General features: G+C 34.2%; 1 pseudogene; it reads left to right on the forward strand.

Moving 5' to 3' along the window:
- The first annotated feature begins 132,369 nt into the window (after positions 1–132,369).
- On the forward strand, positions 132,370–132,488 carry LOC118610288 (annotated as a pseudogene).
- The last annotated feature ends 11,691 nt before the right edge of the window (positions 132,489–144,179 follow it).

Raw genomic sequence — 144,179 nt, forward strand, 5'->3', positions numbered from 1 at the left:
GATATACCTATACAGTAGCAGAGAATGAGATGTAATAATTATTTTGGGAAGACTGTTTGCTGAAGCATAATTTCCTTCTTTCTCTCCTATAGCAGGAGAAAAGGAAGAAAAGAATTCAAGAAATTAAAGATTAAGGATTAAAGAAAGGAAAGATTGCGGGAAAGATTGACATGAGCGCAATCTCAAAAACACTCCTCTTGCTACAGGATCTCCTATCCTATATTGCTTTTAGAGGAATTTGGATGAAAGCTTCAAAAACTATTTTATAGAGTTAAGAATAGGGAGTTCATTGTTTAATATGTCATTTCCAACGTGTATAAAAACAGAGTACATTTTGCATATTTTACCAAGATCTCAAAAGATGTTAGATTCTGTCAAATTTAGCATATTTCATCACGATCTCCAAAATCTTTAGACTTATCAATTTAGTGAGAGATGTGTGATCTGGACCACATGCTCAAGTCATAGTTGGCTACCAAAAAAAAAAAAAATCAACAAGAAGCAGTATTGCTAAATGTTGCTGAATAGCTTCCTCACCCATCACGATGACTCAAATGAAACATATTACTCTTTTGGAATTTGGAGACAACTCCAAAAAGAAGATAGAAAAGTGTGTTTAGGAGAAAGAGAAAAAAATCAGAATTTACTCATTTAGAAAAAAATACCTAAAGATGAGAAAAATAGTGTAATAGAATCACCTCCCACACAGCCTAAATACATAATCAGTGATTTCGATGACATAATAATAAATTTTGTCAAATGTATAATACATTAAGTTATATATAGTAAACGAATATCAGATATAAGATGGCATTTGATATGGGGCAAAGAGACATATGTTTAGAAATTTAAAAAGAAAATAAATGAAAAGAAGATAAAAGCAAGTTTTAATTGATCACAAATTGGGATAGACTTGACTTTGTGTAGAAAATTAGGCACTGACTTTTAGTTGTGCAACAGTGTAAAGGGTTAGAAATGATGAGAAAATCAGCAGTTTTCAACACTCTTGGTGTAGTACTTTTAGTTTTCATGACATTAGAAATGTCTGTAATACCAAAAACTTAAAAACATCCACTGAAGAAGAATGTATAATTTGTACATTTTGGTGAATGAATGAAAAAGTGCTATCTGCATAGATATAGATTTACTTTGAAAATTTTAATGTTGGATGAAAAAAAGAAAGTTGCAGAATAGTAAGAAAAGAATAAGCATATTTATGTAAGTTTAAAGCAAAAACAAAAAATAACAGCTTATGAATACCTTAGGATGGAAGGCCCCTCCAGCCAAGACTGGAGCATATGTTGACAAAGGAGTAGAAAGGTGATTTAAGCAAAAATTGACAGAAAGTACATGTGATTTAAAAATGCAAATTATTTTTTTCTTTAATAACTTCTGGAAGCCCATTAGATCATTTTATTTTTAAAATATTAAAATGTTTAAAAGTTGAAGGAACAAATAAAGTGACGCCATACAGTTTCTGTGTCAGAGTGGAGAAGAAAATATTGTACTAATTTCATCTTTCACTTGGGAAAGTATTTGTTGACCTCTTTGAGTAGAGTATTAGGTTGGACGGACCTATGGTTAAACTGATACCTTTTTTTTTTTTATCTTCAAAGAGTTTGCAATTTCAAAGCACCACCTGATCAAGAAAAAATGAAGGAGGTTGAAATTCTAGGTAAAGTTTCCTGTTTCTCATGGCATTTTAAAAGTTATTCCAGTCTCTATTAGCCATGCTCTCTTTGCTATAACTTTAATATCATTGCAAAAAGAAATTAAACTCAAGGAAAATCAAAGTATATTCATTTTCACTTAATAGTTAAACATTGAAAAATATTTCTATGTGTTCTGATAATTACAAGCTTCTTCATGAGAACTAACCACTAATGCTTTGTTACAGAACTTCAGCTTTCCAAAGATACCATAGCAGGGTAACCAATTAAAAGAGACCATTAAGGAAATATATTGCAATTAAGTTTATATTCAGCATATAGAACTTGGTAGATAAGAGGAATCTTTTAAATGTGGGCTGTTTATTTATTTTTACATTTTATCATGTTGATTATCACAGCATGGGGCATTGTTTTAGATTAAAAACATTGTGAAACGTTAAATTTAAAAATGAAAAAGCCAATATGCACAATTAAACAATTATCACTTTCAACCTAGACTTACAAATGAAAATAAATAGGTAAGACAAGAACACATAAACACTTGGGGGGTCTCAGTTATACTCACTGCCTCTGTGGCAGCTCCATTAACTTGAAACCTTGGGTTGTTATTAAGAAATTACAGTCTTGCCTCAGGAAGGGAGTAGAGTTATGCTTGTTCATAAGCCTGAGATATATCTTCCTCATCATGAGTAGATATATGTTTTCACATGTGGCATTTAACAAATACACAAGCTACCTTCTTTGTCTCAAAATGAGTTTTCAAATTCTATTAAAGTAGTAAGTTTGCAACTGGAGGCAAAGCCCACACTTCAAACACACAGCAATGACAGAGAAAATATAAAGGCATAAACAACAGCAGTGGATACAACAAAAGCACTTTAGGCAGACTCCAAAAGCAGATTATATACTTTTGTAGACCAGGCATGGAACAGATGCTGAGAACAGTGAGCACAGTTATGGTGTCAGCCCTGCTGGTCTCCAAAACCAGGAACAGATAATGGCAGTAGTACCCAGCAATGGATTATCTGCTTGAAGCCATCCAACAACAAAGGTCAGAATAGTATACCCTGAAATTGGTTTGAAAAAGCAGAAACTTAAGAATGTAGGGAAGCATGAGGACAAGGTTAAAGCTATGTGATCAGAAAATGCAACAAACTACAGCTGGCTGGGTGACAGGAAGTGCAAACTCCTTAATAGCTTAGCATAAGAGAGATCTGAACTACAACTCTGAGGACTGACATCCACTGAGGAGGAGAGGGCAAAGCCAAAATCATGGGACAAAGACAGGTAATAAAAGGGAAGATGAAGTAGTGAGAAAAATAGAGAGAAACAACATATGCACACACATAAAACTTCCCACTCAAAAGTAGCATTTCCTCCGAAATTGCAAAAAGCAAATGAAATTCAAAATTATATAGATATAATACAAATTCCTCTCCAAAATTATTCCAGATAATGTTAATTTTGTGTAAAAGTCTTAGAGTAGTTTAAACATACTAAATTACAATATAATAAAATGTAAACTTCTCTGCGAAGAAAAAGGCATAATAAAGTTAAAGGGCAACAAATGACAGGGAACTATTTATAATGCACTTAAGTGACAAGTGACTATTCTCTGGTATATATCAAAAAATTTAGCAAATTAGTAAGGTAAAGACAAACAAATCAAAAGTTATGGGCATAATACATAAAAGAAAATAATATTCATCAAAGTTATGAAAAGATATTCAACTTAAATATTATCATGAAAATAAAAAATGTTTTACCTGTATTTGGCAAAATTTAAAATGTCAGCCAAAACTATGTGTTGAACATAATGTCCCCTTTATTAGCCTGATATAAAACTCATAGATAATATTATCTATCTATACATATATTTCAAAAACTCAATAATATAAAGTCATACTATTATAATATATCATGATTAAAATATAAAAGCAGGAATGAAAGAAATTTATAATATGATTATATAGTTTAACACAAAAATGCTTGGGCATATGACAGCATAATGTCAGGTATTTGGATCTATATAACCATGAAAGGCACAATGATGAGAAGTGACAAATCCTGGCATTTTTAGTAAAAAATTTAATGATCATGGGTATTGTCAATAGTAATGTGTTTTGTTTTTTTTTAGTGGCCAATTTTTGTACATATCTGTATCTCCCCACGACCCCTCCCCTTGAAAAACATATGTATCTTTCTACAATTTACAGTAGTCTGAATCATTGAAAATTCACCTTAGGTTAAAACTAAGCAAAATTTCTTAGAATTTATATGGAAACTAACATGTTATCGCTTTGATAATTGCACACAAGTTTGGGTTTGGTTTTGTTTATCTTCATGCATGTCCAGTTACGTTTTCAAAATTTCTTTGAGGAACAGAATATTTCTTTTCATGGGGGACTGTAACATGCATTGTTACTCATCTCACATTTCTGACCCCCACCCAGTTAATTCCATTAGTAATTTCCAATCATTATGACAACCCACAAATTTCCAGTGCCTCTCAGAATGTGGGGCCACCTACTGTGAGAAGCGCTGATTACAGTAAGGGGGACTCTTTCAGTGCATTGATTGTGATATAAATTGGTGCAATTTACAGTAGTTTATTAATTTATAATAAATTTAAAGGTGTCATTCTCTAAGACCAAGCAATTTCACTCACAAGCATATGCTCCAGACAAACCCTAGCTCATGACTTGAGGAAGATGTATGTGAATGATTATAGCAGCACAGAGAAAAATTGAAACCACCTAAATGTCTATAAACAGGAGAAGGGATAAATAAATTATGACATATCCTTACAATAGAATGCTCCATAGATATACATATAAATGCTAGAGCTACATCGATAAATTGATAAATTTTAGAAACAGAATATTAAAAAAAGTTGTAGAGATGCTATACAGTATGATGCCAATTACATGCATTTTAAAAATATGAAACAATACTTCACATTGTTTAAAATATGTACATATGTCATAAACAAACAATAACTCCCATCAGTATTGAGACAGGTTCTTTCTCCAAAAAGAGGCGGGTGGAGAGGAGGTGGAAGGATGAATCTAGCGGGTTAGTTTCCTAAGAAAAAGGTTTAAAGTAGATAGTGAAAATGTTTATGTTGTTTGCTTGGTATCTATGAAAGTATTTCTTACATTGTTCTCTATAATTATGTACAGTTATTTTTTTAACTACATTGTTTTAGCTGATCAGAACCAGTATCTCTTTAAAGCTATGGCGTTTTCTTGGAAACAAAAGAGAAAAAATTCTTTTTTTCCTCCATAAGTTTCTATTCTGTATTTGAAATATTCCCTTACAAATGAATTTTCCCACAGGTCTTTTTTGATAGCCTTACTTCTTTTCTGTATCATATCAAATCCACACTATTTGACTGGATAAAACAATGTATCATTTATCTTTTTTTCCTTAGCTTCTAGCATGATGTCTACCTTGCGTATCACGTAGGAAAAATAAATAGCTGGAAAGTGCAGGTAGATTTTGTTTGGAAACAAACACATGAAATGTGTGTTACAGATAAAATGACTTTGCCCTGTGACAGGGACTGACTTTCTTTTAGAGAGTGTCCCAGAAAAAAAAAAAAAAAAACTAGTTTTATGCTAAAATAAATGTGTTTCCTATAATCTCTCAAACTTTAAAAAGCAAAAATTTTTTCTTCGTATTTCTAAGTATTGCAGACATTCTGCAACATACCTGAAAACAGAGAACTTAAGTTTCTTTTCTTTTTTTTTAATTGCAAAAATTTATAAAGTAAAACATTACAAATGAGGTAGTATTTAAACCTATGCCACAGTTGTTGAAAATTTTATTTTACTTTTGAACTTTGGACAATTACAGACTAGCAGAGACTCCGCAGCATAAAAACAGCATAAAAAACACCAGGCAGTGACCTTTCAAACACAAGTAACTGTGTAATGTAGGAATTTGAGGTAAAAGAAGGTATATAAGAATAATGCAATATCAAGGTGTTGAAAATAGATAAAGATCCATTCATGTTATCTTACCTGTGACTATGGATTAAGTTAAATCAATTATAATGTAGATTATTATTTTATTGTTTTTGTTTTCATGAACATGTAAGGTATCAATAGCCTTAATATCTACTCTGAGAACATAGCTAAGAACTAAAGTCAAATTCTGAACTAATAATATGCATGTTGCTTCAGAAGCACCTCTTGCAAAAGGCCAAACTAATTCTTATTGCTACCTAGGTATGCTATTTATTAAAATTACACAATAAATTTAGTTGAGTAAATAGATTAATTGGATTTGTCACAGTAGGGCATTATGCTTCATTTATCCCAAGAGTTGGCTTCCATCAGTACCATTAGATGTTGTTTTAAAGTTGTAGGAATATCTATCATAGTGACAATTCAAAGATTAGCTTTATTTATGAAAGATACCCATTTCTATTAAAGCCCATTATGTATTGTCGTCATTGATTTATCTGAAATTTTATTAAGGTAATTTCATGTAGACCCTGTTCCAGTGTATAATAAAAACTCTTTATTAACCCCGAATTTATTACTTTAAAAATGTTAAAGGAGGGTTCTCTGTGTAAAGTAGTCATTTGTATTTTCTTCCTACCCATGGAATTTTTAAATTGCAAGCTCTGTCCCTAATTTTCAGTCTTCAGTCAGTCACTAATTCATTTGGTTAGTCGTTTGGTCAATAAATGTTGAAGTATTATTATGTGTCATGCATAATTATAGGTGCTGGGAATAGAACCGTGACAAAACATAGAAAAGTCTGTGGTCTCATGAGGTTACTCTGAAGGGGAGACAGAAAATAAACTGAAGACAAAAACATATAAACAATTTATCCATCTATCTATTTATCTCATTATGCCAGACCATGTTAAGTATAGATATAGATGATAGGAAGTATGTTGTAGTATGGTGTGGTGTGGTGTGGTGTGGTGTGGTGTGGTGTGGTGTAGTGTGGTGTGGTGTATGTGTGTGTATGGTGTAGAGGGTGATAAAAAACAGTGGTGGTGGTAGGCAGCTTGCAGTTTTAGATAAGGTGACTAGGAAAGGCCTTTCTGAGTATGTGGATACTTGTATGAAGGCCTTTTCCCAAAAAGTGAAAAAGCAAATCAATGAGAAGCGCTTTCCAGGGTAGCAGGACCATTGAGTGCATAAATTCTGAGAATGGAGTGGGCCTGCTGTGTTCAAAGACCAGAGACAATGCAAGAATGAAGACCTCAGATGTTTGCCTGAATCTCTGAAGTCAAGCGTATGTTTTATTGCCTGTCACCTTCACCATCCTATCAGTTCTCTTCACCATGACTATTTCTTGATTTACAGAAACCAGGAATGCAAAGACGTATTCTGCTTTTTACAAGAAATAGTAACTCTTGGAATCTAGTTTAGTTCCTTTCCCTTTAAAGCCTAGTATGTTTTAGTCTTTCAGTTCTCCCCAACCTTTTCATCTCCAGCAATTTTATAGTATAAATTTTCCTTAAAATTCACATAGTTTAAAACGTTTTTGACCTCTTCAAATTATATATACTGCTGTCAATGTTAAATGGGGTTATAAAGCTACATCGAAAAAGGCAACTGTATCTTCCTAAAGGAAAACTGGGGTTTATGAAATAATTATTGCTACACTATATGCAGATTAAATACATTATTTAAATACAGGACAAAAAATGAGAACTGTATTAATTGTTTTGGCATATTATAAGCTAGAATTTAAAAAAAAAATGTTTCTTGACTACCATACAAACAATCCTTGATCTATATTGATCTGTTTTACATTGAGCACAAGTGTACCCTGAAAATATCTTTTGTTTATGAAAACTTTTTGAGGTACTAGACATGTTTTCAATTTTTTTTTAAACCTGAACAAACTAAAGAAACTTAAAATCTAATTCTGAACTCCTGTCTATAGAGTATTAGTTATAAAATTTACATGCTCATTCAATTAATTACAAAAAACACTGGTGAAAGCCTTGTCTATTCTGATCCATTCATACATTGTTATCATTACTGTGGCTGTAGAATGTTATCTTAGCTGCCTCTTTTTTATTTTTTTCACTTTTCGATTACTTTCCTAACTACATTAACTTCATATTTATACAGCATAAAATCCTTCTGGTTATTTTCTAAAAACATCTTGTTCATTTAAAAAATTTACTTTACTGGATTATAATTCATATAAAATATAGTAATTTTAATTGTACATTTCAATGGGTTCTACCCATGTAACCACCGACACATTTAAGCTAGAAAACATTTTTATCACCCAAATATTCTTTAATGCCCATTTCCAGTCAATCGCCATCCTCCTCTGGCCCCAGGCAACTGCTGCTCTGCTTTCTATCTGTACAGATTAAATTTGTCTTTTCTAGAGATTCACATAAATGCAATGTACAGCATGTGCTCATTCATGTCTGGATTCTTTAACAAGATTTTAGATTGATCACCTGGTTATCAACCAGTAGTTTGTTTCTTTTATTTCCTGAGTACTATTTCGTTGCATGGTATATCTCAATTTGTTTATTCATTCATCTATTGATGGATATTATTGGGGTTTCTGAAATTTTTGGCTATTATACACAAAGTTTCTCTAAATAACCACATGCAAGTCTGTGTGGACATACTTTCGTTTCTATTCTGCTTAGTAATATAATTACTTTATAGCATGAAGGTGCATGGTTAATATTTTAAGAAACTGTAAAACTCTTTTCAAAATTGTTTAAACCATTTTAAATTTCCACCAACAATACATGAGTTTCAGTTACTCTAGATCCTCACCAACACTTTATATTGTGTGTGTGTGTGTTAATTTTAGCCATTCCAGTGAGTATATTGGAGTGTCTCTATAGATTTTATTTATATTTACCTGAAAGTTAAGGTTGAGTATCTTTTCATGAGCTTAATGGTCATTTATATATTTTTATTTCTGATGTTTTTAACTCTTTTCCTTATTTTAAAAACTGGGTTTGTGTCATTATTATGGAATTATAGAATAATTTTTTATATATTTTCTGGAAATTTTATTTTCTTAGTGTCTTTCAAAGAGCAGTTTTCAATTTTAATAAAAGTCAATTAATCATGTTCTTCTTTTGTGATTAGCTCTTTCTGGGCTCTATGTAAGAAAAGCTTGCTTTCCACAAGGACAAAAAATATTTCTGCTATGTTTCCTTCTGACACAAAATTTTCTGTTTTCTTCTAAACATTTTGTATTAGTGTTTATGCTTAAATCTATGATTTATTTTGAGTTAAATTTCATTTACACTGGGATGTAAAGTTCGAGGTTCCTTATTTTGTATATGTATATCCGGATATTCCAGCACTATTTTTTGTAAAGATGCTTTTTCCTGTTGAATTGCCTTGGCATTCTTATTGAAAAATGAATTGACTATATATGTATGGATCTGAACTCATAAATATATAATAAATTGATTTCTGAAATCTTTATTTCTATTACACTGATCTATGTATCTATACCTACTCCAATAATACATTGTCTTGTTTACTCTTTATACTAAATCTTCAAATAAATTAAAATCACTTTGCTCTTTTTCAATATTGCTTTGGTTATTATAAACCATTTTAATTACCATCTAAAATTCTAAAATCAGCTTATCAATTCATAAAGAAGTCTTGCTGGCTTTTATTTGGGGTTATATTGAATCTATCAATGGCTTTGGAACAAATTTTAAAAGATGCTTAATAATCTATGAAAATGTATATGTCTCAATTTAATTATAGCTTTGAATTCTTTTGCCAGTGTTTTACAAGTATTTTACTAAATTTATCCTTAAGATTATTATTATTTTTTTTGGTAATTTAAGGTACAATAATTCATTGATATTGATAATTCATTAACTTCTGATACCAGTCTTGTATCCTGGGCCCGTAAAAAATTCCCTGTGCTAGTATGGATATTATCTCTCAGCACAGCAGGCCTATCCTGAGCTTGTTTTATTTATTTTGGGGGGATGACAATCTTGCTTTGCCTATTGTCCAATGTCTAGAAACAGTTATTACATTTATTTCATCCAGTTTCCTAGTTGTTTCAGTGGGAAAGTAATTCTGGACTCTATTGTTCCCACTTGGCCATAGTGGAAGCCCATGGTGATCTCTGCTTTTTTCTTTTAATTTTTAATATTAAAGGTATATGATGTAATTGAAGGAGATTATATTTTTTAAAATAGTAAGCTTCTAATCCAAGGACAAGATCTGCCTTTTTTCAAAAATTTAAGCATTTTTATTTTTATTTTTGCAGAATTTAAAAATGTACTGAATATTTTTACACTTTGTATTTATGAATTCATATTCATTAATTGTTTGGACGGCAGATATTAATGTTTTTGTACCAATAATATCTTTTTATTTTTTTCCAAAATTTAAATTTGTTGACATTTATGTTAGTAGTCAGGAGAGAATGTATTATCTAGATCTCTCTTTTATTTTTTTTATTTTAAAGAAGTAGTTAGTTCTTTCCTTCTTTCCTTTTTTCCTTTCCTTCCTTTTTTTCCTGCTTTCCTTTCTTCCTTCTGTCTTCCTGCCTTGCTTCCTTCCATCCTTCTTTTCTTTCCTCCTTCCTTTTTTATTTAAACAATTTTTAAATTTTATACAGCAAGTTTGTTGAGATTCTTTTATCAATTTCAATCATTTATATTTATTACACAATTACTCATTTTTATTGAATTTTAAAGTTCTAATAGAATTGATTAAAATGTTAAATATTCTTTTTCATATCTGCACTATTCTCTATCCACATGTCTAATATTGTATATGCACTTTCCCCTTTATTCTTTATTAAATTAACCATTGCTTTATATTTATAATTTAATTCACAAAATTTTAAAATTTATTTGCTACTTAAATACATTTTTTCTATAAAAAATAATTTCTATTTTTTATCCTTTTTTCTTATTTCTTATTTTTTTCCCTATTTTTCTGAGTTTACAGATTAATCAATTTGTCTTTTTCTTTTATTTGGCAATAAAGTAGTTTGTGGCCATCCATTTTCCTGCGAGAAAAGATTTATCAGTCACTTTGATTATATCCAGTCTTCAGTATCAATTCTTTTTGACTACACTCAATTTCTTACCCATCCTCTCTGGTAGGGGTACACCATCTTTGAAAAAATATCAGAATCACTCTGTTTAAACAGACTGCAATGAAATATGATATGCACAATTTGAGTTTAATTAACTGTGTAAGTCTTTTCTCAAATGGATAAGATGCTGGAGAAACTGGGGAGAATAAAGAAACCACTATCTCCAGTGTATTTATAAGTTGAAAATAAAATGATTGAAAATAATTTTAATTTTTCATGTTATATTCAGAATGAACAAGGTGAGAGAAGTTGTGTATGTTTTGATGTGCACTAACCTTTAGACCTAACATCAGAATTACCACTCATATTTTCTCCAAATGACGTTTTATTGCCTGTCTTGAAGATATACATCCCAGTATTACTCATTAGATTCTTATGTTGACAGATGCCCAGGTATGAACCATTTAGTCCCCTGACCCATGACTAGTTAGCATATTTTGACTTGAAAAATGACAACAATAGAATTATAATATATTGAAAACTACTATAAAAATAATGACAAAGTAACAGTATTTCAGAAAGAGAAAGAATGGATTGGGGTAAGGAAACATAATGTTAAGAGGTCTCAAAGAGAGTTGCTAGTGCAAGCAGAAAAAAACACATACACATATGCTCACAAAAAAAAAAAAAAAGAAAGAAAAAAAGGAATGAGAAGACACCATTGCTCACGTTAAGTATGCCACTATTAACAATTCATGTTAACTCAAAGCATGAATTTATGTCTACCTCCTTTTTAAACTCTCCTGGAGATAACTAACAAATACATGCCTCTCTCCACAGCAAAATTCTTCTTTTTGGCCCCTCACCAACAGGTAACACCATTCCCAAAGATACTGGTCCAATTTCTTCTCCCTGGCAAAAAAGCTCATGGGAAAAAGTACAGCTCTGTTTCTTTTTCAATTACATCTATCTACTCCCAACAGGCTTCACCCAAACAAGTCCAAGGATTCTAAACAAGATGTTTTTCTTTTGAACATATCCAACTTAGCTCTGCTTCCCTGCAGTTCAGGTCCAATGTATTTCAATACGATTCAAGAATAAAATCAAATGTTTTGTTCTTCTTTTCATTTACTATAAAGAAGTTTCTAATCTCACAAGGTAAATTTCTGATTTATCAGGGGTTTAAATTCAAAAAGCATGTCTACGCTTCAAAAGTGTAACAGTTGAGAGATTCCTGCACACATTAAATTTATCCACTTAATTGAAATAACAGAAAACTGAGACAATGTATGATGGGATATTTTCTAACTTGTATATATTAATAAAGTGATATAGTATTTAGTTATCTCAGGCTAAGTAGGCTAAGTATACTGATAATCTACATATGAATATAATTATTTAAAGATAACATAAAAATAAGGGCCTATAAATAACTATATGTTAAACAATCTATAACACTAATTAAAATTTTCAGTCTCTTCATGCCTTTAGTAGCTCATGTGATTACTAAAAGATCACAGCAAAAAGGTCTCACTTAGTTCTCATGGTCTCACTATGCAATCCAAATCCCAAACTATGCCAGGCCACTGAGCCACACTTTACTCTTCAGTAAATCAGATGCGAAAAAGTTATATTATTTTTACCAATAAGGCAACAGATTTAGCAAGTTACTGAATTACCAGTAAAGTGGAATCATTTGAGGCTAGCAAAACAAACAAACAAACAAAAAACAGAGTATCTCCGGAATTAAGCAGAACATATTTAGTGTTTCTCATTTTCCTCTTGACTAGAATATATATTCAACAAAATAAGACACTATAGAATATTGTTACTGAATTGTTGTCAAGATATAAAAGATGTATTTTTTGCAATGCATATTTACTACTGGAATTAATTTTATTTATTTAGACAATAATTGATTTTTGTGTAAACTAATATTCTCTCTTTTCTTATATATTCATAAGTGCTATAATGGACAAGATATTAAAATAAGATAACTGTGGGATGAGATCCATATCACATTGTGTGCGATATGCAGAAACAGTTTTATTCGTAATGGGTAAGCATGCCGCGTTTTTTGAGCCTCCCTAGTAGAATCCTCAAGAGAAAGTAACTAAATTTGCTAAATTAAAACTCAGACTTATAAAGTAAGGAATGTTCTGCATGGATAGCTAAGCTGCTGCTCAATTCCTTTTTTCAGCTTTATTGAGATATAATTGACATATAACATTGTGTAAGTTTAAGGTATAAAACAATGATATACATTTAAGGTATAAAACAATGTATATAAATACACTTATATACTATAAAATGATTACCAAAATAAGATCCATTAATATATTCATCATGGTCCATAATTATGTGTGTTTAAATTTTTTGTGATAAGAACATTGAAGATCAGTATTTGCCTTCGTCTGACTTGATTCACTTAGCATAATGTCCTTAGGTTCATCCATGTTGCTATAAATGGCAGGATTTCTTTCATTTTTATGGCTAAAAAATATTCCTCTGTGTGTGTATATATTTACATACACACAATTTTGCATATACATATTAGGATGTGTGTGTGTGTGTGTGTGTGTGTGTGTGTGTGTGTACCTATCACATTTTTTTCCCCATCCTTTTATTCTTTGATGGGCACTTAAGTTATTTTCATGTCTTTGCTATTGTGACTAATGTTGCAAAAAATATGAGGGTGAAGAAATCTCTTCAATATAGTGATTTTATTTCCTTTGGATATATATCCAGAAGTGGAATTGCTGGATCATATGGCAGTTCGGTTTTTAATTTTGTGAGAAACTTCCATACTGTTTTCATAGTGGATGCACCAATTCAAATTTCTACCAAAAATGTACAAGGGTTCAGTTTTCTCTCCATAATTATTATCCCTTGTATTTTTAATAATTGGCATGGTGACAATTGTGAGGGAATACTTCATCGTGGTTTGATGTGCAATTTCCTTATGATTTGTGATGTTAAGTATATTTTTATGTACCTGTTGGCCGTTCATATGTCTCTTTTGGAAAAATGTCTAGTCAGGTCCTCTGCCTATTTTTTAATCAAATTCTTTCTTCCTCTCCTCTCTTCCTTCTCCTCCAACACTATTGAAGAAACTATGTGTTTATAATTTACTATTCTTGGCTTCCTTCTCAAATTCGGCTAACTATACACTCATGGGTTAATTTCTGGGCTTTCATATCTGTTCTATTAGCCAGGTGTCTATTTTACTGCCAGTACCATGATGTTTTGACTATAGCTTTGTAGTATATTTTGAAATCAGAAAGTGCAATGCTTCAAACTTTGTTCTTTCTCAGGATTGCTACAGCTATTCAGGCTCTTTTGTGGTTCCATATAAATGTTAAATTTGTTTTTCTATTTCTGTGAATCATACCATTGCAACTTTGACAGGGATCTTATTGAATTTGTAGATCACTTTGAGCAGCATAGACATTTTAGCGATATTAATTTTTTGATCCGAGAACACAGAATATCTTTCCACTTATTTATGACTTATTCAATTTTTTCATTGGTGTCTTATAGTTTTCAGTGTACAGAACTTTCACTTCATTTAAATGTATTCCTAAGTGTTTTATTGTTTTTGATGGTATGGATTGCTGTCCATGTTTCTTTTTCAGAGAGTTTATCATTAGTTAGAAAGCCAACTGATTTTTGTATTTTGGTTTTGTATCCTGTAGCTATACTGTATTTGTTTATAGTTCTAACAGATTTTTTGCTGGAGTCTTAGGAGTTTTATACATATGAGATCATATAAATAGTAAACACAGACAATTTTACTTATTCATATTTGATTTCTAGCACTATGTTAAATAGGAGTGGTGAAAGTGGGCACCCTTGTCTTTTTTCCTGATCTTAGCTGAAAGCTTTTCAAGGTTGAGTACATTAGCTCTTGGTTTGTCATATATGGCCCCTACTATGATGAGGTATGGTCCTTCTATACCCACTTTATTGAGAGTTTTATCATGAAAGGATGTTGAATTTTGTCAAATGTTTTTCTACATAAATTAAGATGATCGTATGATTTTTCATTCTGTTAATGTGGCGTGTCACATTTATCAGTTTGCATATGTGAAACCATCGTTGCACCCCACAGAAAAATTCCACTTGATTGTGGTGTGTAATTTTTTTTTAGTGTGCTGTTGAATTTTGTTTTGCTCATAAGTTGTTTAGAATTTTTTCATCTATATTTTTCAAAAATATTGGCCTGTAGTTTTTTTTCTTTTCTTGTAGTATCCTCCTCTGGCATTGATGTCAGAGTAATGCTGGCCTTGTGAAATGAGCTTGGCAGTATTTTCTCAAAATTTTTGGAAGAATTTGAAAAAAATCATTGAAATTAGTTCTTTAATTGTTTGGTTGAATTCACCAGTGAAACCACCTGGTCTGAACTTTTCTTTGTTGGGAGGTTTGATTACTGATCTAATCTTATTATTGGTCAGATCACATTTTCTGTTTCTTCATGATTGAATCTTGGTAGGTTTTGTATTTCTAGGAATCCATCCATTTCTTCTAAGTTATCTAATTTATTGGCATATGATTGTCCGTAGTAATTTCTTGTCCTTTGTACTTCTATAGTATTCTTTGTAATGTCTCCTCTTCTATTTCTGATTTTATTTATTTGAGTCATCACTTTTTTTTTTCTTAGTATAGCTAAAGTTTGTCATTTCTGTTTATCTTTTCAAAAAAACAACTAAAGTCTGTTGATCTGTTTTATTGTTTTTCTGTCTCTATTTATTCTCTGATCTTCATTATTTCCTTTGTTTTGCTTACTTTGTTCTTAGTTTGTTCTCCTTTTTCTAACTCCTTGATGTGTAAAGTTAGGTTTTTAATTTGAGGCTTTCTTAATGTAAGTGTTTATTGCTAAACTTCTTTCTTAGAACTGCTTTCACTGCTTTCTATAAGTTTTGTTATGTTTCTAATTTTGTTTGTCTCAAGATAGTCTTTGATTTTGCTTTTGATTTATTCTTTGATTCATTGGTTGCTCACAAAGGCATTGCTTAATTTCTACATATTATTGAATTTCCACTTTTCCTCCTACTATTGATCTCTAGTTAGTAGGATCCACACCTCTTTGATATGTTCTGTTCTGAGCTCTGGCTGTTGTTCACCCAGTTGTGTAGTTTATGACTAAATATTCTAGATGAGATAAGAAAAAGTGGTTCCCTTTTCCTGTGTCCCACACTGCTGGAGAAGCTTACTCATAACCTCATTTTTTCTCTGTAAGAGAAATCACAGCCCAATAGGTTTCTCTTGGAACTGAGCTGTGCCATCTTAGGCAGAGGTGATGCAGGTAAAGTAAAACTAGTCTTACCCTATCTAATGTATCCAATCTTGGATTTTTTTTCTCCATCTGTGTACTGGAACCTCTGTTCTGGAATCCTGGAATTCCATAAAGACACTCTTGTCTATGGGTCATTATCAAAGTCTGATATTTGGGGGGAAGATGGTAGAAAGGTATTATTGTGCTCTGATGATGATCTCACTCTTTACCATACAATGCTTCTTCATGTATAGTATGGATGTAAAGGCAAGAGAATATATGGCTTATCATTGCGGCACCTTAATGTTGGTAGGGCCACAAGTAGTAATTTGCTTGCAACAGTTATCTCTCCTTCTCTTTCTTATATAATCTCTATAATGAGATGATTTATCTTATAACTTTTTTTCAGAAACTTGTGATGAGCTTGCTATCAAAGCAAGAAATAGATATGATGAATGGATCTTCTTTAACTTATTCCACCATCACTAAAATGTTTATGGCTGATAAAATGTGAGTTATATTTCTTTGAAAATGTGAAATTTAATTAGGATTTCTTACCATAAATTAAGAACTCAAAAGAATTACTCTCTAAAGGCAATTTTTAGTAACTATAATGAGAAGATTAGAGAGAGATGGCTTTCCAACCTTATCAATATTCCTCTGATTATATATTATTAGAGGTATTCTATATTTGCAGATAAAGGTGGCCATAACTTCAGTACTTATGTGATTAAGAAAAAAATCTGTTTTTTTTTTACATTTAAAAACTGCAAAATATTTTAGAAGCTTTTTACTTTTTTAGTTTCTTCCTACCTGTATTGTTAGAAAAGTTAAATAATCCTAAAGATATGAGTAACCCGATTGCTGTAGAAACAATGAACAAATAATTTTACCACATATATTAAAAAAATGCACAATTACCAGGACATCTGTTGTCTCCTTTCAATTATGCTAGAATACATTGTTTTTTTTTTTTAGCTGCTTTACATAACTCCATCTTAATTAGTCAAAGTACTGTTGAGAAGACTTGAATTTTCCTGTCATTCCACTAAAACTTTTTAGAATAGTCTATTAAATTACATATCAGTTACTTTTAAGTTATTCAACAGGTTTCTTTCAATGATCTCTGTCTTCAACAGGATCAACCTAAGCTGTAAGATGCCGTAATACTGTGGGAAAAAGAAAATTCAACAACATACATTCTTATTGCCATTAGTCATCCAATTGTGGGGATGTATAATCAAGAAGTTAAGTCAATTTCATATACTTGGATCAAGTACATGAAGTCATTTAAAATACTCATTTTCTATTAACCACTGGGATTTTATATGGCCTTTTCTTTAGAGCAGCAACTAAATTATGTCATTAGAGAGTTCTAAAACATATGCACAGGTAGCCTTGTGTTAAGTTGAAGAGAAGTGTTTATATATCCAGGATATTTTATTAATAATTTTAATTATAAAGGATGAAAAAGAAAATCTTATTGTTGAAAAAAAACTCTCAGATTATTTTGTATAAATATCCCAACTTTTTTGTTTTTATTTTAATTTAAAAAATTAAATAAAAAGATGAGTCAAAGATAATTAAAAAAATAGTAGCACATCTGCAGACAGAATTTGTATTTACTTTATTTAATCTTTGTACTTTTTCCTGTCATTATATTCAATTTAAAATGACATAATATATTTTCTTCAATTGTTCTCTACTTCCCATAACTGAGTCATAAATACTATATCTAGGCTTATATTTCTAACTGAAAATTGCATTTGCATGCCTCATGGTACCTAGCATAGAGTTCAGTAAAATGTATGCTATCAGGTATTTGCCATATAAAAATTTTCTGGAAAAACCTGATTAGTGAAGAGAGAGTTAAGTAGAATCTTATAAGAATTCATGCTTCTTGGTCTTACTACTTGCTTTCCAGGCACAACGACTAAGATTCAACCCATCGTTCACCTCCAAGAAGCCAGCCACTGCCTCATGACCATTTATCTTCACCTTGTCCACCTAATGATAATTCCTGGTTTTATGAATTCTATCCAACTGGCAGGCTACATAAATATCTGAGAAACTTTAATACAGTTTTATCGTAATATCTACCAACTCTATCTTGACATTTGAATTTTTTTTTTTCTAGAACAGCAGGGTTACTTGCATTACAAATCTTATGAGTTTTATAGGTTTCATTATAATGTGAATCCACAAAAATTTGAGGATTAGGAAGTAAAATCATTAGTTATATCTTAAGGGGATAACTACGATCACCTAGGAAAACCTTGTAAAGTTGTCATAAAATGATACCTAAGACATTTTAAATGACTTATGTAAAAGAAATGCTGCCAGAAAGCAGCCCCTTTGGTAGCTGAGGGTGTAAAACACACAGTGTTTAGGGAAGAAGCACTTAAATGACCACACATACATAAAGTGTAGTGCTCTCTGCTAAACTGGAGTGGTGTCATTAAAAGCTACAATAAAAAGGGCAGGGCATTGGCAGACCAAGTATAATGGCAGAGGGTACTTAGCCTCTTAGAATGGGTTTCTTTCCCTTCCTATGCTTTTTAGTAATAGTATGACCTTAGAACACACACACACACACACACAGACACACACACACAGTTCCTTTCCAATTGTTTAGTTTCTAAAACAAAATCTGTAATTAAAGTACCAATAATTTTTCTATGAAAATTATTTTCTTCCCAAGTCCTCAACTGTCCTCTTGACAAAATTTTCCTTCTTCTAACACATATATACAAAGCCACCTCAAAATCAAAACACAGTAGCCTTATTGTTGATTTCAGAGCTCTGCCACTATCCATCAAAAAAAAAAAAAAACAAGAAAGAAAGAAAAAAAACATCTTTGGCTATAGCCACGCCCCTCCCCTTGCCCCATCAGAGGCAGCCTGAGCCTCCATTCACTGTGCAACTTGCCAACAATGAACAATTTAGCCTTCTCCTCTGTTCATTTATCTGCTTCCCTTTTCTTTTTACTTCAAAGACCTTCCTTTTGCTTTGCTATTGTTCCTACCACATACATCTTCCCAAGATTATTCGGATTATCTATTTGTCCTGCTTTAAAAACTACTGGAAACAATGGGTGGTATTTATTCAACCATCAAAATCCATATGTAGTGTAACAATTTGGATGTTTCAGCACAGAGCTAAAAAGCTGATGAACTTAATAGTGGATAAGATATAAAGTTTTAGAAAATTGATGACTTCTTTGAGCCTTAATTTTCTCTCCTGTGAAAAGAGAAATTTTCAGAGAGCTAGTGTTTACACTGGTGAAAGAAAATTAATTGGAATGAATGGCTATGTGTCAGGGGACATGGAAGATCCCAGGCTGCAACAGGCACAGGAGGGTATTGAGAGTAATATAAAGAACATACGACCCAATTCAAAGACTTTTGTTAGATGGAAGTGTCTTTATCAACCTGTACATTGTATTTCCCCTTCAAAAAAGTGAGGAAATTTTATAATTTATTCCAAAATTAAGTAATGTTCCTTAGAGCATGTTTGGAGAATGGTGGGAAGAAATAGAAATAGAAAGACAGAAAAACAGGAAAAGTTGCCTATCTATTATCTATCAACCTATCTAGAGATTATTAGAGAGAGAAGCAAGGCATCCAAGAGGGGGAAGAGAGCAAATTCCAGACTTGCTTCTCAGAGTATATGCCAAGCAGAGACCTGTTCTAAAATCATCAACAACAACAACGACAAAATAAGAAAGTTGCTACTTTTTGTAATTGAAATAATAACAAAAGACCAACTCTAAACTCCAGCATTTCATAGATAAATGTGGTTAGTAGGCTGGAGAAATAAAAGGTGATAATGCACTAGAGAATAAACTCAGAAATTGCAAACAGAATAGACTGAAAATTCTGCATAATTGTTATATTAACTGATCTTTCCAGCCCAGATCAACATAGATATCTTGGGGAACATCAAATAATGATTCCAAGACAGAATAACAAAAGAAGAAAATCTATTGGAATTGATCTAATTGGATAATTATTTTCTAAATTTTTGGTGAGGAATGATACGTATTAATACTTGAAAATCACTGGGTCTTGTGGCCCATCGTATTTTCACTTAAGCTAAGTGTATCAAAATTTGCATAGACATTTCACAGTGTAGTTAAAAGACCAATATGATTGTCACTGTTAGGGGAAAAAATACTCAAAAAAAATAATGACCATAGATTCAGTTTTATAAACATATATCAACTTAGTGTACGTTATTTGGCAATAGCAAGTCAAACCTACTACAGGCTATCCTTTGAGACAATTCCAGAATTGCAGTTTGATGTGGGTAACAACAATGTTAGTATGCCATACATTAGCAATGTGTAATTTTGACAACTGACACATTTACAAACTCAGCATTTTGGTTACATGTATAATTTAAGAAATATTTAGAGAACTACTTTACCTATTGCCTTTGTAAACACAGGATAGAAATTTGATTATATCTCTGTAAGTTTCATAGTTCAAGAGGCTAATTGTAATTAATTTGAGTTTTTTGCAAGATCCAGAGTACCAAGATATAAATTGGGAAGATAGGCTGGTCTTCAAAGACAAAACTAAGGTGGTATTGGGGTGAACCCTGATTAAAGCCACTAATCTAGATGACCTCTAGAACTTTTCTAACTCTACATTTACCTCCTCTACTCCGGGCTCCCGGTGTTTCACAGTGGCTGAACATCACTTACACCAAAAAGTTAGGATCATGAGAATCATGGAGTTTAGAGTTGGATGAGATGTTGGAGATCTATTCTAATGGTTTGCAACTTGTGTATATCAGAGATTGTCTTCTACCCCAACCTGTTTCTTAGGAAACAGCTTCTCCCACTCCTGCCCAGGAACAGCCAAGAAAAGGTAGAGGTAACAGACTGTTTTCCCTTTGTTTTCAAAATTAAGTAAGAATAAGTTTATTTTTATGTGTTTTACATAATAAATTACTAAGGTATTTTAAATAAAATCTTTCTTAAAATTCTTTTGAAATCTACTAATTTAGGGCAACATTCCAACCCATGTAGAAATGCCCTTTTGAGTAGCTGGCTATTTATTAGTGAGAGAGCAGATTAAAATTTTAATTGAAATTACAAAGGGAACTTATTATTTTAATTGAATATTATATTGACACTAGCTAACTTGAAGAGGAGCTTTATCATATCTCCTGTGACCTTTCCATTTTTTCATGCAATCTAAATTATAGCTATGCAAACTTATGAATAAGAAATATGCATAAGTAAAAAATGTGTATATAGTTTCAATGTATGCTGTTTTAATTTTATTTGTCCTTTATATATTTCTTATATTTAAGAGTTTCACTGTGCAAAGTCACAGCTAAGTAGATTTAAATGACCCATCACAATTTTTCACTAAAATAAAGGTATTATTTAAAAGCCCAAGGAAACCTTGATGAATAAGATAAAGATGTGGGTTTTGATATGAAAACTGTAGCACAGTGGAGATTGGAAATGGGAACTATATTAAACATGCCTTTTATTTTCTGTAATCTGATGCTTTGATCTCTGGGTTCTACTGACCATGAAGAGACTTGTCCTTCCCAGAGTTATTCAATTCCGAGAGATAAAATCTGCCAGGAGAATGATTTTCAAAGGCAAATTAACCAATCCAGAGCCCATACCTCTATCAGGCTCTCAAATTTCAGGGCACTCTCCACATGCCCTAATCACCCAGGGCCTGGACCAGAAACTAAGGACAGACTCTATGTGTAGGGTCTGATGAAATGATTCAAACAAATTCAATCTTAACTCAGCTTGTTCTGCATTATCTATTACTTCCCGCTGAAGCCACATTTTCCCCTTGATTTCTCCATCCCCTGACTTACCCTGGTTTTTCCCCATATGGCCTCCCTACATGAAGTCCCATGCCTCTTATTTCTACGTAAATGTAAGGTAAACTTTTTCATTTATGACAGTCATATCTATATCTGTGTGTCTTACCGTGCTCTATTAAAACAAATCCTGGGTATCTGTAAAACAGGAAGTAGAGTTAAATTGTTTCAAATTCTACCTTCTTGGTTTCCTAAATGTGTGAGACTGAACAAATTACTAAATCTAGGAGCCTATGTTTCCTAAGCTATATATAGTGAAAATAATAGTATTTAGCTCAAGGGACTGAGAACTACATTTACATACATGTTAATTTTAACAGTACCTGCTACAAATTAAATTTTCAATAGATGAGCTATTATTATAAAATAGAAAAAAAAACTGGTATATTAACTATGATTTGTAGGTCTCCCAATTCTAAAATCATTTAACATACCATGATTTGTATTCATGAACTATAACTAAATTGTCGCTCTACATGTCTACTTTTATACAACTACAGAAATATTATTCCTCAATTGGTTAAGACTCTTATGTTAAATGAATAACATATTACTTCATTGTCAGTGATCTAAGAATCACTGCTTTCTGACTTATTGATAAATAACTAGAGAAGTAAAGAGGTTCACTAACTTGGCCAAATCACTACACAGTTCTTTTCTCCCTCATTTCTTGGAGATTGGCATTCAGGGCTGAAAGCCTCCATTCTCTGATCACAATTTGAGAATTTCTTACACAAACCCAACCCAGTGTTCACCCAAGAGCTCACCAGACTTATGTCCTTTAACTAATTTACTGAAAATGAAGGCCTGAGGTAGCCTAAGCTTCTTTTCATAAGTATTCATTACTGCTTCCTAGGTTGAAAGAAGGAAAAAAAATTGTAGAAACATGAGAAGCAAAGAAGATCAAAGAAGAGCAGAAAGAAGCACAGAAAAAAAGGTTTTTCTAAAGTACACTGCAGAATTTCTTTCGTTAAAGGATTCTTGTCACTGCTCTCAAATAAAATAGCTGCAGGATAATATGTGTGACTTGTAGATGAATTTGCTCTGAAACCCCTGCCTGACATGTTCCTCACTGAGGAACTGTTTGCCAAAGTTGCCAATTTTGTAGCAACTTTAGACTGGAACAAGGCATGACCCATGCTGAAGTGGATCAGGTGACAATCTTATAATTGTTATTTGAGTGTTTCTCAAAGTCTCCAAACTGACATCCTCAAAAATTTATCAGATTTGTTTTGGGAATTTTTTTTTTTGGGGGGGGGGTAGTAGTTCACTCTCCAAAATCATCATCATCATCATCATCATCATCATCATCATCATCATAAAAGTTACAATGATATAAATAATAATTAATATTTAAAAAATGGTTCAAAATAGTGTATATTAAATTCTTTGTATGATATTATTTACTTTAACATTGAGATAGGAAGGTGTCACCTCAAAAAGTGAGAGTCTATATAAGAAGACAAAATGCTAAAGGAAAAGAAAGGTAACCAGCACAAAAGAAAATCAAAACAAAGAAGAGCTTTTCTTGTTTTAGAAATTTCCAAAGATTTTTTTTTATTAATAAAATGTAAAGAAATTCAGAAGGATTAGATTTAATAAATGAGGAAAATCTCATTCTTATGATATTTCCTTAAGTCTGTTTAATTAACCATCAGCTACTCTATGCTCCAATCCACACTAGGAAGAGCAGAAGTTACAAGTATAACTAGAAGGTTAAACCTAAATGAAAAATTAGACAAAGGCATTTTGTTATGAATATAATGTAAGGCAATGGGTATTAGTAGGTATATAACTCAGTAATGAAAACCCCTTTTCATTTCTGATAGACCTAAAGAGATATATTCCAAAAGAAGAAAAATAAAGTTTTTAAAAATGTATATGCTTTGCATAATTACAGAGCTCCTTGGAGAAAACTGGCTGATGATGATTCTGTTGAAAAAAAAATGTTCTGTCTCTTCTGGAATTTTAATTTTGATGACTCTGATTACTGATACATATTTTTTTGGACTAAATATCCAAAACTCAGACATGAAATATCCAACAAAATAATTCATCTGTCCTGATGTATCAGCCAATTGGTATCAGACTGAGAGAACTCATGGGGTTCTGGGCTATTTCATAAGATTAGAGAGTATCCTCAACCCCAAAATATGGCTTATCAAAACACTTCTATTTATTCTCCTTAAATCTCCCTATCACATCCTTAGACCACTCAGAACTTAGGGAATTTACTGCTATACGGAAGGCAAGAATCGCAGAGTGAGAATGTCACTGTGTGTAGGAGATACAGTTTTCTGAATAGTTGATAGAGTTTCCTATGAAGACACGAGAAACAGGGGGCCCTTTTTGGAAAAGGTGCAAACCTCAGACAAGGAGGCCAATGTGGAGACTACGAAGGGTCAGACAGACAAGGGGATCCCTTTCATCAGAATGTCTCCAATTAAAAAATGGACAACTACAAATGGATATGAAGAAATTGGAACCTTTGAACATTGCTGTTATGAATGGAAAATAGCAGAGCCAGTTTAGAAAACAATATGGTCATCCCTCAAAGTGTTAAATATAGAGTTAACAATATAACCCAGAAATTATACTCCTTGGTATATATCCAAAAGAAATTGAAATGTATTTCCACACAAAAGCTGTACACAAATGTTCATATCATTATTTATAATAGTCCAAAAGCAGAGACAACACAAATGTAATCAACTAGTGAATGGATACACAAAATGTGTTATCTCCATATGATAAAATATTATTTGGCCATTTAAGGAATGGAGTACTAATACATGCTACATCATTGATAAAATCTAAACACACTATGCTAAGTAAAAGAAGACAGACGTGAAAGGTCACATATAGCTTGATACCAGTTATATGAAAAGAACAGAATAAACAAATCCATAAAGATATCAAATAGAATATTGATTTCCAAGGGCTGAGGGAGAAAGAAGAGTAGCTGCTTAGTGGTACATGATTTATTTTGGGGGTGTGGAAATTGTGCTAAAATTATTAAATTACATAGTGATGGTGGTTGTAGATCTCTGTGAATATGCTAAAAACCACTGAAATATATACTTTGAAAGAGTGAATAGATGATATGTCAATTATATATTAGTAAAACTGTTACAAATAAATACACTTACTAACTACAATGAAGATAATGTATTGTTGGCTCTACAAAAATAAGATTTCAGTTCCATTTGAATTTGATAAATACTTTTAAGATGCTGCCTATATGCCGGGCAACTGATGACAACCAATGAGTACAAGGATGAATTTGACATTCTGGCCTTTGGTGAGCCCCCAATCAGGCAGAGAATAGAGACAAAATCAATTGTTACTATTTGTTAATTATTGTTATAGAATATAGACTGAGTTGAGAAGTGCTTTATTAGTTGAAATGAGGAACCCATCAGAGACAAGCACAGGGAGAAGACAACCTTTTAAATTGGCAATTAAAGGTTAATTGAAGTTTTTCAAGATAACAAACATGAGAGTGACATGGGGAGAGCATTTTCAATAAAGGACATATAGAATATGTACAGAAAAATGTAGACTTGGCTATAATTAAAATCTATATGCTAAGGTGCTGTTGACTCTCAAAGAGTTCAGAGAAGGTGTTAAAAAGAAGGCTACATAGCTCTTTGGAGAAAGAAACATTTTATGTGAATTTAAGAAATTTATCATCTTATGTGTGCTTTCTGTTTGCTCAAATGAGAAAGTTTTTCATTTTTACATGGAGTTCAGGAAATTCTCTGACTCTTCAGATGCATAAAAGTCATTCATACTGACAAACAGAAGGTTTTTTTTTTTTAAATTGTTTTTAAAACATTATGTTGGATATCATCTGGACATTGATGTGGAGTAAGTACCATTTGCCTAAGTAATCAGCTCTCACCCCAGGGTTTTTGTCCTGTCCATGTATGCATTTTGGTCTGTGACTGCTGCTTTCCTTTTGGATGGCTTGCTCCTGATCCACACCTTTAAATAAATACAGATATTATTAAATGTTCAAACCAAATTCATAAAACTGTATCTCTGATGCACTGAGCAGACTTGTGTGTATTATGTGCCATTGAGTTGGCTTTGACTCCTGGTGACCCTAAAAAATGGCTAATGTGCACAATGTCCTGTCCTTGACAGCCCCACTCAGTTCCTGTAAACTCATGCCTGGAGTCCATCCATCTCATATTTGGTCTTTCTCTTTGCTTGCTGCCTTCTATTTTTTCCAGCATTATTGTCTTTTCCAAAGAATCTTACCTTCTCATGATGTGCCCAATGTAGGACAGCCTCAGATTTGTCATTTTGCCTCTAACGATGTTTTAAGCTTAATTGCTCTGGAACTCACATTTTCAGAAAATCTTTCTGAGGTCCAGGGTATCTATAGTGCTCTTTTCCATCACCATATTTCAAATGAATCAAGTTTTGTTTTGTTTTGTTTTGTTTTGTTTCCTATCAGCCTCCTAACTGTCCAATATTCACATTAGTTCACAGTAGTTGGGAAAACAAGGGTGTGGTGATCTTAGCCTTGGTCTTTAATGACGCATCTTTGCTTCTTTTAATCTTTTCTAATTCTTACATTGCTGTCTTTCCTAGTCTCAGCCTTCTCATTTTTTCTTGATTGTAGTCTACATTTAAATTGATAACTGAACCAAAGTAAGCAAAATATTTAACAATTTTGATGACTTCATCACCTATGTTAAAGTTGTGTATTTCTTCTGTAGTCATGATTTTTGCCTTCTCAATGTTCAAATACAGTCCTGCTTTGGCACTTTCTTCTTTCACTTTCATCAGAAGTTTTGCATCATTACTACATTCTGCCAGTAAGATCTGCGTATATTAAGTTATTGATATTTCTTCCATCAATATTCATTCCTCTTTCTTCTGAGTCTATCCCAGTCTTTTTGTATGGTATATTCTGTGGACAAGTTAAACAAATAAAGAGATAAAATACACCCTTGTCTGATACCTTGGGCTGTTAGAAACCATTCTGTCTCTCTATATTCTGTTTGACAGTGGCTTTCTGTCCACAATACAAGTTATGCAACAGGACAGTTGAGCACTGAAGTACACCAATTTCTTTCAGAGCAAAACCCATAGTTTTTCATTGTCCACACAGTCAAAGGCTTTACTGTAGTCTTAAAATATAGATTGACTTCTTTTCAAATGCTTTGAAACTCAGTATCCAATGAATGTTTGAAATTAGATCTAGACTTGCTCTTCCTTTTCTGTATCCAGCTTGAATATCTAGTGTTTCTTGCTCCACATAACTAAGAGAAGCCTTTGCTGCAACACCTTGAGCATCACTTTACTTTTGTGAGAAATTAGAGCAATGGTCCTATGGTTAACTCTACTCCTTGACATCTCTATTCTTGAAAACTAGGATATATCTTGAACATTTTCTGACAGTTGGCCATTGTTTCATTTTCTGTATTTGTTGATATATTGTTGTTAGGATTGTAATAGATTTAGTCTCTGGCTTGAAATAATTGTATTGGTATCCCTAATACCCCTGGTGATGTATTTATTTATTGCCAATACTTTCAAGGCAGGGTTTACTTCACTTTCTAGAATTATAGTTTCTTCCTCATAGGAATGTTCTTCAAAAATAATCTGTCATCCTTTTATGTCTTCTGTATAGATTTTAAGCACACTGGTTCCACCTTCCCTTTATTTTCTCCTGGTCAGGTAATGTGCTTTGTTGGTCAGTTGACATTTCTAGTGTAGGTCTGAATTTCCCTTCCCTCTTATTTCTTGAATCTTCTGGTACAAATAATTTGTTTTTCTTTTCCTTTTTTTTTTTTTTTTTTTAGGTTCTCTTCTACCTCTTCACATTGACTATTGCAAAAGCTCTTTTTATCTCAACACGATAGCTGTTGAAAAACTGCATTCAGGGTTCTAACCTTCCTCTTGTCACCTTTTACCACAATCTGCTCTTGGTTTGGTTTTGGCAGAGAGAATATAGCTTCTCTATCTCCTGTTTCTAATTCCATAGTCTATTTGATTTCTATATTGGCCATCTGGTGATGTCCATGTGTACAGTCATCCGTTCAGTTATTTGAAGCATGAGTTTGTAATGGACAAGTTGTGATTGGCTTTGCAGAAATCTACAAGCCAATATTCTTCTTCATTTCGACCCCTAGTTGAAATTTTCTCATGATATTTGATTTTGCTTTATTTCTTACTTTTGCTTTACAATCATCTATAATTATAAGCATGTCTTGCTTCGGTATGTGATCAATTTCTCTTAGATACTTGCATAAAAGCTTTTAATTTCATCTACTTTAGCTTCTGCAGTTGGAACATAGACTCGAATGATTTTTATATTCATAGATTTTTCTAGAAGTCTGATTGATATTCAGTCAGACCTTGTGTTGTAGCCATGAACTGCCTGTGCTACTTTTTGCCTCAGTTTTAAAGCTACTATGTTTCTTCTGAGTTTGCCATTTCCAGAGTATAAAACTTGGTATTTTCCTGACTGGAAGTGTCTAATCACAGTCCATTTTAGTTGGCTAACACAAAGCACTACAATGTTTAGACATTCCATTTCTTACTTTACAGTTTCGAGTTTACCTTGGTTTGTATTTCTTACTTTCCTTGTTCCAACTATGCAGCATTATACTTTCTTTTCATCATTGTACCTGACGGCCATTAGACATCCTTTGGGTTTTGGTCTAGTTGTACCATTAGCTCTATCAATATGCATTTATATTTAAATGGAAAAACACATATGTATTTAAAAGGCATGACATTATACCAATGTCTTTAAATAAAATCCAAGACTCATTCTAATTGTTTCTTTTTTTTTTCCAACTCTCCAATTCAACACTGATGAACTTGGTTTTTATTATTCAAAATCTTACTGGTATGGGTCTCTTCAGCTTGATAGGTCCTATCTTCCTTATGTGGGCCCTACTGCTACCAGTTTGACAGGAAAAAGAAAAGGAAGAAAAGAACAGATGAAAGGAAGAAAAAAAGGACTATGACTTCATATTTTTAATGAAATCTATGTCTGTCCCTCATTCTTATCTCTATTGAGAATTACTTGAGAGCAACAATTAAATCTTACATTTTAATGTGTCACCACAGTGTCTAGCACAATGTGTTAACTCAAATTTGTAACTAGAAAATTAAAGGCCAAATTCTACAAACATATGTGTTACATTTTGCCTGCAATATTGTAAAAACAAAAATGAGGGTATTTCTAAAATTTCCTCTAATGGTAGTTTTAGGCATGAGTTTCAATTACTGACTTTTCTCAAAAATCAGAAGTTATTTCATCACTGGACCTGTACACCTGCATGAGAGAGAGAAAAATAGTGGAATGGCTGCTGCTATCTGTAGATGAAACCCTTACTAATAGTTCAGTACAGATCCCCTGCCACACTTTGGCTCATTGAGTACCTGGCACTTGAAGGAATTTGAGTTTATACTCTTATATAGGAGGCACTGGTTAAATGTTTTAATATATTCCAGTTGACTGATTACTCAAGGTCAAGTTTAGAGTTTCAAGTCAATTGAATCAACCTTTTCTAATAAAGCTCTGACAGTTCTTCTTTGCTATTTACTCTTCTACATCTTAAACCTTAGCCTAAATTCAGAAACCTGGTCACTGCCATCTATGAATTATAGTAATTTCAACAGAGAATATTACTTGCAATCCTCTAGAAGTGGAGGAGAGTGTGCCAGAACCATTAGTTTCAGGGGAATAAAAATCGCTCATTCATAATTTCGTGTGTGTGGTCTATGAGCTGTAAAGACCACTTAAGGTCACTGCTTCATACAGTATTAGGTAAACATTTAAGAGGTAAATACTTTTATCCATCTTTGCTTCTAGCAAAGAAATAGACCATGAAAACTCTGGAGGGCTGGTGTGATATATGTTTTCACTTTATTATTTTCCATAAGCTCAGTTCTCAGTAATGCTCTGTGTAGATGCAGGTAACTGGATCATGCTAAGTGAGCGTGAGGGAAGAAAGGTAGTTGTATCTCTGAAGCTCTCTCTGTGAATTTATAGGTAAGTTTGAAAGAATTGAGGAAGAAAAATTACTAAAAACAGAATTTTTATGTTAATGTATAACTGATGTTGTTTAGTGACTATATACCATATCCAATACCTATGGTTATTTCTCGGCTAATTGAAGATAAATGTCACTTTTTTCCCCTCTCATATTTGCTGATAGTTTAATTGTTGGTATGTCACTTGGTATGTCAACTTGATATATCTCAGTTGATGGTAACTCTATACTGATAAATAAAAAGAACATTAGTGAATGTGAGGCTCAACATTTTTGTTTATCTCTTCTGTGAATTATTTATTCATATCACTGAGGTGTTAATGAATTTGTACCCATTATATATTAAGATGATTAAATTGTTTTTTAAATTTTATTTTACTAGTTACAGTACATTGATTAGACATTTATATAGTTTATAAAATGATTCCCCTAATTGTTCTTTCGCTCCCCTGGCTCTCCACCTTGCCATTACATTACTGCTCACTGCATTCCCTCTGCCATGCTCCCCATCCCTATGATCTTCTACCAACTACTAATGTACTTTTTTTAACCCTTCACCTCATTCTCCCAGCCCTCCAAATCCCCTCCCCTCTGGCCATCACCAGATTGTCCACTATAGTTGTGAGTCTGTTTTCAATTAGTTTGTTCTTTTTGTTCCTTAGATTTCACATATAAGTGAACTCATATGGTATTTATCTTTCTCTGTCTGACTTATTTCACTCAGCATAAAAACCTCTAGGTCCATCCATGCTGTTGCAAATGGTAAGACTTCATTGTTTTTAATGGCTGAATAATATTCCATTGTATATATGAACCATAACTTCCTTATCCAAAATGATCAAACTTTTGTCTTATTTGATGTAATTATTTGTCCTAGGTTATTCTTTCTCTTTCATTTTATTTATAATTCTCATATATTAAAATGGTTTAATTTTATGTAGTCTAAGTTAATTACTTTCCTTTTGATTTATTCCTTTACTGGTATAGTGTGAGCACTTTTCTTCTTCCTGGATTGAGAACAGTAAAAATGTATTTGTACCAAGGATCTACTAGACATTGGGCACTATAAAAGTTTTTGGTTATACATGGGCAATCAAGGCAAGGAAGTTCTACCAAGATGCTTCCAGTTGATATAACAAGATAAATATGTCACCAATAAATTTCACTTATCCTCTTTTTCTGTCCTCTTTTTCATCTAGGCTACAGAGAACTCAAATATTAGCAGAGCTTGAGATTTTAGTCATAGATTATTATGGGAAAAATATTGTTATCTCTATTGCTCAAATTCAAATACTGATTTCAAATAGAAATTAATGTGAGAATTTTCTTACTAATTTAATAATTTTAATGTAGTCTTCAGAGGAACAAACCCTTCAACTTGCTTCTTACATAGACAGACACCCAAACACACAAGCACACATCCCCACATTCTGTCTTAAATTGCCAGAGAAGTGCTGAAGGTGAAAAAGTGGAAACCAGAGACATGTTTCTTTCCACTAATGAAATTAAAGGCTTTCTTTTTCCTAGGAGAGTGTGATTCAGGGGCTAATCAGCACCGTGGTCCTTGCACATCATCTAAAAAAAAACAAAACAAAACAAAACAAAACAGAAATTACTGGCTACTGAAACTGTGCTTGGAAGCTCCAGGGGAAAACTCTGCAGACCCTCTGATAACTTCTTATGCCATGCTTAAATATTCCTCTCCATATAATTGGGTTTGTTTGCTATATATAAAAAACAGCTACTGGCTAATCGTCTGATTTTTTTCTATATGCATTCAAGTAGGATAGTTTACTCGTGCAGATTAAGCTTCTTGTGTTCGATTTTTCTCTACTCTGCTGGCAAGGACTCGAACTGCTCTATTTGCTTTGCACATTCCCATTAAATTATTCTATGACATTCACATTCATGTCTTTAGAACATTGGCTCCAAATGAGTCATATTCAAAAGAAAGCCTTTATTTTTAGGCAATTGAAATCAGAAACAGTATCATAGGGAAAATGATTCTAAAAGTAGATTTTAGTTCATTCATGTAGGGCACAACAAACTCTTCTCCAAGTTCTGTACGTTGATTGCTCTTCAATATCAAGGCAGCCCTTTCTGTGAAATAAAAAAGCCATTTCTCACTTTCATTGAGGCCAAAGATAAGGGCAGAAAAAAGAACACAAGGTACAAAGATATCTGAATGCCCTTGATGTTTGTTTCTTTTGGGAATATCTACGTGAAATTGCCAGTGTAACCTCTGCCTCTCCTGAGGCCAGTACAAAGAGGCTGAATGAAAATCTTATAAATATCCATTTTGTTCATATATATTGTACTGCGGAATATTATTATATTAATTGATATAGAGAAGTATTGCACAAATCTTATGGACACTATGGATAAAGAATTAGTTAGATAATATAATCACACACACACCCCTGACATGAATAAAATGGCTACCACAGAAACTTGGTAAATATCTATTTGATGCTGCTACAGTGGCATGTTCCTGGTTTTATATGTGTTGTTCCCTAGTGCAAAAGGAATTGATTTTAAGAACTCCCAGTATGGTATGGTAGCGACCTTTTTGAGCTGAAAGTTACTCTGTACACTTGTGGAAATTCTTGGTTCACATGGTCAAATGACTTTCCTCAGCTCCATACATCCTCTGTTGTCAAAACAAAACAAATTTTAAAAATACATCAGTGACAATATACATAGCTTCCACAATTTCAGGACGTAAACGGGGCGGAAAATCTTAAGATTTTTCCCCCCATCATCATGCTTTTCTTTTTTCTCTGTTTGCTATTTCTTTGTCTTCAAACGCTTTAAGACCCATTCATCTGCATTGCCTTTCTTTTTTCTAGTCAATTTTCTGATTTATATTTCTTTTTTTTTACAATTATATTACATAATATCAAGGAATAATATGTTAGTGTATCTTTGCTTTCTTGGATTAGTGACAGGAAATCTATTGTTTTGTCCTTTGACCTCCTGAAGTTATCTTAACCTGCCAGCCTTAAGTACATTTAGATTACACGGAGTGATAATCTGATTGCAGGGATGCTATAAAATAATAAAAAATAAATAAGGATTTGGATTCAGAAGTACTAAATTCTTAGTTCCAGACCCAGTCATATTTACAAGTTATATAATTGTGGTTAATCATTTGATTTACCTGAATCTCTTTTTCTTTTATCAAAGAGTCTAGAACTACTTAAAAATGAATGAAATAAATAAATAAAATCAACTTTTAAATTATAAAAGTTTTGTTTCAAATTTGATACCATATTCTTATGTACATATAACTACTGCTACCTGGTGAGAAGTGGAGAAATAAAAGGTGGCCTGTGGTGAAGGACCTGAGAGTAACCGAAATGGATAGAATTTTAGTCTAGGAGAGTGTTGGACAAGTATGAAGAAAGTTGAGCAAAATCACAGATTGAGGAGGAGTTAAGAGCTAATCTGGAATAAAGAAAAAAACATAAACACAGAAGATAGAGGCAGAATAAATAAAAATAATTCCATTATTAGTTGAATAAGGAGTTGTGTCCTATACGATTTAAAGTAGCACCTTCTTTTATGCAAGCACACATCCATGTGGCACAAGGGATAAAATATGAATTCTTGTGATGTTAAGTTTATAATTTTAATTAAAGGCACTTCCAAGACTCAAAACCTCAAAACGAAAGAATACCAATGCCAATAGAACCCCCAATTTCAAAGAAAAATATAGAGAAATCTATTCAGCCCAGTTTAAAGCCATGAAATTTGTGACTAGGTTACCAAAATAATTGTCCTGATTCTAAATTTGAGAGCAAAAGGAATGATAAAGAAATCTCATCCTTTTTCCACAGGTGAATTTTATTTCAAATAATTTTATTTCTAACATTTTAGATCTATCAACTTTTATTTAAATCGATGAGTTTCCCAACAGGTAGATGAGTACTTATTGAGTTAATGTCATAAAAAGTGGTCAAATTTTAAAGTCATTAAGAAAACTGAATAAATATATCCAATTTTCAGGAAAAATCAAGTGATAAAATATTTATGTGGTTGCTGTAATTATTGTTGACAATGAGCTAATCTCTTTTTGCTCATATGGATAGAACATTCAACATGGAATGGACTTGAGAATTAAACAGAAAGATTACACATTACGTAGCTGAAGCAATTCACTGTGTATCCAGAGGGTAGTTTTTCTTAGTGACTAAGATATATAGAGAGATAGAGACTGAGAGAAGGAGAGAGAATCTACTATGCAATACTCTTCCATTCTAACACCAAAAATCATTAATGCACGGAAACACTGTGTTAACTCACTGACATTCTTTGTTTGCAGAATAGGTTTCCCAGGAGACAGTGCTTAGAAGAATATATTCATCATATTGTGCACCAATCATTCAGTAGGAAAATATAGGTGGTACAGTTGATGAACAGAATACATTCTCTGTATCCTTTCTTTTTCTTTTCTGTTGTTCTCACTTTGCTCTTTTATCATCATCATTGATATCAAAAAACTTAGAAGAGCATTAACACTCTGCTAACATTTGAAGATGTCAAGCTTTTGGACATAGTTTTAAAGCTGGTGAGTGATGAGTACTGCGATTTCAAATATCAATTGACACTTTCTTCCTCACCTTTTATGTATTCAAAGATCTCTGGGCTCCAATCTGCTCAGCTATTGTTGAAGGCTATCATTAAATACAACAGCTGATACTCACATGACCCTCAGCAGGATTTGGCCTTCAATGGGTAGCAAGTGTAAACAGACCTATAGTCTCTAAGCATGAAGAAGCATAATTTAGATTTTAGAAAACCATTTGGAGGTGACTCAGGTGAAGTCAAAGAGGATTCATTTTCTAAAAACAGAACTGAACATTGAAACATGGTAATTCAAATCCTGGTGTAATTAGGGTACTCTTTTGAATCTTGGATAATTGTATTTACAAAAGGGACATGGACCCTTTACTCATGCAGAAAACACAAGTGATCAAATGTGCTATGAAATTAATCCCAATGATTCATTTTGCAGTGTGGTGGTATTTGCTATAGAGAAGCACAGAATGTTAGGCTTTGACCTGATCGAAGACAATAGAAGTTGGAGATACTCCCTTAAGAAGTAAAGTAGACCGACTGTGATAGAAAATGAACCCTGATGGTTCAGAACTCTCCCAGTTATTTGTTGAATTGTGTCTCCAAAAAGAAATATTGAAATTCTGACTCCCACTACCTCAGAATATTACTTTATTTGATAACGGAGTTGTTGGAGATATAATTAGTAAAGATGAGATAATGCTGGAGTAGGATTGGTTCCTAATCCAATATGACTGGTGTCTTTCTGAAAAGAGAGAATTCTAGACACAGACAGGCACAGAAACAAAATGACATGAAGATGTACAGGAAGAAGATGATCATGTGAAGATGAAAGCAAAGGTTGGAATTTTGCTGTTATAAGCAACAGAAAACTTAGGATTTCCAGAAGCTGAAAGAGGCAAGGAAGAAGCTTCACTTAAAGATCTTAAAAGGAGCATGGCCCTGTCAACACCATGATTTTGAAATTCTAGACTCCAAAACTGTAGAGCATAAATTTCTACTGTTTTAAGTATTATGGCAGCCTTAGGAAACTAAGGACACTTAATAATATTATATTAGCTTTGTGATATTCACATTCTTGAGATGGGTTCTGAGAATAAATTAATGACAGAACAACTCATGAGTTAATGTAAGAGAGAACAAATCATCCTATTGAAGGAAATGAATATTGTCATAGAAATATATTTTTCCAAGGTATAGCTATTCAACTGTAAGTACTAATGGAGAAAATTATTTACCTCTGAGAAATCATATAATTGGAGACATAACTTAGTCCGTTCAAAATGAATGATTTTCACTAAAGAAGTGACTTCTAAACTAAAGCCCAAGGAGCATCACTAGAGGTCTCATTTTTTTCATTATTGAGTCTTGTCTTAATAGAACTGAATAGAACTATCGAATTCAGATATCAGTAGTTTCTCAATAAATATTTGTGGGGAAATTTAGGGAAGAAAGAAGAAAGGAAGAAAGAAAGGAAAGAAAAATTATTTTTTGAATTAAATCCAATTAAAGCAAAGATAGTCTAGATGAATCTTAACTATACAGTAAATCGAAGACAAGACCAAGCAAAATAGATCAGATTGACCAGTAGCCTCTTTTCCATCACAACAGGTTGAACAAAAAGAGACTTGTGCTTACACAGACATACTATTATTTACTTCATTCTTTCCAGTTCTTTTCTATATATTACCTATATTTGATCAAATTATAGGACAATAAAAAGATATGAACCATCATCAAGAGATAAAATAATCAGTAGAAACAGATAGCCAAAAGGTTGAAATTATCAAAGAAAAACTTTACAATGATAAGTGTAATAAGGATCAAACAAAAAACACATGTATAGCATGAATAATAAATGAATAATTTCAGCTAAAAATGCTAAAATGACAAAAATGGTAACAGAGATGAAAAATAATTCTGATGGGTTTATCAGCAGAATTGATATATAACATAAGGGAAACAAAAAAATATGCTACCCTAAATATGCCGCTTTGGCGTATTGATTATTTTCATTTAAAGTTACTTAAGAAACAGCTAGAGTAACAAGAACACTCTGACCATTCCTTGTACCCCTGAAAACAGGAAATAAATCTTCAACATGAAAGGTACCTTCCCTGTATCAGGAAGGTAGAAGTCATCCTCATCATTAGAGATAGGATATTCATGTCTGAGAAGGCTGTACAAACAAATCTTATTATTCTTTACTAATTTATTACCCAGCCCAAAATCCTTTATCTTGTCAATTATTCATCAATTTGTTGTTTCTTTGTCTAAAAGATATAAAAGCTGCCTATTTTGGTCACTTCTTTGAGCCTCATAACTTTGTAGCTCTTGTACGTACTAAATTAAATTTGTTTTTCCCATGTTAATATGTTAAATAAAACAGATACATCTGTGAAAAACAAATAAGCTTACTTAAGATTTGTGTAATTAGAGACCCAGAAGGAGAAGTAGTAAAGAAAATGGGGCAAAAAAATACTGAAAGAATATTGGATGAAAAAACTCCAAGTTTGATGAAAGACACCAAATCACAGATATTAGAAATTCTGCTTCAGTATCTCCCATGCAAGATTTAAAAACAAATAAACAAACAAAAAGATAAATATAAAATCTTGAAATTTTCCAGAGAAAAAAGACATATATTTAGAAAAGAAAAAAAGGCTGAGTTTTCATGAGAGAACAATAATCAAGCGGAAGATAAATGTAAAGAACAAGAAAAAAAAGAAGATCAAGAGGAAGAGGTAGAGGAGGAGGGGTTTAAAACTTAAAATTGTTGAAATAAAATAAAATGGAGACTAAGCTTGAAACTCCCCTAAGCAGACAAAACCAATTAAGCTCTGTAAACAAAACTAAATCAACCTTATTTCATGAGCACAGGTAAAACTTAACAGGCTATTTTTTTGTAAATACCTCTAATAACCATAAAGGAAACTTAAGTCATCTTCCTTAAATGGTATAAGATAATCATTTCTAAGCAATTTCCTGCCATCTGGAAACCTCCATTGCAATAACCAATCATAGTAAAATTTAAACAACTTTCTCATTTTCACTTTTATCCTGCCTCTGACCTTCACATTAAGTTTAAACTTGAAGACTCTCAGTTCACAAACTGTCCTTTCATGTACAATAAACTCTTACTAAATAGTATTATACCTATCTGGTTTTAATTTTTATTACTTCTGGATTTTTAACACTATAAAAGCTGTGGTATTGAAATAAAAGTAGATATATAAATCCATGGAATAGGATTGTGATAACAAAAATAAAACAGTACATTTAGGGTCAATCGATTTTTGACTAACATGTCAAGATATTTCAGTGGGAAACATGTTTTTTCAATAACAACCAAAAATGTTTAGCAAATTGTGTACTCATATACAGAAAGACAAATTCAAACCCTTGCCTCACAGTATAAATATAATCATTAATTCAAAATGGATCATTGAACTAAGTGAAAAGCTAAAGTTATAAAGTGTCTAAAAGAATAGAAAGAAGAAAATCTTCAGGAACTTGGATTTGACAGAATTTTTAGGTACAATGCCAAAAGAAAAATCCACAAAAGAATAAATTGATAAAAGATTTTATCAAAAGTTATCATCGGAAAAGAATAGCAAGTACAAATTAGGAAAAATTATTTGCAAATCATATATTGATAAAGGACTTGCGTTTAGAATAAAGTTTTTTTTTAATTTAAAGTAAGTAATAACACAAAAAATTCAAATAAAAAGGTAAAAATTTCATAGTCATTTTCGCAAAGAAGTTACAGAAATGACTATTAAGCACATTAAATATATATATCCAAGTATATATATATTTAGTAATTATGGAAATAAAAATTAAACAACTAATAAATACCACTTCACACTCAAGTAGAATAGCTATATTCAAAAATGTAGACAACAAACAAGTTAGGGAGGATGTAGATAAACTACAACCCTCATATATTAATAGTTAAGTGGTTAAATGTGAATGTTAAATGGGATAGTCACTTTGAAATTTGGCAGTTTTATAAAAAATCTTAAACATAGATATACCATATGACACCACAGTTCTATACCTGGAAATCAACCCAAGAGAAATTAAATATATGTATATACACGGATATTTATAGATGCATTATTCATAAAAACCCCAAATTAGAACCAACCTCAATGTCTATCAAGTGATGAATATATAAACAAAAATGTTTCATATTATTATAATTGGACATAATTCTTCAGTAAAGAACAAACAGCTGCCATGTACTACAACAGTGATAAACCTCTAAATCATATGCTAAGTGAAAGAAGCCAGAGATAGATCACATATTATATCATTGTAGTTTATGAAATAAACAGAGAAATCAAATTTCTCTATAAAGAAAGGAGATAGGTGGTTGACCACAGCTGGATATGAAAACAGTGAGTAACTTTAAATGAGCACTAAGAAATTTTTGATGGTATATTCGTCATGTCTGCAGGAGTGGGTAGTGGCAGAGTGTATGCTGGCTTTTGTCATTTTTTTCCTATATGCAATATGAAACACTTGAAGTGAATGTTTTTTACTTCTGGAAATGGCACTCTATTTCTGAAGCATGATTCCCACATTTTTCAGGCCAAGGATTATCAGAATTGTATTTGTGTGATTTCTTGGCTTTCTACTACCTTCCAGATCTCTCTTGCCATGCCGAAATTCTTTTAAAAAGCAGCTGAATATATACTCACTGCAACATATATCAGTGTGAGAGCATTTGCATTTTTTCAAAAACATCTCATCTTATTTGTAAAGCAGATTTCTTTCAACATATCAAAGTATATACTCTAACTGAATCCATTTGAGCCCTTTTAAAATCATCCTTCTAAGCAAAATACTTTCATTTAAAAAAATGAACATTTCCTGTACCCAAGTTAACTTTTTGTGTTGAGCTGAAGCAATATAAAATATCAGCTCAAATGGGAAATGTGGGGAGACATTATAAAGGAAAGGCAGGAAGATTAAATGGGAGATGACTCTCTAAGGTCTGATGTATGGCATTAATGATGTAGCTTGCTGCAGCTGAGAGGAGCAGCTAGTTCTTTGCCTTTTGTATCAGGAAAACTAGTGATGTCTTCTATTTTTAAGCTGTGAAGAATTTAAATAAATTCTGGATTTTTCTATAAAAATTATCTTTCAATTACTGAAGAAGAAACATATATGATTATACTGCTTTGAAGTTAAATTGCAATTTATCTTAATGGTACACATTACCACAAACCAGCCTCTCTAATTACTATGTTCATGATTTTGACCATGTTTATTTAAAAGGTTAAGCCCTTCTTTGTTATTACCTTATGACTTGATGGCAGATAATGGTAGCAGTTTTTTGTTTAAGACTTGCAGGTCCAATGGACAGAGAAAACCAGTATGATTTCCAAGAGTCAGCAATGTATATACAGTATTTTATATAAGATTGGCCATAGTCAAATGCTAAGTGATATGTATAGATTGCACAGATCTTAAATGCAGTATGAGGTTTTAAAGAAGTAGAACTTCCTTTGGGTTGTAATAGTAAGAAAAAATGTGGTAGAATATCTAGGCAAGAAGTGGAGACTGGAGAGGGACCTAGGCGGGGCTGTATAATGAATATAAAAATATTTCATGCAGTGAACAAACAACACTTTAATGATGGTATTCTACACCATTACTTCTAATCTCTCTTAAGGTAGTGATAAGAGAAGGATGGTGTAGAAATAAGTAGAATCCCAAAGATGGAAGGGAGAGGATATGGGGAGATGTCAATCAAAAGGTAGAAACCTTCAGTTATAAGATTAGTAAGTTCTAAAAATCTAATATACTGCATAGTGACTATAATGAATAAAATATATAGTTGAAATTTGCTTAAATAGTATACCCCCCCCCCACACACACACACATGGAAAGTGACTATGTGAAATGATAGATATGTTAAATAGCTTGATTTTAGCAATCATTTCACAATGTATACATATAACTAAATATCACATTATATATTTGTATATAATTTTTGCCCATCATACTTTAGTAAATCTGAAAAAGTCATAAGAAAATATATTTAAGAGTAATCATTTTAAGTATGTTTATATACAGCTAATTTAACCACAAATCATAGGTAGTCATAATCAGTGGGTTACTGGTAGCTCATTAAAAATTCTAAAATTAATTCTATTTTGAAAAGGGTTGGCAAACAAGAAGCAACCTAAGTCTTTAAGGACACCAAACTTACTTAAATTCTATTGTGTAAGAAATAGTTATCACAGGAAATATATTAAATGGAAAACTTATATTAACAAGTTATGTTAAGTCCAGAAATTTAATCTCTCAGTTTCCTCATCATTCAAATGAAAATCATAATTTAAATTGCATCTTGCATATTGTAGGGTTGGAAAAATAAATCTTTTTCCTTTACCCATCTTAGGTTTTCTCCCTGACACCGTATAAATTAAACTGGAAAAGGGAAGGTTAACAAGAGAAAAACAGAAGTTAAGATGTACATAGTACCTTATGTATGGGAACACCTAGTGATGAGTAACCCAAAGAGCTGGTTAGGTCTTGGGCTTATATATCATTTTAGGATAAACAAAAGAAAAGACGTCTGGGGCTTTGAGGCTAGGGAGGCAAGTTTTATGGAAACATGACCAAGAAAAGTATGGTGAGCTAGGGTTATTTAGTAAGGTTTATTATACAGATTTAAATCATTGCCTTTTCTATTAGTAAGAATTATGAAAAGTCTTCTTCTACAACTAAAGTGTCCTAGGATAGATGACTGGCTAAATAAGCTGTGTTTCATATATACAATGAAATATTACTCAGCCATAAGAAGAGATCAAACACTGCCATTTGCAACAACATGGATGGACCTTGAAATAATCATACTAAGCGAAATAAGCCAAATGGAAAAGGTTGAAACTCACATGATATCACTTATATGTAGCATATAAACTTAAAAGCAACAAATGAACAGAACAAATGGAGACTCATGGACATGGACAATGGACTAGTGGTTACCAGAGAGGAGGGAGAGGAGAGTGGGGAAAAAATAAATAAAATGTTAAATAAATAAATAAATAAATAAATAAATAAATAAATAAATAAATAAATAAATAAATGATTTGAATGTTTTAAAAGATGTCTTCTTCCAGATAAGCGAGAAGACATCTTTACAAATAAAATTTCAATCACAAATGTAAATTTTCTTTACAAAGGAAAACCTGTGCCCTGTTTTTAGAGCTTTTTCAGCCTCTGTTGGTTCTAGATGGCCTTTAGCTCTAAATAAGCCAAATACCAAAGAGACATATTTTGAGGTGGCATATGCTGGTACCCTTCATTATATTAGAACTCTATATAAAAGCATAGTGAATACCTGGGGATAGTAATTCATCTTGCATTGTATCATCCTCCTTGGGGAGTAGAGATTTGTGGCTTGAAATGATATCTTTCATCTTGTCTGGATATTTTTAAATTTTGAATGAAAAAGAAAATAATGAAACAGCTAACATACACGTGCATGTAACTTGCATAGTGGTTTCTAAAGAACCCAATCTACCTCCCCTACATCTTTCCTTCCTTCTTCTCTCCTTCCTTTTTTACTCTCACCTCTCCTTCACTTCTTTCCTTCAATTTTTTTTTCTTATCTTTCTTCCTATCCTTCTATTTTTTTTTTATCAAAAATTAGAAAAGTTCAGTCTTCGCTAATTTAGACAGTGTGCTAATTTAGGCTTAAACTGAACTGGACTTTACATTGAATATAGGCATTTGCAAAATGTTCATAATTTAGAAGTTTGCTTAAAAGAAGAAACACTTTTTGAAAAACTCTAAAAATAGCTATTTCCATACCTAAAGTATATAGTAAAAATAATAAAAGATTGGTACTATCTGTGCTTACTAACATTCATTTTTTTACTTTCTTTTTTTTTTTAAGTAAAAGCTAGGCTAACATTATCTATCTATTATAAAACCAAGTGAGACCAGAGAACTCACTTCATAATTTACTGATTGCAAGATTGAAGAGAAGTCACAACCAGTAATTTTAATCCCCCAAATTATTTGACTAGACTTGTCTATATTTTACCTTTTCTTGATATTCTACAATAAGAAACATCCATAACAATGGATTAGCTTAACCAACTTCATGATTGTATCAAACTTAAATATTCTATTATTAGAATTTGCTTTTGTTTTACCAATAAATATCAAATGGTTAATTCTTTTTAATAATATTTTTATTTGCCTACTTTCTGCCTCAATGACTATCTTTTATTCAAGGTAATTTTCCTATGCTAATAAATGTATACGTAATTTCTAAGAATACAAATTCTCATTTGATTGCTGTACGATTAATAAGAGTTTGTCTTTCCGGTGACTGTCTTAGAGAGGCACACCTGTGACCCAAAAAGAGTTTGCCTTTTCAGTGCCCATTACTTCAGATGCAAATCCATTTTCTCTTTCATGCCTGCCAACCGGGGAGCCTACACGAGTTGAGAGAAAAATGGCCTAGGACTCCTTGACATAAAGATGAGAAGAAGGGAACACAGCTATCCAGAGTATAAGGAATAAATCTGCCATTTTTCTTTGGACCCTCCTTTAGGTCAGCTTAATCTTAACTGAACTCCTCATATTCTTTATTACTCTGGTTTGGTGATATTTTGGTCAACCAGGAAATAGCTATCATTTTCACTGTTTCCCTGACAATTTTTAAATGGTGTCCTTTTTTGATACTGATCTAATAATCTATCTGTGAATATTTAAAAATCTCATCCAATATAAAGTCAACAGTATATGATGAGACTTTCAGATACTGCATATAGCAGCTACTCTCTCTGTAGATATGGAATCAGAAGTAATAGATGTTGTCTGGCTGTCTGCAGTTTTGAAATTAGTGATAGCAGTGAGTTTTTAGCTCATTCACAGTATGTGATATGAAATAAAAGATGATGTTTTTGTTTGTTTTTTACTTTAATTTTGAAATTTTAGACTCACAGAAGAATTACAGTAGTACAGAGCTTCACCTTTCACCCAAACTTTGTAATGTTAACATAAACATAGTACAATAATAAACCTAAGAAATTAATATTGTTATAATACTATTAACTTACTATAGACTTTATTTAGATTTCACCAGTTTTTCTACTAATGTTCCTTTTCTGTTCCAAAATTAAAACCAGAAACTCAAATTACCTTCAGTTGATATTACTCCATAGGCGGGCAGGCGGAAACAATGTCCAGCGTGGGGCGGGGGAGGAGGAGGAGGGCGGGCGGAGGAGGCGGAGAGCGGGGGGATTGGGGGCGGAGGGAGGTGGGGAGGAGGCGGGGGGAGGGGGAGGTGGGAGAGGAGGGGAGGGGAGGAGGAGGATGAGGCGGAGGATTAGGAGTGATCTGGAGGATGAGTATTAGGCTTAGGATCTGTCGCCTCCTGCACTATTCTTCTTCTTCTTCTTCTTCTTCTCTTTTCTTTTCTTTTTCTTCTTCTTCTTCTTCTTCTTTCTTCTTCTTCTTTCTTCTTCTTCTTTCTTCTTCTTCTTTCTTCTTCTTCTTTCTTCTTCTTCTTCTTCTTCTTCTTTTTTTTTGGTGACTTTGACATTTTTGAAGATATTGGTCTAGTATTTTGTAGAATATTTCTCAATTTAGGTTTGTCTGATGCTTTATTTTAATTAAACTGGGGCTATGGATTTTAGGGAAGAATACCACACTGTTGAAGTGCCCTTCTCATCACATTGTATCAGTGGATGCATATCGACATAATTTATAATATATAACCGGTGACACTAATTTTCTAACTTAGTTGATATGATGTCTCTTCACTGTAATTTTTTTTCTCTTTCTGTGCTCTCTTTGTTGTAAATGAGTGACTAAGTCTACACCACATTCAAGAGAAAGGGAATTAAGTTGAATTAAGCTTTACTTTCTAGAAGAAAGAGTATGAAAAGTTTGGGGACATATATTAAAAACTATAGTAATTAAGATCTGTTTGAAGAGTTAATTTGAAATTATGCTAAATATTCTGTTACTCTTTAAAGCTTTCTGGTTCTACTAAAGCCAAGCTGAAGTATGAACAACCTCTTCAAACCAGAACATAAATTTGTAGATCTTTTCCCTTCTATTTTGAGTGTTTTGAGAATTAATTCTTATTTTGCTTTTCTCTGCTTTGAATGCTTTCCAGTACCTTTAAATAGTCTTTATAATATATTCTATCCAATTTTTATAATTGTTATGTGTAGGAGTATTCGTGTGTCCACTTTGCTTTGCTGCCATTATCGGAAGTTTCAAGGCTCAATTAATTTAATTGGCTTGTTTGATCTGATTCATAATGATGATGTTCAATCCTAAAGAAATAAGTTAAATATATATTCAACATAATATGTTCACTAAGGGAATAACTTTAATCATTTAACAACCTTAAATGATTAAAAAAATGTTTCAGTGATGACAAATTCAGTCATTTCTAATATGCCATTTCTTGCCAATTCATACCAATTAGATGTTATTTTATTTCCTAGCTTTATCACTGTAATACTACAACTGACAATTCAGTTACAACTGAATCAGTATTATAAATATAAATAACATACTAGTGTTCTTAACTTTGGTTTTGACTTTTCAGCTAGCACTTTTAGTAGCAAATGCATTCAGTCTCACTAACATGAATGCTCAGTGTTCTTTCATTTTCTACTGTGCTGTGATTATGATCATTTTCAGCCTTTGTTATTGGAGTGGATTTCAAAATTAACCATTGTAGGCAGATGACCTAGCAATGAGTTTCCAGAGGTCAATGTGATTCTGTGGTCAAAACATCTGAAATTACCGGATTGCAAAGCAATGTAGTTAAATACTTTTGGTTTCCTTTACAAACAACTAAGTTTCATCATAAGCACAGTGATCCAGCTGCTTGCTTGGTGAGTAGCTATGATGAATTTTGTGCATTTGTGCATGCATGATTCTGTGTGTGTTAGCATGAGCGCACGTGTACATGCATATGTGTATTTGTGTACCTGTGTGTATGTGTATTGGGTGGGCCTTAAAGAAGGACACTTCAAAGAATAGAAGTGAGGAAAGGTTGAGTAGGAAGGAGGTAGTAAATCGAGCCAGTCAAAAAAGCATTGAGTGGCTACCTTGCTTAAGAAAATAACCCAGCAACTGTGATGAATATAAAAGCCTAGACCCTTGTTTTAATGGGTAATTTTTAGATACTAATTTGAGCAGTCCTTTCATGACACAGAGCAGCAATTTTTACATTGTGATAATATTACATTCACGGGTCTTAAAGGAGGCTGAGGAGCCCAATGGGGCTCTTGGGCTCAACTCCTTCAAGTAGAAGAGCTTTATTTTCATCTATTTTATACAGTTGACATCTGAGTTAAATGCTTTGGATAAAGAGTTCCTCTAACAAAAAACTGAAAATGATTTCATAATTTTGATCTACTAGAAGACAGAGATTGCAGGTAGCAACACCTTAAGAAGGTTGATGGAAAAATAAATAACTTAATTACGCCAATAATTTTAAATTATAAGAGACATATTACATTTTAATTATAAATATAAGAAATAATTGTGGTGATAATAATAAAGTATCGTATTTCAATCCCAGGTCTTATATATCATAGCTCTGTCAATACAATATGGTAACAATATAATATTTACAAATATGATATTATAACAGTTATTTTATGAAAACTTAATCAGCTCATTGTTTTATTCATCTTTTTTTTCAATTTTAAGCTGAAAGAAAGTAGTTTTTAAAAATACCTATCGACTGCTCTCACAGTACTGTGAAGCATACAAAGGAAATTCTTACAATAGTCACTGGCTGTGGCAATCTTAGCATGCAACTAAGGAAAAAAATATTATCTTATATGGAGATAAATCAGAACATTGTTATCATATTTCATTTCTAAGATAATTTAGTAGTAAAGTCAGAGGTTGGTTATGTAAATTTAAATATTCCAATGGTTTTGAAAGATTATGAAGCCTCATGGAGACGATTTGGATTATTCCTGGATTATAGGTTGAAAAAGAAATGAGAAGATAAATGTTGACTTATTCACACATTAACTTATCTTGCTTTATAATTATAAACTTCTAGTTTATAGATAGTGTGATGTTTCCTATATAAAGGCCATATGTTCAGAATGATTTATTATTGTACCTGTATTAGATTCCATTAATATAATCTGATTTTGAAGAAGTATTTAAAATAATGACAACCATAGCCGTCCCTAAAATCATGCATGATACTATATGCTCCTGGAGAACAAGATAGAATTGTATGAACATCACAAGAATAACACCTTTTGTTTCAGGCACCAACCTCAGGAAAGGAAGCCTGAAAATCAAGTAGCCCAGTTGCATGAGTTTATATGTCAAAGCTTCATTTATTCCTAATGGGGCCATTAACGCCTTTTTGTGATCTCAGTAATTAAGAAGCCAGTTTGATTCTTCTGATTATGGACTTCCTCAAAGCTGGCTGGTAGGTCATAAAGGAAATAGAAAGATACTTTGGAGAACTAATGGCTGCTCCTGTGTGCTGAGTCAGTCTTGAATTTTATGAGAGGCTATGCTGACTTGTGCAGGACCGCTTTGTGTCCCTGAGATGATCTATTTTAACATGTTGATTGCTTCTTCTTGGGCATCATTTTCCCTATAGAGACATGGGCCATTTATATAGCTTTACAAAATTAATTCTATATGGGAGACAAGAGAAAACTTAGACGGAGCAACAGTGGAAATTCTAAAGTGAAACAATGTGTGTAGAGACCTATATTAAATAAAAAATGCAGAAGTGGGAGAATTTCTGTGATATTTCAGTTGGAGGATGGAGGCTGGCGACTCCATTATGGACATCATTAGTACAGTCATGTTCATTGGAAGATAGTAGAATGGTTTAAGGACTCTCCATGGAAATACTATTTTATCTACTCATTACCTCCCCACCCATCTCCAATTTTGTTTATGTCTTCCTTAATGAATGCCATAGAGCAGTGAAAACAAGAAAAGAGGATTAGAAGGCCCCAAACAGTAAAGCAACATGAATCACTATGATGGATTTCATTAATTAGAAATTGAAATTAAAGACACCAACCTGTGAAAAATTGAACCTCTGGAGGTCGTTCCAGGACATTGTCTGTTCTAATTTCAGAAGTTAATTTGACAGAAATGTTTAAAGTATGGTGGGTAAGAGAAATATGGTGACTCAGAATAAAAATCACAGTGGGAGAAAAAGAAGCTTTATACCATTTTCCTTTCCAGTGCACGCTTTGATTAGACAAGCACCAGAAAGCCATATTTGGGACACTGCTGAAGTTCCTTGTATATAAAAAACTAAAAAGGCTTTTTGTTCACTGTTCTACCTAGGAGGCATGTATGGATATTCAACTGATTTTTTAATTGTGAGAATTTTCTTCTGAATAAGCTCTTCTGAATCGCAAGACCCTCTGGTGAGCAAATAATAAGAGGCGAGAAGGTGGGAATAGAGAGGCAGAGGAATGAGAAACAGGATGGAGAATGATCTCAGTTGCTCTCTAAGTGCATATTAAGTTATATGTGCTCAGTTTAAAGAAGCACAATCTCAATTAACCTGTGTTCAACTATCTAGGAATTCAAATAAACTGAAATGATTGTTTTATAAGTTCAGTTCTTGGATAAAGAGAGAAGTAGAAATAATAAGAACAACAACAATATGAACAAAACAGCAGCAGCAGCAGCAGCAGCAGCAGCAGCAGCAGCAGCAGCAGCAGAAACAACATGTTGGTTATCCTTTACTGCCATCTTCCTCTCTACCTCCACTTTTTGCCCTGCTCTTTGCCCTGGGAGGTTGACTTAGTTGAGTATATTTCCTAGCCTTCCTTGTTCTCTTGGCATGGGGCAGGAGTTCAACTAATGGAAATAGGTAGCAAAAAATTAGCTGCAGGACAGGAAGGTTAGGATATTTCCCCCTAGTTTCTTTCCTATGTTACAGTGGTTGTTGCATTTGTTGCCTCTTCTATGGCACAACTTTGTCAGGCAGACTCTCTAATTTGGCTCCAGCTCTACAAACACTATTTACCTTATCTCTTTCTTCTGCACTGTTTTAACACTCTTATCAGAAATGTAAGTCGCATTTTTACCAGGTAACTTGTAAAGGAGACATTTTTCATATCTACTAAATATCTTTGTAGAAACAATCAGGTTAGGAGAAAGGAAATCTTAATTCTATCTTCAGCACTTCAAGAATTCTAAGTAATTCAGTTACAATCACATTTTCTCAGTCTTCCTGCTATAAAGGGAGAAGAATCAATGAGTTCCAGCCCTGTAATGGGATAATGAATCTCAAAAGATGGCCAAACTTTCCACCCTGCTTTGTATGTATATCTAGCTCCTCTTGGAAGCTAGACTGTGTCTGTAACTGCTTTAAGTGATAGAATGAGTTGAGCATGACCTTCTGTGACTTTGGACAATGTGTTAAGAAAAAAGTTCTTCGACTCGGTAGGGATAAATTAAAAATTATGCTGAGGGAGATAGGATCCAAGGAAAAAGACCCAGGAAAGTGAAAGATGCTATGAAAAAAGAAGCCATCTAACAACAACACTGAGTACCAGATGCTCAGACATCTGACAACATCTGTTATTTTGCAGCTGCATGAGGGGCCTTAAGAAAGACTAGCTGAGGAACCTCCTAGTTAAGCCCCAGCCAACACATACCTTTATAAGATATAATAAAATGTCAGTGGTTTAAGCTACTAAATTTTGGGGTGTGACTGTGAAAGTTACTTAAGCTTCCTGAGGCTCAATTTTCTCATTTTCAATATGTCAATGATAATAGTTAACTATACTAGAGGTTAGTTTGAGGTGTAAGCTAAAAATGAGATTAAATGTTCAAAGTAGTCATTCGACATAGAGCCTGGGACCCAGGAATTATTCAATAAATTTTGCTCTTATTGTTAATATTATTATTATAGATTTTTATCTTTACCTCCACAGATAATTTTTTCATATATATATATATATATGAATAGGATCATTTGAACATATTTATTAAGCATTTATAATATTTTTACATACTCGACTACATATTTGAGGGTGTAGAATTAGTAAGCTATACAAGAAAGATTAAAATAGTCTCAGCAAGAGGCTGTGGGGAGAGGGTGACCATGTCTAAGGAAGAAAGAAAAAATTTCTATGAAATGATAGAAGCTACTTAAACTGAGACTTGAATGATGAGATTGCTTGGGACAGGTGAACATTTCTGACAAATGTAATGATCAGGAATTTTGGATACTAATGCCTGAGGAAAGATTTCAGACGTTAAAGGAATTAACCTACCCAGAAAACCAGGAGAAGTTGTAGATGGCTGTAGGAAAGTCACAAGGAACAGGAGTGTTGCTGTGAGACCAGGCCATAAAGAAGACTGGGGGTGATTTTGATGTGACTTGCACGTTTTGCTCAAGATATTGGAACATGTATGGAAAGCACAGAGACTTTGCAATGTCGATCAAAACACTTGGTTGAAATTTATATAAAAACTTTTGGTTGTGTGAACAATGGATTGAATAGAAAAAGACTGGAGACTTGGAGGTAAGGGTGACAAGTAGAGAAAAGCTCACATTAAATCAGTAAAAAGGCAAATGCACCGTGGTTCTTGAATTCCAGATATATTTCTGAGGTAACATTAGTACAAGTTGGTAAGCACTGGATGAGAGAGATAAGCAAAAAGAAGGCAAAGATGGGTGTCAGGTTTCTATCCTATGGTGAAAAATGATAATGACCTTCCCTGACAGAAAATACAGAGAAAAAAAAGAACATTTCCCCACTATAGAAGAAGGATATGGATAGGAATGATAAAATAGTCACGATTTTTTTTTTTACTGGGCACTTAATGTGAGCTAGATACTTTTACAAAGAGCTTTGCATATGTATTTTCTAATTTTCTAAAATATTAGTGCATCTATACTAATTATATAATTACATTGAGGTTCCATTAGATTGTTACTTGAACAAGACATGGATTGAACGTCAAAGTTTTATAACTTTGACGTCCATATACATTTCTTATTTAGAAAGTTGTATATGAAGCTCAGAATTAGAATAGAGAGGAAGATAGTAACAAATATAAATATAAATATATAGTTATTGATCTTGGTAGAATGAGAAATGAGAAGCTCAAAGCCAGAATCCTTAAAAACACCAACCGTTAAAAATTCAGAAGATGAGTTACTTTGTAAATAAAGGTGTTACTGATGCAGAGGAAAAGGTCAGCAGAGAGAAACGCCTAGAGTAGGGGGAGAGGAACGGAAGAGAGTAAACCAAAAAAGGGATCTGACACCCAAATAATATGCTACAGAATGCTACAAAGGGTTTAGGAATGAAAAGTGACCATTATATTGACAGCTAGGAGATATAAATAGTTGGAACAGTTTGGAAAATGTTAGTGCCCCAGCTAGAATTGTGACTGCCCCACTTAATTAGTCTTTACACAGCAGGGAGGAAGGAGGAAGGCATTCTAGTCTTTGGGTATTTCATTAATAAGTTTACAGTAATGGGAAGCAGGAAAAGTATAGGAGCTGTACTCTTATAAAAATGATCTCTCAGGCAAACTGTTCTTCACAACTCTGATTCTTGTTTCTATCTAGGTACTTTTTTGTAACCAGGTTTTGCATTTAACCAGGTGACTTTGTCCTCCATCAGTAGAGGACATATGTATCCACAGCAGCTATTTGTCTATGGTTACCCAGGATTAAGCCACGTCAAGAACTGTGAAGGGTGTGAGACTTTACCCAATCTGTAAACGAATTATTTGTCTGCTACCAGCTTGAGGATTTGGCAGGAGACATGAGACTCTTGGGTCAAAGACAAAGGATTTTCTTACACATGGCAATAGCAGTAGTGAGAATATAAGCATTTTCTTAGGCTAGTTCCCTAAGCACCATTTCTCACAAGACCATTGCAGAGGGTCAGGTGACACCTGTAAATGCAGTGGGTTGCATTTTAGTACATAAAGTCTGAGTTTAGGGAATCCAAACATTTTATAAAGGCAGTATGTGCTTATCTTTTGTCCCAAAAGGAGACCTATTTGATATACTGAGAATTTTGACTCTGGAGGAAGACACTGTATCTCCCAAGGTAGTAAACAAAACTTTCCTTTCCTCTGGAGGGACACACTCTATTTTCTAAGGCTGTTACTGTACAAACATCCTTCAACATGTGTGATAAAAAGGCAATCAATCCCTTTGCTTGTAAAATGTGCAGAAACATGAGAGACCAATGAGAACCAACTCCCAACAAGCCAATGCAAAACTTTAATCATGTGTTTGTGGTTGCCTTAGGAAATGAAAATGACAATAACTACAATTTTATATGTAAAATTGATACAGGCCAACAGACAATATCATTCATATGCTGATATATATATAACCTTAGCATATAAATTAACAATTTGTATGATTTGTTTACATATCCCCAAACTTCTGTGTTTAAAATTCTTTTGTTTGCATATGCATTCACTATTTTATTTGACAGTCAAAACAAACATTGAGGTATGTATGAGAAAGTGTCATTATGATCACTCTAAAAAGAGAGAAAAACTGATGATAAAGGACATGATATCCTTTTCCAAGTCACAGATATAAAAAGCAACTGAGTTTTAAACTTCAACGACTGTTCCTTCCAGTTTGCTGTTTTCTATATACATACATTTTCATGGGTGTGCTTTGCTGTAGTTAAGTTAAATGGAGTACCTCTTTCTTTCCTACTCATTGGACCTGTCTAATGTGCTGTGTGAGCATGGGCCTGGCACTCTTTTCTGCTTTGGTGTATTAAGCTAGTAAATGATGGCAATCATATATATTTTGCCTCATCACAGCATTGTGGTGAGAATTACATAAGGTAATAGACATGTGTATTCATTCCAGTAACAAATCGGTCAGTCAGTCCATTAGCAAAATCCTCCTTCCTTTTTCACTCCATTGCCTCCAGGACACAGCCTCAAATCTCATGGGGCCCTGCAGACATCCAATCTGGTCTTTTTCTCCCTCCCAATGTCTATTCCTTTTGTAGCACACGCTTCAGTTAAACTGCAAATCTACTTTCTTTTGTTTCAAATATCCCTCCCTTGAAATTTCATGTCTTTCAGTAAGAACTCCAGTGGCACTTTTCTATAAGCATCCTCCTCTTCCTCAGTTAAGGGAGAACATGTATCTTCTCTCTTATGGTTATGTCTTCATACCCGATACCATATTTTGCCCAAGCCTGAAACACTTTTTTTTTTTTTTTATATAGTGGCTAAGACCACAGGCTTTGGAGTTAAGTGCTCCTGGAATATAATCCCTGTTGTGTTATTTATTAGTCGTGAAATCTTGAGCAACTTCTTTAAATGCTGTAGGTCTCAGGTACCTCATGGGAAAGCTGGAGATGGTTATATCTTTGTAATAAGTTTTGTGAAGGAGTATTTATAATATTGTTTAGAAAAACATAACCGCTCAATAAAATGTTAATTTAGGAATTTAAATTTTATTCTTATTCTAAATTATGTCACTTTTGACTTTAGTCTCATCATAGGAAAATTATGAATTCCAGAAAATTCTGTTTGTTTTTACTGCTCATCAATTCCCAACCACCTTCTTTGTCATCCTATTTTTAGAGCAGTGACTTGATGAAATATTTGTTAAATCCTTGACAATAAAGTATTTCCACTTTTAATATTTCATCTAAGACTAATTTGGCTTTTATTACCCAAAAGTTAAGGTGCTTTTAAGGTCTTTTCATAATTCAAATACTTAAATATCTAACTGAAATGTCTTTGTCCTTCTAATGATATCATCTACAAACTGTAGTCGTGGTAGCTGTCCTCCACACCATTAGCTATAACCCAAGCCCAGAGGCACGTCTGGTTTCCATATTTGAAGACCAGGAATGATAAAATGGATATTTATTAGGCTGCATATGTATAAGGGGGTTCTAGGGAGACAGCTACATCACTGCAAGCCTCCTTCCTGCTTCGTTTCTCATGACATACAGCTTCCTGTCTGATAGTCCTAAATGCCAATTGCCTCATATCATCATTCTACTTTAAACTCGTCATTAGGTCACCATTGCTTACATAATAAAGCTCAAACTCCTTGGCTTCAGTTATTCCCATCACAATCAGCATACAGTATAATCTCATCCTCCTTGACTTCCTAACACTAAGCCCTATCCTCCGTGATGTGGCTCCATTTATAACACATAAACCCGATTTCATATTCATATCTTTCTTCTTATGCATAGAAATGTCATCACCCCTCTTCTTTACCTACAGGTATTTTGACATTGTGATAAATTCTTTTCTCTTCCAGAGAGGCTTTCCCAACATACACTGATATATTTTTTCTCTGACTGCATTTACTATCTACAATACTCTTTAAAATAATAGTTTGCTTTTAAAATTATTTCGAAATAGCTTGCTAGTTTAATTAGGCAGATGTCTAGCACAATCTTCAAATAACTTTTTATTTTACTTTTGTCTTTTAATGTTAAAGTAAACTAAACATATATAAAAGTATATATATTACAAACATATATATCAAAGTTATTATGTCACAAGAGAACACACTCAGATAACCAATTCTTAAGATACAGAACATTATTAGCACTTCAGGAGCTCTCTTCATGTTCTATTTCAGGATATTTTATTTCCAGCATGTCAAATAGATGCATCTAAAAATTATAGAGAAGTGATTTAAAAATGAAGCATTACATTGCTTTATGAGGGAAAGCCTAAGGCCTCTTCCCCACCTTTGCAGACCAAGTAAGTTGCTCCCAGAAGGAGCCACCTTTAAAATCTTCAATGATTTCTTCTGAGAACTTTCTTCCTCTAAGGCATATGCTCCAACCACTGTTTCTTGATTTGTGACATTTAGACATTACATATTAATTCAGTTGTGAATGATGAGGATTAGATAATTCATATCCCAATCTCCCTTCCCCAATATTTTGTTCTTAATTGTTAATCATTGTAGAGTCATAAAATATTATTTTTGATCTAATAACAATCTATACTGTCTTTTGACTTCTAAATATTTAAGCTGAGACTATGATCATCTCAAGCTTCCCTTTACCTTTACTCACGCCTTCTACATTCCTACACCTGTCACTATACTGATAACACTTGCTTTGCTTTCTGTAACCATAATTAAGTTCTTATGTTTGATTTATATCAACATTTCTTATATCTAACTGCTCATCAGTATCACCTGGGAATGTTGAAAAATACAACGTCCAAGTGTTATCCTCAGACTTCTGATTTAATAGATATGGGGAATTTTAGGTATTATTACTCTTCCAAGCTCCACAGAGATTCTACTGTGCATCCAGCAGTATCAAAAGGATGATTCAGTAAATTAAAAATCAATAATTTCATTTTATATAGTCATGACTACATAAATATTGTTCATGCCAGCAGCAATTGTTGTAATATGATTGTATATTTTCTTTTGGCATGCATTTTTTCTTGAAATTTTTAATTATTTTTTTTTGCAGGGGGGGCATTATTTGTTTTAATGAAGAGTTCCCAAAACTCTTCATTATTTATTTAATTGAATTTACTCTTTTCTCAGAGAACTTCCTCCTAGAGCCTACTATTCTCTGATATTAGTCTGGTTGATTATGAAGAATGCTATAGAGAAGTCCCCCTAGGATTTTTTTTTTTTTTCTTTTCAGTTCTTTCCACAGTCAAATCCTTTGTTTATGATATCTCATGTCAATCTCTTTGTAGGTAAGCTTTCTAGGTTTGGCTGAGTATATAAACTAATAAATTTTACAGAAATGATGCAAGGAAAGTAAATTTTTTTTTAGTTCTTGTTTGATGATCTTCATTTTACAACCCTTGCTGTTCCAGTTTTTATTTTGACATTCTTACATTTATTGTATTGGGCCAAATACTGGGAAATCCAGTTCTGGGAAATCCTCTTCTGCTTGTTTCTTCATAATTCTCTTCACTCTGTTTTCTGTGTTGTTGTTTTTGTTTTTTTCTTCTGTATTTTGTATAGAATTATACTGTGCCTCTTGCCTTAACTTTTCTATCATATTTTATAAGTCTTTTTCTTTAAACTTTGGAGTACATTTTCTCAACATTATTTCTTATATTTTATTACACTTTTTAAAAAACTAGCAATCATATTTTTACTTCAATGTTATTTTTATTGTTTTCCCATTGTTCTTTTTATATCACATCCCGTTCTTTTTTTATGGGATGTCATATATTCTGAAGTCTATCTGAGAATACCAAAAATATCTTTTTTTCATTATTTAAGCTCCCTTTTTTTCTCTCACACCTTTATTTTTAGTTAAGGGAATATTTTCTATTGTTTTATTCATTCATTTTCTCACAAGCATCTTCTAAGTTTTGTTTAGTCAAATTTAAGAAAGAAAAAAAACAATAGAAAAACTAATTATGATTTAGAACAATTTTTTTTTTTTTTTTTTTTTGAGAAACTGGTTTTCCTTTAGGATGCATAAACCAAGAACTGGTATTTACTATCTGGGACTCTTAATTGCTAGAATTCTACAAATGTCTTTGTATCTGAATGTCAATCATCAGAGAAACTATAGTTTGATGTAGAAAATTCACTTTACTAATGAATAAGATGAACATACTTAGGTTTTGTTACTATGACGAGTTATTTGATTGTTTTGTTTTATTTTAACTGAGCAGCAACCCCTGACTGCATTTTCTAATCCTCTCAATTCATGAAATTGTATTGTTGTGATTCAAAGGTACTGGTGCTAATAGGTACATGGCAGAAGTAAACAAAATTTCCTCTAGAAAAAATCACAAAACTCTAGGCCTAAAATCATTATTCTATATAATTTTGCAAGTAGAATATCTTACACCCAATCAAGAATAATCAGAGACACAAGATAAAATGATGAATAATTGCAAATTTGTATGTAACTGATAATATAGTCTCAAAAAATAAGAAACAGATATTATAGAACTAGAATTAGAAGAAACTTTACACAATTATACAGAGTAACTAAAAATAAAGTGTTAAAAGATAGAAGTTTTGAGGAAATTAGTGTATTTGACTTTTATAACACTGCACTGGACAACTACAGAACAAACACTCTTGATTATTCCACTAAATATCTAGAAGTATTATAAGGCTACAGTAACTAAGACTCAGTGGTACTGGCACAAAAATAGACAGAGAAATAAAATAAAATAGAGAGTTCACAAATAGACACGGGTGTCTAACACCTGACTTAGGTAAAATGTGGCATTTCAGAACAACGGGAAAATAAATAGCTGGCCTGAAATTATAAGCCCTGAATTATATGATAGTTTCAAAATAAAATAGTGCTGAGACAATTAGACATCCAGAGGGAAAAAAAAATGTCATGACATTTTCTTTTCAACATATACAAAACTCAGTTTCAGGTTGATTTTTAGATTTAGATGAGAAATGAAAGCAGTACATCTCTTGGAAGATAATTTAGGAAAAAATGTCTGAATCGCTAAGACTTTAATATAAGAAAATACTTTTTGACAGGATACAAGAAATACTAATTCCCCCTCACAAAGATTGATATATAGAACTACATAAAAAGAGAATTTGTTCACCAAGAGACACCATTAAGAGAATAAAAAGGCAAATCATGAAGTGGAAAACAATTGTTTAGAACATACCAATCTCAAGGGCTCATACTTGAGTATATGATATATTCCTACACATTAATAAAAGAAATGTACCAAAAGAAAAATAAACAAGATAATTAAATATACATTTCATAAAATCTATAAAAAAGTTCAAAAAAGGCCTAGGTTGCTCAATTATATGAGCAATCAGACCTATTCAAACTATAATCACTATGAGAAAATTCTTGATGAATATATCATTTAGCTGACTTATCTACAAATGTTATATTCTGGAATATGAAAACTTTTCTTTTGAAAAAAAGGATAATACAGAACTATGTATAATTGCCTAGAGCTAGAACTCTTCCAACATGAAGGTGGGAATGATACAGAAAGTCAGTAGGAATTATAAAGACACATAGTAATGGGTAGTTCAAAAAATAGCTGGCCTAGAATTATGAGCCCTGGGTTCTGATGGCTATGAAACCTTCCTGTGCTATTCAGAAGCTATATAACAGTGGGCACATCACATGTCCTTTGTAACTCTCTATTTCTTTATTTTAAATTTGAGCTCATTACAGATACCTCTGTGGCTGTGATGGTTAAACAAGATTATCTGCAATAAGTGTTGTATAAATGTGTGGACGGAAACTTAGAAAAATAGAACAATGCTTCAAATATTTATGTCTTTTTTCAATTTTATTGTGTTAGTTTTAGAGATTTTATACTATTGAGGAAGAGAGGAAAGGAACAACTCAGTATGAAGAAAAAAGAATAGATGCAATTTTTCATGGCTCAAAATGCTGTTAGTTCAGGTTATTTTCTTTAGAGCTTTTTTGTTTTTTTTTTAATCCTCTAAATAGGTGGTAAAATAACATTGTGAAGTGAGCCTGTAAGTTCATGGACACCATTTGATGTTAAAAGAGAATATAGTAATAGGATATTTCCCATTTAAAAAAAATTACATCAATTGAAGTTAAATTATTACATAATGAGAACGTTCTTCTGTTTATAAGAACTGGACCAAAATTCATTCAATAAATTGACAAATACAGGAGTAGCAAGGTCTTTACATTCCCTCTCACTCTCTCTCTCACATCTTTGTTCTTTCTCATTACATTTTTCCCTTCATAAAAATGCTAAAAACTATTTCCTCAACACTTTTGTATCCTAACCATATGTTTCTCCCCTTTAGGATTTATTATATTGAGATTTCTAGAAACTAATGATAATGATGATGGTGATGATAATGTTGATGATGGTGATGGTGATAACAATATCATATTATTGTTAATGATATAATTAAGAGTACCAATAATAATAAGACATGTAAAAGAAAAGACTTTTGGATGATGATGGCTGACTGGTCATTCTGGAATGCCCAGAATAGAATTATTTATAACCTTTTTAGGTACAGCTGAGATGGAACAAAGCATCTGAGAAGGAGTTTAAGGGGTCTTTATTTGGGTTCCGGAGTGTGGGCTTCCCACAGTGCTATTCTGAGTCATTTCATTTCTACACCCTCTGTGTACACTCTTTATGAGCACCTGATCCCCCAATTAAGGCCTACACCTGACACAGCCAAACCTGCATTGCATCAGGCGCTGCCTTTAACACTTTCCACAGCCCAGAGGACTTCTGTGATCAAAGAATCAAAACAACATGGCAGTGGCCCCCAGGAATCTGACTTTCTAAAACAAAAGTAGCATTTTGCAGAAATGCATTTACCTTCCTTTTCTTGGGGTTACTGGGGCATCCATTGCATGCTAAACAGGTTCACCATGTACTAGTTGCAATAGTTTCCTTCTGTTCTCAAATGATCAGTGACCGAAAAGGGACGAAATAAGACTAGTAGGCTGTCATTGTTTTTGTTGTTTTTTAGAAATAGTCCTGAGTAAAGGAGGACAGGGATGGAAAGTAAATTTTTTTCTAGATAACTTTCAGGCCCAGGACTGAGTGGTAGAGAGCTCCTGCTGAAAAAATGTTTTAAATCCAGATCATACCTTTTTAAAAGTCTAGAATTGAAGGTCATTACACCAGATGATCTCAACCATTATTTCAGACCACAGCTCATACAGTTCCCTCTTCATTATCAGAACAGCTCAATAGTACTTCTTGTCAAGATGACAGACCTCCCAGTGAAACCACTATAATCATGTCTAAAGTCATGTGAAAAATAGGACAATTTCATTTAATCTTTTTAAAAGTGAATTCACAATAGAGGTTAGGTATGGTCGACAGACCGTGAATATCTGTGTAAGTTATCACCTCTAATCTAGGAATACAGTCTAAGAAGTTATATTTCAATTGTCAGAATTTCCAAAATTTGATACGCCACAGCAAATCTGTACTGATGTGTATACCGAGTTCATTATCTTATTATGATAACTTCAGTTCCTATCCTAACTTTATTTCTTATAATTTTTTCTATTTCACTGAATTGAGACAAAGTTGCAATAATCATAAATAATTATAAATAATGCAAAAATACCTGAACCACATTATCATAAACAGTATTTGTTTCTGGAAGGAAATCATTTGTGTATACAGCCAGACTCCCTGGGTTCTTCAATCACTATCTGTGACTTTGGGCAAATTTCCTTAATCCCTCTGCTTCATTTTTTTTTTTTTCAACTATAATATGGGTTTGGAAATAGTATCAAACAGTGACAGTCAATGTAAATCACTCAGAGGAAAGCTTGACACATATAAATACAAATTATTGTTGTTTTTGTTGTTGTTACACAGTTCTTAGTTCTACTTTTTTATCCTTTGTTAACGCAGATCTCCATTCTACTGTCCTACCTTTCTCAATTCACTCTCTTCCCTTGATGCTCTAAAGTGGAATCACATAATCAGATCATTGGAGCATAACTGTGTTAAACATGCTTAGTGGTGGCAAATATGATGAATAATTTAAATCACTACTGTAGTATCAACTTAGGATAGTTAAGTGATAGATTAAGTAACAAAATGTAGTAAAATGTTGGCTGTTATTATCTTGATTAGTAGGATTTTGGTGGCTTTTAATTACTTCACTATGTTTTCCTGCACTTTAGTTTTTTTTTTTCTAGTAGCTACATTTTATTTTTCAGAAAAGTAGAACAAATATTTTAATTTAAAATATATGTAATAAATGACATGGAATTTATATAACTCAACTGATCTTTTGGAAAGAGTAACAAGTTTTCCAAAAAGGCAAATTCCAGAAGTTCACAGATATGCTTAATCAGGGTATGGTAATGAAATCACACAGCCTTCTAGGAAGAATTGATATCCATTTGTAAAATGGGGTCAATTTAACTGCTCTTTATATTTAGAGGGTAAATATTTATTAATTCAAGTTTGGGAATAAACTAAAAGGAATTTTCACTCCTCAATATTTCAGTTTGTCATAAGATGGAAAGTTGTCATGTCCCATGGTTTCTCTCTGGAAATTATATTACAAAAAGTATTCATACTCATTAATAGTTGATTTTGTGTTGGTTACAGGTCAGAAACGTTTCATTTTCTTGCAAATAATGCTTAGATTAGATCCGTCTCTATCGCTTTCTCATTTTTGCATCCTATCTTTGTTTCTGATTTTTATTTTTTTGATGTCTATTTCCAAAAGGATTTTTAAGAAAGCAACACTGACTTATTGATCCATTTATGTATTATTTACCAAATCATGTATTAAGTACTTCTTATATTCCAGCTACAATACTCAGATATTGAAGAAAACAATGATGCACAAAATACATTTCTTTCACTCAAAAATTTAATATCAAACGAATTGATAAAAACAAATATGTAGGTCACTGTCATGCAACATAATAAGGCGCTAGTACAGAGTAAAAACACAATGGTCTCCAGAATGTCACTTGCTATATTTACTATGACATTTAGAAGCAAGAGCAAGCTCTTGAGATTTAAACAAAATCTTTTAATTTGGATTCATTTAGCTTAATTTTGCACTTTAGACAATTTGCCCAGGGGGCTTAGAAACATAATTAATGAATTACTCAATCATTTTTCAAATAATTTGTTTTGTATGAAATATTTATATGAAGTGATTTTTTTTTCTGAAAAGAAATAGAATATGAACAGATACCTGTACAAGTGAAGTTGGATTGTTTGCAGGTATTTCTTGGTTTCCACAAGAAAACTCAATTTGTCTTAATTTAAATTTTTTAATGTATGTCCACCACCTACATGCCCAAACTTCTGTTTAGTGCTATACAGGAAAAATAGTAGAAAAGCACTTAAAATTTAAATGAGGTCAAAACATTATCTAGTAGAGGTTTTGAAACAATTGAAGACATTATACAATGCTGCTTAAAAGAATGTCTCTAAGTGGCACCATGTTAGAGAAATTAGTTACTGGAGTTAAGCAGAAGTTACTGGGGAATATTGAGATGAGCTTTGATAACTGAATAGTTTATCTACATGTGAGAGAAAAAAAAAAGCGTCCCTTTCTCCATGTGCCTCTCTCTACCAAGATATTTTGCTTTCCTACATAGCTGGATTTCTGAAACACTGCTGGTAGCCAAAAATGGTTGGTCATCTGCCCTGTAATTACACACCGCCATCATTTGTTGAAAATCTTTCATAGAACTCTATATATCACAGGACTGAATTAGGAGGTAGGCTAGACTTAGAGGAATGTCTAAATTTCCATTATTATGTTTCTCTTTATATGAATTTTCAGACAGGCCCTCATTACCAGGATGGAGAGATATTTGCTGCCATGGCATGATTCTGTCTTAATACAATTTTGTAACCTGCAGTCTTCCTATTTTGCTTCTTCCCTTTCTCTCCCTTTACTTGTTTGGGAGCATTTCATCTAAATCATCACTTGTTGGACAGTCCTTTGTGAATCATAATCTGCTCTGATACCACTATCAGTGAAAATGGTGCTGTCAACATTTATGTCAACGCTGAGGTTGTAATTTCTGACAGTAATGTGCTTGGGCTTGATCTAAAACTCTCTGTTCATGTTGACAGAGCTGCCTGTCAGAGTCCCTTTTGCCTGACACTTCTAAGTGACTAAGAACTTGGTAGAACTCAATCTAGGAAAAAAATCTCATTCCAAGTTCTCCCATTAGGTCCATGGCTCATCTGGAAACACTATCCATGTTACCAAGAGATAAATGAATGTATAAGAGCAGAGACTTGGGTCATGAGTAGGTTGCTATATAATGTTCATAAACTATCTGTGGAAATAAAATACACCAGTGATGAATTTTTCCTGAGGGCTGGGTCTTTTTAAGACCCAATGCATACATCCGAAACTCCATTAAAGAACATTGGTCTTACTTCCTATTTCAAATATTATGTTTCAACATAGCTTACTTCTTGTTTCAAACTACAAAATTATGCTCTAAAACTTTATGGTTTGTATGATGAAAATGCTTCATTTTGAATGTTACTGCTATATCATACTCATCACTATTCCCCAAATGCATTGTGTTCCTTCTCTCAAACTTTTTTTGGTCAAATATTTCATCTTTCCAGAAATTACTTCCACTTCTCTATAACTATTAGATTAGCAAAATTTAAAGAAGTATGATATTACTCAAAGCTAGAGAGTATTGGCAAAACTGGCTGCACTCATATATTGCTCATGACACTGTAAATTGTAGAAGCCTTTTCAAAAGTAATTTGGGCTTATATAAGAAAACTTAGTAATTTTACACTTGGGAATACATTCTAAGGGGATAATTCAAAATAAAAGCTATATGTACAGAAGAATTTACAGCAATATTATTTATAACAGTTAAAATTGGTTATACGTAAATGTCCAATGAAAAGGGGCTAAGCACATTACGGTAGATCAAATTGATTTAATTGTATAAAACATTAAAAGATATAGAGTTCACTCTATTATTTTCTACCTCTGTGACCACATCTCCTCAGTCTTCCTTTTGAACTGCTTTGTCTTGTGCAGCCCAAATAGAAACATCCTCTAAATGTATTTATGCACTATTCCAGGTTATGCAACACTGCTCAGAAAGCTTCCATCATAGCACACTTCCTACTATGAATACAACTTCGTTGTTACTCCTACTAGACCATAAACTCTTTGTGGATAAGAATCGTGCCTTTTATCACTGTATCTGTGAAGCCTATTGTAGATTATCAGTAAGTATGAATTGAATTAATCCATACTGACATAAAATAGCTATAATTCCTTGATAAGAAGCAAAAGCAACATAAAAATATGTAATATATTATAAAAGATTCCAATGTATTGATCTTGAGAAGGAACAAAGGTACACAAAGAATAAAAATGATAGCAAAATTAAATTGCTGTGACAATAAATAATTTAAATGTTACCATTTCCTTTTCTAATGTTATAAATAAAAATTAGAAGTGATGTTTAATAGTTAATTGTGTATAACAGTTCTAAGAATTAGATTATTTTAAATGAAGACATTATTTCTTTAGTTTTTTAACATTTGTTTTCTTTAGGTCTATGACATCTAGTAGCTGGATCCCTCTGATGAGTCCATAAATTCATCTGAGATCCAGCTTCCTCATCTATAAAATGGAGACAGTACCATTATTCTGACAATATTATTCCAGCAGCTAAATAAACAGTCTTGTAAATATGTAGGCAAATAGGACAGAGGAGCTCTTCTGGATATAGGAAAGCCATGAAATTCAGCTCAAAGTTTCTAAGAGGGTACCCAAAATAAGAAATACTGCATATTCCATGCCTCGCACTAGGAGAATACAATATCTGATTTCTAATTCTCAAGTAGTTATCTGTCTTGACTCACTAAGTGGAGAGACTTTTAATGTATGCAAACTCTTCCTCCTTAAAGACTGATAAAATAATAGATTTTTTTAAACTAATCTTCAGAGGCTATACATGGGCTTGTGCTACCCATCTCCAAATCCAAAGACCACATCATTTTCATTATGTTCCACTGATGTACTCTCACAATCTTATTTAATAGAACTCGAAGTAGTCACTTTATATTAAAAAAAAAAAAAGTGAAATCCAGCTTTTTTAGTGCATAGCTCTCTGAGTTTTCATAATTATAGACAGTCATGGAACAATCACTACAATTAAGTTATCGAACAGTTACACCATCTGAAAGATTTCATCATGTTGCCGCTTTGTAGTCAATTCCTCTCTCTATTCTGCTCCCTGATAACTACTCTCCTGTTTTATGTTTCGGTAATTCTGACTTTTTCAGAATGTTGTTATATACATGGTATCATATAGTATTTAGACCTTAGAGTCTCGCTTTAACTTAGCATAGTGCTTTTGAGAGTCATCTATGATGCTGGGTGTACCAGCAGTTTGTTGGTTTTTCTTCTTGTTGATGAGTAATATTCCATCATATGGGTGTACCATATAATTCATTTTTCTATTTATCAGTTGAAATAATTTATGTTATTTCCAGTTTTTGACAATTATGAGTAAAGCTACTATAAAGATTCATGAATAAGTTTCTGTGTGAACATATGTTTTCATTTCTCTTGAGTAAATATTTAGAGATTGCATTGTCTGGTCACATGTAAGGGAATATTGACTTTGTAAGAAACCATCTTCCAAATTAACTGAACCATTTTTCACTAGCAATGTTCCTGGTGCTCCACATCTTTGCCAGTATTTGGTGTGGTCAATTTGTACTTTCTCCACTTTAATGTGTGTGTAGTGGTATCTCATTGTGAATTTTTGAATTTCTCTTATGAATGAGGTTGAGCATCTTTTGTTTATTTGCTATCGGTATATCTTCTTTAAGGGCTGTTGTTTAGTTTTTCACATCTTGCTTTTTGATGTCCATATTCTGTATGACGTATAAGTACTATATCCTTGACACTCACTCTACCACATGGTGGTACAAAGTCCTTCTGAGTTTGGATTCATTAAAACCTCTTATTGAGGAGCCACTCAAGAAATGTCCCATCGGAGGGGAATGAAAAAAAAAAGAGTGGGTAAGTCTCACAAAAGCTCATGTCCTACTCCCAAATTTCTATAATGTTCTCAAGTTCAATGGAGTGACAACTTTGGCAAAGAGTCTTGAAGTTTTGTGTTATTTTAATGCAATCTAGTCTAAAATAAAAATGTATAGGCCTGTGATTAACTAACCAGAAAATACTTGAAGAGTTTATTACCTCCTCTTCTGTTAAGGCTCCATTTACTGTGCAGATATGTCACTAATACTGGGGATATTATTCTATTTTTAAATATTTATTAAAGGTTTACAATGTCTAAGACACTATGCTAGTTGTTCGCAAATGTTTGTGTAATTGAACTGAAGATAAATATAGAACACATATAAATAAAATCTTTAACTTACATTAAATTATTCAAATATTTTATATCTAAAAGTTATACTGAGACTTTTACCAAGCCCTGATAGCATGCTAGATATAGTGGATGATTGAAAGATGAAAAACATAACCCCAGCCCACAAGTTTGTGATTTTGATCAGAATACTTACATACATGAAGCAGAGGATAAAATATTACTAAAAACTGCTAAGTTACATATTGATACTTGCACGAATATAATGATTGAGATGGTAATAACCAACAAAGATGAACCATAATAGGGACATGATAGATGGTGATACTGATAATTATAATTTCTTTCTTGGGCCCAAAGCACAATGGGACATAAAAATCAACATAGAACAAATAGTGAAGAAAAGCAGTGCTAATTAGGTCCTGGAACAAAATTTATCACCCAGGAGAGGAATGGAATGGAGGTTGAATTTGGCAGCTACGTCACGCTGCAGGTGAGATATAGATGTGAGTGACAGGGATGGTTTCCCACGTTCATAGAGCACACAGGGAGGGGACTAGTGACAGCAATATTTAGAATAGCAAGCTGAAGGCAGATAATGTTGAAAAGAGCTGGCAATAGAATTAAATGCTAGACATCAGTTTTGGGAGGAAGAAAAAAGTTTCAGGGCACAGGAATAAGGACTAGTGCAAAAGTCTTTTTTTTTTTTTTTTTTTTTTTTGGCTTTGGTCAAGATGAAGGCATAGATACATAGCATCATCTAAGGGATGAGTATTTGAAGAAAGGTCTGTGGTAACCACTGGGACATAAGATCACAGCTCTGCGAAGGGAACTCTTTTTATTTTATCTGGTCATGGAACAAGAATGAGATCTTGAATTAAAGCTATGCGTGGGCTTAGCTAAGGGAAGTTTTGAAAAGACTGAATCAGGAGCACTAGGCAAAATTGACACTAATGAGCATGGCTAAAAGTTAAAAAAGATTATGGATAGTTTTGATATCTGATATTCATTATTTTAACAAAAAGAGATTCGTGGTATCTCCTTTTAGCATTATATGTTACCTGTACTTAGAATCCAAAATCATATTTTGCTTCTCTGGTACAGATTCAGTCATTTCCAATTGGTAATTACATAACTTCCTCCTCTTCCCCAAGGAGAGAGTCCATTTTACAAATGCAATATACAAATAAATAAAGGCACCAGTGGAGGTAGACCGGCAAGCTTTTAGAGAGTCGATAAAATTTGATTAAATTCTTCTTTTGTTGTTATTATGTTTTCATCACCTTTGTCATTGTGTCTACACTTCTGAACTCCACCTGGGAGCGGCAGTAACAAGGTATCACAAAACTGGCTTTTCTCACTCTAATTCCAACCTGCCAGAAGCAGCAACCACAAGAAATCTCAGGAGAATATCCCTTGTCATACAATTTACTGCCCAATTTTGCAAACCCGAGAGGTTTAGCTACTAGTAGTTTCCAGAGTTTCAAATATGCTTACTAGTTTGGGGCTATTTATTCATAATAAACTTCCAAACATTCAAGATCAAAACCATGGGTTTTCAGCTGAGAGTACTCTGATGAATATTTCCTTGAGGATTTCGGGGAAAGAGAGAAGTTCAATACACAGAGGATGCCATATAATTCTACTTATCTGTTACTACCTAATATTTATAGTGAAAACTGTACCACTGCAGAGCTAAAAGAGACCTTGGAGATAATCTGATGTAATAAGTTCATTTTGTAGAAAAGTCTGAAAATGAGTTATCCAAGATCACACAGTAATTTAGTAGAAGAATAGATATAAGAATCTGGGTTTATAACTCTGTAAAAGCAGATCCTGCATTCAGAAATTGAATTGAATTCACTTCAACAGAAGCCCAGAGCTGTTCTACAAAAGAAGTAAAAGGCATAATATTTTTCCTCAATAGCCTTATACTGTCTACAAAACACACGGGTAAAGCAGATGATTCTTTTTGACTCCATATGATTCTAACCTAAACTGAATCCATTGAAATAATAAATTTGAGATGCTCTAATCCAGAAGCCTTATTGAAAGTGGACATTAAGTGATCTTTGAAGGATGGTAAGGAAATATATGAATAGATAGATGGGTTCTTTCTGTACTATAATATAGAAATAAAAAGGCTATGAGATTAAAAAAAAATGAGAATGGGGATCACATATGAGTGAAATAAAGACAGGAGAAACTGTATAGTTACATTTTTAAATTAATAACACTCAAATATTTTAGTTATAAGAAAATAATTTAATTTACTTTTAGAATCTTCTTTTGAGCCTATTTAACTAGTTGTAGTAAAAGCAAAATTGTGTCTAAAGTATCAAGTAGTAACTATGGATTTACTTCTTATTTTGCTTTTAAGTATGTAAATTTTACTATAATCACATGTAGATAGTATATAGATATTTATTTCTTTTTTAGTTTTATGTTAATACATTTCTGTTTTGAAATACTTAGTACTCATAAAACATTTCAAAAACAATAGAGTTCTTATGTAACTTTTCCTCATTTTCCCTAGTGATAACATCTTATAAAGGTATAGTTTTTAAATCAGAATTTTATATCACTACAGTACTATTATCTATTTTAAAGGTCCCATTATTTTACGAATTCATTCTGAAATGTTTTGCTGGTTGACCCAAGACCTGGAAAACAGAGGGATCAAAATGAGGAAATTATTTAATACCTATTTTATTCAGAGTTCCTTTAAAAATAGATGGCATATGCAGAGGAGTAATTAAAGAGATTTCAAAGATAATTTTTAAAGGTAGGGGCAGAATTAAGAAAAAATGAGAAGAGATAGTGAAACTCCATATAGTAGCAACACCTAAGCTCTTAAAGTGCAAGTGAGCAAACCAATTAAGAAAACCGAGAGAGCTATACTATTTTTATAGCAGTGGTACAACAGAGGGGATTTGTAATTTGGGGAAAAGAAATGCACTATATGTACCTGTGGTCCTGCACAAAGCATGCTGGGAATAAATACCCCAACTCATCCTTCCTCCCTCACTGTGATCTTTTTGCTGATTCCTTCCATTGCCCCAAACCAACCAGAAACCAGAAGATAAGAGAGAGCAGTCTGACCCACTCAGTAAAGGGTAACTTCCTTAAAAACCTAGCAGAGTGAGAAGAGCAGATAATAAGTCCAGAGAAGAAAATAGGTATGTAGTTCAATGACATGAAGAACTGATTTTGATAAAAGTGCGGAGGTAATTCAATGGAGAAAGAATAGATTTTTTATCAAAAGATGTCGGAACAATTTTATTTTCACAATGCACACACAGATAGACACATAGAAAAAAAAGCAAAAAAAAAAAAACCCAAACCCAAAACTTTGATATGCTTATTAAAATAAATTCAAAATGAATTATAGACATCATTAAGAAACATAATGAAAACAGGAGAAAATCTTTTAATGGGCTGGGCAAAGGATTCTTAGATAGTCAAATGCATAAGCCATTAAAAAAAAAACTTTATCAACATTAAAACTTGCTTTTTATCAGAAGATATTGTTATGAAAATAAAAGGACAAACTACCACTGGGAACAACAAAATATTTGCGAAACATATAACCAATAATGACCTTGTATCCTAAACATATAAAGAACTATCAAAGCTCATGAGTAAGGTAACAAACAATTAAAAATCCTGGGCAAATTATTTGAAGAGATAATTTATGAAAGAAATACAAATGACAAATGAATATATGAAAATATGCTAAATATCATTAGCCATTAGGGATATCTAAATTAAAATTATGATGGGAGACCACTGCACACTTATTAAAATCTAAAATTAAAAAGGCCAAAAATGCCAAATGTTGGTAAGGATATAGCAGAACTGGAAAAGTCACTTTGAAAAAAAGTTGGCAGTTTATTACAAAGCTAAATGTACACTTATCATACTATCTATTCTACTCTTTCCTAAATATTTATACCCTGCTCAGGTGAAAGAAAGCATATGAACAGAAAATCTTGTACAGGAATATTCATAGCAGCTCTATTTGTAATAGACAAAATCTGAGAACAATTCAAATAAGTAAATGGATAAACAAATTGTATTATATAGACATAATGGAATATTTATTCAGGAATAATATATAAGGAACTATTGATCCTATATACTATATGATATATAAATATAGTATACATATTTATACTATATGATGCATATAAAAAATCTCATCAATGCAAACTAATCTATACTGGCAGAAAGCAGACCAGTGGTTGTTTGCCTAAAGATTATGAGGGAGGCTTTATAAAAGGGTGAAAAAAACCTTTTAGGAATGATGGATATGTTCGCAATTTTGATTGTAGTGATGGTTTTGCATGTATGTGTCACATCAAAACTGAACAAACTGCACTTTAAATATATATATTTTGTGGCATGTCAATTATACCTCATTTATATACTAATAAATATTCCATATTCCAGTCTCTTACTTCTTTTAGTCTTACTCATTTTACCACAAGATCCACTCTATTTCATATTCTAATGTTTCAGCTTTTTTCCATATAAGACAACTTGCATTTTATAAAATAAAGAAGCAATGAACTGATAAATTTTAATTAAGAACTTATACATAGAGCCTGGCATAATTAAAAACAACAATATGACCTCTCAATTATTGTACCTATTGCATTTAAATCATTAATTTTTGTTTTCCTCTCTTCTAGTAGATTGTGTAATCTCTGAGTGTCTTATTGAATTTTTAGTACAATTCTGATACAGTCATCTTTCCATATGCAATTTAAAATAAATGAATGAGTGATGTCTAGTCTTAAGGATATAGCAATTTAGTATTGGAGTGAAGACAAAAATTTGTCACAATTTATGTAACAGCTACAAAATTTATGAAAGAGCTACAAATAGACAAAAAAAAAAATGCCTAGATAAACAGTGTGAAAGAGAAAGGGTAAAAAACAGTTATAATTAGGGCAACAACAAAATCCAAGAGGTATGAAGAAGCAAGCGATGTGAAAAGTTGATGGAAATCATTTGACTTTTCACCACATGGCCGCCCATCTCTGTCCCTTTTTACTTGCCTGACGCTTCTCAGAGTGTTTTTATTATTTAAAGGGTTATCTGTTGTTTCTTTGTGCTCTGCCTGGCTTCTGCCATCTATTTCTCTTCATGGCTACTTCAGAAAGGTGGCTTTCATGCCTAAACAACAGGGTAAACACCAGTGTGAGAGACCACTCATTCCTATTCAGAAAAATGCTATGAAATTCTAGCTGGGTTCCTGAAGATCTCACTGAAGTGTAGTTTCTTCTTCATTCTTTTTGTTACAGAGAGAATTTTTTTTAAAGACTCTCACTGGTCTGTTAAAACCTTTTTCTCTTAAGCTGTACCACTGCATGCTTTCCATTATGAGCATGGTTAAATGATTCTTAATGAATTCCCTTTATCAGTAAGACTCAGCTCAGAGGAGGATTTGCTTCTTTTAATTCTATATGGAACACAAATGAATCACAGAATTGTTCTGTGCTATTACTGAGAAGATATGTGGCCTTCATTTAATTACATTAAAATTTCAATTTTTGAGAATCTTCTCTAAGGTATGTGACTATACATATTGGTCATAGGGATGTGAAAAAAAAAATGTGTATCCAGGTTCTGGAATTGAAGTTGGTGATTACTTAAAGAGTTGAGCTCTAGGATAGCTTGTGCCATGTAACAGGTGACCAGAGTGAAAGTGCTTCTCAGAATTGGTGGACATTAACATGCATTAAAGTGGTCAAGAGATCATGATTATCCAGGAATTTGGGGATATTGCTATTTGAAGATCAAGCATTTAGAATGTCAGTTGAGGAAAGTTTCAGGAGAGTTACAGTATGCTTCAGTGATCTTCCTCCGAGAGTTACTCCAATGTTGCCTGTATAGATCATTTACTAATTAATCGCACAGTGTATTTCATAGTAGTCTTGAATTGTAAATAAAATAATTCTTGCTGTATGCTTCTCCTGTATTTCCCCAGATTACAGGATTCTCTGGATCAAAGTCCATGAGTACTTACTTAACTTAGATAAGTAGAAGTTAAATGGTTTGTGTCAGATAAATATGTTATTTTTGATGTCACCGAAACTTAGAATGAAAAGGGCTTATGCGACAAATAAGTATAGCAGAATTAAAGAGGATATTATAAAATTGTGAAAAATTTGAGGCTCATAAAAAGAAGTTCCACTTACATGTCAAGTCTAGAAGAGGCATGAAAATTACTACTTTATAGACATTGAATGGATTTAAAAGCCAAAATATAGGAAGAAGTAAATATTAATGGATGAAAAGGAAAATGTATATTTAGGAGGCATTGCTAACTTTCCAAGTTAAAAGAATGGAACAGTAAGTACAACAATAGAAAAATCCATGGATTTTACTGACTTTCCTAGATCTCGTGAAAAACTTCATCTTGGGTTTAAAGTCATGTATTCTTAAGATCTTGTTAGAATGACACAAAGCGGGGACATAACAGATGACAGATGTATCTGTTTCCTATGGCTGCTGTAACAGATAACAAAAAAGTTTGTGGCTTAAAAAAAGAGCAACATTTTTTCTCATTGTTCTAGAGGCCAGGAACCCGAAATCAATATCGCTAGTGCACTATTAAAATGTCAGCAGGACAGCCCTTCCTCTAGAGTTTCTAGGAGAAAATCATTTCCTTGCCTTTTCCAGCTGTTGCTGGCTACTGGCATTCCACAGTTTGTGCCTGAATAACTCTAAACTCTGCCTTTGTAGTCACATTGCCTTCTCTTCTGTCTGTTCCTCTCTCTTATAAGGACACTTGTGATTGCATTTAGGGAACACTCAGATAATCTAATCCAAATCTCTTGATCTCAAAATCTTTCACTAAACCACATATGCAAAGATCTTTTTTTTCCAAATAAAATAACATTTAGAGGTTACAGAGATTATGTTCTGGCATCTTGGGAAGCAATTACCAGCTGTTACTACCATAACAACTATCATTGCTGTTGATGTTCGTAAATGTAGCATCATATTTATAACTTTGTCTCTGCGATTAGACAGAGCTGAATTCACATTCTGTATTTAAGTCATATTGAAGAAATTATGTACTTCTCTGTATTTCAATTTCCTCATCTGTTAAATGGGACATGCATGAGTAGTATCTCACAATATTGTCATCATGATCAAATAGTAATGTATAAAAAACTTTAGCACAGTTTAGACTTAGAAAGTTCTCAATAAATTAAAGCTATAATTATTTTTATAAAAGTAATAGACCCTTAGTTATTCAAAACAAATTGTCAGTTAATTTAAGAGTTACAAAAAGTCTTAAAGCTTGGTTGCTGTTTTCAGAAGATTACAATCTAATTGGTGAGATAAAATTTACATGTGTATGAGAATAACAGAGAAGTAAGAAATGCATATTGTAAATCACAAATGATAGAGCTGTTTAAAATGAGTATTAATCAAGGACAAGACAGTTTTTTAACAAAGGCTTAGTATTAGTGAAGCTTATAGATAGTAGATGCAAAGTAACATGGGAATAGAGTGTGTACTGTTATAGGGAAGTATAAGATAGGGTAGTAAGCAACTGATAGAATAGTACACAGAGGGTGCATAAAAGACTGGAGTAAAGTATTAGAATGGTGGGCTAAAGATGGGTTGTGGTCAATACACAAGCTTAGAAGTTCCATGAAGGCAATGACCATCTCTCTCTCTCTCTCTCTCTCTCTCTCTCTCTCTCTCTCTCTCTCTCTCTCTCACACACACACACACACACACACACACACACACACACACACACACACACACAAATATATTCTTATCCCCTGGTTTCAAAAAATATTATTCAAACAATATCAAACAATATTAGCATCATGATCAAATGAGAAGATGAATGAACAGTGAACAGAGTTAAAAAAATAAAAAAGATAAATTAAAAAAAAAAATCTCCCTGAAGCTATGATTACCTAGGCAAATATATTAGACTAGGGTGTCTAAACCATGGCACTACTGACGTTTTGGCTGGAGAAGTCCTGCACATCATATAATGTAAGGTTTTAACCATCCCTGGCCTCCACTCACTTTCACCCCAGTTTCACCTCTCCCCAAGCTGTGATAACAAAAAATGTCTCCAGGCATTTCCAAATGTCTTTAAGAAGGTGGGGGCAAAAATCACCCTCACTAAATAAAGTATTTGGTTAAATCAAATGAAGCATTATGAAAATTAATTTCAGTTGAAAAATGTTTCAAAACAAGAGAAGTTGGAGTAAAACCAACCAAATATACTAATACGGCTCCAGAAGACATGTACCCTATTGACTTTACCTAGTGAAATCTAGAACTCGATTCCCCTGGTAACATAACAGTATAAGGATTTTATAAAATTCCAAATATGCATTTTTTTAAAAAAATCCGAAACCGTAGACTGAAATGTTTCTTCGGGTATTGTCATCGCTAATACTTTTGGAGGGGAGGATCTTAATGAAACAGGAGGCACCAGCCTCCCAGGGTTGTTTAGAAGCCTGTGTCCTGCTGTTCTACACCTCATGTTTGCTCTACAGAGGACACTCGCGTACCCAGGGGCACCACTGCACATCCTGTTATCAGAACTAGACTTGATTTAAAGAGAACAAAGAAAACACATATTGATTTCTGCTGCATTAAATACATTTACACATCAAAGGAAAAGAATACAGAAATGTTTCAATTTGAGTTACCTACTTAAAATTCCATTATTAAAAAAAAAATCATCTTCTCTAGCAAATTTGGTTATATTAATTTTTTTACACTTTTATAGTCAAATAGTTTCCTTTTCGGGCTGTGTTTTTTGGAATACAATGAAACTGGCTATGGCCCTAGGAAAACAAAATATGCAAATGCATGTTTAGCATAACAATACAAAGACATGAATTTGGAAATACTCCATACTATAAAATTTAATACTAGAGACTCCAGATAGAGTTTTCATTAACTCATGGTAATAGAACAAAGTGTGAACCTGAAGAAAATTAAGTTCACAGATAATTCAAGAATTCCTCTGTCTTAAGGATTATTTAAATAAGTTCTAGCTCCAGGCAAAATTATAAAGTTGCTAAAATTAGAAGGAAAAGCCTTAATTTCTTCTTTAATAGCTTATTTTCCTTATTGATTACACCAATATCTGGGCATCTAATACATTAATGCTTTTATGTGGGTAATTTATTTATTTATGTGTTCAACGAAAATTTGATACGGTGTATAAAAGTATTCAACAATGATATTATCAAGATGAATATCTTACAGATATCCTATTCTCCTGACCTCATTTTTGTCCTTAATTAAGGTATCTTTGCCCAACTTGATTTCTTCCAAAATCTAATTTTCCCTTTGTATATAAGAGTTTTGTTCTATTTTAAAGATACGATGAATAAATGATTACTGGTATATTTCTTAATGATATATGACCCCTCTCTAATAAGAAATATCATAATAATAGAATATTTTAAAATTACAAATAACAGAAAGTAGAAATTTTTTAGCAGCGTTATTTGGGGCCAAGGCTTATTATAACTTCCAATTACATGATCTAAGAAGCCTATATTTCTGATTACTTGGAGTATACGCTTCTCAACTTCACTTTGTTTAGGAGCCCAGAAATTCATCTTGTTATTTGAGAAGAAAGATACTGGAGAATTTGGTTATTTGGCTAAAAGGAATTAATGAATAAAGGAAAAAAAAATATTTAAAAACCCATAAATTAACTGGTATTCACTTCTGTCGCTAATGTAATTTTTTTTTTTTCAGGTCAAAACTCCAACTTTCCAGTGGCTCAAAATCACTGAGTTTTTGGTAATCCCAAGAAAGGACTATTTGTAGCTGAAAGTACCAGGGGGCTGAAATATAAGTGAAAAAAATCACTGAATAGTAACTCTGTTTCTGGATCTGTTCTAGACCCTGTGGAAATGCAGAAACTAATCCATAACTCATTTCTCCATGGGACAGCTAAGTAATGCAAGCATGGAATACTCCAGAGCATCAAAGTGGATGGAGATCAACATGACTTGTCATGTTTAGATATGTCTCCATGGTGAGTTTTGATATATCCTTTATCTGTCTATGTGCCACAAAGAAAAGAATATGTGAAAATAAGCTTTAGGATGATTAAATTACTCCATTTTGTTTTTATTTATGATTGTACAGTCCCTGAGGATAGCATTTGAACTGAATGCATTTTGACAGTTCAACAATACAATTTCCGTGTTCAGCATGAGATTACGCATCATTGTACAGATCTGTTATCTGCTTTGTTGCCTTTTCCTACACTTGGTTGTCTACCACTCACCATTCAGTAGATAATTACTATCTTATATTTCTACCTTCAGATGATGCAAGCAAAAGAAAACCAAGGGAATATAAAGAGAATCCAGACAATTTCATTTCCTTGAACCACAATGAAATGTAATTTGTTTCTTTAAAAATTGTGAACTGTGGTGTATATTTAAGAACACTTGGATTTCAGTACTAGCAGAAGGCAAATGAAAAGATAAGGGAAGTATTCTTTTACTGTACTCAAAAAATTGGTTCATATTTTCAAAACATTTTTTTTCCCTCTAAGTATTCTTAAAGTCCTTGGGAATTTTTATAATAAAAAATGTTCTAAGCACTCAGACTGTCCATAATAGGCCTATCATAATATGAATCACAGGTAGGTAGTTTTGTAAAACTTGATCTGAGTCTTTTGTGATATTAGGAAAGCCATACTTTTTTATCATGAGTGATGACTAATACTAGAGGTTGATATTTTTACCTGCTCTACATGTGGCCAGACTGGGTAGAATAAAACCTTCTCCTTATTAAGCATATACTTCATAGAGCCAGAAGTCTCTAAGAGATACTGACTTGATTTTTGTTTCTTTATGTAACACATGCTTAATCATAATTTGAGTGTAGTCAGATGCTTCTCTATTTAACCATCTCTCTTCTACTAGTATGAAAAAATTTAAACTGTCCAGTGTTAGATATCTCCTTTGGTTAAGACAGTAGCATTTCTTATTAAAATGCAAATATATTATAAGACATTAATATCTTGTTACTAATTAGTTAATCAGTTTTATCTTGACAAAAAGAAGGACCATGAGACAATGGGAGATAGAGCCTGAGCAAGAATATTTAGAAGGTGAAAGATTGGCAAAGGCCTGAACCGTAGGGGCATTGCTGGGAGGAAGGTTTAGATGAGGCAGCACAGAAAGATTCTAGGAAGGCAGGTAATATTCTGGGAGTACTGACACTTTCGGATCTGTCTTAAATCTTAATACCTGGGTAATTACAGATGCTAACTGAGCGAGTAACCTAACCTGAAATGTGTGTGTGTATTGGAGAGTAGAGAAGAATCATATTGTTATGGGTATGGATTTGTATTCTGATCATTTAGATTTACTTTGGAGAAAACTTATGAGACAGAATTCATGACTTTTCCTGGACATATAAAATGCCTAAATTTGAGCAAACAATATGGCCACAATTTTAGGAGAAATAGCTGAATTTTTGAGAGATAGTAAGAAAACAAAGTCAAATAAAACAACAATAATAATAATAGTAATAGTAATAATAATGTTTTTGCAGCAGCCAGTTCATAGAATGAAACCATACGAAATAAAGGACAGCAAAATGTGAAAGAACATAGAAGAGCAGCTGAGTTGGGCATAAAAGTCCCTAAATTCTTCACTCTTGTCCTTTCCATGTAACATACTCAGAAAGTAGCCCTCTCTACACAGTAAATCTTAGTTCCAGTGGTACTTTTTACAAGTAGAATATTAGCTGGCATGTCAGAAGTCTTGGTCAATATTAGTAATAGCTAAATATTTTGAACCCTTACGATGAATCAGGCATTCTCCTAAGCATTTTATGAGGAAGAGTCTTTTCATACTGATTACAAAGGCCAACTCAGAGAATTACAGTCAACTAAGGACACCATCTCCAAAAGTGGAAGAGTGTTGAAATGCCGAATCTAATGCTTCACCCTGACTTTCCAGATATCATGACAGACATTATTTTTTTATCTTACCTTTTAAATAATAATAGCTAATACTTTACTGTCATATTATATTTCCAATTCACTATCAACATTTTGATTCTTAGAACATTAACATGCTTATAACTTATGCTTTTTTATATTGTGCTCAAAACGACCTTGGCATTAATGATAACAAAACCAAGACATAAATGAATAAAGTAGTTTTTCCATGTCGCACAGGAATAATTATCAGAGCCAGGTTTTAAATTTGGGCAAAAAGAAGAGCTTTTAGTCCCAAGTCATAGTGAGTGACTTTATGGGCCATGTCTTGCTGTGACCTCAGTAAGCCTCTTACTTCTCATTGGTCAAGTCTGTAAAATAAAAGGAGTGCCACTGGAATTCTACAGTTCTTAGCTTTCAAATTCTATGACCCAATTTAGTGAAAATCTGAGAAAACAGTCACTTTATATGCCGCCGTGGGGTCTAAACAGAGATTGCCTTATAGCAGAAATTTGTATTATTTTACTTCGAAGAATTTAACCCAAGATATACAAGATATAAGGCAAGCTGTGATAGATGAGAATACTTATTTGAGATTTATGTATACCAGTATACAATTTGGGAACAACTTTAACATCTAATAGAAAGGGATTGACTGTTTACATTTTGATTCATGATCATGTTCATATCAATATCATATTTTTAGACAATATTAACAATATTGAAAAAACTCACAACATAATAGTGGGCAAAAAATAAAACAAGTTGTAAAATGATAAATAAAGGACTATCCAGTCTTGATTTATGTGTATATGTATGTATGTGTTTACATTTTTTGAAGATGAATGCATACAAGTATTAGCTTTTTGCGGTAACATAATTATACATGATTTCCATTTTCAAATTTTGCCAACCCACATTACTTTAAAGATTATAAAAAAATATTTTGAAACAAAATATATTCAACATCATATAACAAATTTTATGAACAATATCCCTCTTCTCTCTCTTTTTTTTTTCTTTTGGGCATCTTAGAGGATCGATGAGATTTTGACTTTTCGGAAATTGCCCCCTCCCCACCCTGTCCCACCCCTTGCCCCACTGCCTAGAACTTAGTAACATTCTTACTGCAACCATTTGGGTAAATCTTTGGAATGACCATATATATATTTAAGATAACCATACAAATGTCCTGCCTAGAGAGTATGTTGACCGTACCAACTTTTCCATGGCCTGAGACTAATCATGATGGCCTGTGCAGCACTGTTAGATTCATGACTATATGAGTTGCCTTGAATAGTATGTAGCATATTGTCTGTATGCAATGAATTTTAAGTCATGATAATTGGTTATAATACAAATAAGGCAACAAAAAAATAACTAAACTAAGTAGTGTAAGGCCAGTGCTCCCAGAAAAGGCCCCAAGGACATCAGGTGCCTGCCCCTAGCTCCCACCTGCTAGCCACCTGAGGCCCATGGACCAATCCGCGGGTGCCAGGACTACACTCGTGGTGCCAAACCGCTGCACCAATGAAAGAGCCCCACACTATGTTTTTGCCTTTTTTGGTCACCCTTTTGAATCACCTGCTTCCCCTTCCTGGATCCAGCCTTAAAACCTTGCACCCATCCCGCCAGGGTACGACTTCTCTGGCCCCTTTCCTTGGGACCAGAGAATCTCGCCCTGGACTGCTTTCCTTTCAATAAATGACGCCTGTTATTCCTGAGTCAGACTCTGTCTGTTGAGCAGCCAAACCTTACAAGTAGCACTGGCGCACTAGCTCTTTATGAGTTCCAGATAGGGAAAGTAATTTGAAAACAAAACCAGGAAGACCAGAGTGTTTAGCATGATAGACCTTTCAGAACAACCTATGAAGCAGAACCAAAACCAATCTTTAGTGTGCACATTCGTAGGCCTGCAGTAGTATCAATAATTCTAGGAATTCTAGAAATTGGATCTGATTAAATAGTATAAGGAGAACTAGAAAAATTTGCTGGGCTTCAATTTTCTGTGAATTGAATCTATGCTATTACGACACCAGGGTTTAAAAAATCTGAAAGTGTCATTGGCTATAGTCTTTCTACAAACCCAATATGAACTTATTGCATTGTAATTCATATCTTCCCCAAAGAATCTGTTTAAATCATCCCAATCTTAATGTTCTTGTCCTCTTTTTGCTTTTGTTAGCAATTATCACCTTATTGGTACATTCAGATATTTGAATATTTTATTTTGTACATTGGATGTATTTATGTGTTTTTGCACCCTATATTCTCTTCATGAATTTTCTAAGTTATAGGATCATTTGCTTGATTTTTACAATCTCACCAGGAAGTGATATTAAAAGTTAGGGCTCCCATGAGCCAAGGCCAGGTCCACTCCTTGGAAGCAACAGTGGAATAGAAAAGAGGCCTAAGGACTGGATACATAATTATTTGTCTCTTCTATTATTTTTTCTCTTCACTAGAATGTAAGTTATAGAGGGCACCATTTTGTTTTATTCATAATATAACCCTGGTATCCGAAAAAGTGTCTGGAAATTAGGGAGCATTCAATTACTATTTGAGTGAACAAAAGAATATTTACAAAAAGTTGCCCTCCCAGAAAACATATATCACTATGAGAGACCACCATAGCAATTCTTAGGGGGGGTGGGGAGCTTAAGTCCACGGGGTTTGGCCAGGCCGGAGTGGAGTAGGCTGATTTGAGAGCATTCAGGCAAAAAGATGACATAATTCTCCTTATATCTATAAGAGAACTATGCTAAATTCATTCATCCAAGCCCCTGACATTGACCTGATTACTTCCTAACACTTAATTGTGACAGGTATTTCCCCTTGTCCATCTTTCATTATGCTTTGTGATTCAAGACATCAACTTTAAGCTTGCTTAATCCAAAACAATCACATTTGAGCAGGCAAAAACAAAACAAAACAAAACACAGGATTGGTCACCAAGGGGATATTCAGTAAATAACTATTGTGTTAAACGACATTTTACTTGCACACCAGCCATGACAGGAAAGAAATTCCTATGTGTATAACACCCAAAGTAAAAGGCTCATAATGATGATTGTTATTATTCAATAATCTCTCTTTGTTTTCAGTTAATACACAGAGGAAGTGGATTATGCATTTTCAGTGAGCTTTCAATTATATAGTTTTAGATAGTAAATACAAGATATGCATATGTTCAAAAATTAAGACTATTCTTACTTACCCCTGACACCTATTTTTAGGTTTTGCTGAAAGTCTCTGTGTGACCAGGGAATTGAATAATAAAATATATGATCAAACAAAATTTAAAGACAGTGTTTTCTACTTTTGAAATCATATTACACAGATAGCATGCTCATACGCTCTCAGATGAAGATCTGCTCATATATTCTAACACATGCCGTGTGTGTGTGTGTGTGTGTGTGTGTGTGTGTGTGTGTGTGTGTATTTTTCAATGAGGATGTCTTGTCTCTTGCTGAATGTGAGCTGTTTGGGTTGAAATACCTCATAGCAATACCCAGAGCTAGGCGTTAGAGCAGGCACAAGAAGCATCACTGGATTCTATTGTTTCAAGGCCCGTATTTGGGATCCTGACTTTGAGCAGGGAATTTTATCGTTTATCTATTTTAAAAGATTTACCTTTGTCATCTTCAAAATTACTGATAGACTTTTCTCATCTGAAATGGCCTTAGGGATCATTTTGCCAGTCTCCATTTTGAAACACGCAATTCATTTATCCCACAGAGGTGGTTATCTAACAAATTACAGGATGAAAAAATTTGAAAAGTAAAATTCAAGGCCTGAATGTTAAATATGAAATAATAGCAAAAGCAAAGAGATACCACACCTAGGAAAAATAGAAGACAATTGACTTTTAGAAAATTTAAAAAAGAGAAATAATACCAAGGCTGATCTCAAATTGATCAGTGTCAGAAAACATCACCTTTTGCTTGGAAGTAAATCGACTAGACCCCCTCTTCTCCACCTGTGCCTCTTTCACAGACCAATTAAAATCACGTTTTTTTTTTTTTAAAACATGCAGAAAAAGAAGAAGCGTCTGGGCACGGAAGGGACATCAGTCGTCTGGTTCTGCAGACAGGTGCATTTGTCATGCCCTGGGGAGCAATGACGGCAGTTTCTCTTTATTAATTGAGAAGATTATACATCCATGATATCCACATTTCCTCATTCTCCTTGGAAGGGAAGTGGCATTCCATGGGTAAGCAGAAAAAGGAAAAAGCTTTTTTTTTTTTTTTTTTTTTGATTTTATTGCATTCTAATTAAGCATGAAGGGAATGAGAGATCCTATAGCGATCCAACAGGCTTGAAACACTGACAAGGTCAATTATCTCCTGATAAGTCCCTCACCAGCAACGATTAATAATATGACTAATACTAATTGAATGTGAGTTTATCGAGTTTTATTTCTTATTTCGAAGTTCTCTTGGTGGATGTGCATGCCATGGTGTACAAGGAATGATGGATGGAAGTGATGGGATCGCTAATAAGCCCTTAGATCCCAATGGCCGGCTGGACACACAGAGGATGCAGGCTTGATTTTCTTTCTTGGTTTCTGGCCACTACCACCTTGGCAGGAACCAAAAGGGGGCTAATTTTATAATATAATTTTTTCCATGAATCAAGAAAGTACAAGACACTTTAGACCCACAGATTCAGACTTTCCCAAATGAAATCGAAATGCAACTAACTGAAGATGCTACTTAAGGTGAATTAGGTCTAGTTGATTTGTATAGAAAAACAAAGACAGACTTTCTTAAATGTGTTCCATCCTCACAGATAAGTGGGTTATTATTTTTAAAATCCTGTATAATGTTTAATTTAATTGGTTGCACCTTTGTTATGAAATTAGCAAAGTATGTCCATGGGTAAGACTTATTTTAAATAAATTGAAAGTGGAGGCTAAGCTTGTAATGGGTATTGTGATGCTGTAAGTAGTTTTACTGCCTCGGAAATTGAGATACTATTATTTTTATCCAATTTCTTCCCCACACATTGGCATTGCTTTTCTATCTAGAGATTTCTGACATCAGCATCTCCAATGCACATCTCTATCTTCGCAGAGTTAAGGGTGGAATATAAGAGGCTATGGTATTCTAAAACACACAGAATATAATAATTCCTTGTTTTTGAAACAATGAGTTGATAAAATCCTTTATGTTTTCAAATCTGTTCACTACCCATGGAAATAAAGTGAGACAACCAATGAAAGTAATTAAGTGCAAAAAAGGTCACAAAGGACCCCAAAGTGATTAGAGGTCAGCTTGTTGAAACTTGGAGGCATTAATTGCATACAAGATTTTAAACATAATGTCAACCTCCAATTTAATTGATCTTTAAATTTGTCCTACCTACCTCAGCTAAATGTGAAACCTCCCTCCTCTGAATTCATAGTTCAAAATCTGGTAACTCCAATTTGACAACTAGAAACTAGCTTTACTATTTGTATAACTGTCATATTGCAATTCAACTCAAGTGTAAGTATACATTTGATCTTTTATGTGTGCTGGTCTTATCTCCTCAAGAGATAAATTCCTTGAAAACATAGGACAATTCTTTAAGAGTTTCATATCTATCAGAGTACCAGATGAGGCAGCATATGCACTAATGCCAAATATTTAATTGAGTAAATAATGTTCTAACTCGTTCAGCATTTGGACTATGATGGGAAATCAGTGACAGACCTATGCAAGGTGCATGTGGAGGTGTTTTTCCCCAGGTGATCCTGATACTTCTAGAGAATCATCTGGATTTAGCAAAAGATGAACATGCTGAGGAGAGGGGTAGGGATTACAAGACATGGTATCTACTATTCAAAACTAACATACCATAACATAACATAACATCCCCCCTGTGGAGAGGAAGGGCTAAGAGAATGAGGAAAGAGACAACTTTTAGTGCAAGAAGAAAGAATAGGAGACTCATTAGTGGCAAAACAAAGCCATAAGCCAGACTCCTCTAGAGGCACCAGAAGTTCAGAGCAATGAAAAAGGCGCTGGAGAGGTTAGGACCATCTGTAAGTTGACGTGTAGATAGCTTAGGGGGAAAACAATTACAATTATTCAGAAATACTGATGAGAAAATTCATAATTAAGGAAAGCAAGATTTAAATAGACTATAAACAATATAAATATTGTTCTCTGCTTTGCTTATTTCCTTATTTTTCTTGTGATCAACCAATTAGTATCATCTAGAAAGAGAGAGCCAGGGCCTGATGATACCGTTTCTGAAACACAACCTGCCCAGTAATTTTGTCCAGTTATTTTTTTTTCCTCTGTGAATGGGGTTGGCAACTATGCCCGTCATCAAGTGACAGCAGTCGATGGCTAGAATATTAAAGTCTGATGCGTGTGACTGGAGTTCAGTGAAAACACATCAGGAAGGATGAAACCCTTCCAATTCAGTCGCATATTTTGCTCTGCAATTTTCAAAACCGAAGTACCTGGAGTCTCTATTGAAACACATTGCAATGTCCCATCACCCGTGTCTGTCAGAATGTGATCTGACATTGCCTTCTCCATTTCCCATTTTCTGAGTTAAATGCAAAACCTATTTGTAAATGATATTTATATTATTTTAAATAGAGCTTGGATTCCTTTCTACTTCATGGCCACATGCTTTACTCTGCCCTCTCTTAATGCATTTCTATGAAGCGTATAAAAGTCAGGGCTCAGAATCCAGGCAGGCATCTCCTTAGTTACCATGTTGGAAGGAGTGACATGTTAGGTTCGAAGTCACACTTCGTGCTTATATTTGGAAATATACATTGCTTAAATGACATTTAATTTTTTAAAAACATAATAAACTCTATTTGTCCTTACAGAATTGTCTGTATCCCTGCCTTTTTAATTCTGTTAGATGATAAGTATCTAGTTGGGGATGGGAGAAGGCAAACTTGATGTAAGAAGCAGACAGTGCTAACATTTTGCCTGATAGGTGAATAAACATGGCAGATTTATCTTTCCAGTGACTAAATATGTGTGTGTATACACACACACACACACACACATACATATATATGTGTACATATATACATACATACATACACACACATATATATGTATATGTGTATATATGTGTGTGTATATATATCTGTATATATATAGAAATATATATATTGAAATATATATATTTTAGTTATCTGAAAACCGTACTAACCATTTCGAAGGCCCTCTCCTCAGAATGGAAGAGAGATAAAGTTTCCCTCTCTCCTACCCATAATTTTAGTAATTTCTCTTTCTATTTCTCCCTTCCACAATCCTTAAAATTTATATTGTTGGGCAGCATGATATAAAAGACTCTGCATGGATGGTAGGTGGAGCCGAGTCAACTTCAAATCGTACATAAAACATTGAATTATAAGTCTACAAATTAAGATTTGTGTGTTTTGGGATACGTAACATACCTTTGCTGAGCCTCAATTACAATCCTTACAATGAGAATATAAGCATATACTGTAGAATGTGAGAATTAAAGGAAATATATGCAAAGCACCCATTTCTAAGTAAAGTAAGAAAGAGATGGTGGTCACGTAACTCATCTGGAATCCCAATTTTTTATCATAAAATGAAGGTGTCCAACTGAATAACACTGCATTTTAAGGGGCCTGGCACTAACCTTGTGCTTCATCAACAGTAGCTCATGGAACACTCATCTCAATTTGATTAGGCTCTACTACTACTATTTCTACATGAGAGCTTAGAAAAACAAGGCTTAAAGAAATAAATTATGTGCCTTAAATTACATAGCTGTCTGGTAGGGTAGAAGCTACTTGACTTCAGAGGGCTACTCTCACTCACTGCAGCATATTTTATAGGTATTATTATCCCATTTAATAAATAAGACATACTTCAGTGAAACACTATTAAAAAAGAGAGAGATAAAATCCACACCATATAAACACTGAAACACTTTAAAAAATATCATTGGGAAATTTTACCTCAAAGATAATCCTTAGATATAGGGAACTTTCTTATTTATGTAAAAGTAAAAGTTTACTGTCCATAAAAATATACATATTTAGGACACCTTTTTAATTGATACCATTATGAATTGAAACTTATTTTTCAGAATGTATTCTGTTTTTCTTTTTTGCATTTCAGTTGTTTAAGGTATCACATCATAACATACACAAAAGCCCTTTGAAAAGTAGAAAGGCTTATGTTTATATCAGTTAAATCAGTGGCCTGCTTGCCGGTAGGTAAATTTGAATAAACTTAGCTCTTTCTTGCTGCCTTTCCTGAAGAAAAAGCTATAGGATGTGAATTCTTTTTTTGTAGCACATGTTCTTAGCAGCAAAGGAAACAATTTCCATGCTTTTAATTCTGCTGAAGGGAAGAGATATATAGCCTCCTCAGGCCCTTACTTGGATAGTTGTATATAAAATACAGTAGCAGATTAGAAACAGAGGAGATATGCTGATAAAGGCAAGAAGTGACTGGTGACAGCAGACAGAAGAGGAAAGTGGAAGAACTACTAACATAAAATAAAAGGGCTGCAGAATTCAGGAAATAGGGCAATTACCAGAGGGACATGTGTACAGAGTTGGGCTGCCTAGAGTCATGAGTTTTGCTCATGAAGAAGAGCCTGAGAAAGTAAGAAAGTGTGAAACTGTTCTAATAGTTTCCTATTTAAAAGAGTAAAGAGATTACTTATTCAAAAATAAAATGGTTGTGTGCCCTTTAAAAGTGGTGATGCTTCTAAAAAGACTGAGAGCCCCTAGTCTAGACAAGATGTACAGGAATCAGTTTAAGCCCAGTGATCTAATACAGTCTCATGATTTTAAATATCACCCATGTGCTCACAACTTGTTTTTCCAGCCTGTACTTTTCTTCTGAATTCTAGACTCCTGAATTCTAGACTTATATCTCCAAGCACCTAATCAACACTGCTTCTTTAGGTATACTAGACCATGTTTAAAATAAAATGGACAGGGTCTGAGTCGCTCTTTAAGGATAGTTGGAATATGTCAAAGAAGAGATAATGAGATACACACACACACACACACACACACACACACACACACACACACAGAACAGAGCTGTAGAAGAACATGGAATAGATCGACAAGGAGAAAAAGGAAAGTCACAGTACAATTATTACAAATGGAAATCTTATTTTGCAGAGGGCAAAACATTACATTTTATCTCTAAATGTGATAGAAGGAAAAGAATGAGAAATTCTTCACTGTCTCTATGAAGGTTTAGATTAGACACAAAAACAAAGGCACTAAACATTTCAGTTTAATGGTTTTTATAATTTTAAGATTGCAAGTGTCCCCAAAATTCTGATTGATAAATAGCCTTCTGGAATCTCTTCAGATTTCCAAGTAATTCCCCAATCTTTAAAAGAGGAGATAAATCAAAATGTGCCTTCGGAATTTTTTTTGGATTTTGTTCAAGTTCTATGCTAAGTCAAGTTCCACCCAGTTCAAAAATTAATCAGGTTCTGCTGTCCCCCTTTACCCCCCACCTTGGTATATCCTGTATCATATTCAAGTGGCTATAGCTTTTATTATCGCAGCCCAAATTACCTTCATCTAACTCTTCCCCAGCAGCAATGAGCTTTGAGGCATTAGGATAGCAGGAATCGTCTTTCATGTCTCTTCTTTATCCCTAATCTTTTTTTGTCTGTGCATTGCAAGAGTGGGCGTGAAAAAATAAGGCAATTTCCAAACACAGTCTAAAATCCCAAAAGGTAAGACATAACCATCTGGAGTACAACAAGCACATCATATTTTCTTTCTTTAGCAAGACAGTTCTGAGTTTTATGGAAGGCATCCCAGTAGGCAAAGACCTACTAGCTGTTTGTAACTCCTTAAAAAATTAAAAAAAAATAATAAAACTGCAATGTTTCTTTAATGTCACAGTCTGAATTATAAGCAGCGAGTTGGCACATCTCTCATTTTATTCATTCTAATTACAATTGCCTTGTCACTGAGATGCCAACCTGACGAAGAGCAAATCAGGTAGTGAATCCCCAGGGGCCGCTTAGTAACAGGAAGGCTGTCTCCAGTGGAATCAATGTGACAATTTCTTCTTTTCCTCTTCAAAGTCGAGAGTCCCCCTGGACGAATTCACATTTGATTATTTTCGCTAGGCTCTGTCTTCAACTGCTTGATTAGCATCTCACTCACCTAAGAAATTAGACTAAAGTTTGTGACCATGAAAGGGAAAGCAAAGCATGTGCATGGGTGCCTGCTCATGAACGCAGCACATGTCAAGAAAACCATTTTGTTCACTTGACGCCAAGAGTTGGCACTAATGTGACTGTGAAAGGGCTACTGTGTATGTATGCGTGCGGTACTGTTGATGTTATTAGGAGATGATATTTTCACATCTCTTAGTCCAGAAATAATGAAGTCAGAAGTTTGAAAACCATAGGCAAAGTTATGGTAGTCGGTTCCAGAGATACCTGATTTCCCTCCCTCTAACATTACAACAGCTGGGCTTAGAGATAAGACCACTGTGCGTATTGCTAATGAAATATTTAGTATAAAATTGCATTCTCTCTGGTAAAGCACACTTCTATAGGATGGTGCAATTAATTTAAAAGAGAATTAATATATCAAATCAAAATTATTCTGAGAAAGTTCCCTGGATATTTTCCCCTCAGTTCATCACCAACCATTACTTGTGATTGATCAGTAACCCAGAAAATAGAAAAGAAGGAGTGAGAATTCTGCCTTCAGAATCATTCATTTTTGCCTCTTCCCTGATGTCTTCCTTCACAACCCCAGTTGATACAGTAGTGATTCTTAAGCCTACGTGTATATAAAGAGCAGATAACTGGGCACTTGGTCCAGACATTTTGCTTCACTACAAGTGAAGTATAGCTCAGAAATCTGCACTTTAACAATCATTTGGGGGTGATTCTATTAGAAACTCTATTACAATTATTCTCTCAATTCCAACATTCCAATATTAATGTCCATATCATAAAATTGGCCCATAGCTTGACTCTGGTACACTTTCAATCATGATGCATGTCAGCTATTCCCAAGTAATTCCCAAGAAAGGACTGGTTATTAACATTTTCTCTTTGCTAAAGAACACTCTAGTTATAATAAGTGCTCAGTAAAAAGTTGCTGATACGAGTTGATTCAACACAGAAACCAAAGGAATATTTTTGAAATGTCTTCTTTCTCAAAACTAGTTTCCTTTGCCAACAGCACATTGATCATATCTCCTTAGAATTCTAAATTATCTTATAAGAACATTAGTTTCTTCAAGGAGATCAGCCTTGGATGACAAGCTCTCCCATGGGACTGCAGATTTCTTAGCTATGTTTCTGGCTCAAATGAGGTGAAATGAGTCAGCGTCGTTTCTGTCCAATGCATGGTTGATGGTCCGGCTCCTCTACTCATGGTCACATGAATTGCTCAAGCTGAAAAATATATATACCTTTTCCTAGGACTAGAAGGTCAGCCAACAAGAACAGAGTTATAACAGACAGAAGATAGATTAAATACTGTAGCTCTAGACCATCATGCCAAAGTATAGGTTCATATCTCCCTCATGCTTAGAAATCAGCAAACTGCATTATCGGCCTTTCATGTGACAATGCTATGTTCAGTGACTTTGTGCTTCACAGCATGTAGGGCAATGAGTTTTAATTTTTGCCCTCAAGTTGCTTGCTGTTTAGTTTGGGGAGGCAGATGATACAAATGCATAAAGTAAAATAAGAATAAACATTTAAATAACACAATGAGAGAAGAGCTCTGAGTATGCCATTATTTGCCAAAGAATAAAAGACTTCTAGAGATATTTAGTGAAGAGAGAAATAATCTTCAGAAGGGGTGATCTGAAAAATCTTCAAGGTAGGGTAAATCTGGTTTATGGGAACAAATGAGTAGATTTGAAAGAAAGAAGATTTGTCAACCTGACTCCAGACAGAAGTGTGAGGAAGGCAAAGCTGACAGTCTTTCCTCCTCTTTGTCCCTCAATTTATACTCATTTTAAAGTCTACCAGCTAACCCATCACATTAGACCTGTCCTCTAAAGTAAGGTTTGTTTGTTTGTTTGTTTTTCCATTTTCCACAACTACTCAAAGCTTATTAAGTATACATTCACATATATCCTAACTCTTACAGAATATACTGTTTATTAAATTTATTTTGTAGTTGACTGTTGCATGACATAATGTGCATTTTTTTTAATGTTTGCATGGCCCCCTTTACTCATCAAAACTTCTCTCTAGTATTTCATCTTTATGTGTCAACTAGAAAATAAATTAATTAATCCTTACAAATATAATAAATGTATAACTCAAGAGAAGCCCAGGATAACATATCAGATATAGTTCTAGTTCAGGACATAAAGGCAAAAAGGGATACACATTTTAGAGAGACCCATCAGGAGGGCTCTGACCCATTGAAGAGTAAGTCCTTAGCGGCAGGAGGTGCACTGTTAAGTCTATGCAGTGTAGGATTTTATTTTTTATTTCGCCAGATTTCTACATTTGTTCCTGTCCTACTAACAACTGATCACAGAAACAGTGTACCTTAGTATGACTCTATCCAAAATGACTATGATTTCCCATTACTTGAAGAAATGGCCTTTTTGAGCCTTTATAATAAGATTTCTCTCTATCTCTTCAAACTTCATTGCTATAGTATAGCTGACAATACTGTTAGTTACATTCATTATTCTCACTCACTTTGTGCTTTCACACCTTGGCATTTTGCTCAGATGCCCAACCTACACGCAAAATCTTTTGTTCTCTCCTTAGATCTGCCCAAAGCCATCCCTCCAGACCCACATCAAGCCCAAGGTTTTCCAGACATGTTGATTCTTCTCTCTTCTGCACCCTTAGATATAGAGGGAAAAGGCACTTAGTCCATGTGACTGATGTGACTGTGTGTGTTCACATCTATGTGTGTGACCACAGAGCATTAGAAGATTCCTTCTTCACCTAAGTGTGTGCTATTTGAAAGGGTAGACTTTAAGTCATAGGACCTAGAATCAGTTTGTTCTGGAACCAGTAGTTTCAGTGGCTGGAGTGGGAAGATCTCATAGAGCATTCACAGTGGTTATATAGGTCCATATAGGAATTAGTGTAGGCTACAGAAGAGTTTCCACATCAGGCCTTTCTAATCTACCTGATTGTCCCAAAACAGAAAGTTCTCCATAGGAAGATTAAAACACATATTAGATGCTCTTCTCCACCTTCAAGTCCTGCAGAGTAAAGTGATTTGCATATATTACATACCTGTTAAGGAGGTATGTAAAATGAGAGCAGATAAGCATTTACAAAACCGTCATTCTTTGTAGTGATGTTATGAACTCACACGCTCCTAGGGAGGGGTGATCATATGTCTATGAGGCTTAAACTTTTTAAAATCATTGTCAGAGAGAGTTCTCTATTTTTCAAATCACTGCTTCAAGCTTCAGTTTAATAGTAGCTTAAGCAGTTCAGGCTGTCTGGGCCTGAGCCAATAAAACTCATTTGTGGCATTTAATGGATGGCTCTGGTGATCAAAGATGGTTGCAAAGCCACCTTTTCCCTCAGGTAACCATTCAACGACCAGAAATGTGTTCCAACTATGAGCAGCTTGTTTAAAAGACAAACTCAAGTGTGACTCAAAGCTAATATAAATCAATCACCATTAAAACCTTTTGGAATATAGCTCTCTTTTCCACAGCTCTTCATGTCAAATACCAATGAGCGTGTCATATATTATTATTCCCTAGAATCTTGAAAGAATGAAGATATCACCAGCCATTTAGATAGGCAGAGGCACAGAAATGTGACTAATATTGGGTTTTGTATATGAAAACAAAACCCAACACAATGGCTGTTTTATCTTTTAAGACATCCTTAAACATCTCCAGAATTATGTCATTCGATTAATCAGTTAAATAATAAATACGCCATGGCTGAGGAAGGAAGAGAGAATATTAAATGATGAGACAGTTACGGAAGGATGGAATAGCAGCCTTGAATATCAGTAAGGTTAGAAAAAAAGAGCAAGGCAATTCTCTAAACAGGCACCTGCAGAACAACTGAGTTAATCCCAAACTAAAGACTTCATAGAAAGAGTGAGAAGTTTTCTAATATGGAGGGAATTCATATAAAATAAAGTCTAATTTAGGCCTAGTAAATTCACCTAGTATGGGAGTGATTCCCTGATAATGCTGTAAAAGACAGAAAATGTGTTCAAATAATTTATAGGGTCCAGTTGTACTTGATCAAATGATTAACGGTATTCCATCTGCTTTCTAAATATTCCCACCTTCCACTAATTCTTCTGAAATTTTGCCATTTCAGTCAAGCTAAAATTTATTAGCACCCACTTACAGTGATTTACATGCAGAATGATTTGCGTGCCTCTTTCCTAGGCTATTTGCATGCTTTTATTAGGACTGTAACTGATTTGGGGGCACATTTGATTTATAAGCATTTGGCGAGTCTGCCCTTCTATTCTTTTTTTCTATTTGATTTATGCAAGGACAGAGTTATATTCCTGGAGCTCATTCACTCCCTAGGAAATTAATTTTTTAAAACTCAAACTTCTCATTTGGTTAAAATTTTGCAACAAATTAGATTTCCTTTCCTTTGCTTATTAGCTAGAACAAAAATAGTACTTAGAATCAGGACTTCCCATTGGTAAAATTTTGAAATAGATGAAGTCTGTATACAGTGGCCATGGGCTCGGTTCTATGCCTATGTTCTCTTCCTGTTACCTAACTCTGTCTTTATACTTTTTGTTCAAAATACATAGATGTCACTTTAAAAAAAAATTCCCATATCCACCCCCTTCTCTAATTTTGTCTCTGTACTCCCTTTTACACCTTTAGAGAACTATTGCTCACCAGTTTGCCCTTAACTGTCAAGAGGAAAATGTTCTAATAAAATTATACCGTGAGAGCGAGAACGATGCCTGCTTCCATGAGGCAGCTGGGATTTGTAATGGGACAGTCAGAGAATCAATGCCTTAATTATAACTTCATAATTTATAATGAACCATTCACATACATTACCTAATTTGATCCTTAAAACATTATTCAAGATAATTATTGTACAAATTTCAGTTTTACATGGGGGGGAAACTGTGACTCAGGAAAAAGAGGTAATTTAGGGGAAGAATGTGGGTAGTGGGGTGTCCCAAGCCCAGTCACCCATCACTAAATTCCATATGTTCCCACTCTTGCACTGGTTCCTTAGTGCTAAGGGACGATGCAGTAATAGTGGGGTTTTACTTCTAGAGGAGACTGTGAGATGCATTTTCTTCTTATATATTTCAAATCAAATTATCTGGGTGGCCTTCTATTCTGACTAAAAGTAAGTGAGGAAGAGGATGAAAAACTATATCAGGAAAAGGCTGAGTGTAACTACAAGGGGAATCTAATTTAGAAGGCTATCTCATGAGGCCTTGTGCCCACACAAAACAGTCCACAGCAGGTCGTTCTCTTCAGCTTCTCCCACAGCCTATTTCCATTTTTAGTCTAACACATTCAGTGACCTTATCTTGTGGCACAGCCAGACGATATTACAGGAGAAACAGAAGTAGCGATAGCCTAATTATACAATTACATATTAATTTACCCCCTAGAGAGCCTAAGATTTTTCTGAGAATCTACCAAAAAGTGGTGGCAATAAAGTCATTTTGAAAGATGGCCTCACTCTGACATACAGAAACTGTCTATATGTGCAACATAAAATTATCAACTGAGTTGCACCGGTAGATATTATAAGAAAAATAAAATTACTGAAGGCATTTAAAATTTACAGGAATGTAACCTGATTTAGAAATTTATAATCAAGTCTGCATCACTTGGCAAGATAAATTTTACCATACTCAGATTGTGTCCAAACATTTTCTTATTTGAGTAAGTCATCATCAGGGTTGTCTTCTATTCTCTATCTGTTCTATTTTTGCTCTTTTTTGATATTAGATATAAGAGACGCTAGGAAAGAATAGTGGCTTCTGAAAAAAAGAGATTAAAAAAGTGAGAGATTATACCCTACAAAGCAGTCCTTTCTTGCTTTTATTTACTTTAAAATTGATTAATTCCTGATTAATTGCCTTCTTTGATAGTACTCGCATGCACTGACATCTATATCAAGGTGGGCAAAATTTTTCTGTAAATGGCCAGAAAGTAAACATTTTAGGCTTTGCACACCACATATTCTATTTCAATTCTTGACTCAATTCTGCTATTGTAGCACAAAACCAACCTTGGAAAATTTGTAAGTGGGTAGATATGGCTGTGTTTCTATAAAACATTCTTTATAAAATAAATAAATAAATAAATACATTCATACATACATACATACAGCCACTGCATGCGGCCCATGGACCACCGTTTGCTAATTCCTATTTTATGAAGACGACAGGACATTGAAAGGTATGGTTATATATCATAGAAGAGTATAATATATGTTAGGTCATTGTTTCTTTTCCATTGTTTCTATTTCCAAAATTGTAATAATAAACTAAAGAAGTTTAATGAGTTTAAAATTTTTATAGTATCTCTGAAATTTAGTATAAAAATGCTACATCTGAGTAATGAAAAAAAAATACATATATATAGTTTTACTGGGCGAATATCACATATCTTTAATAACTTTTTTTTTGCATCCACTGCCATTTCACTTGATAAAAGTTGGACCCCATAATGCAATTCTGAAATTACTCTACTATAATAAAACACAAATCTCTATATTTACAAATATTTTTTGTACTCTACATTCCATGGCTTTTACTCATGTCATGTTCCCATCCTTTGGCAGTTCTCCTTACCTAGACTATACCACATTTTCTGCTAGACGTACCTCATTTGTTAAAGGGTTGATCTAAGGCCCACATTTCCCCATAATGCACAGTTGGTTAACCCAGCTGGCCATTCCTTTCTGTATCTTTCCTACTCTGACTTCATGGTTTTAAATCTTGCTCCATTCTCATGTTTTCATGGTCCTAAGGTGGAAACCAGTTCTCATAAGTAGCTCTTTATAAAGAGATGAGGTACTTGCATTATAACTTATATTTCCCTGGTAGGAAGGTGGATTCTTCAGAGTAGTTATACTACCAATTGTGTTACATGTAACAATGAGCATTTATGAGATGGCAGGATGGAACATAAGACTAAATCTGGAGATCAAGAGGCTTGTTGTCATTGTTGCTACATCTCTGTTGGCAACTTTTTATAACAGTTGACTCACATGGAGACCCAAACTATAATTTCCATCTCATTATATAATGCTCTAATCATCTCAGTTTATCTTTCCTGTTCTTGGGAATGAGCTTAGATATATCTAACTAACCTTGATATTATCTCTACCTTTCAATTAGAGAAATAAAAGCTAAGAAATTTTAGATAACCTACCGCAAATAGCATAGTTGTCACTCTTTTTGTAGACTATAATATACAGTCAGTCAAATGTTGCTTCTTCTAGATAGCTGGCCTCTTTGAGGATAAATATAATTCTAATTACCAGAATTAAATGATCAAAGATAAAATGGTCTTCTAGAAATCAGAAGCAAAAACAAACATACAGAAACACCAAACCATTTTTGCTGAACAGAGCGTAACCAGAACAGGTGCTTCCTCATGGGCACTTTGCAAAAAACACAGCCTATTTGAAAACACTCATTATAGTCCCTTAATTTCTCTACCCTCATTCCTTAATAATTAAGGAATCAAGTGCATGGTGATGATAACAGGACCTCATGCCTTAAGTGACCATCCCCATCTGGTCCTCATTCCCCACCTGAAGCTATTGTCTTCCTTTTAGGCCATCGCCTGGGACAGCTGGAAAGCTGAGAGCAAGCTCGTAAATACTAGGTTTTGAAATGCAGCCAGACGATTGCAAACGCCATAATGGACTGTTGTTTTGTTTTGTTTTGTTTTGTTTTGTGTTGTTTTTTAACTCCTGGAGGATTGGCTTCCTTTTGTGAAGACACATCTTTATGCTTGGTGCTCCTATTACATCTTTGAAATCTGCAATAGGATTTTTCCATTGAGGATGAAGATATGTCAGATTTCCTCCTATGTGCAATATCCTTCCTAAGCTCTAATGGATCTCTTACCCATTTTATCTTGTTGGTAGAAGATTACGTGTGTGTGTGTGTGTGCGCGTGCGCACACACACACACACACACACACACACATATATATTTCTAAATGCAGCATAATAAGATTACCCTTTTATGTAGTTAACAGTTAAGATCAAGTGGATAAAGAAAAAATCACAATATTTTTGAAAAAGGAAAAGAGAGAAAGAAAATGTTTTAGATATTTTACAGCTTGATGGCAAGAAAGTATTGAGGTGGGTGGGTAGAGGATATATAGAGGGGATGTCCTGATATAAAATATAAAAGGAAAAGAGAAAAGACATGTAAGAGGGAAAACATTGTGACAGAAGAAAAGCAAGCCAATGGAAGTCATCTATGTATAATTGTAGGAATAAGGCATCCTTAATTGAGAAGATAGTGCCTATAATTATAAATTTCTAACCAATAAGCTATGCAGTCTTGAGTAAGTATTTTAAATAGTCGTGTCATTTTATATATTCATCTATCATATAGGGATAGCAGTAATAACTCATGTGTGAGCTTCAAAGGTCTTGTTTCAGATAACGTTGATTATCTCTCCAAAGCCATTTCACCCATCTTCTTTCCCAAAACTTGTTTATTATTGGATAATCATGCACTCTCTGGCACTTTCCCCTACCCTGGAATGAAAGCTGATTAATTTAAGCAAACATGGCCATACATTCTGCTTGCCTATTTTTAGTTCACTCAAGGGCATATGGCACAGCCAAACCTGACCAATATTGGAGGAGATAACCATGGGGCTGGGGGGAGAGGGATGTTCTGGGTAAGCAAGTTGCCCAGGGTAACACAGTTGTAGGTAGCTAAGATTCAAACCCAGGAAGTCTATCTTCTTTTGAGAAATAAATAAGAGAGAAGAACAGAGTCATGTCTCTCTGACTCTACAGCAAATATTCTTAAATCACAAAATAAAAAAGAATACCTCTGGAGAGCTTATTAAATGCAGATTCCAAAGCTCCACTTTAATTTTATTATTAAACTCTCAGGTCAGGTTATTGTGATGCAGATGAACTTGAGATCACACCATGAGATACACTACTTAAGAGGATTTACTAATTCTTGTTCTATGAATGGTGCTGAGGAATGGGCAGCTCCTTATTCCTATTGTGTACAGGTATTTATGTAGTCTAGGGAATTGTACTACTTATTTATTCTTGAGTACCATGGAGGCAAATGTATGATTTTTAAATGGTCTATGTTTAGTGAATAATGCTAGATTTCTGTCTTTTGTTTAGACAGGACATGTACCAACTGCTTATTACTTATTAGTATGTACTTGATGTAATTACTAGGGTAGTCATTAAAAATGGTAAATTCATTTGTTTATTCTTCTAGAACAGTGCTGTCCAAAACAACTTTGGGAAACAATGGAAATGTTCTATATCTGGGGTGTCCAACACTAGTGAAATTAGTCACACATGGCTATTATACACATTAAAGGTGTCTGGTGAAACTGAGGAACTACATTTGTAATTTTATTTAATTTTACTTATTTATATTTAAATATCCACCATGGTTCGTGGGTATGGTATGAAGTTTCCTAATAGTGTGTATATATGCACATGTGATTATTTTAGGAACTTGAAAGATTATTTTATAGTACTGACTAGTCTAATTTGTAAAATGGACTGTGCCATGAATTTCACTTCTCTTGAAAATCTATTCATCAGGGTGAGGTGTTGTCTTCACAGCCCTGCCATTCTCAGGATGCCCCATCTTTGTGAGGCAATATAATCTCAATGTCAGACACATTTATGGAAGCCAGGCTCACAGAATCCTGACAAACAATAGCTCGGCAACCTGACGAGCTGCCACAGTGCTCCCAGGACAGGAACCACCTTTACAGAGAGATGGAATCATTCATTATCCTGAAAGATTATGAACCAAATACCTCATTAGAGAAACTGCAAGCTGAAAAGCAGATAACAGCTGGAGGAAAGGAAAAATGCCATTTGCGGATGAGAAAGTGGTGGGGATAAGAACTAATTGGTTCCGTACTGAATGGGTCTGGCTTTCTTTCCCAATCACCCAGGGCCACATTTCTTCCAGAACTGGTACCAACGAGCTTCCAGCTTCTCGTTGTAGTAGCTTGGTCATACTCACCATTAGAGTCTTAATAGAATTAGTAGAAATGACAGCCTGCTCAATAAATTGCATGCTGGTCTCTTCCATTTGAATGAGAATTGACTGGTACAAATGATTGATTAACATTGACAAAGCCATATGGGTTTAAATCATATTCTCTTTTTGTTCATACTTTCAAACAACTCAAATTGTATCTTTCTTTAAGTTCCAGAATTGAGGATTTTTGCTTTGTTTTGTTTTGCTTTTCTCTATAAGACCATGGAGGGGTTGCAGGCGGGAAGTAGATTTACAGAAAATGCAAAACTTTGATTCTCAAGTCACACTGCGTGTGTGATGCTGGGAAGCAGTTAACCTTTAAGCCTCTATTTTCTCATCTATAAAACAGTGTCTTCTTTATAGGTATAACATTTCGTAGTGTCTGGCTTTCAAGAATGGAGTCATCACCATTAATAGAGTTTCTACACACCCTTCAACCATTTCCAGTCTCACACATTTTCAATATAATTTGGGCTGTCTGGCACATAAGAATAAGGTGTGCCATCATTTTATATTTACTTCTGTCTCTCAATAGACTGTAAGCTCACCAAAAGGCAAGTATGAACTGTTACTGTGTGAGACCCTTACAACATTACATTCAATAGAATGCAACTCATTGTTTGTCTTAGTCGGCAGAGCCTTTTTTTCCCCCACCTCAGACACAGTTGTTGGAGGAAAGTATGAAGGATGCTGGGACTATTAAGGAGACTGGTTCCTTGAAAGAGCTTTCCAAGATTCACATAAGAGTAGGAGTCAGGGCTTGATGCGAGCTGGCAGGGTTCAAATAAGGTGTTCAGTCCTGGATGTCGCAGAGAAAAGCAGTAATCACTAGGACCTTCCTCTTTAGTACGCAGACCCTATTCCCTGGGCTCTGGGGCAGGACTCATTTACATGAGGAGAAAGACCTGAGAAGATCAGAATTGGGAATCTAAATCAAAATTTGATTTGGGTGCATAATTTTTATTACAATACAGCACTTGACAAAGATAACTGTTTGGAATTCCAAGATAAAAGAAGTCATATTTTAGGCAAATGGGCCAAATAGGAATGTATGGACTTATGACAAGAAAAGGTATTTGTTTAGATCTAGATGGATAACTGCAGTCTAAGTTACATGAGGTTGGAGGACAGAAGAAGCAAAGTGCACATCTGACGTTGGAATGATGTTCTGTCTCAGCAGGAGAGACAAAGGCTCTGGTAGAGGATGGAGCCTAGAGGTAGAAAACTTCCTTGAAGATCTCAGGGGTGAATTGCTTGGTAAAGTAGATTCAGAAGAATTCTGTTTTTATAAGTTCATATTATTTTCAAGGAATGAATATGGGTCTCCTGGGTACCTACTGCCTGTCCTTTAGCTGACTTTTTCCTATTATAACTAACTATTATCCAAAGCCTAGTTGGCTATCCACATATGAAACATTGAACAGTGACAAACAGGTGAGGTCATGTAACATGGCTACCTGTAACCAGGGAGATAAAGTTATAAATTGGGACCGGGAGCCCACCCAGTCATTCTCAGAATGCTGGTGAGGCTGACAGACTGATGGTTGTCACTGCAGGCTTCGTGTCAAAAGACCTGGTGTCCAATGTCCCATGGAGAAACCTGAGTCTGACTCACAGCATTTCTAACTGACCTTCCTCCTGTTTTCAAACATTTTAGCCTATGACTTGAGTTTCTGTCTTTTCTAACCCCTTGTCCTCTGGTGTGCTTGGACTTTGTCTGGTTTTCTTTTCTGTCGTGACATTTACCTCTAGAACTAGAAGAATTTTGAAAAGAAGCTTGCCGTTTCTGATCAACTTTCATTCCCAAGTGCTGAAATCTGGGGAATCCTATAATTATTCCTATCTGGCTAGCAGTGTCTGAGTAAGCAGCAGTAACTTACTCTCCCAGTCATTCCCTCTGCCAACCCTACACACATAGGTCAATTTTCCCCAGACGAGAATTGAAACACATCTGTGCATTTCCTTTCTGACATTGTATTTGGGACAGAGCTTTGTATCATTTTAAGTGTTTAAGAACATGGATTCTAGAATCAGAAAACCCTAGGACAAAAACATGACTCCACCAATTTTGAGTTGGGGCTAAAATTGTGCAAATTACTAAAGCTTCTTGAACATCTGATCCTTCCAATCTCTTATGAAGAAAATAACCTATGTCACTGTGAAACTTAACATTCCCTAATATTTAGTAACTACTCAGTTAATGTTGCCTCTATTATTACTTAGTATCATTAATATTATTTAAATGTTTTTCCTATTATCTCCATTTTCAGAGACCAGATAAGACTGCTGGTTCAAATTTTTCCTCCTTGCTAGTTATTTTACACCTTTAACAACTTGCTTCACCTCTATAAAATCAAGCTCCTTCAGGTGAGAATGCTCTCTTGTTTATTTCAAATAAGTGTCACCAGCATTAAAGTAATTCATAGATGAGCACATTAAAAAATTAAAACTGTTATATACGACTTTCCCTATACCTTTTCAACACCACACACCACCCCAGATCACATTTTGGACATCTCTGCTTTGTAAATTTAACACAGTTTTTTGATTTAAGGTAAGAAAATTAAAAAAAAAAAAAAACCTCAATGTTTTGTTTCCTCAGTAATTTTTCTGGGTAATTATCACTAGCTAAATCATATGTACTATTTAGGGTAAGCAGTATAATAGCTACACATTTTATGAATGTTTTTCCCTCAGAGATCACCTAATCCACTCATGTAGGTCAGATTTTATAATTTGTTTATTTACATATTGGGAAATGGAAACAAGTTAATACATGATTTGCCTATGATAGAAAACAAAATGAGAATGAAAACATGATAGAAAAGCTGAGTCTTACCCAGACTTGTTACACACTGGTCACCAGATTACCAAGACTTTGTGTGATAGTGTTACAGTCCATAACAGGTAAACCATTGCTTTGAGCAAGAGTGGAAAAAATCACTTGTTCATAGTAAATAAGAAGCAGAAGAAGCTTAGATGATAATACTTTGGGCTTCAGTAAAAATGTCATCTTAATGCAACACTGGTTTGTTACGTCTGCATTTCACATAGCAAACGGGAGCCAGATTGTCACATTCTCCCACTGAATTCTCTATATCCATTCTTTGCCTTGTCTAGTCAATTGTAGATTCTCCTCAAGACTTTGAGAAGTCTTTTTTTTTTTTTTTTTTAATTTTAACAATCATTAGTGTTTCACTGGGAAATAACTGGGCAAAATTTCTTTTCATTTATATTTCTGGGTAGGCTGTGTGGCTTTCATATAGGCCATTTCCATTCCTCTCTCTGAAATTCCTCTCAAAGAAAATTCTACATTTTCTTTGTTTTGCACTGCACCTACCCACACAGTCTTATTTCTCTTTTTTTCCCCCCTGGACTAGCCTTTCCTTCTCATCTTGCTGAAGTCTTCTCTCCTTACTCCATCTCTGAGCTCCTAGAACCTTTTTTCATCTGACCTCAGACACTGAGCTCTCATTCTTAAATAGTCATGGACATTTTGCCATTTCTTATGTCTATTTTTGTTGTAGTTGTTGTTTTAGTCTATCGCATCTGGGAGCTATCTTAGAGCAAGATCATGTTGCACAAATCCTCTGTTCTTAGAACTCAATAATGCCAGTTAGGAGGAATTTTAAAGATTATTTGAATGGTTTCCCAGTATTTTAAAACTGTAGTCCTTTGTTTCAAACATAGAAGCCTACAGTTAGAGTAGACCAGGGCTGGGTAAACCACCCTTAGCAACCTATTTTGTTTATCTCATTTGCCCATTTCTCTAGAGAATTTCTCAAACTCCGAGCAGCAGAGTTTGATAGTCACTGAAGGGCATTCTCATTTGGTAAATGAAGAGACAGAGGCCCTGAGAGAAATTTAGGTAACCTGCTGAAAGACATAGAGCTGACACCTTGCATAGGGCTGGCAAATCATTCAACCAGGGTAGGTACTAGTTCAATTAAATGTGTTGGTTGATTGCCAGCTGTCAAGCAGCAATTACCTAAGCTTCACTTCAAGACCAACAGACACTGGGAATATCGATTTATATCAGGAAAAAATGTGTGCCGCAATATGTGAGAAATCTTTAGTGATATATATTTGTGTCTGCTAATATTTTAATTAAGATATTTGGAATATAAGACAATTTTTGCTTGGTTATTGCCCATGAACACCTGGGGAAGTTAAGAACCAACATGAGCCGAGGCCAGCTCAGTCTTCCTTGCTTGCTGCTATGCTTGATGAATGCTCTATATTTAATATCACTCATCCAAAGATTCAGTTAACAAAATAAGATGAGCAATGGCCCTGCTAATGGAAATCACATTTCTTAGGGGTCAGCAGCCTTCTTGAAGGGGTCTTTTACTGTCAACCAAGTAGAACTGCCTCTGCAATGACTTTGAAGAAACTAAAGATATATAGCCTCCCCCCCCCCCCCCGCTGTGTTCATTATTATTAACTCAATACTTCGGAGAACCGATTAATTTGCAAAATTTTTAACATCACATTGAATAAGTCTTTTTTTTTTTTCATTTGGTCATTTATGCACTTAACAAAGCACCACTTTGTATTTAAAACATGGTTTGCATTATTTAGATACCTCCTTATATCCTGTAAGGCTGGTAGGTTTAAGAGGCTTGCGTTGTACATCCCAGGTAGTTGTTGATTTTCTCCCTCTGTGAACTAGTAATTGATATATAACATTTAGGAATCTCTTAATTACCATGAAGTCATTTTTTTTTTTGGTGGATGTAGAACTCAAGACATTCTATTTTGAAGGTGACTCAGGGCTTCATATTGAAAGCCATAATCTGGATTTTACTGCCTAATTTACAGCCTATCATCTCTCTTTTTCTGACTTGCAAAGGAAAAAAGTCAGTATAATATGTGTAAGACAATGTATCTAGAGGACAATCGTGTATCTTTTGAAAGATGATCCATGTTCAAGGAGTTCAATAGTAATATGTAATCCATGTTGACTGCTTTAATGTGGAATAAAATTTTGCTTTAAAATATAATGTCTTTTTAATAATATTTTTCTCTAACAATTCCCTGTTTATTGTTTTCCCTGTGACCTTTAGCTTTTCCTCAATATAAATATGTCCCTTACGAACCTCTACTTATTGACTAAATTTCATTGAAAAACTTTGAAAACACACTATTTACACCTTCGAGTATGTGCAAATTAGCAAGAAACTGAAACTTGAGTTTACTTACAAGGCAAATTTGACTTAATAACTGTATTTTTCTGGCTAATATGGAATAACAGCAAGGGGTTACTCAAATTTTAGAGTGATATAGGTGAATTGGAGATTCTGCTGGAACTAGTGCCTCCTTTTTTGGAAAAAAGGATGAGAGGAGAATTGGAGCTATCCAACACACCATCCATCCTGGCCAGTTTCTGATTCCACGATTGGCCAGGTGTTTGTCCTTGGGTACAGGTTTCCACTGGTGTGAACGCCCTTCATCAGTCAGGGTTCAACACAAGCTAATTTCCCAAGGTACACTGGTTCAGGGTATGATTCTTTCATGATTGTCTGTTCCTCCCTTGCTCCCCTGTGCCTATAGGTCTCCCATTTTCTGCAGTACTCCCGCCCTTGTCTTCCATCCCATGTCATTATATCTAGATTCTAGACCTTCTGATCCTGCTAGATTTCCAAGTGTCCCTTGGTCTTTACTTATTCTTGTCCTAAGAGTACTTGATTTGTCCTACCTTTGTCTGGAGATGAGATAATTTGTTCTCCCGGAACCCATTGAGGCTTCTCTATCCCTGGTAACTCCAGTGAACTTCATGACACCTAAGACAACATTGAAAATTACTTTAAATAATTGGAGATTTAAAATAATGAAAAAGATCAACTGCTTAGCTAGACACCAAGCTAGGCAATTTAATGTTAGCCTTTTGTTTTAATTTTAGAATTCCAATCTTATTCTTATTAGTTGGCTTATAGTGTTGTTTTTTTAAACATTGTAACCATACTGCATTACTGCAGTGCATTTCAAAATTTTCTAATGTTAAATTTTCTATGAATTACTTAAAATTCCATCTCATTTACTCAGGCTTAATTTAAAGAAAAGAAACATGAAGAATACTTCAAAAATAGGGTACAATTATAATAGCAGAATAGCAATAACCTCGACCACCCATATAATGAGACTTCAGCTTCTGGAAAATTTGGCTCAATACATGTGTCAGTGTCAACCCAAGGCTGAGATCTAATAAGAACGCAGTCAGCCAGTCTGATTATGTGTTTCTTGTTTGGTGACAAACACGTTCATTTTGCATCAACGTTTCTGTGAACATCCAACAATTGGTTTTTGAACCAAAGTAGATTTTAAAAATATATAATTCTATGCCATGGTGAATAAGTGTGTTCTTTAGTAAATAACCATCAACATACACTCTGCTCATCTAACCCTTCAGATGAAATTGCCAAATCTTTTTAGTGAATTGGCAAATTCAGTCAATTAATATTTTTGGATACTAATTTGGCATGTTTGTTTACTTTACTGAAGACAACTGATGAGCACAACAGCTAGCTGATTTAATTTAAATGGATAGATCTGTTGTATGTGCACACGGCATCTCATTTTCAACAAGCAAATATATCAGTAAAAGTGCTTTGAATAGGAGAAGTACACTGCATGCTTAATTCAGATTTTGTCAGAAACTTGTTGTATGACCCTGGGAAAGTCATCTGACTTTTTAGATTTTCATTTCCTATTGATATTATGTCTTCAATACTTTCATCACTGGAAAATAGAAATGAAATGATGACCTTAGCTTTGCTGGGAAATGTTTATAACCACACATGAATCAGACAGGAAAGTATTTTAGTTTACCAGGAATCATCGGGATATTTTTAGGAAAAAAACTATTTTTTAGAAGAAAATGTTTTAATAAGAACTTAGGTCCAGAGAAAGATATGAGGACACATATGTTTCTGTAATCTTAAGCAATTAAAGTTGTTCTGCATAATCAATCAATCAGTCTATGAATTTGCTTCTTAGATATTAGAGAAAAGGGAGGCTGAGAAGGATCCTGCAGACAGAGGAGGAAGTCCCCAGTGACAGGATAGACAAATATCTTTCTACAAATAGAGGTATGTATGATTTAATTTAAAGTGGTTTCCATTGCTGTGTTACTAACCCTTCCCCTTTCTCCACTTCATTCTCCCCCAAACATATCATCTGACTAGTTCATGTGGCTTGCCTTAGGTCACACAGGGGCAGAGCCCAGATCCAAACCCAGATATCTGGTCTTCAAAGTTTAAGGTCCATTTGATATCAACTCTCTTAAATTTTCCAGCTGGCCTGACCTGGAAAACATTTCAATGGACTGAGAGACTAAGGTCAATAAATAAGTGAGGGAGAATGTTCCTTACTTCAACTAGCAAAGAAAATACTGGTTCTGACTAGAACCAGATTCTTTTCTTGTTTTTTTTTGAGTGGTGTGTATTTTTGTGTGTTTGCGGAGGGTATCACATACACTATTAAACAGACCTTGGGACAACTAGCTTTTTAAATGACCCCTGAATTGAATTCCTTTGTACACTCACCCCCTAACACACATAGAAAAGAAAAAAAAAATTAAAAACCCTTTGTTTGTAATGTGAACTCATCTGAATTAATGTATTCAGTTTGTACATACGTATTTTTATTTTGGGTTTTGTGAGGCTGTATGTATAGTTGTGTGATTCTTATATTCTGTTTCTTTTTATATACATATTATTGCCCAAGAATAAGGGCTTCTTTTTCTGTGTGATATTTTTATGGTGTTGACATTGAGACTTAACCAACAGAATAAGATTTGTCACGGAAGGGGCTAGGCAAAAGAAACTACTGTTGTAAAGCCTCCAAATAAATCACCGATTACCAAAAGTGGCATTACAGTCTCTTGGGTTACAACATTAAGATGCCCAAGAGGAAATAGAACAGTCGGTAAAACTATGTATTTGGTGCCACTTGTGAAATTCAATGTGGGGATTTTCTGAATTTGAATACTTCTATCACAGCCTTTTTCTTTAGCAAAGACATGGCATGGTTGTTATTTTCTCTTGATAAACCTGTCTATATATTATCAAGCTGAATTTAAGTTGGTTATTTTTTTGCTAGTATGTCTAACTTCTTAAATTGGGTTTGTATTATTTTTCTGTCCTCACTAGTACTTGCAGCATCTTCCAAATTAGTATTGCTTCATGTTTTAATTAGTGTGTGGTTCCCTCCCTCATTAATTAATGTATTAAATAAGGCCAGCTTTTCTCTAACTGCTAGTGTTCCCCCCACCCCAATAATGCCTCTCTCAGCCTGGACACATTTGCATTTATCACTGCCCTCAGTTTACCATGATCCAAGCAGGCAAAACAACCACATTCCTTTTCGAGTTTATTTATACTGCATTCTGCAAATGCATTTTCATTACGTGCTAAACCTGATGTGTTTCTCCAGCCCACATGAATCATTACTAAAATCAAACCCACTGGAAACCAGGAGAATGTCAGGGAAGGAAACCCACTGGCTTAAAAGGTGTTGGTATAATGGGTCTTTCTTGCAATGGTTGGGAAGTCTGAAACCAACAAGATCGATGGAGTTTGCATCTCAGACACAGTAGATAATCTATGGGGCTGGAACAATCACTTCTGATTCCTATAGGCTGGAAAAATGCATCAATGGATAGACAGACATGTTTATTATTCCCAATAAATGCTCTGGGTCTGACAATTTTTCTTAGTTTAATGTATGAATTTCATTTCATAACAGCAATAAGACACTCCAGGCTGTGCATTTGTTAGGGATTATTGCACTTCTTGGGTGGTTTAAGTCATTCTGCCTTTAGTCTTATGCCATATAACATGACCCAAGGCACCTTATAAATAGCAGAGCAATGCACTGCCTGTCATGTGTTATAGCTTGAATAGCCTTGTAAAGGGACATGGATTATAGAGGTATGATAATAACTATAAAACAGGAATGGTAATTTAAGTGCCTGTGTTGGATAATCTGTATGATTAGTATTTTTTTATTTTGCTCTTTTGTGTTTCATTCTACTTAGAATTCTCATTTACTGAAATCACTGCTCAACAATACAATGTGCTAATGGGTTGAAGGTAATTCAAGATCTAATTTAATATTTTAAACCTTCTCATTGTTTTGTTTACCAATTAGCTGTCAGAGGTTAGGCTAGAATTAGCTGGCTTACATGGCAGCCTCATTGGTTCAGAGATCACGGCTACCACAACAAATTACAGCAAATACTCTAAGGGTTGAATTCTTAAGCTCCATGTAAAGTGACACCACAAAACTCCATGTAAAATAACACCTAAATGTTTCAATATCACAACTAAAAGAGTGAATGAGAACTACTTGTATTTTAAAGTTAAAGTTAAAGTTGTAAATTTATAACATATAAATGAGGCCTAATGAAGATTTAATATTTTGTAAACTGGCATCTTATTGTGTCAGATGCAGTTTTTTCTTCAGTATTATTATTATTATTATTATTATTATTTGTTACATCTAGATGTCTGACATAATAGTATTAAAATCTATCCACATTTTGTTTGTTTTCGGTCATTTATTATGAGTAAAATAATGACAGTGTTAACTGTCAAGAGGCTGACTAAGGTTAATGAGGGAAAAAGAGATTAATCAATATGTGTGTGGATCAAGACTCTGAGTTTCTCTCCCTCCTCTTTAGCTGACTTGGACAACAGAAGACCAGCAGCTCAGCATGCAATATTTTCCTCATCACTTCAGTGGGAAAACTATTAAGTTAGTGTATACTTAGAAGAAGGGCGATAGGTTTATATTTGCACCGCATGTCATTTATATCTATCTAGCTCTACCTGCCTGCCTGCCTGATTACCTAACTGATACATAAAGGATTATGGAAGGTAACCTGCTACCACATACCTCATCTAGCCACTGGTCCCCAAGACACTCCACTGTCACTCCATTTCAGGACAGATATTCATTTCCACTTTTCATTTGCATAAAACAATATGGCTATGTCACAGACTTTCTGAATTATGGCATTGGAAGAAGTCCTAAGAACTTTCCAAAATAAATTTTTACTCACATAGGAATTCTTACTATAATGTGCTGGATGGATGGTCATTCTCTCCTATAATGGATTTTTATTATTGGAGTAATGAAGTTAAAATTTTCTAAAGTTACATAAAAATATACCTCTTTATAATCTCTCCCCATTGGTCAAGGTCTAGCTTTTTAAACTAACATTAAAAAAAATGCTGTTCAGTCTCTGATTTTAAATTCCTATAAAGATTAAACCTCAATATTTATTTTTTTACTTTTAATCCCAGATAGGAAGTTCTATGAGGTACATTGCTAATTATAACATGTATGCTTAATGATGAAATTCTGTAGTGACTGCAGAATGTTCTGCAAAGCAGTTTATAGATTAAATTTTCCATGTTTCATTCAGTGAAAGGAGAAGAGAGACAGATAACATGGACAATAGCCTCCATTTAAATTCATGTAATAGATCTAATATGGCACTTTGTAGCATTTTGCAGAGCTGTTCTTTTAATTTTATCAGAATAGGAGTAGTTACTTTTTAACAAAAGAATAGGATTCAAAGAGTGTAATAAAAAAGAACAAGTACCTTGGTATTAATTTTTATATTTCACCCTAGTAATATATAGCTTTTTTAGTTTTCTTTTTCCTTTATTACTCTTAGAAATTGCAAGCCTGCCAAGGGCTAAAACCAGGCCTAATTATTTATCTTAGCAACTACATATGTCTCCCAACAAAAAAAAGATATATTCTGTCAATTCTAGATAAAATTAGTTATTGATTAATAAACTTTTCTTCCATAGTATTCTTAACACCCAACTTAAATACAGTTCCCTCTCTACTTTCTGGTCACATTTCCTTCCCACCAAAGCTTTCTCAGCTTACTATAGCCCATACTCACTTTTTTTCTTTATGTTTTGTTTTGTAATAATAGGTAGACTGGCCATTGTTACCAATTATTTATATGTTACATTATGCAGTAATTGCATTGTCGCATTGAACTATTTTTGTATGTTTTATATAATTATTTACTGTTTTACTTGTTTGTCTTTATTGATCAATGAACTACCAATTTTAGGACTACTTTTACAGGCCCTTGTGTAATTTGCACTGGGCTAGGCACATGGCAAACACAAGCTATATTTGCCCATTTTTATCAGATACTTTGGTGGTTTCTTTAATTATTTCCAGTGTCCAGGCCTCCTGACTTTAATGAGGGAGGAATGAGAAATGTTAGAAAAATTACAATTCACAGCATCTTGTTTGGTTAGAACCGAGTATGAATGAGGCGAGGTGGAATGTGCTTTATCATTGAAGTCTCATTTCAGAAACAGCACAATGACAGGTAAAAGTTTTTTTCCCCCCACATATATATTTGAATGCTCAGAAAAGATAAGAAAGCCTGAAGAAGAACAGATGTGTTAGAAGTGCAAAATGGATTAACATCAAAGCCCCCTGGGAAAAATCTGAAACATGAAATGTAGGCTCCTGACTGACAAGAGCTATTCAGAGAGTGTTCAAAGCCCGGCAGTGCATTTCAGGCTGTGTCTCTCCCTGAGCTGTGAGAGGCCTATGTGGCAGGTAGAGATACTGGGGGGCGGGGGACCCTCTCTGAACTTTGGGGAAATGCAGTTTCCTATGTGTGCTGACATGCAGGATATAGAAAGGCAATGCATATATATTTTTTTTAACTATGAAAAGACAGAGTCTGTTTCATACATAAGCAGAGAGAGAAGTCATGGATGTGTTTGATTTAAAGAGTAAAATCCTACTCACCCATCACCATGACTCAAAAGTGCAGTATTAATGACTAATTTTTCTGGTATTTATAGGCTGGAAACAGTATCTTCACTGTCTCTTGTTGTTCTACCATGATCTCACAGATTTTAAAGAACCATTCGATAGTACAAGCTAGGGACTAGAAACTACATTATCTTTCTCAACAGTTTCAAACAAATTATTTGTGAATAACAATATTTTTTGAAAACAGTCCATTTTGTTTTAAAAACATAAACCTATTTATTTTACAAAATTTAGCTAAATTCAGTGAAAGCTTGGGTCTGGAAATTTTGAGTATAGTTGGAGTCTTAGAAATAAGACAAAAAGTTAGAGAAATATCTTTGGAATTAAAGAGGATTCTAATTAAAGGATATCCCATCTCTTATTGTAGACCTTCAAACTGAGCTATTACTTCACTTTATGACTGTCTTTTAAATAGTAGCCCCAGAAATCATTACCATGTATCTGAAAAGTAATTAGACTTTTGATTATTCTTTTCAAAACTTCAATGAAACATACAGTAACAAAAATATCTCATGGTACTTAACCCTGCTGCCCATATTCGAAGTTATAGTAAGCCCTTCTTTATGAAGGTGAATTTGATACTAAAAAGAGTTGAAGATTGGAATTACACCTGTCAAATGACATAAAACTGCTTCCCCTCCCCAAATAGAAGCCATTTCCTATCTCTCCAGAATGTTGAAAGATGGGGGGAAGTATCTACCTACTTTTAAGAATCATAGATATTCCAACTCATGTTCTATCAGACCTCCCTTCTACTAAGAAAAAGAAAACTCTGCCCCAAAATTGTATACATAATATATGAGATAATGAATGGAGTCAACAAATACATAGAGTCTATAATGCTATAGGAAATGTTGTGAGAATATAAGAGAGAATAAAAAATTTAATCATGACTGATGAAGCTCACATTATGTAATTATCTATCATATCAATTCTGGTACATTTATCACAGTCTGCTTTGTTATTCTTGGATACCTTTTCTCTTTTTTTATGATCTGTCTCCCCATCAACTTTTAATTATATTGAGGTAAATATGGCATGGCAATTAATAGTCTGCATATGGGTTCAAATTCTAGGTTTTCCATTTAATAGCTTTGGCAATCTTTAGCAATGCTTCAATTGCTCTGTTCCTAATATCTCCATTCTTCACTTTTCTCAATTGTAAAATGAGAGAAAAAATAGATTGTTTCATTATTTTTATAAATCAAGTACAGTAATAGTAATAAAGAACTGAGCATAGTACTTGGCACAAAGTTGTTCAATAACATTACTGCTGATGTTAGACACTATAGCTTCTCCCCTCTATTCATTCTACTGGAAGACCTTGTGCAATACCTACAAAGAAGTTGCCACCAAATGCAGGCACATTGATTCATTTTGGTGTATCTGCAACTAAAATTTTGTGAATGCATTGTTAGAGAAAAAAGTACCGAATCACTTACAAAATATATAAAACTGGCTCTACAAGTGGTTATCACCATGATGTAATCTGAGATGCTTGAAACTGAATAGGGCTCTATTTCCATTGCTCTACATTTGTTTCCTGGAAATCTGATATTTTCATAATATTTCAAAATAAGCATTTTTATCCATTACGATTTGCCTTTTAAAGGTAGCTATCACTGAGAGATAGCTTATCATTGTTTATCAAAATAACTATCTGAATTAAAAAAAAAATTACTCATTGAATCCCTAAGGTACAGAAACTATATTATTCATATTTGTATTCACAGTATATAAAGGAGTATATAGTTGGCACTTAATATTTAGTTAAGAGGATACATGAATAATTCTATTCATGAATAGGAAAGACTGTTTTCTCATAAGCATACTAGTATGTGTTAAGTTCCAGGTTTGGGTTGGTTGTGGGTGATTGGTGGGTAAAGAAGGAGCTACCGAGTCATTAATGGGGTCAGAATTCAAATGAATGAATCAGAGAATACTGAAAAAAATGTTTCTACATTAATTTTGTTCCTAGACCTTTTTCTAGTGTTATGACACCAAACAACCATTTAGCTAGACAGTAACTAAGGTCTATTACCACCTATAAGACAAAATTTTGGCTTTATTTATGTTGAAGATAGAGGGAGAATTTCTCTCCTAGGCCAGAAAGCTTCTTTTTTGGCTAGAGGCATGCATCATTGTGCTCTGGAGGAATAGTCAAAGGGGCTTCAATTGCTCATTTCCTCTACAGGGATAAAAGAGAACAATGAGAAACCAATGGAGGTGAGTTATTAGCTAAGTATTAATATTATCTGAAGGTAAAATTTAGAGCTGTAGAAAATATTTGATCTGAAATTGTATCTCAAAACTTTTGAAGGAAAATTAAAAGAAATTTGAACAGCCTTGGTACCTTTTTCTCAGTGAAAAAATTTTTTTGGCTTTGTTTTATGTGAGGATTAGAATCAAAACATTTCCCCTTTTACTAAACTTGAATGTCTGCTTGAGGCTATTGTGTGTTATTTACCTAATATCTTCTAAATTGTTCATGAATTTTCTATCAACTCTTTCTTTTCTTTGTAAAGGGAGTAAGCTTGGATTACAAATGTATAATTCGCTGTTCATGGCTGGAAGTAGACTGGAGAGTGAGATGAAGAGTCTTTGTCTCGAACTATGTAGAGAAGAAGGCTGAGATACCTCAGTGGTAAATTCCGGGCTTGTGAACCCTGTAACATAAGAAATTATAGTAGATTAAATTCTTAGAGTTTCTCAGTGTGCTCTTCTTCCTAATCTCACCTTCTTCTCTACATAGTTTGAGACAAACACTAATATGTCAGTTTATAAAGTAGACCCTACTTTTTATCCATTAACTGGGACTCCGTGTATCATCCAAGTTGGCCTGAGTTTTGCAGCATTTCCACAGTGGTGGCAACTGCTCTGTGAGGGATCATATATTAGGTGCATCTAGTTCATTTGCCATAAGAAAAATTGACTATTGGTGATGTCACACCTTCTGCTATCAGAAATTTATCTCTTCCCTCTACTTTTAAAAAATGAAACACATTTCTATGTTAATTCTCTATAATACTTCTGTATCTAACAAATAGGCTTGTTTTATGATTTTTGATATCTGTTAGGTTATACACATTTACTTGTTTGAGGAAACACACTAGAAAAAATTGTAAAACTTTATAGAGAAATGTTAGTAATGCAACACTAATATCTTTAAGGCATTTAAAATTAATCTCTATATCTAAAATACAAGAAGGAGAAAATCTCATTTTTGAATGCCAGGTAATTACCATGTTTTCCTACATGCTAATATACATTACCTCATGTAACACTCACAGAAACCCTGTAAGGTATATATGATTTCTTTTTTTTAGTTGAGGAAGCTGAATTATACTCATATTATATTAAATAATTTGCAGGACTGGGATAAGAATCCAATTTGTGAGTCTCTAAAGCCCAGTATTTTCCAATTACATTAATGTCATCTCCATATTAATGACATATATTTGCTTATAAATGTATAATAATAATGACAAGGACAAAAACACAGTAACAAAGCAGCTAACATTTGTCAATATTTAACATGTCATAGGCCTTAATCAAGTATAATTCAATTTAATAATCAAAACTATTGTTTGAAAAAAAAAGCACTATTATTCTTAATGGAGGAAAAAAATAAGACAAAGAGAAGGTAAATAATTTACTTAAGTTTGCACAAATGGTAGTGATGGGCAGGTATTTAACCCCATATCTCACTCCAAAGTTCACAGTCATAGTAACTGTGGTATGTGCTTAACTATGGTAAGTGCTTCCACATTCATCATTTTATTTGAGCCTATAAAACTTTATGAGGGGGTAGAGCAAGTATTATCTCACTTTACAGGCAATGAAATACAGGGTCAGACTTGTAGAGGGCTGGTAAGTGGCAGGACAATGTCTTAATCTTGGATCTTGTAACTCCAGTGCACACACTTCTTATATTCTACAGGACTTCATGTGATGTCTGTGTAATGGAGACAAAATGGCGTGTGACTTTTTGTGAAAGAAGACATAAAGCTCCATACTCTTTTCCACAACTTGCATCTTCAAGGCACACGGGACATCATAAAAAGAGTATGGAAAGATGAAAGTAAGTCTTTTCACCTCCTTGAATCTGATTCCTCAGCCAATCAAATCAGCCTACTAATAATCCCCTCACAAATTTATTGCTAAAGGCAAATGAGGTAATATCTGTGACTGTTCACATTTTAACACTATTTTATTGTAAATAGAATATAATTCTTGCCCTCAAGCAACTTACGATCTGGTTCTAGGAGTAAAAAGTATTGCTTATGAAAGAATAGCAAAAAATGGAAAGTATGTGAAAATTAATATGAGCAAGGGGTGGTATTATCAGACCAACTATAGGAAGAGATGACGAACTGATTCTTCAGGGATCAGCTCTGCAGTGAAGGAATGGCATTCCAGATGAAGGAAATGAGTCGACTCTCTGTGACGTCTGTGCTTTTCTTAATCAGCCGCTTGGAAAAAGATCCGCAAGCCACATTTTCTATGGCACCTCAACAATGTCTTAGGCATAAACAGAGTAGCTAGTTTCCTACTTAGTGCCTAAAGCTCTCCATTCAGTATCAATTTTTTTTTTAGTCCATTTTTCAGACTTCTGGGAACCTACTGCAAAAACGCACTAACTTGTGGAAAGAGAAATACTATAAATTCTTACCTAGCACTCATATTTTTACATGTATAAATTTCTTATATTGTTATTCCGACTAAGAGCTAACTGAAAGCTGAAGACTAAGAAATGGAAATGTTTAAAAGAAATAGTAAGGAGGCGGAGCAGAGGGACACTAACCCTAGTTGGCAGTTCTTATAAAGTATTTCTGACAGCTGGAGATATAGGAAGGAATGGCGTTGCATATTCAGAAGAAAGGGAACCTAAAGGTCTGCTTGTAGCAATGCAATAATATCTCATTTTACAGCTTATGTTTGAGGCCCATTAACTGACTCGTCTCAGGAGACACAATATTCACTCAGAATACACATAGACGATGAGGGACAGGAAACAACAGGCAGTCCCCATAAAGCCAGGCTTCTCTGCCAACCACAAACATCATTTTTACTATTCTATACCCAAGCAATCCCTATTTATACAGTCCTTCTTTGATTTGACCTAAATAAGGGCAAAGTATGTATGCACGAGTTTGCTGACATCTTGCAAGCAGAGAGCTTGGTTTTTCTTAAGGGATCACAAAATAGAGATTGTTGGTACTGAAGGATCATATTACCTCAACACTCATCTTTCCCAGCAAGACTTGAATCAGAAGCACTGGTAGCTAATATGTCTCAGGATTTTCTTTGCTTATAGGAGCCCATTCAGTCCTGTGAGCAAAGTACTGTTGAAGTAAAGCCTCCTGTGACATGTCCTTAAGCAACGGCTGATGTGAATTTATGGATAAATAGCACGGTCATCACCTTGGGTGGGATGCCTCTGATACAAACTCTTTAGACCAAAATCCAGTGTTTTCCAGTAGGACGAAGCTTAAACTACCTAAATAGGAACATGCTTAATAACATAATTTATTGGTTTCTTCCCCTTTCTTGTCTTACTTCTTCATTCCCTTAATGAAGTTTCCTGGGATCACTTCCCCAAAAAGCTATTTGCACTTGAATCATCATGTCAGAAAAGCATCCTATCGAAGATACAATTTCTTATAATATAGGTGAAACGTACTCTACTGGTTCCTTTGCAGGCCTGGCACACTCATGGAGGAAAATAATAACACAAATTCATAGCATTCCACAGTTAAAACAGCCTTTACAGCCACTTTAAATAACACTTCATTTCTTCCCAAAGAAACCAAGTAAGAAACCCATTAATAGTAATGCTTTTCTCTTGTGCATAATTTTGCACTTTTTAAAGCACTTTCCCATATTTAATCATATTTGATCCTCATGACAACCCTGTAAAAAATGTAGGGCAAATGTTAGCTTGAGGGACAATGTAGAGTGGTGGAAAGAGTTCTCTGAACTGGGAGTCTAGGGGCCTGATTCTGTCAGTAATTAGCAGTGCAACTACAGACAAGACCTTAACCCTCTCCGAGCCTTAGTATCCTCTTCGTGGCATGAGAGGCTGGTCTATGGGATTTCTAAGATTGTTTCTAATAATCTACGAGTCCCAATAGACAGAGATGGAGGGTGGAGTATGTGGGTGTGTCATAGCTTCCTTAGAGTTAGGCAGTGGTCAGTAGCAAAACCAGGACTGAAAACAAGATCTAGTAAGTTTAGAAAAAGGGTCCATTAAGTAGCAAATGATATGTAGCACTGATGACGGGCCTTTCATAGTAGCCATTGAGAACACATTGTGTACCATACATAGCCATCAGTTCTGAAAAAATTCTGCAAGATATTTTTTTTATTCCCAATTTACAGATTAGGAACCCTAGACTCCAAGTGTGCATGTCACTTGGCCTTGGTCACAAGCTATCAGAGAAGTTTCTAATATTCGTGCCCCAGTTATGTGATTCCAAAAATGTCCTCTTTTATTAAACAAGTGCTCTTGCTTTTTCCAGCACATTTCACATAAGCAATCAAGAATATTATCACAAATTAGAAATTTGATATGTATGGGTTCAAACCATAATTTCTATGATTCTATTTTCTCATCTATAAAATGGGCATAATTATTTCCTTAGGGTTTTTGAAAGGATTGAAAAGTGAGGAAGAATTAAAATCTTTGGAATATGATTTCTGCTGGATATATGTTACTCTTCTTCCCTACTCCTTGTCAATTTTTTTTTTCTCCACCAAACTAGTAATCCCAGCTTCACACAAAGGCCACATTGGTAGCTTCATACAAGGAAATCTGCCTCTCTCCTGCAAACACCCATGGGTAAGGCTGAGAGGTGGGATGGTACATGATAAACGTGAATACCTTGCAAATTTATGTTTTCTTGTCCTGTCCCTGTCCTGATTCCATCCTATTAAGTTTGTGAAAAACTCTGCCTCTATCTACAGTTCTGAGATTCTTATTATATTTAACTACTTTGCATTGCCTACTCTTCTCAACATTTTAACCCATGAGCTTGAGTGTATCCACACACATGCATATATGTGTAAGAAGTGGGTATAAAGGAGATTATTTCACTCATTCTCAGATTCTGCTATTGAGTGATTCATAACTAGTGGGCTATGACTGTGCCATAAGGCTAGTAGGACATGTTGCATAAACCAGGGAAATGATATAATTATATTTTAGCTTAAATAACATCAGAAAAAGTTTAATTAAGAGTTTTAATTAATAGTTGAAAGATTAATCAATCAATAATTATAGCAATGATTATAGGATGTAATTGAGCTTAATTGGAGGGGGCTGATTAATGATCAGAATAAAACTTTCAGATTCCCTATCTTGAAAATACTCAGAAATGATGAATTTTGGCTCAAAAAATTTAAAAAAGAAATGCCAGGATTGTAGATAATAAGTCCTTGGCAACTAGTTCATGAAATAGAAAACATGATTGAAGTAAAAGAAATTATTCTATTTTTCAGATTGTACATCATTATACTGCTAATTTATACAAGTTTGAGATTAATAGGGAAAAATATGCATCTCAAGAAGTCTATAGAATAAGAAACAAAAAAAGAAATTGCTTGAGACAATTTTCTCTGGAAGCTAATTTCTCAGGGGTGCTCTTTCCATCTCCAGGGGCAGAATGGTTGTGTGAATTCAAATAACATTCTTATCAGAGCATCATAGGAATAGATTCGGTAGAGGATCAGACATCTCAAGGAGACAGTCTCTGTTTATAGGATGACAACCCCTCTCACTTCTGCCTGATCTGTTCTATCAAATTCAAGTGGCTACTGGACTAATATCAATTCTACCTGAAGATGGTTCAATTCTCTTTGGAAAACAGGTAGGTGATCTCATTTCAGGGTCATCTAACTGATGAGGATGAATCCCACAATGCACAGCCCAGATGGAGATATATGTTTTCAGAGGGAGTGTGTGTGTGGTGGGGAGTGGTTAATTTTTTTTGAGTAGGCAGCGCCACAATATTGATCTCACATGCTAGTCTCAGGAAACAAGACAAATAGTGTCCCAATATCTCTGAATACCAACAAGATTAGTAAAGGAAGACAGCATGACAAATTATTTTCAAATGTCTTTTAAAAACCCCAAGAAAATCTATTTTAATTACAAATTTGGAATTGACTGCTCCCACATTTGCCAGGGACTTATATCTATTTTCTTTTGTTCACCTTCGAACTTATATGTGCCCTCTCAACCTAAATGCAATCCCAGTCATGGCAAGTGTTCTATAGGCAAAAGCATTTAACTAAGAAATTAATGAACTTAATAAAAATGTTTACATTGATTACATACTGTATTTGTCTGTGCATATACTGGTCATTGTGGCAAATTCACGGGAAAGGTTGTAATCTCTGCCTTTAAATTCTATAGAGCTAACAACATTACTGACTGAGAGCATGGAAGAGTGATAAGAGTAATGAAATGAAAGCCTAGCACTAATTCACCCACAGTTACTCTTTGGTTTTGGTTAAGTTATCTAACCCCTCTTGCCTTCAGTTACTGCATTTATAAAAAAGTATGTTTTCTGATTTTTTTCCCCATACTTCATTACCCCATTACAATGCTACAATGCAATTTTGACACTATCTTGAGTTAGTACAGACTTCACGAGTTAAAAGCACAGACCCCTAGCAAGTCTGCCCTTACTTTAGACACTAATCACTCATTCTGGGGTTTCCAGAAACCCACACTTCTGACCAAATGGCAACAAATCTGGCAGCTCCCACTATCACCTCAGTTCTTAATAATTTAAGAACAACTCACAGAACTCAGTAAAATTCTATACTTACAATAACAGTTTTATTATAAAGGACAAAAATCAGGACCAGCCAAAAGAGAAACCCGTAAGGTAAGGTCTAGGATGGTCATGAAGATGAAGCTTTCAAGTCTTCTCTCCCTGGAATCAGGGAACATCGCTTTCAAAGCATGTCAATGTACTAACAAATTAGAAAGGTCACCTGAGCCTTAGTGTCCAGAGGTTTTATTGATATTTCCTTATAGAGGCATGACTGATTTAATAATTGGCCATGTGATTGAAGCTTAAACCCTTTTTACCTCTCTAGAGGTTGATATTACATAGCTTAAAGTTTTTCCAACATGGCCAGCCCCATCCTGAAACTATGTAAAGGCCTATCATGAGTTACCTTATTAGCATAAACTCAGGCGTGACTTCAGGGTCACACCATGAATAATAAAGACATTCCTATCACTTACATAATTCCAAGAAAGTTTCTTACCAGGGAACTAAAAAAAGGACTAGTGTTTTTTTTTTGTTTGTTTGTTTGGTTTTTTTTTTATGCAATACCTATGGATTGTTGTGCTAAATAAACAAGATAATATATGTAATGGTGTTTTGTTACTTTAAATTATTAAGCAAAATAATATGTCATGATGTATTATTAGAAAAAAAGAGAACAATGCAAGTTCTAGTTTATTCATTGTGCTACTATACTATTCAGTTTCAGGAGAGAAATGTCAGTGCTGGCTTTAGCAGTCAGAAGAAATTTTCATAGCTAAGATAAAACCGAAGTCGAGTTTTGAAGGATAAATACAGCTCGTTAGAAAGAAAAGATCCCCTGCATTCTACATATGCTATTGATGCAGTCAAAATAATTTAACAAATAATAAAAATAGGCTTGCTAACTAATCTTTTCACCTTTCGATATATTGTTTTAATGCTTTGTTAAACACGGCTCAAGAAAACATAAGCATTTTTCTTCAAATACCCATGAAAATCAACTTATATGGAAGAAGAGGAGGAATGACCTCTATATTGAGTCTCCATTTCCTCCCTCTGTATAATTTGGGCCTAAAGAGCACCAACTTGTGTGATACCCGAATCATGAGGAAGCTGGGTTCTATTCTTATCTCTATTAATTTCTAATTTGGTCAATTTATACAAGACATTCAACCTCTCAGAAGAAACCTAGTTTCTGTACTTGCTAATGAGAATAGTATCTGCCATGTCATCCTCATGAGGCTATTTTAAGACCCAAAAGTGCTTTATAAATTTAACAAACTAACTTCTTTTAGAATTAAGTTCAAAGGTAGAGATTAGAAAAAGTTGAAAACGGACAATCTATCTTTACTAATATTGCTGCTCATTTTTTCCATGCCCCCAACCTTTTCATCAAACATTCCTCCTACCCATTAGGAGCAGTTCTGCTCTTTCAACTTATTGTTAGGAAGTTCCAAAAATATATTGTGATATGTTTTTCATTTTGTTGCAGAGCCAATGAGAGAGAAGACTAATATATAGTTATATGTGTGTGTATGCATGTATGTATATATGTATATATACATTTATTTCCATAAATAGAAAATATAATATCTTCTTCCAGACATAGCACATGAGTGAGTGACCCCATATGGATAGGATGGCATCTCTAGCATTCTGATCATGGAAGTCTTCACAGAAAGGGAAGCAGAAGTGTAAATAAATAACCACAGTGCAATTCCTGCTTTGGTAACTGCTACAATAATGTCTGCTAAAAGTGCTGTGGAAGTTTAAATATGAGAAAAATTAATTCTGACTGAGGGAAAGGTCAGGGCACAATTCAGAAAACTGATGATTGTGCTTGGTCTTGAAAGACAAGTTAGGTTTTGAGAGGCAAAGCGGGGGCCGTGCGCACATTTCAAACATAAGCTCTAGTTTGAGCAAAGTGTGAGGGGGTGAAAGAGCAGGGCATGTTTGGGAATAGAGGGTGAAATGTCAAAGCCAGGATGTGAAAGCCTTGGGTAAAACATCGAAAAGATCCACACAGCTGAGAACGGCACAGCAAGTGTGTGTATGTGTGTGTCGGGGGGGGCGGGGGGAGGCGGGGGATCGCTGCTCACATCTTTGTTTTAAAAATACCACCTTTCTCTTGGTGAGAATTGTTGATTAGTTACACAGGAGAAGCTGAAGTTAGGGAAACATTTCAGAGGATGACTATAACAGATGATTTTTGTTCAGTGCTTACTACTATATGCCACCCTGTACTCTAAGCCTGCTAAATGTATTAGTACCTTAAATTTCTGAAACAATTTTATAAGTGAATACTTTTGTTATCTCTGTTTTATATGAAAGGAACTGGCAGCCCAGGGACTTAAGTAATTCGACCTAAGTGGTAACAGGCCATTTGGCTTCAGATTCATGTTTTTTTAAATCACTACAAGTTGATCAGGGTCCATGTTAAAGCAGCCTACAGAAAACAGAGAAAATGGAGATCTGTGCTTGACTAAGAAACATTTTAGAACTATGATCCTTTTTTTGTGAGATCTGGTAAATAGTGTGGCTAAAAGAGTAGGAGTAGAAGTAAAAATAAAGAGTAAGGGTTTAACTGGTTGAGTGTTGGACTTCTATAGGACATGTATAGACAGTTAAGCATCATTAACTTCTGGTGAAAGTTGAAACTATAAAAATTCATAAACTTGTCAAGAAAGAGAATGTATCACAAAATGAATAGAAACATTAATTGCATAAAAAGTTTTTGGTCAGTGGGAAACATGTGGAATAAAAAATTTGGACAACCCCTCTAATTTGTGAGTGCAACTCTCTTCCTTATGGGTTGTGCTGGTGAAGGTAGTTGCCATCTGCTTTCATTGCAGTCCAGAATTTTGACAATTGCTTCTCACTGAATTCATCACTACAAATGAAAGTAAGACTCCATGACCAAAGGCCTAGGACTATTGAGAAATACTTAATTATCTTAAAATCTCTACAGCCTGGGGATCATAATGGTTAATGGGCTAATCAGATAAAAGGTATAGAATTTTAAATAGTAGAGACTGTATTACTAGAGTAGATTGTCACTCCATTGGAGATGATAAAACCCAAGCATATAAATGGTGACTGAAGCATACCTTCAGCATTCATAAATCAATACTTGATAAAATGTACTCATGTATAACTAAGGAGATTTCTGTAAGGTTGGTTGAATTAACTGATTATAGTATACTACAGGCCTCAGTGGGATTATGGACAAGGTTTTAATTCATAAAAAAAGAGTTGGAGCTGGACATTGCTTTAAAAGAAGCTGTAGTAGAGTTAGCCCAAAATTTAAAGTTGTGAGCTACATACCATAGGTGTAAATTGGAAAGATGCTAAGGGTGCATCACAAGTAGAAATGTGAATTAGGCTGAGAAAATTTTCTACGGCGTCCCTAGAATCAATCAAGTTTACAAAGTTGAAGGATTTCTGGTCTTTGGAGAACACTGCCATATTACTGGTAAGACAAAAGGAAAAAGAAGCACTTGGAAAGCTAGCCTAGAGAAGCAGGCTGACGAGGAACAGGGCCCGTGAGTTTGGAAATCCTTAAATAAAGACTGTGGGAATTATGAGCCTAGGGAGGGACTCTTTGATCATATTTCCTTGGAACTTATCTACCTGGAAGTCGTTCTAATACCGTGTGTAAAATACTGGGTCGTTATTGGCATGTTGGCTAATGTCACAGTGGAGATAGTGTATAGGACAGTCACTTGAAGGCCCTGACAGTTTAAGGGAAAGTATGCTACGTTGTCACTTCATTTAAGTCTTCTAGAATTAAAGTGTAAAAACTATTTCAGACCACATTAAAATCACTTTTATAAAATAATTTTATGGTATATCTTTCATTCTCTGTTTATCTCCTATATGAAATCATCCCCAACTATGCCAATGGAAAAATGTCTTCTGTGCTGAATCCTTGTTACAGTCATTGTCTTCAACATAGTCCTAGAATGTTTGTGTATGAACAACCCTTGGAGAACATATAATTAAACATTATCTCCCAAATTCCAAGGCCAGAAACAAGACATTTGAAGTAAATGTCTCCATAGCCTGAAGATCCTGCTATGTAACTAACATGAACAAATCAGAAGAATGAAACGGTGTGATGTGGGCAGGCAACAATGAATGGTGTGAGATGCTGAGCAGTACTACATGGGGAGAGTGGTAGGACATGGCCACTAGTGAGCAGAGTAAGAAAGGATTGGCATAGCATACTGAAGAACTGTCCTAATATGTGGTGGAGAGCATACACTACTATTAACTGATTAAAACTTAGATATTATCAGAAAGATAATTCTGCAGACAATGGGCATGAAGGGATCTGAGGATTTGGTTGTGAGGGTGATGAAATATCCTTGGTAAATGACAATAAATTCTGATCTAAGAAAATTACCTCATGCTTTTCACTATCAAGTGTCTTCTATTGTCTCTATTGTAAGTTTGTTTTGCTTCTGTAGTTACGGTCTAAATTTATTAAAGGTAAGAACATGGTCTTCCTTTGAGCATAGGATGAGAGTTATCTAAATGTGTGAGCACATGCTAGCTTTGGACAGGTCATATGATAAAAAGCACTCAAATATTATTCTAATACACATCCATGTTCCAATACATACTAAATTTAGAATACTATGTAAGTCATTTAAATTTGGGGAGTTTAATATCTTCAATTAAAAATATGAGAATTGTATTTTAATACTCTAAAATTCTTTCCAACTTTAATATTTTATCATTTTGGTTCCTGCAAACTCAAGCCAAGAAGTTTTATTTTCTGTCTCCAAACTCCTGCTCAAACACATTGGTTGAGTATTGTGATACCATCAACCATGGATTCTGCAGTCTTGCCAAGTTTACAATTTTGATAAAGAAGATTCATGTTGTTCAGAGGCTTTAAATTACAAAGCAATTCATATTTTCCGGATTGTACGCTATACTGTGGAATCCTAAATGGCCTCCTTATATTCTAAAATAATGCATTTACATGAAGAACAATCACCCTTCAATTAAATATACCTTGAGAAGAAAATGATATAATTATCATTTAATTTTTTGTAGTCGCGAACTTTCATTTAATATATTTTGAGTACTTCAGACTATTTGCAAGATGGGAAAAGTGAATTGCAATAAAGTATCTATTTCTATCTGTGATTTGTAGATTTTTGTAATTACTGTCATTAGAATCAACATGTTTCTTCCTGAATACTAGAGCAAATAAAAAGGGGTTTCTGGAGGAAAGGAAGGAATGTTTTCTTGTTACTGTGAATAGCAAGATTAAAATACTTTGTCTCCTGCTGTCCATACATTCTTTTTATTACATAGTCATAGAAAAGTCAAAGATTAGTCTGGAAATACCCTTTTACTGTGGCATGTTTGCTTTCCTGAGTAAAAACTGTTTAGATGGGAGACCAATAGAACTGGGACGCCCTTATTATTGGGGAGTTACCCATTTCCACTGAGAATTGATCACATTCACATCTGATAGCCATATATTTTAGGATTATTTCTAGTAGATGTTCCAGAATTTGACTTACTTTTCATTTACTTTTTTCCCCCTTAACATTTAAAAAATTATTGGTGGGAATTTCAGGAATTAGACAACATGATAGCTATGCACATGTAAATGATAGAAATTGAAAAAAAAATCACAGTTGCAGTTAAATCTTTGTATATGAAAGATGAGATTCTGTTGTTTAAAGGGCTGAGAAAGGAGAGGTGACCTGCTTGTTGGTAGTTTGTGGGAACAATATTTAATGGGGGTGAGAAACACCTAGGAGGATAGCCTTGGGCAAGTCACTTTCATTCTCTAAGTCTTAGTTTCCTCATAAATGAAGAAATTTGAGCAAGATTTTTTCTAGCATATTTCTAGCATGCGCACATCCGTGCGCGCACACACACACACACATATAGAGAGAAGAGATACATAGATTAGATAGATAGATAGATAGATAGATAGATAGATAGATAGATAGAATGTGTAGTATGTTTAATGTTGGGGTAAGCACGTAAAATGGCCCCCAAAGATGTCCATATCCTAATCCTGGGAATTAGAATTACATTAGATTACAAGATAAAGAAAAATTACATTTGCAGAGGGATTTAAATTTCTTAATCAGTTGACCTTGTGATAGGGAGATTATCATGGATTGTCAGAGTAGTTTTAACGTAATCCTAAGGGTCCTTATAAATGGAAAGGGAGTCAAGAGAGAGAATCAGAGAGATGGCAGTTTAAGAAAGACCCAAATTTCTCTTGTGGCTTTAGAGATGAAAGAATAGGGCCACAAATCAAGGATTGCAACAACCTCTAGAAGCTGTAAAAAGTAAGGAAACAGTTGTCCCTTAGAGGCCTCAGAAAGGAACACAGCCCTGTTGACATCTTGATTTTAGGCCAGTGACACCCATTTCAGACCTCTGACCTCTAAAACTTCAAAATGATAAAATTGTATTGTTTTTAAGCTACTAACTATGTGTTACAACATCACCAGAAAACTAATATGTTAAAGCATGAATTGTTTCAAATGTAAAGTAAGTTATTTTATAAACTAAATAAAGGAACTTAAAATGGTTAATAATTATTCTTACAAGAATATATTTTATCACAATCATGATTAGATAGCCATTTATATAAATAATTATCATTTGATCTGACATTTTTTATTTATTCATCAACATACAAATTTAACGATGCTTAAAAATGTCATCACTGCTATACTGGGGGAAAATTGGCACAAAAATCACCCCTAAAGTAGTTCTTCCACTTCTAAAGAAGATACAATTAATTCATTTGCAGGTAAATTATTTTTTTTTAAATATGTTAACCTCCAAACTTTGTACAAATAACTCAATAACCAAGGAATGATGTAAATAAACTTTCAAAACATAATAAATAAGTGAGTCAATCTTTTTTTCCCAGAGTCATGATTATCTATGAGACATAGTTACTATAACTGAGGACAAAGTCAGTTTCCTTTACCAAGCCAGCCTCGGTTCTCTGAGAGGATTTTACAGAGTCAATGCTCACATTCTTACCCTCCTTCTAATGTTGACTAAATATTAAGTGCTCTTAAGCTCTTAACTGAAGCTACTGCATTAAAAAAATAAGCTAGGGATACTGAGTTTTTATGGAGACAGTAGCCCTGAGACTTTCCAATAAGCTTCCCAAGGCACTTCTAAATTTGGTGACTGTTGACTAGTGAAGGGGTATGACTTAGCCAAGATTACAGTTACCTAAGTAAGACTCAGTGCCTGAAATAAAAATCAGAATCTTCATAAAAACAGACATTTTAAGTAAAATTTACAATAGCATCAAAATGAATGAAATACTTAGGAAAAGAAATGAAGCAGAGAGGTAAAACTTGTATGCTGAAAATTACAAATCATTGCTAAAAGAAATTAACAAGCCACAAATAACTGGAAAAATGTACTCATTAATAAATTAGGAGCTGTAAGGTTAAAATAATAATACTCAAATGATCTACAAAGTCAATGAAATCTCTATCAAAATCCCAACAGCTTTTTAAAATTAAAAAAAAAAATCCTAAAATTCATATGGAATCTCAAGTGACTCCAAATAGCCAAAACCATCTGTAATAAAATAAAGTTGAAGAAATCAAACTTTCTGAATTCAAAACTTATTACAAAGCTATAATATTCAAAATAGTGTGGTTCTGACATAAAGACAGCCATAGAAGAAAATAGAAAGAGAATAGAGGAAGAGAATAGGAATAGAATGGAGGCTACAGAAATAAATTCTGGGATATATGGTCAATAGATTTTTGGTGAGGGTGCCAAAAGATCACTTAATGAAGAAACGACAGTCTTTTGAACTAATGGTACTGGATAACTGACAATCCACAGCAAAAGAATGGAGTTCAATCTTTATCTAACACCATACAGGGAAATTAACTCAAAATGGATCAAAGACCTAAGTATAAAACCTAAAACTATAAAATTCTTAAAAGAAAACATAGGGAAAACATTTCATGGCATTGGATTTGACGATGATTTCTTGGATAGAACCTGAAAGATGCAGACAACAACAACAAAAAATAGATAACTGGATTACAATATTAAAAAGAATTGTGCACCAAAGGACACTATCTAAAGAGTGCTAATGCACCCTACTGAGCAGGAGAAAATATTTGCAAGTCATATACCTGAAAAGACAATAATATCAGAATATATAAAGAATTTATATAACCCAAACAACAAAACGAACAAACAAATTCAAATCTGAGCAAAAGATATGAATAAACATTTATTCAGAGAAGATATGCAAATGTCCAGTAAGCACCTGAAAAGATGCTCAGCCATTTTTGCAATTAAGAAAATGCAAAGCAAAACTACAATTAGATATTACTTCACACCTATTAGAATGACTATTTTTTTAAAAAATGGGGGAAAAAACTGTTAAAGAAGATGTGGACAAACTGAAATCCTTCTGCATTGCTGGTGGGAATGTTGTTAGGCAACTAGTCAGACATGAGCGACAGGGGAAAAAAAGATAGGGGCCCAACCTAGAGACTGCCCAAAGAACACCCTGTTGGCAGTTAGAGAATTCCTCCTGCATCCCCAGAGACAAAGGACAGTAGGGTCCTAATCTTAGTTGGCCTATACTGGCTACAGACAGCTGCACAGAAAAGCACCAGTCTAACCTGCCTACTATAATCTAATGCTCATGTTACTGGCATTATAACACTATGTTTATGCCTGGAAGTTCATGAATTTAATTATAACAGACTGAATTCTGGGTAAGTGCATGTGCAATAGGCAGAGTGTTATATAGCAGCCAAGTGTCAATCAAAATGACCTAATTTGCCAATCACCTAAGATTGCCTTTGGAAACACCCATCATGGCCCAAGTATAATTCAGAGATTACCACTTCTGTGGGGTTGTTATAGCTCACTCTTTACTGATATCAGATGCCTTCTTGAAGTGTGCTCTGTCTTTCTAAAATAAACTTATAATAAATCTTTTCTAAATCCCACTGATCTATGATTCTTCACTGTGTCAGTGAGGAAGAATGGAGGAAAATGCTAATTACACTTCTGCGCCATTATCCACCGTGCCCCTCCGTTGGGGTTACACCGAAGGTCAAATAGCCCCCAATGGTAACAATGTGAAATAGTGCAGTTGCTATGGAAAATAGTTTGGTGGTTCCTCAAAAATGAAGCATAGAATTATTACATGATCCAGAAATTCTACTCCTAAGTATACACCTAAAAGAATTGAAAGAGGGAATAAATTGATCCTTGTACATCAATTTTTCACAAAGCATTTTTCGGAAAGGCTAAAAAGTAAAACCAACCTAAATATTCATCGGTAGATGAATGGGTGAACAAAATGTGGTATATACATACAATGAAATATTATTCAGCCATATAAATAAATGAAATTTGTATATATGCTATCATAAGAGTAGACCTTTAAAAGGTTATATAAAATAAAGTAAGCCAGACACAAAAGGACAAGTAGTGTACTATTATACTTATATGAGGTACCTAGAATAGGCCAGTTCATAAAGACACAAAGCAAAATCGAGGTTACCAGCTGTCAATGGGAGAGAGATATTGGGAATCATTATTTAATGGATAATAGCATTCCTGCTTGTAATGATAAAAAAAAAAAAAGTTCTGGAAATGTATAGGAGTGATGGTTGTATAATACTGTGAATGTACGTAATTGTACACGTAAAAATGATTAAAATGGTAAATTTTGTTATATATGTTACCAAAATTAAAAAATGCAGAAAAATTCCAGTTTGAAACCTTTAAGTAATAATAAAAATTATAGAATTGACCTGTATTAATCTTTACAATACAGTATGAAGATTTTATTATTATTATACTCGTTTAAAAATTTTTGAAACAGAGGTTAGATAACTTGCCAAAAGTCACATAATAAGTATATGTGTGGAAGGAGAGTCTCAGATTTGAATCCACCAAACCTGGCTTCAAATCCTTGTTCTTATGTTGCTTCCTAAATCATCCCAGTGCTTTTCAAATTATTGCCTAATTGTAAAAAAAAAAAAAAAAAAAAAAAAAAGTCAAATGTAATAGCAATTTCATGATTTATTCTGAAATGCGATATTTTCAGAACCAATACAGTTTTAGTTGTATTATTTCCTGAAGACTCATTGTAGGGTTCGGGTCTTAATTCAGTAACTCACTAGGAAAACTGGCCTTGTGTCTCCAGCATTAGCTTTCCCCTCTCCTACCACGCAAGGTCTTTGTAGAGGGCAGTAAGATAATACATGTAGGACCAATGCCCTAAGAAAGATAAGGAAATAGATGACTTTTCATTCAATCTTCCCTTTACCCTTCACAATACTGGTACCCCCATTGTAGCCCTAGGTCTTTCCAAATCTGTTTTATACAAGGAATGTCTGCGTGGATCTTTCAGATAAGTTGATGTCCAAATTTATAAGTCTTTAAAACCGGTCCAGTCATTTCCGAAAGCATTTGTCTATGACTCTGCATTCTCTAAAATGATATGCAAATCTTGGCAAAGTAACTTTCTTCCTGGGGGAGTCACTTTTTCATCCTGTAGTAAGAAATTTTACTTCTTTAAAAATCAAATTTTTATAACTCCCAAACCTTTGATTCTGTGACCTGCACATGACTTCAGAGAGCAGCGAGCCTTCTTGAGAACAGACATGTGTCATGTCTGTATTACAGACAGTTGCTGCATCCTATGTCATTTGATATTTCCCTCTGTTCTGTAGTTAGGTGGCTCAGATTTTTAATTAAAAGATTCATTTCTATGGCAGCTTTTATAAAGCAAATATCTGCATATGAAGGAAAAGAGAGAGAACAGAAGGAGGAGGGAACACGGTCTGCTTTCCACCAGATACTGAAATGTTCCACTAATCTTTTTCGCACCTTGTGGAGTTTCAATTTTCCCTTAAAATGTGGATTAAACAAAGTTGCCAAAAAACATATGCTTTTGTGTCAAACATTTCACTTATTTGGGAGGCTGAAAGCAGCTTGAGAGTGTTCACTGCCGCTGCCTGAGGAAATGGAGCAGAGTGCTTTGGGCTTTTTATTAGAACCTTCTCCCTGAGGCTGAGGCGTAGACTTAGAAAATGTGGCATGGGGCAGTAGGCTGCAAGGACACCTTCTGTGGTTACTCCCAGAGGACAGAGGGGTCAGACTCAGTTGGAATTGGATATTGGCCATTCCTCTTTGGTCTGTGATCTTATCAGATTACACAACTCATCAGAGATAGGATGAGTCAGTACTTGATACAGGAGACCCTCCAGGACAAATTCATCTGTTGTGAGCAAATGGTTAAGATAGTGGGCAGCTTTCTGCTGCATGCCTGCAAGCCCGGCTCTTCTGCTTACCCTCTCATTAAGAATTCAGTCATGCTGTTTCATGGAAAGAGACTTGTAAATATGGCACATAGGAAGTGGGAGGACAAAGAGTTGTGGGTCCTAGCAGAGATGTTCAAGGAACTTGACTGCTATGGTTTGTCCTAACTTGCCAAGAACCCTAAAGGTTGACTGTTAAATGACTGGGTTTAAGAGCAATCTTGCAGCTTAGCAAAAGGCGGGGGAAATGATTGTTTTGACTCTTATCACAGATACCTAAGGTAGTAATTCTTTGCAAATTACTAGATTTGGGATTTTAAGAAATTAATCTCTCTGAACCTCATCTGCTTCATTTTTCAAGTAATATGTCTAACCTATGTTTTGCCCAGGTATGTTTTGTAATACAATAAAATATGTATGCCTAAGTGATTATCAACTGACAAATTATGTTTTCTCTTAGTTTTTTCATTAGATTAATGTGAGTAATACTAATAGCAAGTATTCATATGGTATTTACTATTTCTTAAACTGGAGTTTTTAGATAAACCATGTCACATAATCTTGACCCATCCACTCTATAAATCAGGTAGTAGTGTTCCCATTTCACAGATAAAATTAAAACTCTCTGAAACCTAAACTAATTTGCCCTAGGTTATTCTACTAATACTTGACAGAAGAAGAAGGAGAAAGAGGAGGAAAAAAAGAAGAAGAAAAAGAAATAATAATCAAAGATCTTAGTTGAGTTCCAAGCCATGTTCTTTCTAATTTATCTTGTCATTGACAATGGAGTAATGCTTTACTCAGTCATTACTGCCTCAATTTATTGAGCATATTATATTTCCAAGTTATTTGAATATAGTGAATATGGAAATTCCTTCTCCTGGCCCCCATTAACACCAGGATGTCTTTGATGAATTCATAAACAAAAAATACAGTTATTAAATGACTTGCAAGTCAAGAAACATTGAATTAGCTTCTCTATTTTGCCTTTGATCTCTAACATTACTTACTTTAATAAATGCTTACGTATTAACCCATTTTTTCTAGAAACAATTAGAGCACAGAATCTGGAGTTAGACTCTCTAGGATTGAGTCACAGCTCCTCCCTTGTAGACTTTGTACAAGTTACTTGACTGTTTCATAACTCAGTATGTCATCTGTAAATTGGAAAAGAACAGTACCAAAGGATTATTATGAGGATTAAATGACTATGCACAGTCCTTAGAACAGTTTCTAGAATATGGTGAGTGTTGCAGAAGCGTGGGCTATTCTCCTTTTGCATCAGTGGATGGAGATCTACCTTTGGAGTATAGTTATGATGGGCACATTGCCCTGTCCAAATTTCATCCTCAGCTTCCTATAAATAGCAGCTATTATTGCCTACATTAACCTGCAAGGGAACTGATTTCTTTCATGAAATTATGTCGTTAGAGCCCTATTCTCTTTTTTTCATGAAGACTTTTCATTCTTCTAGAGTCCCAAGGGGAGATGAATAGGAAGCTGAGTTACATATGAAGTTTCTAATAACCTTAGTTTAGAAAAAGGTGTATAGGAAAGAGTAAGTGGACTTCACACAGAGTAAGTAAGAGGCCAGGGTTAAGAGGAAGCACTTTGTTATATGGTAGGCCACACTTAAACACACCCTGCTTTCTCCAGGAATTTGGCTCTGATTTGTCTAAGGGGAAGAACCTGTGTCATGATAATTCATTTCATCATCATCTCTGTATGGATGGCAAGAGTCTGTCTTTCCAGCATTGCCCTTTTTCCTGAGATCCAAGTTCTTGTATCTAGCCTCTTCTTGGAAGCCTCTCACAGACACAATAAACCCACGATTCCAAAATGAATTAATGACATTCTTTCTCAAACTCATTCCTGATTCTGTGTTCCTTTTTCAGGAAACGGTACCATCATTCACTGTAACACAAACCAGAAACCTGGGTGTCAACTTGAAAGTTTCCCTCAGCCCCCTTTGTTTGATAAGAATTTTGTTTTGATAAATATTTGGCTTTTTACCCCCTTGTCTCCATTTGTGTTGCTTCTAGATTTATTCATAAATTCATATATCTCATTTGGATTACTGTCATAGATTGCAAATTCTTCTCCTTTTATTCTGCTGCTGCCCACACCTAGTGTTACAGAGTAACGAAAATAGAGGTCATGGTTTGAATATACCCTTGACCAAACAATCAGAGTCATGTAACCAAAACTTAAAACTATCCTGATTCTCCTTTCCCTACTCCAAACACTGACTGTGACCTTAAACAAAACTTAAGCTTTCTTAGTGTCTGTGTGACTTATAGCTTCCCAGACAATCAGCTACAAATAAGTCAGCTTATACAGTAAAAAGGAATATAAGTTTCTAGTAACCAACTGTAATGAAAAATGTACTCCCTTACGCATGCTTTATAAACTAAGCTGTGACTACTGAAAGCTGAGCTTATAACTACTTTCCGTTTGAAGTGTCCCTGTTTATGAACAGTTTGTATCTCACACAATAAAATATTCACATTATTTTCTTTCGACACTGCCTTATTCTACACTGCCATAGAAAGTCCTTCTTAATATAAATAAAATTATGCCACTGTTCTGTTTATATATTGCATGTATTAAGGTTGAAATGCCATGACATTGACCACAAAGCTTCCCCAGGCCTGTTGCCTGCCTTTCTACTACATCTTGTCTCGTAGTAAAGTACATGAACTAAAACCTAAATTCAGTTCTAAGTTTTCAAACTGCTCCTAACCTCTGGCCCTTTGCATGTACTGTGTCCGTTCTGTGGAATGATTAATTTGTAGTCTCTGCCTATCTTCTAGTACTTAATACTTGGTCCAAGAGATACCGCTTCTATTCATTGTCCCTCCCATTATCTTTGCAGAAGTCTAAGCACCTGATTCACATTTCTCCTTGGCTCTCTCTCCTACTGGACCACAAAGCTTCTTAAGGGAAGAGATGGGTATAACTTCTATTTGGTATCTCACAAACTTAACACAGTGTCTGGTTTAAAACAAATCTCAGTCTATGGCCATGCCACCCTGAACAAGTCCGATCCTGTCTGATCTCAGAAGCTAAGCAGGGTCGGGCCTGGTTAGTACTTGGATGGGAGACCACCTAGGAAGACCAGGTGCTGAAGGTGTAAAAAATAAAAAAATAAGGGATTGTAAGCTGACAAGGTTCTTGCAATCTGTGAGGTCAACCAAGGGTTGCCTTGCTTAAAACAAACAAACAAACAAACAAACAAACAAAAAAAAACTCTTGATTAATAAAGAAACAAGTATCGTATGAGAGTAAGTAGTTTGGAGCTACGTTATCGGCTGGAGAGATGCTTCAGGCAAAAGGGTCCTCTGCTTTCTACTCAGAAAAGTTCAAAACAGATAAGAAAATATGTCCCAAAGAACAGACAGGCACTACTATATATACTGAATATAATAGGTCATGCATAGGACAACCCATAGATAACAACAGAGGCAAGCAGTAGGGCATAAGGGGAAAGGTATATGAGGGATCCTCAAGAAGCGTGTTTTCTAGTCTCAGCTTAACTACGTATGTGACCCTAGGACAACTCACTCTGCATTATGAGCTTTGCTTTAACAGAGGGCTGGGTTTAGAGTAGTTGACATGTCATATTCGTTCCACCCAATTCTATAAATTATTGGAAAAAATTATATAATCTTACCATGGTTTGAGTTTCATGTTGATTTACTGTATCTCTATAACTTCAGTCTTTGAGTTTACAACATGTCTTAAAGTACAATTTCAAAACATGCTGTGATGCTAGAGAATATCGTCTTTGGGGATTAAAATATAAGTCAATTCATTGAGCATGTATTGTATACTTAGTAGAAGCACCATAGTGTTTTAAGTATAGTGAACATTGAAAAAAAAATAATATGAAATCTCGGTCTTAAATGACTAAAATCTAATTGAGGAAGTAAAATTAATAACAGGAAAGAGAAGAGACAAGACGTTCTCAGGCACGGACCTTGCTCAGTGGCTATAGTAATAGCCTGAAACACATGAGACGTCGGGGTTGTTGAGGAAGGCCTGATGGCAAAATCATAAATTTAATTGGACCTTAATGTCTTCCATGAGTGGTGACAAAAGAGAACAGAATGTAATCAGACACCAAGCCGAAAGTGGGTACTATCGAGTATTATTGCGGGTTGGAAGACAAGGGGGAGATCGCATTTGGATTGCAGTGTGGAGACAGGCCTTACTGGAGGGAGACGTGCCCCCTACCCCTCATGGAGACTGAGATGGAAGGAAGGACTAGACTTTCAGGTGGTTTAGAATTAAGCATATGCAACAAACAACACAACACAGGGTGCTTCCGAGTGTGAGCTGAGTACCATGTGGAAACAAGGAGAAATCTACCACAAGAGACACTGATGTAAGGAAGGGTGGTACCCACAATAACCTGCATGTTAATTCAGAACGACAACCTTCCCCCTTCTCTCGATGACCTCCCTTCCTTGGAAACCACAAATCTGGGGACGTGGGGAAGCATGTAAACAGTATGAGTCACCCTTGCATTTCTGTATCATATTAGATGCTTCATCTCATTAACTACCTCATTGCCTGTCTGCTTGGGTCTAGATCTACAAATCAAAAAATAAGAGTTCTGCCTCTCTGTCCAGTTCTTTGTTTATTCTAGAACCTATGCCTCTTTAAATATAAAGGCTGGTACCTTACTACTTGTCTTCATGAGTGGTTTTATACTCCCAAACCAAAGACTTTATTTTCTGTCTGTCTTTATTTTGGAAGCTACATCATTGAGAAGACACTCCCCACTCAGGAGCAATACTTCCTTTCTGGCAGGAGACTCTACAGGTGCATATATTTTGTTTCCTTGCAGCCGAAATATCTGGGTTCTGGCTAAAAAAAAAAAAAAAAAAAACCAAAGCAAATGGAACACTCATCTATTTATAGTTATAATGATTTACTCACCCAATAAAATTTAGAATTATCTAAATTAGATTCATCTAAATTCTCTTGTCTGTCATCTCTGTTAGAAAACATGGTCTTTTTTTGTTGATAAAGTAGCTGAGATGCAATTTATGACCTGTTTACTCTCTTTCTCTCTCTGTCCCTGCCAGCTTCGCACACACCCCTGCTCACTCTGACACACTCACGTTTGTTCTCAGAGAGATGGCCCAGCTCCAGCTCACGGAGAGCTCCGAGGAAAGATATGCAGCTTCGGCTTCAGATTAATGAGCTATTTGACTAGGACATGACGTTAGTTTAACAGCAGTTTTCCTTATATGTGGTGCGATCAGGAATTTGCAGAAGTTTATTCTTAGCTTTTTCTTTTGGCTTCTGCAACATGTTAACAGCTTGTGCATTTTGTAATGCCTTTTTTCATTGCCATGGTAACCATTAAAACTTAAGGTGTATGTGACTAGAGATCTGGCCAAGCCATTGGTTGCTGACATGCTGGAAAGCAGTACAAATGAAATCACATCTAGTTGGCTATTTTTACAGCTGTATCTCACCCTAATTAACCTGGAATATGAAATTCCCCAACAAAATAACAAATATTAATTTAACAAAATATTAGAAGATGATTTGTTACATCAGAAAGAAAATTGACAATAGAATACCATTATGCAGTGAATCGTTAGTTGATTTAAAAATATGATTATGTTGACAAATGCAACTCTTAGGAGTAAATTTAAGAATCTTGAGTTGTTAAGTCTTAGAGGAGGGTCAAGAGTTTAATTTCAGACCCAAATTAAGCTGGTAGGCATAAACTCTACCTTGATCTCTCTGCACATTTTGTTTTTGCTTTTAGTTACTGCATGAAATTCTCTATCAAAAATGATATGATAATTAATAAACTATTATAAAATTTGACCAAGTTTCCTGTATTAAACAAATTCACATATGAGTGTGAAACAAAGCAAAAACCAAACAAGCTAACAAATTCAACAAAAACAGTAACAAAAAAAGATAACAAAGATTACTATCCCAATTATGAAAAGGTCAATGGCCACTTAATATAATTTGTTTCTATTTTGATTTTATTTTCTAATTCTACAATTCTTTATTCTCTTCAGCACTATACATTATAGGAGGTACTAAAAACTTATGAGGCAGTTTCTATTTTCAGTAAATATGGGAATCTATTTGGAAATAAGACTTACATGCAGAAAATAAAGATAAAACATAGTTATATGTTAAATATGCCAAGAAAGAGGCTCTGTGAGAAAGAGGAAGAATCAATGTGAACTTGACAGTCAATAATTTTTTATATAAAAGACAAAATTTGAATCACACATTGAAAGTCAGGAGATTTGGCTAATCAGACAATAGGACTAGAAGGATTTTTTTTTTTTTCTGAAGAAATATTTTTTCATAATATTGCCATCAAAATGGTTGCCTGAAAGTATAGGACAGTGTGAATACTGCATAAGAAAATGGTTCACCCTCAGGTTAAGATACATTTTGTTTGAAATATTGACATTTTTAAGGAAATATGAGAATATTTCCTCATAGCTCAAATGAAGATGACAGCCTTTCTCTGTCTAATACGAAGATGATGAATTCATGCTGAACACATAACAAAGTTTGATGCACTGTTATCTTAAGGCAATGATATATTTTAGCAGAGGAAAATATGCATTTAAGAAAATACCTTAAAAAAAGAAAAGAAAAGAAAAGAAAATACCTTGATGGAATTTCCAGGTATCCTAAAAGTACTGCCTAAGCTAGGGAAGTTTGTTTCTTAATAAAGATTTTTAGGTACCATCTTTCTTCTCCTTTTCAATCAATCCAGCTACTATGATTAAAATGTGAATTGTCATCTTAGTTTAAATAACAGACACTAACAAACAATATCCACCAGTTGCATAAAAATACATTTTGAAAAGGTCCATCTTCAGTGTTGCTTTTCACAAAGATAGCCTCTGACATTGCCTGGTTCAATTCTCAATCACTGGCAGATGTTAGTTTAATAATAATTTTAAAAATTTTATTCACTACCAGCAGCCAAAGGGAGCACTGTGCAAAAGTCCACCTTGATGTTGAAACTAGCATAGGTGCCCTGGATTTTATTGTGCTTATTAAAAGTAAAATAGATTTCAGCATTTTGTTTGCAGACTCCAAGATCCTCTAATCAGAGCACTCCCTGTTTTGAGTGTCTCTGTCTGGCCAGTTGTTCACAGCATTAGGCTTTAATACCAACCCCCACCCACCCCATACACACACCATAAATTGGTAGTAATCCATTAAACAATGAGAAGTTAGTTTAAAGGAGAGCTGATTATATAAGGGCTTTAGGAAATGGAACACTGAATGATTAAATGAGCAAAGAAAAGTTCTTCACTTTTCCATTTTCAGTCATACTCTTATCAGATAAATGACCCCAGACAATCATCTGCTTTGCTGTTAGAAACAACAGAACAAATCATTACTCATTCTCATTCTGTCTCGCTCTCACTCTCCCTTCCTCCCTCCAGACCACCCCCCTTTCTCCCCAGCCCCTTTCTCCTTCTCACTCTCCCTGACATGAAATTCTACCTTAAGAGTATCATTTTCTCCTTTTAGATTAATGTATTTATTTCTGTGAAATTGCTACTACCATTGTAATAAGGAAAAACGCAATCAGTCACTGGCATCTCAGTGTGAATGAGTCTATTCACAAGAAGCAGTTGTGTTGGGTCAAAATGCACCAGGCACTTGGGAATACACAGGAACGAGAGTAAGTACTTCAAAGTGGGCAAATAACCTGCTGGTGAGTTAAAGGGAAAGGTGCAATTTATTTTGCATTCTCGAGAACTATATTCTCATCCTGGTCTTAAATGACAGAGACGATTTAGTCACACTAGCTAATTTTGTTGAGTCTCCGTTTCTTTATCTGCCACGAAAAAAAAAAAAAATGGTTACACAAGATGACCTCTAATGTTTACTCTAAAATTTTATTTATGTAGTTATAATTGTAAATCCACCAAGGATCTATCCTTCCTTAGTGAACAACTGTTAATGATATAACAGAATAGATTAATGACTAGTCCCATCTAATAGTTTAAAAAATCCTTATAGAGTCAGCCAAATTAAGTAGCCCTACATTATTAATATTGATCGGTACTATCTTTGCTAGAGCCCTGTCTTGGGCAGAATTCTAAGATGGTCCCCAAATTCTCGGTCTGCTATACACACTTTGTATAATTCCTTCCTCTTGAGGGAAAGAAAAACCTGGGAATAAGAATGAATAGTTGCTCCCTTCATTAGGTTATTTTATAAGACTGTGCTGGCCAGTTATAGAGAGAGGAGAAGTTAAAGAGAAATATTCCTACTGGTCTGGAAGAAAGCAAACACCCATGTTGTGAATTGGTTATGGAGGTCATGTGGCAAGGAACTGTGTGTGAGAGTGGTCCTCAGCCAGCTGACAGCTAGCAAGAAAACAGAGAGCTCAATCACATTGCTGCAAAGAAATGAGTTTTTCCAATAACCACTGAACATGGAGGAGGACCCCAGGCCTCAGGGAAGAACCAGTTGACACCGTCATTTTCACCTGGTAAGACCTTAGCAGAGGATCCAGATAGTCCATATCAAAGCTGTTGATCCACAGAAACTGGGAAATAATAAATTTGTTTTATTTTAAGCTGCTAAATTTGTAGTAATTTACTATACAGCAATAGAAAACTAATACCAGCCCCTACCACAATCACTTATATGTGAAGATCGAGTTTACATAAGCAAATTCAAACATCTGATGGGGGAAGAAAAAAAAAAAAACCTAGAAAAGTACAATGGATATGACAAAGTTAAGACAAAAGGAATCTACAGGCAAAGAAGACTATGTAAAGGTAGTTTTCCTTTGGCCCATTATGGTCTCATCTAAGGCTTGGGAGTTCAGACCAGTATGCACTTATATGCCTATCTAGCCCCTTGTGTGCAGATGCTTGTGTATCAGTATGAGAACATTATATGTTTGTATTTGTTTAGTAATGAATCACATCAGATGTTTTAGGGGTAGTTGTTAAATCCCTTATAATGGAGATAACTGTGCACGTGTGCCATTGGGGAAATTTCCTCCTGACCTCAGCTGGTGATCAGCTTATGCCCTGAAGCATAAGAATTGATAGGCCCTATAATTTTATCCAAGCTAATGTAACAGCAGCTGCTGTCCTTGGTGTTTGCTATCTGATTAAATTCCCAAATTAGGGATTGCCTTTTGTAACCTGAATTCTATCATAGTGGTAAAATCTCAGAATAATTGCTCTCATTTTTACCTCTTCCATCATGGACTGTTTCTTCAATAACACATGGACCATCTCGGACCATCGTATATTCCTTTGGCACTTTATTAGAAATTGAGAATTTTGTAATCCTATGCAAAATGAGATTGCATGCTTTCTAATGTAAGAAAGGAGAGAGAGAGAGAGAGAGAGAGAGAGAGAGAGAGAGAGAGAGGCCAATTCAGCTCTAAAACTGCAATTGTTTGCCTACCTCCAGGGACACATCTCACAGATTGCCATGAAAATAAATTGGAAAGTTTACAATTCCAAATCATTGCCTACCACGTATTACTTCACAGACAAAAACAAACACTTCTACCACCATCATCACCACCGGGAATACACGAAAACATATCTTAGAACTTTCATCCCTTCATAAGGGGAAAGGCATTACAATTAGTTTAGACTATAACCATTCAGAGAGTGTGTTTGTTTTCTGCTGCTTTTCAAATGATTTATTATTTATTACTATTTTTTTTTTTAATTTCAAGATTATCTTCTTTATTCCTTCAGGAAAGGAGCAGTTTGAGTCTCTGTGTCATTACCGAAGCAAAGCGAAAGCCTGCAACTGCGGATGGCTGCAATTTCCACCATAACAGTGAACCCAGCAATTAGAACCGTTTGTTACAGTGACAGCGGAGAGAACCATTTTCAAGCAAGGAGGCAGCAGCAAGGAGCTGAAGAAAGCGAGAGTTCGTTCATTTGAAGGGGACTATCGCCACACAGCAGCTAATTCCAGAATAGCAGGCAGTTTTGGGAACAGGCTACCAGGGCTGATATTCACATAAACTCTTGAACTTTTGGGGAAGGTCTGATTTTGCTTTCTCGACTGAAAATAAAATTGGATCATAAATGTTGGCATTTGAGAAGAGACAGAGAGTTTTTTCTTTAGCCCACTTTCTAATTTAATTTATTATTTTAATATTGAAAATATAAAGGTAGATATTTCCATTGCTAATTCTGGATTCGAAGTAGTATTTCAATGCTCAGAAAGCATCTCACAATAAAAAACTTTGCCAATGGAGCCATATTTATTTTACAAACAAAGGCATGTGAAACATAACTTCAACATTTTAATCCATTTCCACTTAGTTTCCCTGGTTTTCATATATCTTAAATTATGTTTAAAATTTCATTGATAGCTTGAGAGAAAAATGCTGTGTTTGATCTCTTTTTCTTTTCTCCTTCCTCCCTTCTTGCTTCTCCTTGCTGTTCTTATTTTTTAAAAAATAAATAAATCTATTCCCTTTCATTACTATTGGATTTACTTCTTGATTCCAACAATGACAAACAGCATAACTCTATGACCTATGAGGTTTTCTTTGGATTTTTATTTCTCTGTCTCTAATGAAGGGAGAATATTACTTGCTTACCTCAAAGAAATCATTTGAGAATTAATAAATTTATGTGAAATCTTTGATCTTTTCAGAGTCAGGTACTTTTTCTTCCTTTGTTCAAGAGCTATTACTATATAAAAATTCAATAATAGCCAACTACAGATAACACTTAGACATTAAACAGGCATCTTGTTTGTTTTGTATGTGTGGCAAATATTTGAACATACCAACTTTCTATGCTATAACGAAGAAAGCCAGATTATAAAGTAAAAAAAAAAAAAAAACTACAAATTCTCAATTTTTCTAAAAGGAGAAATAGACTAGAATGGGTGGTTTGCATAGAAGGTTGCTGGAGATATTTCAGTTACGATTTTCCAGTCTGCTTTGCTAGAAGCAGGTATTGCTAATGCAGAAAAATTTGTTGGTTGTTTTTCTCTTCTACTTTGTTTTAGAGAGGATGAGCATTATTATTTTTTTTCCCCCTTTTATTTGTTCTACAATTGCACAACTACGGCTCTGGCACCGAGGCAGCTTCTGCCAGAGTCAGAGGTGAGGTCGCGCTTGACTGAAGAAATCTAAGATCAATTTGTTGTCTCATACTTCAACATTAAATGCAGCTTGAAATATAATTGTTAGTCCGTGCACTCTCCACTCTAAAGGAAGTGTTCCGGCTCCTTGGAACGGGGAGAGTGGTTATCGGTGATCAAGCACAACGTGTACCTGAAACCAAGGCTAACTAGAATTTTCAGGTTGAGAAAGAAAGACGGAGAGAGCACACACAAGGTGTAGGATGGAGAACAGGAAACAGAAAAGGAAAACACAGAAAAGACAGAGCTCACAGAAGTTAAAACACTGAGTGACTTGAAAAGTACTTGGTCAAATTTGAAAACTGGCAAATAAAGTTGTAAAATAAATACATCACTTATAAATTGGTTTCCTTTATTCTTGTCCCTACTTAAAGAGTTTCTCCTTGTATAGCTTTATAAATCCTGTTATAGAGGAAAGATATCTAGTACCTCCCTGGGCAAGTGACTTATAGTTTTCCCTTTGGGGGGTATTTGCCTGTTAAAAGAGAGCTGTCTGAAAGACACAGTGTGTATGTAGCAATGGAGGTGAAGTGAGTGGGTGGGTGGTTCTAAACTGGGTGATCAAGTGCTTTTCAGATGTCCTTAGAATCAAGCCTTGTAAGACTTGATGTCCTATCCTTGCATTTGATTGGATGAAAGAGACAAAGGAGTGACTGATTGCTAAATACCAGTTTTGCAGTTTTATAAATTGAGAGTTAACTGTGTGTCAGTATCCTGTGATGCTGATTCCAGGTCAGAAACATCCTGGAGTATCCTCTCCACCATGCTGTGTAGTGTGAAGAGGATCCACATGTATGTCCTGCCTGGTGGCGAGAATAAGATACAATATTTTGACTTACTTGCTAATAAAAGTGTTCCCCTAGCTGAGAGTCAGCATAAGGTCCTGGAAAAGGCAGGGTCCCATTATCAGAAAGGTGAGGGTATGAGTCTCCATCCATCATTTACTACTTGTGTAATTTTAGACAATTTACTCAGTCTCTACGAGCCCCAGTTTTCTCATTATATGAGGGACACAATCATATTTCCATGGAAGGATTTGAGGGAAGCTCAATATGATGATGACTATAACAGCTACCCTTTCATGGCTACCTATTAGTGTCCAACTCAGCAAAAGCTTACATATTATTGTACTTCATCAGTACATTCTTGAATTATAAATATTATTCTTGTATAGAGAGTAAGGAACCTCAAAGTGGTAATGTACTCAAGGCCACAACCATTAGCGAGAGAACCATGTTCAAACTCAGGTTTGTTTGCCTATGAAGTCTGTGTATATTAAGTAAAATCTCAGTTTCTCTGTGCTCTGTGTTTTGTGGACTGTGTATGTCTTTGGTAACACCCTACTTTGTGTGGGTGCTGTGACAATCCCAGGGTTGTAGCAGATAGTGGGGTCAGTGGAGTCAGGCAGGAGAGACTCCTCAAGCAAGTACCTGTAAGATTTAGTGTCCTGGATTCTGAAATAACACTGACTTCCTTTCTTCATTTTGAAATCCATTAAAGAATTTGAAGATGATTCTCATGTTCCCCCAAGTCTTCTCAACTAAACACCTTTTCTCAAATAAACACCTACAATTCCCTCAAACATTTATTTGAAGATTTGGCTTCTAGAATGCTCAAAACCTTGAACATTTTAATTCTTTGTTTTAACTATTTTCTTTATCCACACCAAAGATAATACTTATATTAATAACAGGGAGAGAAAGAGAATGATCTAGTCTCTTGGGAGAAGTTTTATCCATTGTTTCTATGAAACTGTTTTAGGTTTATTTTATTCTTTCATTTTTCTTCTTAGAATTCCTCCATCAGAGGTCAGGAATTGCAGGCACTTTTCTAGTCAAACTTTCTTTGCCATCTCCATGTGAGGTTTAGCATGACAGCCATAAGTGTGGAATGTGAGCCATACCATGGCCAAGGCTCTAGGGCAGATTGCATGCTCTCATCAGCCGGGTCAAGCCACTTAGGTCTTCATGGATATAAATCATTCCCCTGACCACATATGAGTCCTGGGATTCAGCTATCAGTTTGCCATTGTCTAGCTGTACACTTTCACTAAGCAGAATGAAACACAAGGCCCAGAGAAGTCGAGGGTCTTTTACAAGGTCACTGATTTCATGTAAAAGAGTTGGAATTAATGCCCATGTTTCCTGACTGCAATGTCACATCTTCTGTGAGCCTCATTAGATCATTTCTACAAGTAGGAGCTAATGGTGGGAGGCCAACTTACTAACCCTGTAGGCTGCTGACTCCCTGGTGCAATCACCCCAAAACTGCAACCATCTCCTGCCACAGTGACACACATGAACATTCACGTACACTCACATGCACTCACATACACACTCACACACAGGTATACACACAGTTATTATCAGTCAGTGTAGAATAAATCTTTGGACCTAAATCTTTGGACCTAAAAAAACCTTAAATTCATTCTTAAAATTCTGATTCTGGGGGTCCTTTTTCTCTAACCATTCCCATCATGATGAGCCTCCACTATATTATTCAAAATAATTCACAAGTCTCTTCTATATTGTATGTTTTACACTACATTTTTTTTTTTTGGTGCGTTTCCTTTCCTTTTGCACTATATAGAATATAATTGCCTTCTGGAAAGAACCATATTTTGCTTTCTTTTGTTTCCCTATAACCTCCAGAAAGCCTGTCATAATAAGTGTTTTCTGAACTAAAACTACTGATCTATAGTTAACAAGTAGTTGAGAAGGAGGTGACCTAGGGGAGAAGGTGGTACATATTACCTTGCAACTATAGAGTTTCCCCTCACTTTGCATTTATTCCCGATCTTGTTTGTATAGAATTGCCAGGACTCATTCATTCATTTAACTCATTTCCCATTTACTCTGAGAATACTCACCAGGACCTGTGTGGCTACAGCATTTACCCTGAGATAACTCGCAGATTATAGTCCTAACCTTACCTCCTAAGTTTGCCAGAAATATCTCGCTTTTATTATTATTTTTGCATCACTCTAGTATATCAATAGTCTTTGGAAACAAATTGCATCATTCTATTTCTGGCATTCTGTTTTTAGTAGTGGCATTTCCATTTACAAAATATAGTAATTCTAGATCACTGAAAATGTCAAATCCTAGAAAATGAAGTATTCTCACAGTTTTTAGCCCAAGATTCATTTGATGAATCTGATTTATGTATACATTTCTGTTACATTAAGATTAGAGACAGGTTCTGTTTAGAAATAACTCCAAGAACAGTTTTTGTATTTTATTTTCATACTGAAAACCAGTCAGATTTGCTTCAGCCTCAAAGAGTGTGTTTATATAAAATTAAATTAATGCTGGCAGTGAGCTGCACTTTTTTTTTTTCTAAACAGAAAATGCTTTAAAGACTGTTTCAACCTACTGTGTGATAGACAATGTGTTAAGTGCACTGAGAGTAACAAATTGGGGTGTCAAATCCTCTGTCTTCAAAAAAAGGTACCATCTGGATTGGGTTGGGGTGTGGCGTGGGGCAGAGAAGTACAGAGATTCTTGAATACTGTCATAGTGAGAGAGTACAAAATGAAATAGGAAAGAAGTACTATGGAAATTCAGAGAAAAGAAAAGAGTAACTTGGGAAAGCTCTATGCCAGCCTCTGGTCTCTGTTGTTGGTGTTAGCCAGCCCTCACCCCTGATGTCTGGTCTTTAATCA

This window comes from Rousettus aegyptiacus, unplaced genomic scaffold, assembly GCF_014176215.1.
Source record: "Rousettus aegyptiacus isolate mRouAeg1 unplaced genomic scaffold, mRouAeg1.p scaffold_m13_p_12, whole genome shotgun sequence".
NCBI lineage: Eukaryota > Metazoa > Chordata > Mammalia > Chiroptera > Pteropodidae > Rousettus > Rousettus aegyptiacus.